This window comes from Pseudogymnoascus destructans (assembly GCF_001641265.1).
Source record: "Pseudogymnoascus destructans isolate 20631-21 unplaced genomic scaffold scaffold_1, whole genome shotgun sequence".
Lineage (NCBI taxonomy): Eukaryota > Fungi > Ascomycota > Leotiomycetes > Thelebolales > Thelebolaceae > Pseudogymnoascus > Pseudogymnoascus destructans.
The window spans coordinates 2,323,676-2,458,495 of NW_020167520.1; the positions used below are offsets into that span (position 1 = coordinate 2,323,676).

Genomic DNA, 134,820 nt, shown 5'->3' on the forward strand with positions numbered 1-134,820 from the left:
AGGTAGCCAGACCATCCAACCTTCAGTAGAAGGCCAACAGCAATTAACGCCAATTACGTACGCATCTCTTACAGAAGATCAGAAGGAACAGCTTCGAAACCTACAAGCTGATTTCCAATATGAGCGCAAGGTGTGGGAAAAGCAGGAGGAAGCAATTCAGGGGCTTCGCTCTAAGATCCAAGAAACCATCAAACGCGACTTCCTACCCTATACCTACAATTGCGATACTCCGTACGATATGCTTAGAAAGCTACGAGACCAATTCGCACCTACTCAAAGAGCTAGAATCAGAGAATGGAGACTAGAATGGCAAAAGGCTGCGAAAATGCAAAGAGGCAAGGACCTTGAAGACTGGCTCCTAAACTGGGAGAATCTATACACTCAAGGCCGTACGCTACAGGCAACAGAGGTTATCGACCCCCACGACGCTATCTATACCTTCCTTGATGCAATAGGACCTTGCGAATTCCGAGGACCATGGAAACACAAGCTAGAGAAGCAGACAAAGTCGTACAAATTTGAGGAGGTCCTACGACAGTATAGAACCAACCGTAGGCAAGAGAGATTCACCCAGAAACCTAGGGGGGAACATGGAGTTTTCGCACTACAAGAGGATGACAATAGCGACCTACAGCCAACGCTCCAAGGCCGTACGAACAACCTACAACAAGGTCAGCAAGGTCAGAGAGGCAGAAAACAGAAAAATCAGGCTCGACTAGACTGCCCTTGTGGAACAACACACAAGTGGCGGAACTGCCTCTATGTGATGAAGTCAAAGTGTACGAGGCAATGGCGCCCCAATAAAGAGATTAAAGCTAAAGTAGAGGCCTATATAAGTCAAACCAGGATTCCAGTACGTTATCCAAAAGGCAGAAGAACAGAATAATTTCAACAACCCGAATGGAGTACAAACCCGTACGAATACAGATCCACCTATGTCTTTCACTACAGTCTTCCAAGTCTCCCAAGGACTAAAGCCGAAAACCTCAGCCTATGAGCTCTCTAAAAGCATAATTCTCGACTCTGGAGCTACAATTCACGTCTGCAACGACTGTACGAGGTTCTACAATATCCAAGAATGTCAAGATAATAGCTACCTCTTAGCTGGAGACCAAAGGGTGAAGATTGAAGCGTTTGGGTCTGTAGATATTACAGTCCAAAACGGGGAGGATAAGAAGTCTCTACGGACTATCACCCTTACAGATACAGCTCTCATTTCATCCTTCCACACTTCAGTCGCTTCTCTTAGACGATTCATCCAAAAGGGAGTTTATTGGAATACTGCTGCACAAGGACTTACGTATGGAGATCAACCGTTCTGCAACACTCCAATGCTTCATGGACAATGGGTTCTTGAATACATCAAAAATGAGCATACCCGAGTTGTTTATAGCACTCAGGATCAACAGGACAACATTGTCCTATCTTCGTATGGACCTCATAAGGACCTAAAAGGCACTGCAAAGGAATGGCATAACCGCATGGGACACCTAAACCAAAACGCCATTAGAAAACTCCAAGAGAAGACCGCCGGAGTTATCGTCACAGACCTAGACTCGTACGATACTCAGTGCGAAGTATGCCGACTTACGCATGCTACAAGGCAGATTTCTAGAAGATCTACACCATGCTCAAAAGTGCCATATGAGAAGGTCCACCTTGACCTAATCCAAATGCCAGAGGCATACGATGGCAGCACACAAGCCTTACATTTCCTATGTGATAATTGCCGCATGAACCACGTCTATACTATAAAGGATAAAACACAAGGAACGCTCCTACAGACGATTAAGGACTTTGTGAGCTACGTACGGAGAAGATGGGGGTTCCAAATCCGTATATTCCACCTAGATGGTGAAGCCTCACTTGGAAATGAATGGGAGGGTTGGATTAAGGACGAAGGATATGAAATCCACATCTCTCCACCCTATACAGCAGAGCCGAATGGAGGAATAGAGAGGTCAGGCCGTACGATAATCACACGATCACGCGCACTTAAAGAATCAGCCAACTTACCAGAAGGAATGTGGCCTGAGATTTTCAAAACAGCAGGGTACCTCATAAACCGCTCACCATCGTCAGTCATAAACGATGAGACCCCGTACGGACTTCTACTCCAGTCCTTACCTACAGAGAGCCAAAAGCCAGAGCTACTTAAGCCATTAATCTCTCATATTCGCGCTTATGGCTGTAGAGCCTATGCCCTTATTCTAAACAAGCCAAAGCTTGAGAGGATACAGAGGAACGCCCAAATAGGCTACCTAGTTGGCTATAACTCTACAAACATATTCCGCATTTGGGTTCCGCAACTTAAAAGGGTTATAGTTACAAGAGACGTTACCTTTGATGAGACAAAGGCTTATGACCCTTCGTACGAGGCTCAGCTTGTCCAAACAGAGCTCGAAAAGACAGTTCAGGTCATTGAAATACCAGATATTCAAGATCAAGAAGATGAGGAGTTTGAGGGGGAACAACAGCCTCAGAACGGGACAACAATTCCGTATGAATCAGAGGCAACAAACACCTCCTCTCCTCAAGAAGAGCCGCCTACTCAGAAGGACCACGGAGCTACAGAGCTACAGAAACAACTTCAAACGCCTGAAATGACACTGGAACGCCCTGAGGACACTGTACGAAGACACGACGTCTACCTAGCTACAATAGCGATACCAGAAGCAAAGCTAAGCTTACACCAAGCTTTCCTAGTAGGAACGGAGTTCAATCGACAGAGCATACACCGTACGGACCTACCAGCTGCTCCAAAGTTCTGGAATCAACTCCAAACTCATCCACATCGAATAGGATTCCAAGCTGCAGCTGCAAAGGAAATAGGAGACCTTCGAAAGCAAGGAACGTTCACATCTGTCAATGACAGCTCCGTACGGAACTTTGTGATACCCCTTATGTGGGTTTTCACATACAAATTCAATGACAATGGCTACCTTCTTAAATATAAGGCTAGACTTGTTGTAAGAGGCGACCTACAACGCTATTCTATCCATGATGAGACGTACGCAGCTACGCTTGCTTCAAAAACCTTCTGAGCCTTAATGGCAATCACAGCCTACTTTGATTTGGATACACAACAATTAGATGCTATAAACGCATTCACAAACAGCCGTATTGACGAGGAGGTCTACGTACGGTGTGCAGACGGCTACCAGGAGCAAGGAAAATGCTGGAAACTTAACAGGGCACTCTATGGACTTCGAAGGTCCCCCTTACTCTGGTTTCGAGACTTCTCAGAGACACTCAAGGCTCGAGGCCTCGTACAGGTCCCAGAAACACAGTGCCTCTTTGTATCTTCAAAGATTATTGTCTTCTTCTATGTTGACGATATTTGCATCCTTAGCCATCCTAGCCACAAAATGGAGGCAACACAGTTCCGTACGAGACTGATGGAAGCGTATGAGTTTCGAGAAATAGGAGAACTTCAATGGTTCTTAGGCATAAGAATTGTGAGGGACCGCACCCAGAAAACCCTATGGCTGTGCCAGGACTCCTATATCGACAAGATCACAACTACGTACAGAGTAGCCTCTATTCGATCCACCTGAACGCCAATGGTTACAGACAACCTAACCCAATTTGATGGCCAGGCAGATAAGCAACAAATCCATCTTTACCAACAGAAAGTAGGATCAGCAAACTACGCAGCAGTCGTAATGAGACCTGATATAGCCCGTACGACACAGAAACTATCTGAATTTCTCATCAATCCAGGCCCAGACCACATGGCTGCAGTCGACAGACTTCTACTCTACCTTAAGGATACTGGGCGGCGTGGGCACGGGTGCCAGCTCTCTTGCCAGCCTTTGGTGGCTGGGGGGGTGGTGGGGTGGTGTCATACTGACATTCGTTGCACTCAGTTTGCTATCAAACTCAAGAGCAAAACTTGGAAATCTCCTCCTCAAACCTACAAGTCACTATACATATTTTGGCTTGTCACACCAACAACAAGAGCAATACTACTCAACGATTGCTACAACCATCTATGATTCATTACACGTCATCGCTCCTTAGTTACTGGGCTGATATTACCACATAGCATATCTCTACAACCCTCTATGATTCATTACATGACATCACTCATACTACCACATGACATATCTCTACCAACTAGAGGCCTAGGAGCATGAACGATAGCTCTAAAAGCTCCTACGAACCTCTATGATGCATTACATGTCATCGCTCTTTAGTTACCCACAAGATTGGTTAAGTTATGACATAATTTGTCTGTGACATAAATTGTCTATAGGGGTACTCTGACCTTGGACCTCCTTTTACTTCCTATAGGCTACGAACCTAAGAGATGGTTCTATGAGATTCTCTTACGTCGACTACAGTTACCAAGCCTGGTAAGTCATGGAAAGTCTTGGAAAATGAGAGAACTACATTCCTTTAGCATAAATAGGATTGCCCTTTCCTTAAGAAAGGGCAAGCAGACAATACAGTAAATCGACTATCACATACTTCCACGTCTTTTCCAAGCTTCCAAGCATTCATCTTGTTACTCCTTGTTTCTGAAAAGTCAGTGAGGTGTTAACCTCTGACTTACCCCAGAGTTCCCAGACTCAACATTTGTTGCAACTTGTCTGAACCACTTCACTACATCACACACCTGATTGCTGTGTTGTGGAATAGTCTAAGCTACGACCCTTTGGCTCTTTTTCCTACGACAGTGTGTTGTCTTAGTAAATTCATCCCTTCCTTGGGTGGCTAGATTCTCACATCTGGTGCACCCACCATTACAGTATGGAAGGCGCGGGGGTGGAGCTCGTCTTTGAGACGTTCGTGGTTGGGGTTTACTTACGTAACCACTTACAAATCCAGGAGTGTCCGTGATGTCGTTCGCTTAGTATTCGGACACCGGTGTCCATATACTGGAACTCCTTCATAACGTACTTGACACGCCAGTCGTATTTGCATGCGAGTCATATCGCGACACACAAAATCTGCACTTTACAGGTTAATAACTCAACAATTAACTATTTAAAACCTGTAAAACTACCCTAATTAAACCTGCTTTAATGGGCATGTACGGGCAGTATGTGTGAGTGATCTACACATACTACATGCTCGTGGCGCACATATTTGCACATCTGCTAGGTCACCTGTATGTCATACTGACATTCGTTGCACTCAGTTTGCTATCAAACTCAAGAGAAAACTTAGAAATCTACTCCTCAAACCTACAAGTCACCATACATACCTTGGCTTATCACACCAACAACAAGAGCAATACTACTCAACAATTGCTGCAAACTCTTTCACTACATCTGTTTATGCTACATACATCACGGCGTATCATTTGGACACTCATTGAACAAGTTATTAAAGAAAATCTCCTCCTTAAGGGGGTGGGCCAATACTACCACATGGCATATCTCTATCAACTAGAGGCCTAGGAATATGAACGATAGCTCCAAAAGCTTCTACAACCCTCTATGATTCATTACACATCATCACTCCTTAGTTACCCACATAAGTTATGACATAATTTGTCTATAGGGGTACTCTGACCTTGGACCTCCTTTCACATCCTATAGGCTAGAAACCTAGGAGATGGTTCTATGGGATTCTCTTACGTTGACTACAGTTACCAAGCTTGGTTAGGGAAAGTCTTGGAAAATGAGAGAACTACATGTTACGATATCAAGTGCGCCTTCAGGGGTGTGGGGAGCTTTCCGGGGTTGGAGCGAAGTTTTCAGTTGTGGAGTGATCTCAGAACTGGTCTCGCTAAAGAGAATTCACTCCACAACAACATAGCTGTATATAGATCGAGCCACTGCTCGAGTGCTCCTCTTCTCTTTCCTTTCTTCTCTAGATTGAGTTTAATTCATAATACCCAACTGGTGCCCTATACCTTGGTGAATCGTGACACAGAGTGTGATAATTGAGTGCTCCTTGCAAAACAGGTCAAATTCAGGAGTAGAATGGCTTCCATGTCCGTCAAGAATCAAGAGCCTGTAAACACCCTTTGTATGGTCTTTTGTGTACTTCTGGAAGACGTCCGTAAGCCAGGTAAGGCCTAAAGAGTCGTTTGTCCACCCGTTGTTACTAACTGCAATGGTCCAATCTCGAGGCAAGGTATCCATATACCAACTTGATATATGGACCTTTCCCTCAAATATAACCATTGGTGGCACACTCCACCCACTTGCTGCAATTGACTCAATAACGGTAGCCCATTCACAGTTCCCTGGCTGCACACAAACTGTCTTATGGGCCCGCTCAGAACCCGTAATCACTTTTGCGGTTGTAATCACTCCCATTTGAAATACTGTCTTGTCAAAGTTATAGATGTCATTTTCCTGAATCCCATATTTGGCAATTGTGTTCTGTAAAAGTCGAAACCAATCCCCAATAACTGTAGGATTTTCACATTTTGCCCGTTGATAATCGTATTTGCGGGTGTACTTTGATTGGAGGAAAGGGTGGCGCTTTACAAAGTTGTAAACCCATCGTTGGCCAACTGTAAGAGGGGTAGAGTAGACTTCATCAGACCGTTTTTGGAGTAATAGATTTGCCATTTGCCGTACAGATTCTGATCTAAGGGGTACCTCGTTCCTCCATAGATAATATCCATTCGACAAGTGTTGACTCCTCTACGTTGCTAAGTTTTTTGTTTGCGGGTTGTAAATCGCGTCGAGCAACGCGTCCGTTAACACGGTCGCGAACAGTTGTGTATGGCACGTCGTAGGTTGTACAAGCCGCTTTGAGGTTGCTAAAATAGCCTTTACGGAAGGCCTGAATAGCTAAATCAACTCGGCCTTCAATCTGACTAGCCTGAGTGTGCTGCGGTTGAGCCATTATGGTCATTAGTATCCGTAAAGTGCGGATTTGGTGTGTCGCGATACGACTCGCATGCAAATACGACTCGCTTGTCAAGTACGTTAATCAATAAGTTACAGATATCCATAAGGCGACTCCGGCGACTCCCCACTGTTCCTGTCCTGCCAAGGCTCTCTTACACTTTGCCAAGATTGGAGATCTCAGCCTTACATGTTTGATTCAACGACTCGTATTGAGTAACTTATTGTCGCACGAGGCAGACGGTAAAAGATATGAAATTTGCTACCAAAAGGATACTATAGTAGTTCCTCTACAGCCACCCACTTGCACATGTCCAACTGTGAAGTACGGTCATGGCCTCAACCAACGAAGCCGAGGCGCTGAAACATGGCGCAGCGGCTTAAGTTACGCTGTGCTCTGCCGTCAGGACCCATCCGAGAATTTATCCCAGCATATCCCCAGCAAACCTTCCCAAGATGGGGAGTTACGGCTTCGCCGTCTTGCCACAGGTTTGTGTAATATCCACTGGTGGCGTTTTCAGACGACGCAAGCCGAACTGATGAGCGTCCACATGCATACAAACATTAAATCTCACGCAGCTCACGCGGCGGGCTCAACAACAGGTAATAGATTCAAGATATCATCATTAAATAGCATCATCGCTCATGCGCATAAATCTGAAATACCATCAACCCTCCCAGTCGTAACCCGTCACCAAGATCAACCCGTCAAAAACATGGACGAACACTCAAACTTCCACCTCGGGTATATCAGAGGGGTATCCGTCCCGTCTCATCCCAACATAATCAATGCGCCTAGCAGCAGCAGTTGAGGCACTCAAAGCAAGCGAAACCGGCGCAACTATGAGTCGTAATGTCAGTAGAGAGTCCTCTGTTTTGGGGGATAGATATGAAGGGAGGGAGAGTTGCGTTAGAGGGCACTCACAGGCCACAGCAGAGCCCTTCTGCTCCTCCACCGCGCATACCAACAGGCTCCTCGACGGTCATCTTCCCAACTGGTTTCTGCGGCTCGGATTAGCTGTGTATTGATGAGACGACGAGCGGGGTGGCCAAGGAGTCACATACAGGCTGTTCCTGGATTGCCTGAGCAGACGGAACATCCATCGCCTGGGCCTTTGGCTGGTTGACTTCTGGGGCAGGCATATCGATAGTTGATTAAACTGTGAATAATAATATCGGTGTGTGTTTGAAGAGAGAGAGAAGTCAGTCGTCTTTATAGATGGCGGTTGAAGTCGGAGGGGGGTTAGTGGCTGGGTTCAGCTGGAGGGCTAAGCTCCTCCTGCAGAAGCGAGCGTCGTCAACCTTGCACCAAAATAGCAGCGTTCCATATAATCTGTACATAAGCATTCGTAGATGACAAGGGTTGCATGGTAGAGAACGGAGGTTGTGCGGCATATTACCTTACCCGTACTTCGCTCCGTACGGCGATGCCCAATTATAACCTCCCACCACCCCCGAATCATAATGAGCAATTTTCGCCGTGCCTCAAGCCCCAACCACCCCTGTAGCTCCACCGCCCAATTCCCCACTCGAGTACGGTCCGAACCTCAGCGTCGCCTCTACCGTGGCTTCAGTGGCATTTCTCGGTCCCAGCGACCCTATATCGGCCAACCTTCGCATGGAGCAGTAGATAGGCTCTTATTTGTAGTACTATTGTACTGTAGCTACATATTGATATAGAACAAGTGTAGGATTAACGTGGTACGAGCCTGTTTTCCGATTGTGTGCTGTGATACCTTGTGGCCTTCGCTTCAGCTCTCCCCCCAAACTTATGACTTATGGGTAGGCTGCGCACTGGGTACTCATGAGTCGAGTAGTAGAATTTCTACTCACCCAGCTGAGTTACTCACTCATATCCCGAGTATTGTTGAATGAGGATTACTCACTTGCCGGGTACCTAGTATAGGTCTTGGCAACCCAGTTATATCACGTGTTTGATTAGTCATTGAAAAGGGGGTGTGATCGTGACTTCACATTGATATCGATATCGTAAAACGCCATAACTCAATAACTCCATTCCCATGTCGTTGATATCCTATTCCACACTATAACCTTTGCCTTTAGGTACCAGGTTACCAGAAGGTTGCCAGAACTTATCTAACCTTCATTCCTGGGTGAGAGACATTTCCATCGATTAAGCCTACAGCTCCATGATTAAACATCATATCCCGCAAACGCCTAACCAATACCATATCCTTTGCCTGAATTGTCACTCTCTTCGCATGAATAGCAGGAGATTTGTCACTATAACTGTTAGTATGTCCCTGTCACTATGTTCAAGTATCATACTCTCAAATTCTCGAATGAGGAAGCATTCGGCAGCTTCCTGGAGAGCTAGGATAGCAGATTGCTGGAAGCGAAGATTGGACTTGAAGTCTTGTGCGATTTCCCTAACAAGACGCTGGAATGAGAGCTTTGGAATAATCAGGCGAGTATCAAGTTGCTGTCTTCTGATATCGCGGAGAGCCTTGGTGCCTATATGTTTATTAGAGAGTTCTGGTAATCCTCTGGTAATCCTCTTACCAGACTTTGCACGGCGCATGGCCTTCTGAGCATGATTGTTGCAAGCTTGAGATGAGCGAACTGGAGCTTTTCTTGCTGTGCGCACAGCCTTTTCCTTTCCCTTTCCCTTTCCACCAAGCCTAGAGCCAGCCTGTAATCCAAGTGGCATCCTTGGTGCTGTGCCGCCAGTTGATCTCCTAGCAGTTTGCTTAATACGAGCCATTTGCTAACATTAAGATGAGTTAGTGAAGTATACACAAGACAAAGAAGTAGATCAAAAGATATATGTACTTACAGTGAGTTTGTAGCAAGGATGTTGTAGAAAGAGTAAAGAAAGAGGTAGAGGTTGAAAGGTATGTGTTTTATTTGAAGGTACGCGTTGTAGTGTTGTTTAGAACAGTAATTATTTGCAGGTGAATATTCCTTGACGAATATAATTGTTTGCAACTTTAAAAAAACAACAACCTTACAACCAACCACCTTCCTTGGTTACGTTCCGATCTACACATTCTTCTTCTCTTTTGCGCTTTACCTCTTCACTAGGACCTCAAGTAAGTTTATTATCTTGATTCTACAGTCAGAACTTCTGATGATCTTCTGCTAATCACGTGTTTAGCATGGCGAAACGCAAGGCACCTGAAGAACTCTCCACTAATTTGAATACTATCAAAGCTCGCAACCGCGTCTCCAACCTTACTGAAGATGAGAAGGCTGTTCATTTAGCACTCAAGGCTGACCATGGCGATCTGAGCTACTACTTAAAGAAGTTATACAAGTCTGCAAAGTATATCGCTGCCTCTGCTGAAGACAAGACACGTCTACAGAATGAATTGAAGGTTGAGCGTATTCGTGTTCGGTAAGTTCCTTCTGGTAATCTCTGGTAGCCTTAATCTAACTATAAACAGGACTGAAAAGGGCACCCATGCATCTTGCATTGCGAATCAGAAAGTCAAGAATACTAGCGCCCCTTCTTCTTCTCCACAAGCCCCACCATCTACTCCGCCACAACTTCTGTCTGAGCTTGCTGCATTTGAGGGTATCACCAGTATCCCAATCGATGACGATCATAACAGCGAATGGGAGGATACTGAGGTTGAAGACGATTTAGAGTTGGAGCTTATGTTACGGCGCGACGATATTTTAAATGACGAGGCTGTTCTACCAGATGAGCTTTCTGATGAAGAGATCGCTAGCATCCAGGCTCTCTTAACTCAAGCACGCATTGATGTTGGTACCTCATAGTCTGGTAATCTTCTGGTAATCTTCTGGTAATACTAACGGTTGATAGGCCCATGAAGAGTCCAATTTCCGCAAGTGGCAACATTTCTGGGATAGCTGTATCCGCTCATATACGAGAAAGGCTGGAAAGCTGAGAAAGAAGCCTGAGCATCTCTTTGAATATATGCCATGGATTGATGTAGAAGAAGGGTACGTCTCTGATCATTCTAGCAATCTTCTAGAGATACTAATTGTTTATTATAGCACTTTTCACAACGTTATCCCACCACATAAATATTTCTGTTTGTACGAGCAGGCAGTTTGGACAAACTTTACAGCTTGGAAGTTTGGAAAGTGGGCCCAATTACCAGGACCTGCGCAGTGGTACCCAAAGTCTTACAATCTTGTCGACAACGGATGGTTACAAGTCTCCACTCATAGTTCTAGCTTCAAAGAGGCGTTCTTACTTGTCTACTCTAAGAAATTTGATAAGGAAAAGTGGGCTAAGGTATCAGCTGCACAGGATATGTTGTTTCTGGAGTTAGAGTAGAGGAGAGAAATGGAGTATTTGATTTTCCGACGCGAATAGGGGCTATAGAGATTTAAGTATTTCATCGTAGCCAGACTTCTGGTAATCTTCTGATAATCAAACAATTTGCTACTTGCCAAATGTCATCGCAATATTCAGAGTTGTTTGACTCTGACAATCCTATTTCTAATATATTCTCAGACTCTCTCCCCTCTTCTCAACGACTACCTTCATTAAATCAAATCCCTGCGGGCCTCGAATATACTGGCAAATTAAACCAATTCATCAAATGGACTAAGGATACACACGATGTATTCATTGAGTGGTGGAAGCTATCACGATGGTATGAACAACACTCAGATCATACTACAAAACTCCTTACGAAGATTGCATGGGATTCAACCAACCGGAGTTCTCAATACTGGAGAATTTATCACCAAGGAGCAGACCGGCTTTCTGGAGAACCATGTGTCATTTGTACCTATTGTTCGAAGGCCCTTACGCATCCTGCAATCAAGTCTGCTGGCCCAAAGTCTATGGCAACACATCTTGCATCAGACATTTGCAAAAAGAAGTCACGGATGGGTAAGGATAGTCTCTATCAAATGCGAATCAATCAGATGCGACCTCAACAGGTAAGGATTACCAGATTATTACCAGAATTATATAGGCTAATATCTATAATAGGATCATATTCTCACACAAGAGGCATTTTACGAACAAGTTCTATACACAGTTATCTCAACTCATAGCTCGTTCCGCTCAGTCGAGGATCCTGAATGGAAAAGGCTTGCTATCTTACAGAATCCTCACTATCCACTACCCTCAGCAACAACTATTCGAAACCTCTTAACAACAAAGCTCACACAAATCGAAGAAGAGATGCTACAAGATGTTGTTCCTGGTTCAAAGATTGCATTATCGCTCGACTGTTGGTCAAGTGTTACTCGACTTCATTTATGGGTGTTATTGCATCATTTATCGACCGTCATTGGAAAATGCAAGAGGTCTTGATTGGGTTTGAACCTATATATACAGATCATACTGGTGCTGAGTTATGTGGAATACTTGAAAAAGTTATCACAAGGCAGCATTTAGAAGGACGAATTATATCCATTACGACTGATAATGCGTCAAACAACACTTCAATGATGAGAGATGTGGAAATAATGCTTGATAGTATTGCAGACAACGAGCATTTCATTGGAGGAAAAGTACAACACATACCCTGCCTAGCTCACGTTATTCAACTTGCCCTTAGTGCTCTCCTTGGTCGAATCCGGATTACGCCAACAAATCAAGAGATCTTAATGAACTGGGAAGAAGAGAATCAGATGGAGGGCCTTGCAAAGTTGCAGAAGGACAAGGGTATTGGATTTACACTTGGAAAGGTATATATTCTCTTGTTAGTTCTGGTAAACTTCTGGTAGTCTTTTCTAATATCTCATAGCTCCGGAAGCTCACTATCTTTGTTAATTCAAGTCAAACTCGAAGGAACAGGTTTATGACTTTGCAAAAGGCAAACATGAACCGGGGTCAATCATCTCAGAGGCTTCTTCGACTTATTCAAGATGTATCAACTCGATGGGATTCGACATGCCATATGCTTCTGCGAGCACAGCAACTCAAGTCAACAATCAATCAATATACTCGAGGCGATCATGGTGCTCACATGTTCAGACTTAGCGAGCTAGAATGGAAGCACATCGAATACATCATTGATCTTACAAGGCCATTCAACTTCTTTACAACAAACGTTGGATCGTCAGCCGGACCTACTGTCTGCTATACACTTGGAGTATATCAAAAACTCTTATCAACGCTTGAAGGAACTCGGCACCGGCTACGGCATAAGACATATCCATGGGCAGCAAAGATGACTTTAGCAATCGATGCTGCAGAGAAGAAGATTAGGAAGTATTATAACAAGCTATACACAAATACTGGATCTATCTTCGCATTTGCTAGTATCTTAAATCCTAGTGTGAAGCTCTCACACTTTAACAAAAAGGTTTGCAAGCTTGGCTTTTCAATACGAAATTGGGAGACAGAGTTTGAACAACAGTTTAGGACTCTTTATAAAGAGCAGTACTCTACAGTGCGAGTTGCGAGTCAATCAGGATTACGAGATGCAGATATGGATCCATTAGCCTTAGTATTGCAGCAAAGTCAGACATTAAATGGGACTCGGGGCCAGCGAGAGGAATATGTGAATGAGGCTGATCTCTATCTTGATGCTCGTAAGTTTCTGGTAATCTTCTGATAATCTTATTCTAACTTGTATAGCACATATCTACACAAAGATATTGCTATTTTGGCAACAAAAGGAAGAGCAATTTCCTGGTCTATCAGCAATGGCTCGTGATATACTTTGTATTCCTGCTGCTGAGTCTGGAGTTGAGCGAGTCTTTAGTGCCGCAAGGGACGTATGTGGCCACCGACGTGGTCAACTTAATCCTGAGACGATTAAGAGTATTATGCTTATATATTACTCTCGACAATACAAGAATCGTCAAGGTCATCGTGACAAGCTTGCAGATATGATGGACGTCGTTGATATGACTGAGGAGCAAGTCGAAGAAGAGTATGAGGCACAACGACAACGGATGTGCAATTCTATCGAGTTACAATATATCAGCGATGAAGAAGAACCACGATCAAATACACATATCCGAGAGACATATTCAAAGGTACAATATCCTCCGTTTAATCCTCAGCGGCCACAGCAACAGCAAGACTTATCACAAGCTGCACATGAAGAACGACAAATGCGCTACCAACAAGGTGAAGAAAGAGATAGGGCTGACCGTCTTAACGAGACCTTATACGACATCCCAGATGACGATATCCCAGATAATGAAGATATAAGAGAAGATGGTAATAATGAGGAGCCTATACTTCCAACTATTCATGACGATGAAGATAAGGATATGCCGTCCTCGCCACCAACGCCTATCCAACGCCCTCGGAAGACTGGAAGAGATCTACTTGATATCTTTCAAGCTACTCGTCAAGACCCTATAAATACTTTAGGTATTAGTAGGTCTGGCCGGCCTCATCAAGCAAGGTGGAAAGATGTTCTTGAGCATATATAATATAGTGTTCTGATAATCTTCTGATAATCGTGGTACTTAGATAGAGGAATATACGTGATTCGTTCTCACAGCTTATTAGAGATGGTAGAGTGATGCTGATAAATGTAATACTTTAAGTTAACTTACAACTGTAACCATAAAACAGTATTAATCGTATGAGGGACTGTTCACGTAATGCATATATCTTACACGTGACAGCCGAGTACTCACTGGGTTTTTACAGAGTAACTGAGTATTGGCCTCACTCACCGAGTCGAGTGAAAGGTTCAGCTACTCACCCAGCTGAGTAACCCACTGAGTGAGTGAGCCGAGTATTGGGCGAGTAGTGCGCAGCCTAGCCGCAACACCCCCGCATTATCATTTTGCTGGGGCATGTCCCCAGTAAAGCAAATAGGAAATGCAAGCACGCGCTTCATTTTGCCGTTAATTGTGAGGATTGTACCTCGGTCAAGCTTTGATAGCTCGGGGAGTGATGACATAACATCGTTAAGCTTGGCACCATGTGGCCCAAGAGTTATCACGAACACATTTGACCGCTTCATGCGGTCTTGTAGAGACTGCGCTGCAATTGTGTATATTCCAATGAGTGAGCAGTACATATTTCTATACACGCCAAATCCATCAATGAAGATGATTAGCGGCATAGATATAAAAGCTTCAAGTATCCAGTCCCTCCCATATGCCTCTAACTCTAGCTCAGCGATGTGCGGGTGTGACTGCGCTGCGGGCTGGATTTTCATTTTTGACAGGTTGAAGACACGGCGAACGTGGAGCTTGTCATTGAAGCTGTAGGCTTGGGCCGCTGGGATCCCGTTCTCAAAAAAACGTAGTCCACGGACAGTGTGACCTGGGCAATAACCTGTTCTGACGAGACATAGTCAAAATAGTCTTCACAGAGTATTTTCTCTGAGGCTCAAGTGGAATGGCCAACCGTGCAACTGCACTGCTCATACTTGGTGGTAAATCTGTGCTTATACACACGCGCTGGATTCGGACAAGGACATCGTTATTGTTGCTACTGCAACTTCGCTGATCGATGCCAATGCTGCACACCAAGATATATGTCGACTCGAGATCATATGTTATGGAGCAGGTCAAGCAATGGCGGAGCATGCTTTTGAAGAAGTTGGTTGTGAGTATTTTCATTATTCTGAGAGAAGCATATCTAACTTTATTACAGACCCATGTCACCATTGTCGTCGAGAAGGACCAGAAAGTTCCTGGTGGGATGCTGAAAAGCTGCTCCAAGTTTGAAGATCTTGTGCTGTCGTTCCGTGGGCGATACACCACTACCAACTTCATGGAGGTGTTTTACTTCGTTCACCGATATGTCGACATTCCCTCCTCTACTGCCCTGGGGCAGTATTACTGCTGTGAGCTGTACGCTCATATATGTGCAAAGGGCAAGCTGATGATGGATTGGGAGGCCAAAAAGGGACGCGCTGTGGATGACAAAATCTCGAGGAGTAAACTGGTTGAATTTATGTCCCAGTTCCCCCTCATCGAGAGGTTCGACGAGCTGAAGAAAGAGGACTTCCACGAGCTTTTCAACAAGACCATCCTGAATGACGACAAGATCCGACCGAAAATTTCCACCCTCCAGGCCGGTGTTGATTATTTCCTTGGCGCACCACCCCAGGTATGTTTACACTGTCGATGCTTACGACAACCCCCCTCCCCATGTTCTTGAGGTCTCTTTCTGTGCTAACTCTTGGATGTATCAGCGTAGTGAGCATACCTCGAACATACCCGGAACAAATCTCGAACATACCTCGAACCATGGCGAACATATGAAAACATACTGGAATACTGGGATATACTTGTGGCTTGGCTTGGCTTGGGTTTTCACAATTGGCTGGCAAGAGTCATGTTCTTTATGGCTGTGATCTTCGATCACCTTCCGGCATGGTTATATTTGCTATATACTACTTTTAGCTAATATTAAATGAACAGTCTTTGGAATCAACTTCGGAATCCCTCTGTTTTGTGCCGGTGATATGTTTCTGTTATACCTCTTGTCACAGGTTCGTTTTCATTCTCCATCTTGATCTGGGTGCTCATCGAAACTGCCTTCCTATTGTCGCCAGCGTTATCCTGCAATTGCTTCTTCTCCTTCCTGTTGCTTCCTTCTACTGTTGGTATTATCATGCCGCCAGGTGTTCCTTTTGCTGATCGTTCGCTGGTGACATATCTACGCTGGGAGTTGCCGCTCGTGGCTTGGGGCTGTCAAACCCTTGATTCCCAGAAGTAATTCGCGCTTTTACGGCTTCTTACTTTCTGTGGTATGGCTCTTTCTGTCTTCTTGCCACCACAATGCAAATGTCACTGCATATTCTCGTTGCCGCAGTGTATTGTCACCGTTGTGCTCTTGTTACCACCCTAATCCCACCACTACATGGCTCTGATAGCAATACTCACCGTCGATGAGTGGGCTTCTGCGAGACTGAGCATTTGCACCATTGGGCTGGTTAGCTGCGGGCGACCACCACCACCACCCCTACGCCTTCTTCATACTTATTTCCTTGTCTATCAGATTGATCAGAGCTGATCTGGATAGATATATAGGCAACCCTTCCCCGAGCAGCCGGCACTGACACCCTCATACTGCTCCTGGCGCCCCTTTCGGCGATTCTTCTGAGGGGCTGCAGAGCGACCGCCATACAACCGGGCGGACCCCCTTCCGACTGCCCTACGACCAGCGTTGGCCACTTTGCCGTTGATGGCGGCACCAGCGGCGGAACAGTTGTCAGGGTTTTTACGACAATTTGGGTGGATTGGCCACCACCGAGCTCAATATGGACAGCGGTAAGTCAATTAAACCGTCATATTACTATATACTTATTATCTACAGCGTATTTCCAGACCACCGTGGATGGCCGTTGAGCTAGAGAACGGCCGTTCCACCGAAGCTCGGGCCACTCCACCATTGGGGAACCGTAACTATAGGTTTTGCCCACTTTCCCACCACCGTCGTACCACCCTTACCAAAATAGGTGGTGCGCCAGTAAGGTAAGTTCTGCCGATACGCGAGTATAAGTTATAAAAAGAACCAGCAGAGTGTCACGTGTTGGACTGTGAGGCGACCAACGTGACCCAGACCCAGACCCAACCAATGATCCTCGGCTTTCTCGTTTTTTTCCCCAGACCCCGCCACAGCCTATACACAACCAATCAAAGTCTCATGATTATACAACTTTCCCTCGAAAATCCAGATAGTTGCCGATGTTCGCCCTGGGCATATGTTGTCAACTTTGTTTCCTCTCCTCTAAACCATAGAATCAATTCTGGCTGCTCAATTCCAAACTTGACAAGCTCAAACAAACTCGCAAACCCCCACCTCAACAGCCACCATGGACACCGTTCTTCGGCAGTCCAAGACCATGTGTCCCTTCCTGAAGAAGACCTCCCCAGCGACTCTCCGCTCCCTTTCTGCTACCAGCGGCCCAACTCGCAGCTACCATGCGTCCCCAGGTGGCGGCTCCATGTCCAACCTGCAGACCATTGCCCGCCGCTGCCCTGTCATGGGATCAGCTATGGCCGTCCAGAGCGCGAAGACCGGCGGTAAGGTCGCTTTTGGCGCTATTGCGGCCCTCAAGGGCATTCGCGGCTTCTCCGGCAAGGCCAGCACTGGTAAGGCCAAGCTTCATACCAGCAGTGCTCATGCAGCCAGGCCAATGGAGGGTATCCTGATGGGCGAAAAGCGTGAGTCAATTCCCAGGCACATATCTCTATAAGTGGTTACTGACACGTCCAAGTCCCCCAGATCCAGCCAGCCAAGCCAGTCAAGGAGGCTGCCACCGTACCAGAGAACCTCGTGAGGAAGGATGGCAAATTCGACTACGATGCCTTCTACACGAACGAACTCGAGAAGAAGCACAAGGACAAATCTTACCGCCATTTCAACAACATCAACCGACTGGCCAAGGAGTTCCCACGTGCGCACACTGCAAACCCAGAGGAGCGCGTCACGGTGTGGTGCTCCAACGATTACCTAGGCATGGGCAGAAATTCGAAGGTGCTTAAGGCAATGCATGAGACTCTCGACGTATACGGTGCCGGTGCGGGCGGAACACGGAATATCTCAGGTCACAACCAGCACGCCGTGGCGCTCGAGAAGACGCTGGCGACTTTGCATGCAAAGGAGGCAGCGCTGGCATTCACTTCGTGCTATGTTGCCAACGACGCAACTATGGCCACCTTGGGCAGTCGCCTGCCAGGCTGTGTCTGGCTCTCCGACAGCTTGAACCACAACTCCATGATCGTGGGCATCCAGCACTCCGGCGCGAAGAAGATGGTGTTCAAGCACAATGATCTCGCCGACCTTGAGGCTAAGCTTACGTCCCTTCCACTCTCCACCCCAAAGATCATCGCCTTCGAGTCGGTCTACAGCATGTGCGGCTCCGTCGCTCCGATCGCGGAGATCTGCGACTTAGCCGACAAGTACGGCGCCATTACCTTCCTCGACGAGGTCCACGCAGTGGGTATGTACGGACCACACGGTGCTGGCGTGGCAGAGCACCTCGATTATGAGGCTCACGTGAACGGTCGCCCCAGCGGCACCATCATGGACCGTGTAGACATCATCACCGGCACCCTCGGCAAGGCCTACGGCTGTGTAGGTGGTTACATCGCCGGTTCCGCCTCCATGGTCGACGCCGTGCGCTCCCTCGCCGCCGGTTTCATCTTCACCACCACCCTCCCCCCCGCCACGATGGCAGGCGCACGCGCAGCCATCGAGTACCAGATGTCCACCCAAAGCGACCGTCGCCTCCAGCAGCTGCATACTCGCGCCGTGAAGGACGAGCTCGCAGCTCGCAGCATCCCCGTCATGGATAACCCATCTCACATCATCCCCGTGCTTGTCGGTACCGCCGAGCTAGCGAAGGCCGCAAGCGACTTGTTGCTGGAGAAGCATGGGATCTACGTGCAGAGCATTAACTACCCCACCGTTCCGGTTGGACAGGAGAGACTCCGCATCACGCCTACCCCAGGTCACACGAAGGAGTACCGCGAGCACCTCGTCGACGCGCTCGAGAGCGTGTGGGCCAAGCTCGGCATTAAGCGCACCAGTGACTGGGCAGCCGAAGGCGGCTTCCTGGGCGTCGGGGCCGATGAAGCAACCATCGAGCCGCTCTGGACCGATAAGCAGCTAGGAGTTGAGGCTGCCAAGGGGACCAATGGGAAAGTGGGGGTCATCCAGGCGCTGCTTGAACGCGAGGAGGCGGCCCAGGCACAGACCGCGTCTGTGTAGCCGTCTATCGCTATCTACTCACCGAAGTAGCAGGCAGCGATACGGCTGCGAGTCTGGGGGCTCAGCGGACCGGAAACCACGACCTTTTTGAGCTGGGTGGGGAGTGGAGACGAGAGCATATTGTGATTATATATGCCCGAGATTATTTTGATTAGTGATGGGGATGGTGAGACGGCGGGCGGATTGAATGCCAGCTTGCAATTTCGATTCTTGCATATGCCATCTAACGCTTTACTGTGACGTAAATTGTGCTCTTGTTAGTAATATTCAGGTGCATGAATTATCGTGATGTGCGGAGATCCCCTCCGAACCCCTTTCTATGGAAGTCCCGGCAAAAAAAACCCGTTCCTATGATCTTAGCATATCTACCTCCCCTGTTCCCGGAAGTACTCGCATCCTCACGCATCTTCATCCCATCTCTGCAGCTCTGTCCGGATCATGCCGACTCTGCATCCCGGATCCCGAGACGCGGATCCACGCGCCATCGTCGCATGGACCAGTACTTTGTGATTCCAGCAGCCATGCATCCCCCAATTTTGAAACACCGCGCAACCCGGAGTCGTTTGAGGCTGAACGGGGAGGATGGGAAAGGTCGCCTACTAAATTTCCGCATTATCATCGTTGGCGATCCGAGCGTTGTTGGATCTGAGACTCGATTGCGCTGTGTTGTCGTCACACCCGTGCTCTGCCAACCGTGACGCGGTCCCGGCGCTGCGAAGGTATCACTTTCATGGGAGGCTCAATATGGTAATTTCACATTTGCGGATTGACGCAGCGTGCGCGTCGGGTTTGAGCAAAGCTTTACCTTGGGCGAAATGTAAGGAGGTGGTCACCGGCTCAGTTCCAGGTGTATATAGGCTCTCCCTTGCTCGTCTCACAGTGTCAATTGAAGCCCATTTCCTCCTCCCCAAAACCAAGTCTTAAAACCCGAAATCCATTCACCCACCAAATGACCATTCCCAGCCCACTTCATCAGACAAGAAAGAAATCAAGTTTTGCGCTTAACTCGATGCCACCTCCGCCGCCAGTACCCAAGCGCGCCCCTTTCCGGCCTCGCCAATTCTGCCGATCGCCAACCCAGCACCTCCGAAAACCAACGTCAACCGAACACCCTCAAAACCACCACCACGAACACCACCCACGCCGCAACCCCGTCTAAAACAACTCCTCTTCTTCCCCCAACCAGCTCCTCACCACCACCCCTCGCAACGGCATCACTGGCCCCTTCCCACCCCGGCCCCCCACCCCGCGCGCCCGCCGGACCACCCTCGTGTCCGCCGCCCATCCCAGCCGTGGACGAACCCGCGCCTCCGCCCGCCTCGTGGCCCATCTCCCACTTCTCCTCCTCGCCGACCTCTCCCTCTAACCCACCACCAACGACCGCAAACCCGCGCCTCCCCGCGCCCTCCTCCCAGCCGCCCTACCCGACCCCCCCGGCCGCCGCGCGCCATCGCTGGTCCCTCTACAACGCTTTCGCGCCTGCGCTCCTGCCCCAGCTACCGGACCCGCGCACGCAGCGGCTGAGGCTCGAAGCTCAGCGGGCTACGCGGCTGTGGAATCCGAGTAATAGCACGCCGCGCATGCGTCGGCCGACGACGACGACCACTACAACGGAGAGAAGGGCGCGTGGGAGAGCGGCGTCAGGAGCGAGTGTTGCGCAGCCAGCGATTCCGCTGCGGCATCCGCAGCTGACGAAGGGGGAGATTGAAGGAGAGATTCAGGGTGCGGGGGATATTGAGTTTATTGGCGGGAAGGATAAGGGTGGTGCTGGTGATTATCCGCTGCTGAGTTTGAGGGAGCAGAGGTTTAGTCGGAATTCGAGCGGACGTGCGAGTCTGCAGGTTGAGTACAGCGCGGCTAGCTCAGGGACGCAGAGTAATCGCGTTAGTCTGCCGAGGAGCGTGACATCGATTGATATACGGCGCAGTTTTAGCCTTGTGGCTGAGGATTTTGCGGCAGGTGCGACGGTAGAGCACGGCGATAAGGGGAAGGGAAAAGATATCGAAGGAAACAGACGAGTATATATTGAGCGACGATCAACGGGCTACCGCAAACGGGGACAGTTAGTTGCCTCGTTGCAAACACCCGTCGAGCTATCACCGAAGTTTAAGCAGGACATCGGACCACCTCTCGCGCACACCACAAGAAACTACACAATGGCCGATCTCGAAAGCGGTCCACCCCCCTCGCAATCCCAATCCCAAAACCCCTACCACGACCACGACACCACCGACAATCTCGCCTCCTTAACTTCCACACACACCTCCATCCACGGCTCCGACCGCCCCATCGCCCCCGGCGCCGACGACGCCTGGGGTCCCGCGCATCCATGCTTCCCTCACCTAAACCCCTACGTCCCCACCGACTCCGTCGCCTACGCAAACACGCGCATCATCCGCATCCCACGTGACTGGATGATTGCCGGCGACCTCGCTCCGACCTTCAGCGCCACATACCCCGAGCTACTCGGCGAGGCGGGACTAGGGGAGGCCGAGTTCCGGCGCTGCGTGGAGTCCATTAATACACGGCTCATCGAGGCGTTCAATCCGTTTGGTGTGCGGAATCTGGTGGATGCGGTGATGGGGCTATGTACAGGGTGGTTATGGGATGATGCGGGGCTGACGTATACGAAGAGGTGTTTGGCGGCGGCGGAGAAGGCGATTGAGGGGTTTAATCGCGAGTTGGAGATGGGGAGCTCGCAGGCGAGGTTTATTTCGCTGAAGAAGAGCGCGTATATGAGTGTAAGTCGACTTCACCCCTCCCAAATCCTATGATGTGATTTCTAGGTCGGTGGCTGACAGGTTCATAGCTTGATGTCCAGATCCCGACACCACAGATCGGGTTTATCGAGTCCGAGATGGGCGAGGATGACGACGGAGTCTCAGATGCGGGTACGGAGCGACCAATTGCTGAGAGAGCGGAGACTCGAGACGGCGAGGTGGTGTACTAGTTACCTGGTGAGAGCAAGCAAAAGTGGCAGCTGTGGACAGTTTACTGGATATACCCCCCATTTCCCTTAACACAACTCCGGATGGGCATTCGCATATTCGGAATTCTCCTTAATTCTTTTTTTTTGTCTCCCTGCCAGCGCGGCGTCTGGGTTTTGGGGGCATATTTCTCTACCAAGAAGCTGCGTTTTTTTCGACTGTGGCTTTCTTTTAGGATGGGATGGGGATGGGGATGGATTGGGATGGATTCTGTTACGTGGGTTTAGAGAGGTTTTTCTCTTGTAATGAGTAGTAGTTAATATTTCGGTGTTACGATTGGTACTGTCCGTTTGCGTGCGTATATGTTGTCGTTGCAAAGTTCAACATGCCATTCAACACCTATGTTTTAGGTGCTTCTGTGGTGAGGAGATTCCGGCTCCGAACATCTTGACGTTGATAGGAAACATTCAGACCTGATGTTAGAGCCAGAATCTTCCACACCACAGAAGCAGGTCACATAGCATCAAGTGCGGACTCCAATCGCAGTGCCAAGGCGGAGGGTCCGAACCCGTGCGCTACAGTGCCAAGGCGGTGGGTCGTCACTCCGAACCCCGCACGGGAACGTATATACAGTAAAAATACGATAAGTCGATATGCTTTTAGCCGATATTTACGTTATCTCGATATCTATTTCTGTACGGAAGCTTTTTACATACAAAACACAATACATCCGATATCGTGAGATCCTCCTTGAATATCAACTTATGCTAATCTTTTGAATCTTATAGAATGCCTTCGAGAAAGCTCAATTCAATGACGATTGAACAGCGTCGTGCTCTTCGACAATGGACCATCAACAAAACACCTCGAACTTCCCAAAAAGATTGTATCGCCTGGTTTTTTGAGAAGTACAACATTCGAATTAGTCAATCTACAGTCTCGGAATCCCTTAGCAGCCAATTTATCAACCTTGATGATCTGATTAATACACCAACAATAGGGAAGAGGAATGATACGAATATACGTCGACGGGAAGTGGCTTGGCCAGATATTGAGGCTATTCTTTTTGAGTGGCAAGAACGAATCGATTCAAAAGGAGGTTTTACAACTGCGGAGGTCTTACAAGAGAAGGCAAAGCGAATTTGGTCACAACTACCACAATATCAAGGGAAGCCTTCGCCAGAGTTTAGCATTGCTTGGATACAGAAATTTCGACTATGTCACAACATCCGGAATAGAAAGAGGCAAGGAGAAGGGGCATCAGTCAGTGAGACAGCAGAGGACGAGATGAGGGCTATTCAGACAGTGGCTGGGGAGTATTTAGAGGACAATATTTATAACATGGACGAGACGGGTTTATACTGGAAGATGATGCCATCTCGTGGGCTTTCTACAATGGAGGCTCGAGTAGGAAGGAAGATGGACAAGGCAAGGATGTCTGTCGTATTCTGTTGTAACGCTGCTGGTATTGATCGATGTCCTCCTTGGTTTATTGGCAAGGCAAAAACGCCTCGAGCTTTACGAAACATCGACATCATAGCAATGGGAGGGGTTTCGAGGTGGAATAAGAAGGCTTGGATGAATCAGTTTATTATGGCAGAATGGTTAAGGGCTTTTTATGCTCGTATTGGTACAACACGGGAGGTTCTTCTCACCATGGACAACTTTTCAGCACATATCAAGGCCCTCGAATCGACACCACCCCCTGCGAATATCTGAGTTATCTGGCTTCCTCCAAATGCAACAAGTCGATTTCAAGCCCTAGATCAAGGTATCATTGCCTCTGTCAAAGCTCATTACCGTCGACAATGTCTCCATTACATCCTTGACTTGACGCTTTTGAAAGGAATGAAGATCCTGTCCAAACGATGAATATACGACTTGCTATTCGATGGCTTCTTCGATCCTGGAATCATGAACTTACAAACTTGACAATCTATAACTGTTTTCGAAAGAGTACAATTGTTCAAAAGCCAGTTCAACTACCCTCACAACCTCTTCCTGATACTACCAATCTCTATCAACAAGTACAACAAGCTGGGAATGTACACGACTCTATGGATCTTTCAAGCTTTTTAAATCCAGTCGATGAGGATATACAAGAGTTAGAGGGGTGGGAGGATTTTCAGGGGGGGGATGCTATTCTTGAGGATATCATGTCACAATACGTCCCAGATACCACTCAAGATGATGAGGAAGAGGATGACCCTTCTTCACAGCCTGTGCCAACTACACAAGCTGCGATTAACGCCATTCAAGTTCTGATTGAGTTTACGGAATCTGGGAATAGTGACGCCTCAGAAGCACCAATGTTCTTACGTTCTTTTGAACGTTTTGAGAGACAGTTAAGGCTCCTTGAAGCCAATTCACAAAGGCAGGGGACATTAGACTCATGGTTTATGTAAATAGCTTCAATTTTTAATTTAATCACGTGTAATAACGTACATGTATAGCGAAAGCGCCAAACAAGCGAAAGCGCCAAAATTATCTACCCTCACGACAAACATTGCGATAAATCTACCACAACATTAGAAATCAATTGAAACTACTCGGAGTCCTCTTCCTCAGAGGTGTCTATTACAATCTGACACGTGCGCGCATTGTGCCCAGTCTCACCACACTTGCCACAGCGACGGGCACGGGTTTCTTCCCTTGGCTTCCGACCACGGCTTGCCCTTATTTCCTGCTCTACCTGCTGCACAACATCCCTCTCATCCTGTAGCTCTTGCGCCCCTTGTTGACTAAGTGATCCTCCTTGCTGTAGTCGTGTTTTCCTAGCTCTCCGGCGCTTGCTTAGTACTTCATTTGCCTGTCGTAGGTTTTGGTTCTCTCCCTTTAGCAGTGCTAATTGATGCATTATTTGCGATGCACCCTTTGTAAACTGGTCAACAGCTGCATAGATTGAGGTTGGAGAGCTATTTTGATGGCGTGAAATCCGAGTTTTAATAAATGTAGACTGTGACATAGCTTCAATTGGGTTGTTTGGTGTCTGAGAAACCCAAGGTTGAGCAGTACCTGGGCGGGAGCTTGGAGGCGTTGGTGTCCTTAACTTAAGATCAAGTGTAGATATCACTCTCTCAGGGTCAAATGGAAGAAGCCCTGCCCCTCGGAACCCGCCTCGAATGTTACTTTCCGTCATTGTAGTGTTAAATGCAGCGTGGAAGGCAGGAAAGAAGTCATCCTTTGTAATATGAGAAATATGAGCCTGCATCATATCTTCAATTTGCCGACCATAGGCCTGCTTTAACGGGCCGAAACAGCCAACATCAAGTGGCTGGAGTAGATGAGAAGAGTGAGCAGGCACACAAAGCGTAATAATGTTGTGTTCCTTGCAGTACTCCTCAAACTCATCTGAGTGGTGGCTCTCATGACCATCAAGGACTAACAAGCGATAACCACCAACACTCCGGGCCTTTGTATGCTTCTCAAAGTGCTGAATCCAATCCATGCCTCTCTCGTTTGTAGTCCAGCCATTTTCAGTAACAGAAATCACCCAATCGCTTGAAAATCCACTATTCTCATACCAAGATGTAAGGTGGTTTTTGCCTGCAACAATGATAAATGGTGGTACTGCCCAACCTTGAGAACTAACGCCTTGGATTACTGTAACCCATTCCCGATTACCAGGCTGTACCTTCTTTGCTTTTGCCCGCCCGTCTGAGCTTGTTACAACCATAGTGTCATACTGACATTCGTTGCACTCAGTTTGCTATCAAACTCAAGAGCAAACTTAGAAATCTCCTCCTCAAACCTACAAGTCACCATACATATCTTGGCTTATCACACCAACAACAGAAGCAATACTACTCAACGATTGCTGCAAACTCTTCTACTACATCTGTTTATGCTACATACATCACGGCATATCATTTGGACACTCATTGAACAAGTTATTAAGAAAATCTCCTCCTTAAGGGGGTGGGCCAATACTACCACATGGCATATCTCTACCAACTAGAGGCCTAGGAACATGAACGATAGCTCTAGAAGCTTCTACAACCCTCTATGATTCATTACACGTCATCGCTCCTTAGTTACCCACAAGATTGGTTAAGTTATGACATAATTTGTCTATAGGTACTCTGACCTTGGACCTCCTTTTCACTTCCTATAGGCTAGGAACCCAAGAGATGGTTCTATGGGATTCTCTTACGTTCACTACATGATTAGCAAGCTAGTTGTGGGTCGCACTTGATTTCTAATACATTTACCAAGCCTGGTTAGTCATGGAAAGTCATGGAAAATGAGAGAACTACACTCCTTTGGCATAAATAGGATTGCCCTTTCCTTAAGAAAGGGCAAGCAGACAATACAGTAAATCGACTAGCACATACTTCTACGTCTTTTCCAAGCTTCCAAGCATTGATCTTGTTATTCTCTGTTTTTGAAAAGTCAGTGAGGTGCTAACCTCTGACTTACCCCTGAGTTCTCAGACTCAACATTTGTTGCAACTTGTCTAAACCACTTCACCACATCATACACCTGATTGCTGCGTTGTGGAATAGTCTAAGCTACAACCCTTTGGCTCTGTTTCCTAAGACAGTGTGTTGTCTTAGTAAATTCATCCCTTCCTTGGGTGGCTAGATTCTCATATCTGGTGCACCCACCATTACACATAGCAGTTGAGATAACGCCCATCATAAACCCAGTCTCATCAAAGTTGTAGATATCTGCTTCATCGATACCATATTTCGCAATTGTGTTACGCACAAGTTCAAACCAGCCATTAATAACTTCTGGATCTTCGCACTTAGCCCTCTGGTAGTCGTATTTGCGCTGAAAGCGTGTCTGGAGCTCTACACGCCGCTTAACAAAGTTTGAAGCCCAACGCGACCCAACGCGTGACGCGTCGCGTGTTGCAAGTTGTAATGGTGGGTGCACCAGATATGAGAATCTAGCCACCCAAGGAAGGGATGAATTTACTAAGACAACACACTGTCTTAGGAAACAGAGCCAAAGGGTTGTAGCTTAGACTATTCCACAACGCAGCAATCAGGTGTATGATGTGGTGAAGTGGTTTAGACAAGTTGCAACAAATGTTGAGTCTGAGAACTCAGGGGTAAGTCAGAGGTTAGCACCTCACTGACTTTTCAAAAACAGAGAATAACAAGATCAATGCTTGGAAGAAAAGACGTAGAAGTATGTGCTAGTCGATTTACTGTATTGCCTGCTTGCCCTTTCTTAAGGAAAGGGCAATCCTATTTATGCCAAAGGAGTGTAGTTCTCTCATTTTCCATGACTTTCCATGACTAACCAGGCTTGGTAAATGTATTAGAAATCAAGTGCGACCCACAACTAGCTTGCTAATCATGTACTGAACGTAAGAGAATCCCATAGAACCATCTCTTGGGTTCCTAGCCTATAGGAAGTGAAAAGGAGGTCCAAGGTTAGAGTACCTATAGACAAATTATGTCATAACTTAACCAATCTTGTGGGTAACTAAGGAGCGATGACGTGTAATGAATCATAGAGGGTTGTAGAAGCTTCTAGAGCTATCGTTCATGTTCCTAGGCCTCTAGTTGGTAGAGATATGCCATGTGGTAGTATTGGCCCACCCCCTTAAGGAGGAGATTTTCTTAATAACTTGTTCAATGAGTGTCCAAATGATATGCCGTGATGTATGTAGCATAAACAGATGTAGTAGAAGAGTTTGCAGCAATCGTTGAGTAGTATTGCTTCTGTTGTTGGTGTGATAAGCCAAGATATGTATGGTGACTTGTAGGTTTGAGGAGGAGATTTCTAAGTTTGCTCTTGAGTTTGATAGCAAACTGAGTGCAACGAATGTCAGTATAACATGATCCCCCTTTTAAGGACGTTTGTTGGCTGTCTGCTTGCCCTTTAGCCAGTTGGCTTTCTTAGAAAGAAATTCTAGAATGAGCTTAGATGCATTTTTTAGATTTCTCTTAGGCTCCCAAGTGTTGTCACTTGTAGGATAGCCTTTCCACTTAACGAGGAAGTAGTCCTGACCTCTAAGTGTCTTTTTGTCAAGGATAGACTCTACTTCATATTCTGGTTGATCCAAGATCAGAACAGGAGGTGGAGGAGACTGAAGTGGTCTTAAGGAACTTTCTTGTGCCTTAGACAAGAGAGATGCATGGAAGACATTATGGATAGTCCAAGTAGGTGGTAATGCAAGCTCGAAAGCATTCTTGCCAATAGTCCTTGTGATCTTAAAAGGTCCAAGTCTTTTAGTATCAAGTTTGTCTGAAGGTCTAGTAGTTGTGATATGTCTTCTAGACAAAAAGACTTGATCACCAACTTTGAATTGTGGTGCAACCACCCCCCTGTTAAAGGCCTGAGCCTGCTCGTCTTGTGCACGCTGTATTTGAACCTTGAGATAGTCCTGGAGGCCCTTAAGGTAGATGATTCTTTCAGTAGCAGAAGGATTTTTGAAATTTTCAGGACAATTCAGTTCTGCCACTTCAAACCTAGGGTGATAACCATAGTTTGCATAGAAAGGTGTCTCTTTTGTGGTGTTAGAGACTGTGTTGTTGTAAGCAAATTCTGCAAGATGGAGAAGATCTGCCCAGTTGTCTTGAGCATAGTTTGTATAAATTCTTAGATATTGTTCAAGTACAGAGTTGACTCTCTCTGTCTGGCCATCTGTTTGAGGGTGATAAGCTGTAGAGAAGCGTTGTTCCATGTTTAAGAGTTTAGAGAACTCCTTAAAAAAGTTTGAAGTGAAAACTGCTCCCCTATCTGAGTCCAGTGTCCAGGAATTCCATGATATTTAAAGACCACCTTGAGGAATAGCCACGCAAGTTCAGAAGCTGTGATAGTCTCATTGCAAGGCTCAAAGTGTGCCATTTTTGTGAGCCTTTCTACCACCACAAGGATAGAGTCATAAGGGGTAGCACCCCCTTTTGGGATAGAAGGAGGCAACTTGACTATAAAGTCAATGGATATGGAGTCCCATGGGCGTTCTGGTATAGGTAGAGGCTGCAAGAGGCCATAGGGCTTTTGCCGTGTAGGTTTGTTCAAGTTGCAAGTAGTGCAAGAAGATATATAGTCTTGAAGAGTAGTCCTTAGACTAGGCCAGTAGAACTTTCTTGTTAGAAGTTCATAAGTTTTTGCAAAGCCAAAGTGCCCTGCAGCTGGAGCATCATGGAACTGCTGTAGGAGGTGTAGCTGTAATCGTTTATCCCTTGGGACATAGATATAGTTCTTGAATAAGAGAAGTCCATGCTGATTTTTTGAGAAATTCTGTAGTCCAACTTTCTCAAGAGAGGAACCTTTCTTCTGGAGGTATTCCAAAGTTCTTTTCGCAAAGGGATCATGGTTGTAAGCATCTTTGAATGCTTTAAGAAGTGTTGCTGAGGGTGTATAGACTTTAAAGGTCTCTGGTTCCTGAGAAGAGGTAATGGGGGCAACTTGGTCTTGAGGGGATAAGTTTACCCCTAAGTCCTCTGTAGTACTAGGTTTGCTTAAAGATGCTGCTATAAGCTTTGCTGAGTCTAGCAGAGCCTTTGTATTGCTAGTTTTAGCAGAATCTTGGTAGTCATGTCTTCTTGAGAGGAGATCTGCTCTTTGATTCTTGGCCCCTGAGACATGTTTTATAACAAAGTCAAAACCTCCTAGTTGTTCAGACCACCTTGCTTGTCGTCTATTGAGCTGTTTAGTGGTTGTAAAGGTCAAGAGGTTTGAATGGTCACTGTAAATAGTGATAGGATAGTTTGCCCCTTCAAGGTAGCATCTCCAATGCTTTAGAGAACATACTATGGCAAGCAGTTCCTTGTCTGTAATGGGATAGTTTTGTTCAGCTGCTGATAGCTTTCTTGAGTAAAATGCCACAGGCTGTAGCTCTTCTTGTTTGTCTTTTGGAGCTTGGTATAAGATTCCAGAAATGGCAAAATCTGAGGCATCTGTCTCAAGAGTGGCAGGTTTCAAGGGGTTAAAGTGTAGTAACATTTTCCCTTCTTTAAATTCTCCTTTAAGAGCATCGAAAGCATCTTGCTGTGTCTTATCCCAGTGATACAAAGTGTCCTTGTGAAGTAATTGAGTAAGGGGTAAAGCCAAGGATGTATATCTTGGTATAAACCTCCTGTAATAGTTGGCAAACCCAAGGAAAGACTGAACCTCTTTAATGCTGGAAGGAATAGGCCACGTTTGTACTGCTTTTGTCTTTTCAGGGTCCATCTGAATGCCTTCTGTTGAAATTCTATGTCCTAAGAAATCAACTTGAGACATATGGAAAAGACATTTCTCAAGTTTGCAAAAGAGTTGTTGAGATAGCTTCTCTAAGACTTGTCTAACATGTAGAACATGCTCTTGAGTGTCTAAAGAGTATATAAGAATGTCGTCTAAGTAGACAACAACAAAGATATCCAAGTAAGGTCTTAGAATATCATTCATGAGAGCTTGGAAAGAAGCAGGTGCATTGGCAAGCCCAAAAGGCATTACCTGGTATTCAAAATGACCATAGCGTGTTCTGAATGCTGTCTTCCACTCATCACCTTCCTTGATGCGTATCAGGTTATAAGCTCCCCTGAGATCTAACTTGGTAAAGATCCTTGCTGAAGAGAGCCTATCTATGAGCTCAGGGATAAGGGGTAAAGCATATCTGTTTTTAACAGTGACTGCATTAAGGCCCCTATAATCAACACAGAGACGCAAGGAGCCATCTTTCTTCTTGACAAAGAGAATGGGAGCTCCTGCTGGTGAGGAAGAAGGTCTGATAAAGCCAGAACTAAGGTTCTCATCTAGGTATTCTCTGAGAGTTTTCAGCTCTAATTCAGATAGAGAGTAGATAGGGCCGTAGGGAGGCATTGAGCCTTCTGCGAGTGGTATCTCATGGTCATAAGGCTGGTGCTTTGGCAGAATTGATGCCTTTGCCTTGTCAAAAAGATGTTGGTAGTCTTGGTATGCTAAAGGCAAAATGACCTCCTGAGATGATTTCTCCAAATCTGAAGTAGCTGCTATCTCCAGGACAGGTTGGAAAGGTTTAACCCATATCAGAGATGATATATCGTCCATAGTTTGGTCAAAATCCTTGATCTGGGACAAGTTTGAGTCTTGGACCTGAATAGGGGTAACTGAGGCTTGAAGGGTTTTTTCAGTATTGAGCTCAGGATTTGAGCTAAACCCAAGCGATAAATGCTTCCAATTGATAGTTGGATCATGCCTTTGAAGCCATGGAAGACCTAGGATGACTGGGTACTTCATTGGTATAACATCTAAAGAGATGGTGTCTGAAAATGTTGATTTTCCTAGGGGAATCTCAAGTTTGAGTACTGGGGTGTTGCAGGTAATGGAACCTGAACTGATAGGAGTTCCATCAATGACTCGGAGCAACTCTGGAGTGCGTTTGGGAATTGTAGGTAACTGGTGTGTCAAGATGAGGTCTTGAGATATAAAGTTGCCTGTTGCCCCTGAGTCTATCATAGCCCTTGTAGACAACACCTGTTGTTTGAAATGGAGTTGAATAGGGATTAACAGGTGTGTGAGACTCTGAGAAAGCACCATCGACACATCTTTGTTGTCTAGGGGAGAAGTTATAGTCTCAGTTGAAGTTGTGCCTGCTAGGGATTTTTCAAGTTTTTCAGGAATAGCAGTTGTGACTGTGTCTGAGGCTGCTATATGTTTTGAATCAGCACTCCCCCGTGCTGAATAGCACTCCTGAATTCTGTGTCCCCCTTTGCCACAGTATAAACAAAGGTTGTTGTCCATTCTGTGTTTTCTTTCTTGAGGGGTAAGTTTACCCCTTTTCAGTTTTTGAGGGTATCCTGTAGGCTGAGGTGCTGGATTTGCTGTAGATCTCTTTATAGAGGCGTCTAAGTCCATAGGTTCAGGTGCTGAGTCCTTAGCAGTTGGTGTAGAGGTGTAATTGTTGAAATTTCTTGTTGGATGCCAGTCTTGGTTCTTCTCCTTTCTTCTTTCAAAAAGCCTATCATCAAGTCTGACAGCTTTCTCTATAAGCGTTTGAAGTGTTGTAGGGCGTTCTTCTTTGCTGAGTTCATCCTTAATAGAGCTCTTGAGCCCTTGGTAGTAAGTGAAGACTAAGGCTTCTTCATTCCAAGTCAAGTGAGAAGTGATTCTCCTAAATTCTGTTGTATACTGAGCAGCAGAGGTCTTTTGACATAGCTTCTGTAGCTCTCTTTCTGCTGTAGCAGTTTCGTTGATGTCTCCAAAGGTCCTGGTAAGTTCCTCTTGAAACTGGTCATAAGAGGTAATCAAAGGTGTAGTGGTATTTTGGTTGTTGCCACTAAGTCTTCTAAGATATGGCTCAAAGAAGTTGAATGCAGATCCACGGAGGTAGCTGGCAGCGAAATAGATCTTCTGAATGTCTGAGGTGAACTGATGAGGCCTGAGGGTGAAGTAGATGTCCAGTTGCATAAGGAATCCCTTCAACTTCCTCCTGTCTCCATGGTATAAATCTGGTGTTTGCACTTTAGGAAGTGCACCTGGGGTACTCAAAATAGCCAGAGGAGCTGTGGGAAGCTCTGTATGATGTGTCTGAGTTGAAGATTGTGTTGCTGAAGTGTTGGCTTGAAAGGTGTTTTCCAAATTCTCAAGTTTGTTTGCTATAGTTTGTATAAAGGCAAACAGTTGTTGCATCTGCTGTTCAGCAGTAGTTGTAGGAGCTTGGTCGTCCTCCATTGTAGTATCGAAGTGCTGCTATAGAAATAGTTGAAGCTTGAAGCAGGCAAGGTGTAATGGTGGGTGCACCAGATATGAGAATCTAGCCACCCAAGGAAGGGATGAATTTACTAAGACAACACACTGTCTTAGGAAACAGAGCCAAAGGGTTGTAGCTTAGACTATTCCACAACGCAGCAATCAGGTGTATGATGTGGTGAAGTGGTTTAGACAAGTTGCAACAAATGTTGAGTCTGAGAACTCAGGGGTAAGTCAGAGGTTAGCACCTCACTGACTTTTCAAAAACAGAGAATAACAAGATCAATGCTTGGAAGCTTGGAAAAGACGTGGAAGTATGTGCTAGTCGATTTACTGTATTGCCTGCTTGCCCTTTCTTAAGGAAAGGGCAATCCTATTTATGCCAAAGGAGTGTAGTTCTCTTATTTTCCATGACTTTCCATGACTAACCAGGCTTGGTAAATGTATTAGAAATCAAGTGCGACCCACAACTAGCTTGCTAATCATGTAGTGAACGTAAGAGAATCCCATAGAACCATCTCTTGGGTTCCTAGCCTATAGGAAGTGAAAAGGAGGTCCAAGGTCAGAGTACCTATAGACAAATTATGTCATAACTTAACCAATCTTGTGGGTAACTAAGGAGCGATGACGTGTAATGAATCATAGAGGGTTGTAGAAGCTTCTAGAGCTATCGTTCATGTTCCTAGGCCTCTAGTTGGTAGAGATATGCCATGTGGTAGTATTGGCCCACCCCCTTAAGGAGGAGATTTTCTTAATAACTTGTTCAATGAGTGTCCAAATGATATGCCGTGATGTATGTAGCATAAACAGATGTAGTAGAAGAGTTTGCAGCAATCGTTGAGTAGTATTGCTTCTGTTGTTGGTGTGATAAGCCAAGATATGTATGGTGACTTGTAGGTTTGAGGAGGAGATTTCTAAGTTTGCTCTTGAGTTTGATAGCAAACTGAGTGCAACGAATGTCAGTATGACACTTTCCTTAAGAAAGGGCAAGCAGGCAATACAGTAAATCGACTAGCACATACTTCTACGTCTTTTCCAAGCTTCCAAGCATTCATATTGTTATTCTCTGTTTTTGAAAAGTCAGTGAGGTGCTAACCTCTGACTTACCCCTGAGTTCTCAGACTCAACATTTGTTGCAACTTGTCTAAAACACTTCACCACATCATACACCTGATTGCTGCGTTGTGGAATAGTCTAAGCTACAACCCTTTGGCTCTGTTTCCTAAGACAGTGTGTTGTCTTAGTAAATTCATCCCTTCCTTGGGTGGCTAGATTCTCATATCTGGTGCACCCACCATTACAGTGAAGAGTATGGGGCTTTGCTTGCTTCAATGAACCCTTTTGGCAAAATCAAGTTCTTCCTTTGACATATTCCAGAGTGGTGCATATCCCAGCTTTGCATCACCTTCGAGTTCAATATGATGGTCTGAAGGTCGATGGGGAGGTAGCTTGTCTGCTGCCATTTTTGAAAAAACATCCAAAAATTCATGAAATTCCTTCGGAAGGATCAGTCGAGAGTCAATTTCTTCAGTTTTGGTCTTGTTCTTGTGCTCGATTATGTCCTTCATTGATATAGCAAAGACTTGAGCTCCTCTTTGCTTCATGAGCATTCGAAATGGTGCTGCACCAATCATTGCTATGGTGCAAGGTTTTGGTTTTTCCACTTTCAGAGCAGGTTCCGGAGGAGGCATTTCTTTGGCTTTCTTCTTTGGCCTTTGTGTTTCGCTTTTAGATATAGGCTCTGTTTTGAGGGCTCGATCTGGTATAAAATGGTTGCAATAATCTCCAGTGAAGAGGACTTGATCATTGATCATATCGAGAACAACTCCATGTTGCTTCATCCAAGCTTTCCCGAGAATGATGGAATGTTTTCCCAGCGAAGTAATGAATAATGGACATAGGCTTTACACATGCTCTCCCACTTGTAGTCGAGGATATATAGCATGTGTGATAGCAGGGGCAGCCTCTCCATTGAATCCTTCAACTTGTTTTGGCTTCACAAGTTCGACTGGGGCTATCCCTTCGATTTCTCACATTCTTTCTGCATCAGCAGCATTAATGAAGTTTCCACCTGTGGCACCAGTATCGATCAATGCATGGACAATAGCTTTGTATTTTCCTATTCTACAAGTAGCTAAGAAAGGGGTGTCCGGATCAAAACTGGATCTCGAGGAAGAAGCTGCAATTCTGGCTGCACTGCCTCTAGTGATGACTTGTCTAGAGGCTATTCGTTTTCCGAATCGATGATAGACTCAGCTGTAGATACCTCATTCACTTGAGCTTTGAGCTTCTGGGGACAGTCTCGAGCTCGATGTCCATTTTGTCAGCATATGAAGCATTTCCCAAGTTTCATGAGCATTTCTTTTGCTGGATCTTGATGCGGTGGTCGATACAGCTTCTGCGTCTTGTTTTGCATGTTGGAATCATTGTAGGTTGAGGGATTGAAGTTCGAAGTGCCTGGCCCTGATTTTGAGTTTGGCCCATGTTGTTCGAAAATGACTTTGGCTTCCTTTTGTCTTCTTGTTCCTTGATCCGCTGAATGTTCTGGTCGATGAGCATGCATTTCTTTGCAAACTCGTGAAGTGTAGTAGCTCCAACTTCAGCCACTAAGGCTTTCTGCATCTGTTGGTTGACTTTGAAGCGCAAGTCATCCAGCAAAGTTTCTTCAGAGTAATCAAGCTCTGTCGTGAGCCTTTGGAACTCAGCCCAGAACACTGCAAAGGTGTTGTTTCTCTGATACAGCTTTCGATACTCAGTTTGAGCTGTGTGCCTTCGATCGGGATCACTGAAGACTTTTTCCAAAAGTTCGAGAATTTCTTCTGCTGTCTGCAATTTGTTTGTAGAGTTTGGTCGAAGCCTTGGATTGACATGTCGAACTGCCAGTCCTCCCAGTCGACTCTGAATGTAGCTCATTTGTAAAGTCTGTGTTGGAAAATGATCAATGTTGGCTTCGAGCTTGAGGCGAATTTTCACAACCCAGTCTTTAAATGCTGGCTCTATCCCATCTGTGAGGATTGGAGGGTCTGGAATCCGAGCTGACAGTCGACTGTGAGAGTGGTGTCCTGGTTCATTCTTCAGAGCTTGTTGGGTTTGCTTTTCAAGATATTTCTGAATTGTTTGTTGCTCTGTGATTTGTTGCTCGTTGCTCTGGATCAGTTCCTGTAACTGGAGAATGGCATCATCCTTTTTAGCCAGTATCGAATTTGAGTCCTCTGCTAGGGCCAAATAGTCCCGAAGAATGTTCTTGTGCAAAGTCCATGCCATTTTCTGGTTGGCGACAGATAGTTTCTGGAATTCGTCAAAGGTTTCAACATTCCATTCAGCCTTTTCATATCGATTTGCAAGTATAGATTCATGTCTCTCTTGAGCTGTTTTGCCCAGAGTGTGAAGGAAGGTTTCGGATTTGAAATTAGCTGGTCTTGTTCTAGATCATTTCGAGCTGCCATTGCAGCTTTTTCTTCAGCTGTATAAGCCATAGCGAGTTGCTATTTCAATTTCAGTTTATATCGTCAAGTCAGACACATATTGCCAAAGGCCCTATTGTGCAGTTGTTGGCCGTAGGATCCACTCGAGAGGAGCGCACTTCCCTCACAGTTATATCCTTGTCGAGGGAGCGTTGTAAAAGGTCTGACTTGCGAAGGTGGTGTGTGTGTGTCGAGCTGACTGTCGAAAGCCAACTTTGAGGGGTTGCCTCGAGATCGTCCTGGAATCGACTTCAGGATAAGGTTTCTGGTTCTAGGGTTTTCAAAGAGTGGATTTCGATTTCGATTTCAGAAGAGGGTTCAGCTCAAAGAGCAGGAAAAGAGGTATAAGAGAGATTGAGTTTTATGTCACGGTTCACCAAGGCATAGGGCGCCAGTTGGGTATTATGAATTAAACTCAATCTAGAGAAGAAAAGAAAGAGAAGAGGAGCACTCGAGCAGTGGCTCGATCTATATACAGCTATGTTGTTGTGGAGTGAATTCTCTTTAGCGAGACCAGTTCTGAGAATTCACTCCACAACTGAAAACTTCGCTCCAACCCCGGAAAGCTCCCCACACCCCTGAACCCCCACTCGAGCTGCAAGGCGCACTTGATATCGTAACAGTTACCTACAAGATTGGTTAAGTTATGACATAATCTGTCTATAGGGGTACTCTGACCTTGTTCACTTCCTATAGGCTAGGAACCTAGGAGATGGTTCTATGGGATTCTCTTACGTCGACTACAGTTACCAAGCCTGGTTAGTCATGGAAAGTCTTGGAAAATGAGAGAACTACACTCCTTTAGCATAAATAGGATTGCCCTTTCCTTAAGAAAGGGCAAGCAGACAATACAGTAAATCGACTATCACATACTTCCACGTCTTTTCCAAGCTTCCAAGCATTGATCTTGTTACTCCTTGTTTCTGAAAAGTCAGTGAGGTGCTAACCTCTGACTTATCCCTGAGTTCTCAGACTCAACATTTGTTACAACTTGTCTAAACCACTCCACTATATTATACACCTGATTGCTGCGTTGTGGAAGTAAAACCATCCCTTACTTGGGTGGCTAGATTCTCACATCTGGTGCACCCACCATTACAGCTTCGAGCAATGCGTGTGCGAAACGCTTCCTGACAATACACGAACCCGCACTTTCAACTGCGCTTCCAACAACCTTTCGAATACCCGCGACAGCTAGGTCAACACCATCCAGCTGGAATACGAACACATACCGGAGAGACAGGGCTGGATCTTGGGGGGAGCTGGACTTGGTGATGGGAGGGCAAGGGCATTCGGAGGGGCGGCAGACACTTCGCTCAAGGATTGCGTACCTGGTAGGATAACCAGTACGTTTGATGCCACGCTTCGCAAGTGGCATCACGACTCCTGGTTGGGGTGAGGGTCTGAGCAGTAGCTACTGGTAGATAGAGTAGAATATAATATACGGTATATTACACTATTTACCATTGATGATCCTGTCCACCGTGACCTGACCACCACTGGCGCGCCATCAACACTGCCGTACTACTGGGGAGTGGCCGGCTACATCGTTGTTGGTACACCACCGCCTTACAACAGTCACTTTTCATCCGCGGCATACGAAGCACTGCGGAGGATCACAAGATTTACAGCGGCTTCAATTATACAGTCTAGTTATATATGACCGTGTAGTGGCATCTACTGCCAAGGCTTCATTCGACCGTCGCTGGCCATGCCCGGTCGAGGTAGTCAACCGTAGCATCGCTGAGGGAGCACGGTCGAAGCTCTCCACGGTGGATAACCCACCCACCACCCTTACCAAAATAGATGGTGCGCCGGTAAGGTACTTCCTAATTACTTATTGACTGAGCATAACTTAGCAATTTTATGTTCCTAGATGATAAATCCCCGCAGTATATACTCATGGTATTGGACAATTGGTCATTAGTTATCAAATCATGGAGTTGTACGCAGCAAACAAAATCTCCATACTCATACTTTACCATACAAACTGCATGTAATGCGCGGTGGAAGGTGCAGCAAACGCGGGCTGACGTGCACAGACCAATGACGGAGGCCAATAACTTTCCATCAGCGATCTCATTCTGGCCTCCCAGGCTTCTGAACATGCTTTCTACAACACTTTGCCGCTGTCATACTTTTGTTGTGATATCTCGGCGCATAGGCGCCATATATCTCATTCGTATACCTCCTCAACAAACTCATAATTACCAACACTGTCGCTTCAATCCACACTCGCACCATGAGTCTCGACAGGCTGCTCCATGGCGGCTGTAGCTGTGGCCGTAACACCTTCATCATCGAGATGCCCCCCAAGGCATCCGACACAGCCCAAGTGATTTTTGATGGCAACAATTCCTTCCGTAAGCTTCTTTCCCTAAACATCTCTCCATCAAACCCACCGCCGAGGAAACCATCCCAAGCCCCCGCTAACCTCGAACCACCCAGGCATCTCGCCACTCGCAGCCCACCTTAGAGTACCCCTCGCCTGGTACCACTCCGCAACCCACGCCTTCTTCCCCGACGAAACGCACCCCGCCATCCGCCGTGCCTACGCGCCCTCCTCCAGCTCACTCCGCCACTTCTGCGGCTTCTGCGGCTCGGACCTCGCGATGTGGTCCGAGGCGCCAAGGGGAGAGGGGGAATACATCAGTCTCGCGCTCGGGTCGCTGGACCGAGGCGACCTCCACGACCTAGGCGAGCTGGGGCTGCTCCCACAAGAGGAGGCAGAGAAACGACTGAGCGTACGGCCCGAGGAGCCTGTAGCAACTCGAGCAGCACCGCGTGTTGGCGAGGGCCTGCCATGGTTCGAGGCGATGATCGAGGGGAGTGCATTGGGGAGGATGAAGGTCCGGCGGGGGCTGGAGGAGAAGGATGGGAGGAGGGTTGAGTGGGAGGTTGTGGAGTGGACGGAGGGCGGAGAGGAGGCGGAGGCCGATTCCAGCGCGGGGGAGGTGGCCGCGGGCGGGAAGCGGAAACTAGAGGATGATCATGCGGATATGGGGCGTCGATAGGGCTGATGGGGCCGGTGATCTGCGATAGCCGCGTTTCCGCACGTCTTGTCTTGGGGTTCGTGGGATGGGCTGTGCTGTAGTGTGTTATGGGATGGCGTTTGGTGACAGTACTGGGGGAGCAGCGGGCAGATGGAGAATTATAGTCGAATAAATGGCATCTCTGCTTCGTTGGGATGTGTATAGTGGCCGTCCGGTGGGGGATCTTCGGGGGTGACTCGGAACGTGAAGTTTGGGGAAAAGAGAGTATATCCGTAAGGCTCCTGGATTATCTATTTAGGAGCGGGCAACATCAGGAAGATGTGTGTGTTTGGTTGGAAGAAGGAAAACGTTCCATCATGTGTGTCGCCAACGCATACTACTAATAATATACGATCGTAACGCTCTAATGTAGATTATACAAAGCACAGGCTATATTACCGCGGATGAGAAATGTGGGTTTTCAGGCAGGTACTCGAAGCCATCTCCACTCTAGACGTTATGGTTAGGATTCTGGACTCCACAGCACAATATGAAAATCTCATATCTACATACTGTGCAGCGTACAGCGCGAGGAAAAAAGTGAGAGATCGCCTATGTGGCCCGTCCAGTCGCCAACAGAGCGGGGTTGAGGGCCGCAGCGCCGCAAGAGTTGATCCCCCAGAGTTACCCCGCCATCATCGTGCCCCTCCTTTTTCGGTCGTGACGGTCCGAGTGATAGAGTTGAGGCATTGGCAACACACAAAACACCGGCGATGGCGGCTCAATTACTATGAGAGTCCTCCCTGCTACCTGACATGGCGTAGCTTTCCATCCTCCGTGCTGACCCTTGGCTCTTTGTATATAACACTGCGATTCCCTTGCCCAGCTTGGTGCGGGGTCCACGCAGTTTCTTCTCTCTCCAACTCATCTATTCCTGTGATCGCTGCCCATATCTGCGATCCATACTGAGATCCTACCGAACCAAGAGAATTAATCCCCATTCACTTCGCCACGGTGAGCACTGGATCACCTTCAACGAGCCGTGGTGCTCTAGCATCCTGGGATACAGCACCGGTCTGTTTGCCCTCGGTGTTACGTTTGTGGATTATGAGGGAGGGCAGAAGAGGTTCCCTAGGAAGAGTGCTACGGCTGTGGGACCGTTCTTTGATAAGCTTATTAAGAAGGAGTAGAGTGGGGCTGAGGGATAAAAATGTGATGTGATGTGATATGATATGTGATAGGTAGGCTCAGGGTTGGGCTAGGATTAGTTTATTTTATAGGTATGCATTCTGTTATGGATGTGAAAATTGTAGATTCGTATGTGCCTACTTCCAGATTTCTGGGTTTGCCTCTTTCCTCGCCATGCCGTGTTATTATTGTATATGAAGGTGTTCGAAATATGGCTTGGCCCTGTCCTTGGACGACTTGGTTTAACCTCGCAGGCTGTCTCATTCCGTGGCGCACTAATTCGTGAAACTCTCCTCTTCATCGAAGACAGCGTATCATCGTCCAGACGCTTCATACCCCATCCCGAGACGCCCAGTGGCTGCGGATGGCCCGCCATGCATCCTAAGAGACCGCCTTCGCCAACGAAAGCAGCGTCATGCTCCGCCTCTATATTACATACCCTTCCCACGTGTCCCCTCTCACTTCACAACCACCCCCCTAACCTTCTCCCAACACTGCAAAATCGTCCCCGCATTCTTCTCCCTCGTATCATCCCTATCCCCATGAATCCACAACCCCATAACTCTCTCCCCCTCCCCCTCCCCCGGCACCCTCAGAATCAAAAACTCACTCGTAACCTCCATATCCCTCACCTCCCTCACATCCAACACCAAATTCTCCAGCCCATGTCTATTCAACACCGTCACCACAAACCCATCCTCCGTCTCACACACGAACAGCGCGCCCTCGATCCCGCTCTTCTCCCACTGCCCCGTTGAGGCCGAGAAGGCGTAGACGACCGCGTTGGCGGCGATGGAGAGGATGGTGCGCGTGCTGGGGAAGTAGCGACGCAGGACGGAGAGGTTGAGGTCGGTGTTGGTGCGGGTGGGGGGGGGGAGGTGGGGGGGCATGTCGGAGTCGTTGTCGGATGCTTGGTGGGGGTTGGGGGGTTGTGGCGGCGCGCGCGCTGTTTGGGGCGGTTGGGGGCGGACATGGTGGGTGGATGTTTGGAGGTGGATTGGGTGGTGGTGGTGGTGAGTTGGAGGTTGGGGGTGAGTTCGTGAGGCTGCGATAGTAGTGCGCTTTGAGGAGGTTTGCGGTGCCGGTTGAGCTGTTTCTTAAGGTGGCTGGTATGTTTGGCTTATATCGCTCTCGGCAATTTAGCTACGGCTTTGGAGATATTCGTAGGTTGCGGTGTTGATTGCTCAATGTTGTGTTGTAGGTAGGTTGCGATGGAGCTCAAGCAAGTCGCCCAGTACGTCCATCGATTCACGTGCCTCAGTCTTGCGCTAACCACACCCACGCATGATTCGTGGGGTAACGTACGGGAGCGCGGGATGCTATAACTTTGACCCCGCCAGTCTGCCCACAACTCGAAGCGGCCTCGACCACTCAGTGAGCTTCATTATCGGAGCTGAATGATCTCCCTTTGACGCCCCATAAGTTTCGCTGCCAACGCGAAGGGAGTGCTTTTCAGATGCTGTGGACCAACCCAGCTGCGCCTTGATCAATGCCACGCTACGTCATTACCGCTTTCGAGTGCAGGAACGCCCGCGGCACATAATTGATGCGGCCGCTGGTTGGGAGCTTTTGCGAATCGCTATTCTGATATTCTCGGGACGGTTTATTGATCTCGCCTTATAATTCATCCCCGTATACTACACTACATCGCCTGGCTGATAGGAAAACTGCCCACGATGTTGTCCCCGTCGATAAGCCGCGAGTCGTCGAGCTTCGTCGAGGTCTCCGAGCCGGACCCGGACGGCGAGGATCTCGAGTCGACACCGCACTCCCTGTCGCGAGCCGTATATGAGCGCCGCGCGGAATACACACGGTCGCATTCGATGAAAATTAAGGTCGGGACTTGGAATGTTGCTGCGTGCCCGGGAGTCCATAACGATATCAGGAGCTGGTTTGTGGATGGGAAGGGAGTTGATACGAAACTTGCGGGGCTCAAGATATCAGATCTGGACGGAAATAATGTTAAAGTACGATCTAAAGGCGATACTGGAGATCCGAAGAGTATACCAGAGACGCCGCTTGGCGACGAGGGAGTTGTGCTTGGTGGGGAGCATGTAGGTCTCTATGTGCTGGGACTACAGGAGATTGTCAGGCTGGCATCTGCAAAAGAATATATAGGCCGAGTTTATGTCGACCCCGAACCACTGAATAAGTGGAAGCGAGCATTGGAAGAGGCAGTTCCCCATGGATATGAGCTTATCGCCGACACGCAGATGTCGGGGTTACTTCTGCTCATCTATGCGTCGCCAGCTATCGCGCCTACGGTCAGCTCAGTGTCTTCTGTCAGTGTCGGCACTGGCATCATGGGATATCTAGGCAATAAAGGCGCAGTCTGCACCAGGATAGTTCTGGGGGAGACGACGCGGTTGGCATTTATAAACTCTCATCTGGCGTCGGGCACGGAGAAGGCACACTATGAACGGAGATGCTGGGACTACAATGAGATTACGTCTCGCACAAAATTTGACCCTGTCAGCGTAGCTGGGGAGACTAGCGACATCCAGGAGGTGATTGGCGACGAGGACTTTGCGTTTTGGTTCGGAGATCTGAACTTCAGGCTTGATGGGCTGCCAGGCGACGACATCCGGCGACTGCTGATGCTTCACGCAAGAGGCGAGTACGCGCCTGGCTCAAGCCCGAGAAATTACCTCGAGAGTGAAATAGCAAAGTCGGAAGAACCAATATTGATACGACACGTCGAGAGCGATGATGACGAGCCTATAGACTTACAAGCTGAAAACCCAAATACGAGCAGCAGGTCCTCTTCGATTGATCTTCCAGACCCGGATGACTTTTTGCAGGACCCCCATTCAGATCCTACCTCTCTTCAAGCCACGTTGGACTCTCTCTTACCCCACGACCAGCTACGGCGAGTTCAGCGACAGAAGAAGGCCTTCCATGATGGCTGGCGAGAAGGCCCGATCACATTTATCCCAACTTACAAGTACGACGTGGGAACTTTCGGCGTCTTCGATTCTGGTGAGAAGATGCGACCCCCCAGCTGGTGCGATCGAATTCTGTTTCGCACTCGTCGTTATAAGTCCGAATATGATGGGAGAGTACGGGATGAAGAGGCTGCGAGGGTAAAGGACGAGGAAATGAGGTCTCGTGGTATTGCACAAGCCGCGCAGGATGAAGAAGTAATCTTTGATTATGACCCCGCTAGCGATGGAGTCGATACGTACGGTGATTACGACGAATACGACGAAGGAGAGGACAATGGGGAGGATGTTACTGTGAAGGACGAACAGGCCGACAAGCTGAACCTTGAAATTTATACGTCGCACCAGAGGGTTACTTCTTCGGACCATAAGCCTCTAGATGCTGTGTTTACCATAAACTACGACGCTGTGGTCCCAGAGCTGAAATCAAGAGTCCACCAGGAGGTAGCTAGAGAGCTAGACAGGGCAGAGAACGAGCATAGGCCTGGCGTGACAATTCTAGTGGAGCATTCCGATCTTATAGATGAGGCGCCAGGTTCCCAGGCAACAACAGATGCCGCCGACGGTGTTAATTTTGGAGATGTCAAGTATCTATACAGCAAAGAACGATCCTTGACGATCGCAAATACAGGGCAGGTCCCGGCCACGTTCGCGTTTATAAGCAAACCGTCCGGGCCAGGCCAGCCTGGCCAGGTGGCTCCGAGCTGGTTGAGGCCTTACGATGATGACGGTGCGGTTAAGAGGCTCGAATCAGAGGTTACGCTTGAGCCTGGAGATACCATCATGGTGACACTGGAGATCTACGTGGAGGATTTCGCGCAGGTAAGGGCTTTAAATATGGGCGAGCTACAGTTGGATGAGGTGCTCATACTACGCGTCACGGATGGGAGGGACTACTTTATTCCTGTCAGGGGAGACTGGCTGCAATCATGCTTCGGTCGCACAATCGATGAGCTGATCCGCATACCCGAAGCAGGCGGGGCTCGCGCTCTCCGTCCCCCTGGGAACAAAGACGCCGCCCAAGAAAACACTCTTTCGGTAATAGACTCAAATACTCTCACCGAGGCCGTACCAAGGGAACTCACCAAACTCACCGACACCTTCGAGCCCCTCCTCGAGCGCGCCATCGCCGAGCGCGAAATGACCGGCGCCTCCGAAACCCCCGTCCCAGACGCCTGGCCCTTCGAGTCCACCACCACCTCCCACAGCCGCTCCCAAACCCGCGCCCTCCTCCTCGAAGCCCTCGACACCAACACCCCCCTAAACGCCTCATTCCCCCGCGGCGTCTGCGAAGTCGAGAAGCTCGAAACCACCGCCGAGGTCCTACAGCTCTTCGTTGCAAGCCTCACGGATGGCATCATCCCCGCCTCGTTCTGGAAAACTATCGACGACGACCTGGCGGCGCGCAAGCGCGCTCCTACCCCTGATGAAACTCGAATTTTGACTATGGTTCCCCTCGCGGACTCGCCACCGCACAGCATCGCGCTCGTCCACCTTGTCGTCCGCCTTGGCAAGGTCGTCGCAATGCGCGCGCCCCCGCCTAGCTCCCCGGCCACGGAGGCTAAGCCCAGCCGCTTCGATTTCAGACAGTCGATGGGGTATGGGCGTGCTCGACGCACGACGTTGACGGATGATCCGGGGTTGGCGGCGAGGAGGGCGATTGAGAGAAGGATTGCGGAGGTGTGGGCACTAGTGATGATTCGGGGCCCAGAGGGGGTGGGGGAGAAGGAAAGGAAGGCGAGTGAGGCGAGGAAAAGAGGCGTTGTGGAGGCGTTTTTGGCGAAGGTGTGAGGAGTGATGTTATGCGATGAGAGATATAAGGACGGTAGGGCGTAAGAGAGCTCGGATTGGGAGAGAGTCCTAGCGAGATTGAAAGAATCGACGTGGAGGCTGTCAGGTTCCGATCCCAGCCGAGCGTGAGACATGGGCACTCCCGCGCATCTCATGCGCGTGTTCCCCCAGGGTTCAGCTCAAAGCAGGTACAATTCCAAAAACCACGAGTCCTAGTCCCTCCCCACGCAGCTGACGTGGGGAATGAAGCCCACGCCAGCGCATCGGAGTGGAAATCGGCGTGGGGTTACCTGTCATGCGATTCCGTAGGACGAAACGTGGTCGCGGCGCATATTCGCACCAAGATCGCCGACACCAGCGTTAGTATCCGGAATCTGTACTATGGAATACAAAGAAAGTCTTTATCTCCTTCTTAGCTCCCCCATTTTATCACATCACACCCATGTGGTGACCCCTGTCGCTTGGCGCCGGCATTAGCGCCAACCCGCATCATGGTTATCTCTCGCACGGGCCACTTGGGGTGGTTCCGTTATCAGTTGGGAGGCGACAGGAATGAGTTGGGATAGGGTTGATATGGATGGGGGATGGGGATGAGGGATACGGGATGCGGGATGGGGATGAGGGATGCGGGATGGGGGATGGGGATGAGGGATGCGGGATGCGGGATAGGGACGGGGATGGGGATGGGGACGGGGGATGCGGGATGCGGATGAGGGATGCGGGATGGCGGATGCGGGATGGGGGTGGTAATTGGCTGGAGAGATGGGGTTTGATATCATAGAGATATCTGGGCTTGACACGTACATGTGAGGATATCGTGGCAGTGACACTGGTAGCGACCGGCAGGAATATGCGCAAACCTCATTTCATCCATCTACTATACTCATGGACTTACCGGGGTTTGTCGCTCTTTAGCTCCTTCTGACCCCAGTGTCCACTGTCGAGGTGGATCCTGGTCATAGATAGTCGATGCTTTCCATTACTCAATCCACTCCCCCCTGCTATCTGGTGGCTTAGCTTATCTCTTGTTAGTCGACCCCCTGCTCTGTGGGTCGATATGAGGATGATGAGTATGATGCGTACAGTACACAGTATCATACAACTGCGCTCCTGCTTGTAACCTGTGCGGCGCCGAGTTCATGCCTGTCCGTCTATTCCCGGCTCTGGATCCATCATGATTGGGCGGATACGCCCTCCTATTCATGCTCCTATTCATCGCGCTCCCTGTCACGTCTCGCGTGGGTCGACGCTGATATCGAATTTGGGGGTAAGGAGGGACGAGGGACGAGGGACGAGGGAGGACTGGAAATTTACGGTAAGGCGGCAGGGGAGGTATGAACTATCTCACCTCGTGGGTGACAGTACATAAAGGTTGGATACACCCTGTAATTCAGAATTTCTAGATCCTGAACTCATTGACAACGACAAACAACGCTGCTCAAGACCTACCTGAGACAGGGGATTCTATCAACGCAACTGCTCTGCTGTGCTGCTGACGAGCCTTCTTCGTGATATATCGAGCCCAACCCTCAATTCAGAATACGCACGATGGCGTCCTCACTCTACGCCAAGCCCTACGACGGCACCGCTGCGGACGGAGGTGATTCCCTGACGGTTAACCTCAACCAGTACTATGAGGTATGCGAGCCTGCAATCCCATCTCCCCTCGCAATGCGCCTCTAACCACCCGCAGTCCGGCGACATCTCCTGGATCATCACCGCCACTGCCCTGGTGCTCCTCATGATTCCCGGCGTCGGATTCTTCTACTCCGGCCTCGCGCGCCGCAAGTCCGCGCTCTCCCTAATCTGGCTTTCCATGATGTCAGTAGGCGTCGTAGGATTCCAGTGGTTCTTCTGGGGCTACTCGCTCGCCTTCGGCGCGGGTAGCAGTTATATCGGTAACCTCGACCATATCGGGTTCCGCAATGTGCTGGCTGCCCAGTCGCCGGGCAGCCCGAAGATCCCAGAGATCCTGTTTGCGGTGTATCAGGGCATGTTTGCTGCTATTACGTGAGTCTCCGCTGGTCTGGATGGCGGAAATGGGACGTGGAGCTGACAAAATGCATAGTCCAGCACTTGCCATCGGCGCTGCTGCCGACCGAGGGCGTATGCTGCCATGCCTGGTTTTCATCTTCATCTGGTCGACTATAATTTACGACCCCATCGCCTGCTGGACATGGAACCCCAAAGGCTGGTCCTTCCTCATGGGCGGTCTCGATTTCGCCGGCGGAACACCCGTCCACATCTCTTCTGGCGCTGCTGCCCTCGCATACTCCGTGATGCTCGGCAAGCGTTCTGGATATAGCGCGACTGCTGGACTCCCATACCGTCCTCACAACGTTACTCACGTCGTCCTCGGCACAGTCTTCCTGTGGGTGGGCTGGTTCGGATTCAACGGCGGCTCAGCTCTCGCTTCCAACATCCGCGCTGTGATGGCATGCTTCGTTACACACACCGCAGCAGCCACCGGCGGAGTGGCATGGACCATCATGGACTACAGGCTTGACCGCAAGTGGTCCACTGTTGGATTCTGCTCCGGTGCCATCGCTGGCCTCGTCGCCATCACTCCAGCTGCTGGCTACGTCCCCGCGTGGTCCGCCATCATCTTCGGCGTCGTCGGTGCCGTCGCTTGCAACTTCGCCACGAAGATCAAGTACCTCCTCCACGTCGACGATGCGCTCGACATCTTCGCCGTCCACGGCGTCGGCGGCTTGGTCGGAAACCTCCTCACTGGCCTCTTTGCAGCGTAAGTCGCTCTCCAAACACAGGAACCCTGAGACTACAGCTAACACCCAACAGTGATTACATAGCAGCTCTCGATGGCGCTACCGTCATCCCTGGTGGCTGGCTCAACAGACACTACATCCAGTTGGCCTACCAGCTCGCCGATTCCGTAGCAGGCTTCACCTACTCCTTCTGCGGCACGTGCCTCATTCTGTTCCTGATGAACCTGGTCCCAGGGCTGTCGCTGCGCGCGTCCGAGGAGGATGAGAACAACGGCATGGATGATGCGCAATTGGGAGAGTTCGCGTATGATTATGTTGAGCTGAGGCGTGAGACGTCGGATGTGGTTACCCAGGATATTGAGGCTGCCAGCTCTAAGGGGAGCGCGTCCATGAGCAGAGCTGGGAGCATGGTTGGGGCAGAGCAGAAGGTTTAATAGGGAGTTGTTGTATTGATTAAGCGCAATGGTAGATATAGGTGGTGGCAGTACCGGACGGCATTACAGCGCTCGATTGTATCTGGTTATAATATACTTTAATACCCAATTGCCTTTGTCTTGATCTATGAGACATGTTGGAACTACATATGTTCATTCTCGGATGGCATCTGGATTGCGTAGGCATATGGGTTAGTCACGTGAACTGAACCAATCAGCAGCCCGCAATTGATCAACCCGTCATATCCAGAGCCACGAATCTCCAAACCTGCGTCTCACCTTTACACACCCCGGCCCCGAGCCACGACGCTCGTTCTGTACGATATGGCGATGTCGACGAATCGAGGCGTTCTTGTGAGCGCCATCCTCGCAGCGACTGCAACGATGGCGATGGCACATGAGCACAATGAGGATGAGATACCAGATGGGAGTGCCGTCAGCGCAGAGCCGTTGGTTAGTTGTTCCTGGGTTTCTCGCTGAGATAGTGGGAGCTGAAGGGGAGTTGATAAGGTTGGATGGTGCTGACGGGTTGTAGGATGCGATTCTTTGGATACATATTATCATACAGATGGTTGCCTTTGGGATTATCTTCCCGGTAGGGATGGTGCTTGGTGTAAGTTATCCCTTCTTCCCACCGTCGATGCCCCTTCTTCGTGGTAGGAATAGAAGCTTACGCACCACTTTAGATCGTCCGCAACCGCTGGCATGTCCCCGTCCAAGTCCTCGGCACCATCATAGCAGTCGTAGGCTACTTCCTCGGCCACGCCCACAAAGGCCGCCAATTCGCACCCAACGTGCACGCCAAATTCGCCAACTGGCTCATGCTCATGCTCGTCTCCCAAGTCGTCATGGGCGCCTACCTCCGCCTCCACCTCACCAAGGGCATCAACGGCAAGGTGCGCCGCGGTGTCCTCCTCGGCCACAACATCCTCGGCAAGGCCATCCCAGTCGCTAGCTGGACGCAGATGTTGTTCGGTGGCATCGCAGCCCTCGGATTCTGCCGTGACGACCACCTGGGACAGTGCCTCGCTCACTTCATCATGGGATCTGCCTTCATCGCATACGGTATCATCATGATGATCATGCTGCTCGTTGGTCAGGCGTGGCTGCGCCGCTCTGGCCGTAGTCAGGAGTTCTTCGACAGCGCCGTCATCGCGGCGTGGGGTTGCGTCAACACCTTTACCGAGCACCGCTGGGGCGGCGCATGGGTCGAGAACGACATCCAGCACACTGTCATGGGTGTCATCTGGTGGGCGGCGGGTCTGGCGGGCATCTGGCTCGCGAGAGGCCGTGATGGTAGCCCCAAGCGCAATTTCGTGCCGGGTTTCGTCCTCTTCTTGACCGGATGGGGTATGAGCGCGCATCCGCAGCATAACATGCTTAGCACGATGGTGCATGTTGCGTTCGGATACACGCTCATGGCTGCGGGTGTGACGCGGATGGTCGAGGTGATGTTTGTGCTGAATGACAAGCCGTCGACGGACAGCGGCGAGCCAAGGTCGTTCCAATATATTCCACCTTTCGTAAGTCTCCCCCCCTTAATACTATCATAGGCCAGTTGGGCTAACTATTGAATAGCTACTCATGGCATCGGGCTTCACGTTCATGAGCGCTACCGAGGAGCAGATGGCGCTCCTCTCCGGTGCGGGCATCACGCACGTCTCATACATCCTAATACTCTACTCCTTCGCCTTCCTCCTCTTCCTCCTCGTAAACGTCCTACTTCACATCTACGCTGTCAACGCGGGCCCATCGGTGCCTCCAAAGGACGTCGAGGGCGTGCGCAGGCACAGGCCATCAGATAGCAGACAGATCCACGAGGCGGAGGAGTTTGAACTCGACGGGCTGATCAGCGATGATGAGGGAGGCCGGGAGAGGGAGAGTGGGCTCGAGAGCCCGAGTACGCTGGGGAAGAATAGCGAGGTTAGAGTTTCTTAGGGGAAGTGGGAAGTTGTAGTATATATGTGTTTGAGTTTGGCACGGAGTTGAGGGCATTGCGATTGCTAAGGAATGGTTCACTTATACTATTGTAATGCGGGATTGAAACGCCATGGGATAGTAGAAGTGTTTTTTGTGAAAGTTTGCGTGCTGTTCTTCCAGTGCTGGTTGGTAACGTGAATGTGAGAATCATTGATGACAAAGCCAGTCAAAATAGAAACCTGTTCCAGTGACTCAGACGGCGGCGCAGGTGCAGCTGTGCCTCTAGAAGAATTACAAAACCAGTACAAGTATCTTATATTATTTCTAACAACCCATCAAAAAACTATCAGACAGTTCGCAAACAAAACTTTTATGCCAAAGGCATCCAGAGTTGTCAACCTCTAAAGCCAGGACGGCCAAATTCCCAAAAATCCAACCCTCAGCCTCGCGCCGCCTAACAAAAAAAATGTCTTCAGCCATCCCAGCCCCGCCACCATCTCCAACCTCACCACCACAACAACCCCCCAAACGCAAACAAAAACAACCACGCCAACCACAACCGCACCCCGCCAAAATACCACCAGCAGATGCGCAACGCCTCCTCCTCACCACCCCTCCAAAAATGCCACCCCCAACCCGCCTCCTCGTCGCCTCAATCGGCAACCCAGCACCCTACCTCAACACCCTCCACTCCGCGGGCCACACCGTCCTCCGCGGCCTCACCATCCCCCTCTCCACCCCCCCCTCCTAAAATCACGACCCCACGCCAACGGCCTCCTCGCCCACTCTCCCACCCACCCCATCACCCTCTGGCACTCCACAAGCATGATGAACATCTCCGGCCCGGCCGTCGCGACGGCATGGCGGGCGTTCCAGCGCGAGTACCCCGGCGCCGCGCTGGTGGTGCTGCATGATGAGCTGGAGAGCGCGTTGGGGGTTGTGAGTATGAGGGGGGGAGAGAGGGGGACTAAGGGACATAATGGGTTGAGGAGTCTGGCGAAGGCGGTGGGGGGGGGTATACGAGGGTTGGGGTTGGGATTGGGAGGCCGGTTGCGAGGGAGGGGGGGGAGGTCGCGAAGTATGTGTTGAGGAAGATGACGGGGGGGGAGAGGGAGGCGTTGGAGGGGTGTGTGGGGGGGGTTATGGAGGAGTTGGAGAGGTTGCTTGAGGGGGAGAGGAAGTGAAAAGAAGGGGGGGGGGAGCGATTGTGATACCTTGGTGGGATGGGGAGCGGATATTGTCACGTTGTACGATTATAGCGAGGAAGCGGATGTAGGAATAGTTGCTGTATTGTCACTTTGACAACAGCGAAGATGATACCCAAAGAATAGATCTCATTGATTCCCACCCCACGAGCAGTTACATTAGTAAACCACCATATCAGAGGCGCGAACCACGAGTCAGTCGAACAGGGATTACATCCACACTGGCTCTCCTCCAGGTCCCATTTAAGTATATAAAAGCATCGCCCAAGCCCCAACGCCAACCCATCCATCCATATACACGCTCCCCCACCCAACCCACTCAAACAGTCCCGCACGCTCCCCCACCCAACCCACTCAAACAGTCCCGCTAATGCTCAGCTCCCGAATCTCCTGCAACACCTGCTCGACCCGCGTATCCAGATGACCCTCCGCATACTGATCCCTCGTCTCGGCATCAAGGTACTGCTGCACCTGCGCCATGCGCGAGTAGGCCTCGGCGCAGAAGCGCAGCTGGATCTTGACCAGCGCTTCGAAGGAGGGGTCGAGGTAGGGGACGCGCAGGTCGATGAGCTGGGGGAGCTCGGTGAAGAGCCGTTCGTTGAGCTGCTCGTAGGCGACTTTGGCCATGTCGGCTTCCTTTTCGGCGCGGGGGAGCTTCGAGGCGTCCTTGTCGGGCTTCTCGACTAGCTTCTTGACCTTGGCGCGCATCGCGTCGTAGTCGAGGAGCTTGTGGTTGCGTTTCTTGATGCCTGAGGGGGTGTTAGAGGGGTTTGGGGGGGGCAGTGCGGGGTGTGGTGTGGAGGCATACATTCGTTGATGTCGGGGAAGTAGGCGCAGAACCTTGAGATCGGCTCGAGAACAGTGGTTCTATTTGTATTAGCACGGGATTTCCGGAACGGACAAGGGAGCATACCGATATGGTCCGTCTAAAGCTTTGATCGTCTCCGCGTCTAAATCTGCCACTGCTTGCTTGTAGCTTCTGCTCACTCCATCGTTTGCTCCGGAATCGCCGTAGAATGCGTCGATCGTCTCCGCAATCGCCATCTGGGATCTCGTCATAGCTATCAGAGTATCAGCACTGGTCCCCCTCGTAAATGCCAACGTGCTTCCATACCTCGTAGCGAGTCTAAATATCCTTTTGCCTCCTTTTGCAATCGCAGTGATGCGGCTTCCATTGTGCGGTATCGTCTTGGAATAATGTCAGCATAACTGCCACGATAGCTGCCTGTTCAGACTACCCACCTCTCCTCCACTTCATAATCGCGGTCGTTTGTCTTCTCGACGTGACCTGTCCATGTAAGTATACATCATCGTACTGAGTGTGCTTCGTAAGTACCAGTCTTCATCATGACCTGGGTGGTCGCCCGATTGACATTCTTCTTGAATCCTATTCCCGCCATGGTCAGAAGTGCCCTCTCTGTGCCAACCTTCTCAGGTACCAAAACATACCTGCCCACGACATATTGGCGGATTTTGCTGAACGCTGAGGTTTAAAGTTCTGAGGCTCTTGTTATATGTCTTTCATACGTCTGAGGCGTAGTTGTTTTTGTGGTCGAGAGCGTTTGACAGAGCGGCATGCGGTGTTAGGCCTTGGTTTGCATTCCCTCCGCTTGGATGACGACGAAGTCACTTTTCGTGGCTGAGGTCGCGGCCAGAACCGTACGGCAGCGGAACAACGAATGTCCGATCATCAGCGACAACATCCAGGGGTATCACATTCCCTTCCCGTCCCAATGTATAATTAATATATTCAAATCAATCGATAATATGGCACATTATATAAGGTTTCTTGGTGTTCCATTCGCTTGTTATTCCATAATTGTACCGCTGTGTGCCATTTTGGCACTTTTTGATAAAAAATACATCGGTAATTTTCCGTCTTCCTTCATTCACGCTGGAGACTCTATCCGTGACCCGTCCATAAACTCCTCTGATTCACCATCTTCCGCATCTTTAGTGCCCTCTGTAGTGTCCCCTAAGTAGCAGGCTGATAATACAGTTCCAGCCAGTAGCAAACCTCCACAGAATGTGAATACTCTATCACGGTGCGCATCGCCTAGAGAATCATGTTAGCACATTACATATAACAGACTGAAGGCATAACACAAACCTTCTTTAGTCAGGCAAAGAAGCACAACCACAAAGAAATTGAGTGGGATTCTCAAAAATCCGTAGACCTTTGCTCGCACTCCATCACCAACTATACGTCCTCTTAGGGCGCCCATGCATGGGTAGTAGATTCCGATGCAGCCCTCGAATAAACAGAAGCACCAGAATGTCAGTGTCTCGCTCTTTATCAGAACTGAGATAAGTAGCGACGCCGTTGAGATAGCAATGGCGACTGTCAGGAAATGTGCGGGCCCTAGCATGGTTATAGACTTGCTAGCAGCTGCCTCAGAGGATCCACGGCTGAAGGCAATAGAGCCAAGCATCATAGAAGCCATAAAGGTGGCAAAGATTAGCCCGAATGGGATAGCAGATTGCTCTTTTGTGGATGGGTTAGAGTAGGCGTGGGCTGATTTGAGCGCAGCAGACCAGAAAAAGACGAAGAGGTACATGGAGCCCTCGAAGACGCAACATACGAAGCCCAATATCAGGATTCGTTTATCTGCGGTAATGTTAGCATACGTACACCCCAATTTACGAGTTCGGGACAAACCTTTGAGAATGGATTTTAAACTGGACTCATCCGAAGCGCCCTTTGACTGTTCTGTCCTGTCTCCGTAGTTCTCATTCTGAAATGCAACGTTAGCTGTCCATTCGCCTGTGATGAGAGTGCCAACTTACCCATCCTTTTTTTATTATTACCATTGCAGTCATCAAGAGCACAATGGCAGCCATGAATGGGCTCGTCTTGGTTCCTGTCATGGCGACGACGGTCTCTCCCACAACACCCGACAAAATTGCAACCACGCCATTCAGCATCGTCATGAGGCCGAACATGCTATCCAAAGTCATGTTGCTCCTATCCAAGCTTCGAGCAAAGTACTCCGTGACCATCCAAGACTCAAAGACGCTGTACATCAGGGTCGTTGCAACACCTCCGAGCAACCTCCCGATGAGTAACGTGACGATCTCGCTCGAGAGCTTCGTCAAGCAGGAAAGTGCATATGTGATGCAAAAGGCCATACATGCCATACGCCGGCCATACCTATCGGCGAGAGACCCAACAAACGTCGCACTGACGGCAGCAGCAACAAACCCGGCAGCAAACAGCATGGCCACGGTCGGCTCTGCCAGTCCATACTCATCTTTATAGAGCGTGTAGACATACGGTCCCTGCCTTCGCGTCAGTACAGCCACAATGTTTAGCTTTTTAGGGGGGTCTAATTGCCTGAAGCCAATCCGAGCCCATTACGAGCAGATAGACTGGGATGAATTTCCATTTGAACGACGTTGCGGCATTGTTGAGCTCGACCGACCCAGCCTTGGCGTCCTTTAAGGCCTCTCTGTCACGTTGATATTGCGAGTACGCCAGGCTGACGCTGCCCACCACCAAGACGGCGAAAGTGTTCCGGTAGAGATCCATGATTGATTGATCTAGTCCCCAGATCTCGGCTCGGCTCTAGCAGTAGCAGTCCTCCTCTCTCTGGAAGCTAACAATGGCAGGTTCTTAAGAGAGTGAAGACAATAATAGCTAAGGCTGCAGCAGCTATAGCATAGGCTAGGTCATTAACCCCGTCAACAGCTTGCCAACAACGATTGATTTGCGGGAGTCCGCTTCGGGTTGCGGTTGCAGTTATCGCGCCAGCACTCTGTACAAACAGTCAATACGTGCAAAACCCAACAGCGACTCGATCAGCCTCAACGCCAGCCGCGACATACGTGCGACATACGTGTACGTTTATGGAAGTCAGCTGACTGTCAATCCATTCCTCCTGGAATCTATATGTATATGGGGATCTTGATAGTTGTACGAGTGTTGGTGGACGGAGTATGGAGCCTGGAGCTGAACATCGAGGAGTGTACTCCGTACGTACATACGTATCTGTGTTTCACAATCCTTCCGTGGCGGATCTTACTCAGAGGCCTGGATTATTGATCTTACACACGAGCGAGATCCCGTACGGAGCCACCGAGCCACCGCCAGCCAGCCCTCCCGGTTTCATACATCCAAGATTGGCATACGGAGTACTACCCATACTAGTTCTCGTATGCCCATGACGTATCGCGGATGGGGAAAAGCTTCTGGGACGGGTGGGAAGGAAGATCATTGTACTCTCGTTGGTCCGATAAAGTACTTTGCAACCATACGATACTTGTCACTTTGTCTGACCATCCAAGGGGCTGATGATTACTGTAACTATGGACATACGAGTACAGGTAAGTAGACTTCTGTATCCGGGAAAACTTGGGAGCAAGGAGAACTTACCAACACGTGTGAAAGGATCAGTCTCCGTTCCAACTGCCAGCTGTCGTTACGGACCTACTGAGTTGCAGAGTTGCAGCGTCACTGAATTGCGATACTGAGTCAATTACCTCCTGTGTGGTATTTAGAACTCAAGCCCGTGATTCAACTCACACTTGACAGGACAGGACAGCAGCAGCACACTTACTCGCCTTCACGCGGATATACGCCAGCCAGCCTTGCCCAGCGATGGCGACCTTTGCGAGATCCAACCGGGTCGTGTTCAATGTGATCATTTGTGTCGTTCCCTTCTTGTTTTTCATGTCCCTTTATCATGTCTCGTACAATTACAATGACATTATAGATAAAGTAAACGGAAAGACGTGAGTTTCCCGCATTGAAGCGCTCATATTTAATGGAAGCATTGAAGTAGCCTTTCTAACGTGGCAAACAGATCACCAGAGAAACACGCGCCGAACACGCCGCCGAAAGTTGAACCCCCAAAGATCGGAACCCCCAAGCTGGAAGACGCCAACGTTGCAGCCCCCAAGGTCGAAGCCCCCCCCAAAGTTGGAGCCCCGAAAGTCGACACCAAGAGGCCCTCCTTCCGTGAGATCGGGAAGAAATTCGGCACCGACAAGGTCACCGCACACCACTACCAGCACATGTACGAGAAGTACCTTGAGCCGCTCCGCGACGAGCCGCTGAAGATGCTCGAGATTGGCCTCGGCTGCGACATGTCCTACGGCCCCGGCGCCTCGTACCACACCTGGCTCGAGTTCTTCCCCAAGGTCGACCTCTACTACATCGAGTACGACGCGGCGTGCGCCGAGAAGTGGGCCGCCAACACCACCGGCGCCACCATCTTCACCGGCGACCAGGCGGACGTGCCGTTCCTAAAGAAATTCCTGAACGAGACGGGCGGCGGTTTCGACGTCATTATTGACGACGGCGGGCACACGATGGAGCAGCAGAAGACCTCTATCGATATCCTCTTCGATTCGGTCAAGCCGGGTGGCATCTACTTCGTCGAGGATCTGGAGACTAGCTATGCGGCAAAGTACGGCGGTGGTCAAGGCGTCGCGACCACGTTTGTGGAGCGCGTGAAGGCCAGTCTGGATGGCATGATGCTGTCGAAGCCGACCCCGTATTTCATGGCCCACGTCTACTCGGTCGACTGCATGAAGGAGGTCTGCGCATTCTCGAAGAAAATGCCTGGGGAAACCTACGACTGATCACGCCAAGTAGCCGCTGCGTCTCTTGTGAAACTGCGTATGGGGCCAGTGGCCCCAGAAACCATAGGCGACCTTATTTTTTGCCCTTCTGAACTTGCAGGCGGGGTAGCTTGCAGAAATTTTGGTGTTTTACCATTTGTAGCACCGATATAGCGTTTTATTTTCCGAGGAAAATGGGAGCGTGTATGAGGGGAGGGGGTTAACTAGCGTGGAATGGGATATAGAGTATACTATATATGGGAAGGACAATTTGAGGTCCTTTGATCTAACAGGGGCATCATTCTTGGTATCTGGGTGGGACTGGGGATCCAGTAGCATGCTTAGCTGCATGATGATACCCGCAAGCGTGTTTGTACACTTTTGTTCGAGGATAACATAGGATCCTGAGAAGTGTTATATATATATTGCTCGAACTTTGGAGTCACTCGACCTGGTGAAGACGCTCGTCTCGTTCGCAGGCCCTTCCTATGTTGACCGTATCGATGCATCTGCATAGATATCCAATGGTATTGTATTGTGATACAGGTGACACCGCTGTTGCATCGTCGTCAGTTTCGCACCTGGCTAACCAAGTTTTATATGCCATCACCCGCGCCGTTCATGCTGCCAACGTATTGCAACTTATAAACTCTAAACTAAGCAATACTGAGGGGTTCGCAGCCTCTAACTTTAGGCGTCATATTACGGCTTGTCGTCCTTCTAACATTCATTGGCAAGCTTGGTAATGTTGACTCAGACCTGTGAAGCATTTGGAAGAGGGGTCCCGGAAAGGTATCATCTTTACTTTACATCTTCCCACCAAAAGCCTATGGCCTTTGCCAAACTCACAATGATTTGCTCGCGTGGCCGTGACACACATTATCAGTGATAGTCAAGAGTGAGACGACAACGCCCGGAAATGGATATTCGGACAGATCTACTTATAAAACAGCAGCTGAAGAAACAGAGCTGAGAAATAGCAAGACAAAAGTAATTGGTTTTGTCTCGGGCTTCTCGATTCACTCAGGGTTAGCAAAATTATTCAACGTATTCTTGAATATTTAAATATTTAAATATTACGTAAGCTTAAATATTCAAATTCATGAATTATTCATGAATTTGAATAGTGATTTTCTATATTCCATGAATATTCAAGAACGTCACATGATTATCATGTGATATTCTTAAATAAAGTTAGGGCAAAAGATCTATATACCCTGCAAGTAAGCGAAAAAGATTAGGGCAAAAATACCCAGTCAAAACAATAAATAAATTCTATATACCCAGTTATATCCCACGTGACCTGCCCAAGCCCAATCTAGAAACTCCCCCCATTCTCATATGAGAACGGGCTGTAAACCCCCCCGTAAACCCCCCTGTTACTCATATGAGAACGGGTCAATTATGAGGCCTGCGGCAAGTCCTGGCATTATGCCCAGGCTCGCCGCAGGTGCCGCAGCGTGTGCTGACCAAGTCTGGCACAGCGGCAATGACTGCCCCAAGCGGCAGAAGTCCTCCGTGATCCCGGCGAGCCCGGCGTCCTCGAGGACGTCGGGCATCCTCTCTCCAAACCCTCTCTTTTCGCGGTCGGGCGCGGGGAATTCGGGTGACCAGAGGGTCACAGACTCCTCCCGAGGCGTTAGGGTCTACGAGAAGACCCTCGACAGAGATCGGAGGCAGAGGCAGTTGATACTGCCTCTGCCAGCACACAGCAGACAGCTCTGTCGGAAGAAAGGGAGTCAATTGACTCCCTTGTTGAAAGATAAGAGCCATGGCGTGCCCACAAGGCATGCCATTCTCTTGGTATCGACGGCAAGAACAAGTTCTTGCCGTCAGGTCAACGAGGTAGATCCTGCCGTCTGGCTGGACTACCCGTGCCTCCGTTGGATAGGACATCTGGAGCCCGTTGCAACGGGCCCAGTTCCTCCCCTCCTCTACCAACCCGGTGATGAGAGGAGGCCATTGCCAAAGGGCAATGGCCTCCATAGCCAAAAGAGAGCGCTCGGCATGCTGGGCTATCACCCGGTGCCAAAGCGCATCGAGAAGCTCCACAATTGGGAGCTCTCGATCCGTGCGGATGAGCTTGTTAAAGCTCTCTGCGATATTTTAAGTATCGTGGCAATATCGACGGCCACGAAACTTTGCTAGAGCCCACCGTTCAGGCTCAGCACACAAAGGTAAGCTGAGGCTTCGGGCTTTAAAGCCCGAAGCTCCTCTAAAAGACTGTTGAATTGGGCCACAGTTGTGGCCCGGGCAATCTTCCAGAAGAGGGGCAGAAGTCCCCTCCCAAAGCGCTCTGAGAAGTTCTCAGAGAGGTGGCGACAGCAATGAGCTATCGCCACCTGCGGAGAGAGAGTTCTCTCCGCAATAAGAAGCCCCTTGTCTCTATCAGAGACAAGGGTGCTCGGCTCGCTTACGAGCTCTGCAAGATTCTCACATCTGGTGCACCCACCATTACACTGTAATGGTGGGTGCACCAGATGTGAGAATCTAGCCACCCAAGGAAGGGATGATTTTACTAAGACAACACACTGTCTTAGGAAACAGAGCCAAAGGGTTGTAGCTTAGACTATTCCACAACGCAGCAATCAGGTGTGTGATGTAGTGAAGTTGTTCAGACAAGTTGAGTCTGGGAACTCAGGGGTAAGTCAGAGGTTAACACCTCACTGACTTTTCAGAAACAAGGAGTAACAAGATGAATGCTTGGAAGCTTGTAAAAGACGTGGAAGTATGTGATAGTCGATTTACTGTATTGTCTGCTTGCCCTTTCTTAAGGAAAGGGCAATCCTATTCATGCTAAAGGAATGTAGTTCTCTCATTTTCCAAGACTTTCCATGACTTACCAGGCTTGGTAACTGTAGTCGACGTAAGAGAATCCCATAGAACCATCTCTTGGGTTCCTAGCCTATAGGAAGTGAAAAGGAGGTCCAAGGTTAGAGTACCTATAGACAAATTATGTCATAACTTAACCAATCTTGTGGGTAACTAAGGAACGATGACGTGTAATGAATCATAGAGGGTTGTAGAAGCTTCTAGAGCTATCGTTCATGTTCCTAGGCCTCTAGTTGGTAGAGATATGCCATGTGGTAGTATTGGCCCACCCCCTTAAGGAGGAGATTTTCTTAATAACTTGTTCAATGAGTGTCCAAATGATATGCCGTGATGTATGTAGCATAAACAGATGTAGTAGAAGAGTTTGCAGCAATCGTTGAGTAGTATTGCTTCTGTTGTTGGTGTGATAAGCCAAGATATGTATGGTGACTTGTAGGTTTGAGGAGGAGATTTCTAAGTTTGCTCTTGAGTTTGATAGCAAACTGAGTGCAACGAATGTCAGTATGACAGGTGGCTAGATTCTCACATCTGGTGCACCCACCATTACAATGTTCCAAGCATTTGAATTCCACGCAACAAGCTTCACACTAGGAATTCTGTTGATCTGGCCTAGAAAGGGCCGAGTTGACAGTTTGGCACAGACAAGTAATATCGAAGCGCGGAAGCTCTACCTGCTTTATTGGGACGCCGCTGCTGTGGTTTTAACCTAGACTTTTTAAAGTGAGGTCTTGGCTTTGGCATAGCTTCTTGCCAGCTAGCTACAGCAGGTTTAGATCAACAATCTGATTCTCCTCTAGCCAATTGAACGGTCTCAGATTCTGTGAATGAGATATTAACTCCAGATATGAAGGTGAGATTGCTTCACGTTGCTCAATCATATGGATTCCATAGATACTTGTAAAATGATTATAAAATGCTGCTTCGCTGCCTGTAAAAATACATAGAAAAGATAAGAGAATTTAAATTCCTTTGCTTAGCTAGGTTAAATATTTATACACTAACTCAACCCTAAATATATTTCTGTGATTGACGTGCTATTTAAAATGATACAAATAACACCACTTCATAAATCATCACCTTCAAAATTTACTTTTGACAAATATTTCTTTGAGATATCTGAAAAATACACCTACATTACAATTTACTGTCCTCTAAATGTATTTCTAGAACTCTTGATATTGGACGACTTAGCCAGAGCATCGATTCTCATTGGCCAAAATCCAAGCGGGGTGGCTCCCGCAACTGGATAGATAAGGTTAGCCTTCCCGATAACAGATCTGAAATAATTCATCCAGCGCAAAAAATCCCCCAAACCCCCTCCCACGAAACAACACACAATACAATACCGCCAACATGCCTTCTGTCGCCAACTGCAATGTCCCCAACAAGTCCCGCCGCAAGTCCAACAGGAACAAGATCCAGAGGCGCCGCGCCACCGCCGGAATCGCCAAGAACCCGCGTGGAATGGCTCTAAGCACCGTCATTCACCCGACCAGCGGACCGCTGGCGCCGCTGTCGGGGAAGAAGGCGAGGAAGGTTGAGAAGGCCAGGAATCACGCGAGGCAGCGTGCGTTGGAGAAGGAGTTGGCAGAGCGTGGTGAGGTGTCGATGACGGGTATGTTTTACTTGCTGGATCGCATTGTGTGGACTGCAGTACTGATTGTTTAATAGATGCGCCTGTGACGACGAAATCGAAGAATAAGGCTTCTGAGGGAGCTGGAGCGGACGGTATGGATGTTGATGAGGCTCTATGAGCGCTCTCTGAAGATCGATGAGGTGGGGGTTGGCAGCCCGAGAAGGAGATATTAAATGCATGGAAAGACGATAAGGTTCGCCCAACGACAGGGCCCCCTCCCATTGGACATATACGAGTCGAAGACGCCCAAGGATGAGTGTGGCAGGCACAACCAGAGGCGTGTGCAGGAAGGGCAAAGCAAACGAACCAAAAATTGCGGCGGAAAACGAATACGGCCGAATCGATGACCGGTTTAGAACTATGAGAGGTTTTAGCATGGGACTGGTTATAAGTGTTTTCATGGCGGTTGGAGTTAAAGGCAACTGCGGGTTGATACCGGTGCATGGAGTCTGAAATGATCACAATCAAGATCTCGAAAGGTCGCAGCTGCTGAATATACGTTATTGAAGCATGCTTTTTTTCTCCATCAGTGCATGTTCTTAGCCCATGCATATTGCAAATAATAGGACCCTTCGGTATTCCAAACGTGAGAAGAGCTTATATATTGCTATGTATGTTACCGTGGGAGTAGAAGATCCCAGCCCGCCATAATACTGTAAGCTATGCGGGCCTTATGAGAGAAGAGACCCGCCGTCCGGATTGGACAACAACACCAAATAATGCCTCGTGTATATCCCAGCGCCGATTTCCACAAAGTCAGGCAGTCAATGCGCAACAAACCGAACTCCAAGGACACTCCCAAAACCAAGCCCTCCGCGCAGCCACGTAAATGCTAGACCCCCTCCCACCTCGCACACTATTCCCCAGTCATGTCGTAGTAACATCTCCCCCTTCATGGCTCGCCAAGGAGGCGGGCTGTGATATCTCCCATATATGCTTCCTCGAGTTCGTAGTCTTGGCCGTCCATGCGATCAATGCCAACGAAGTTGAATGCCTCGACCACTCGGTCAAGGTCGAATCCCATGTTGACGAAACGATCGATGAGCTCTTTGTTGTAGCCTTGGTATCTTCGCTTTATTAGCATGTTTCTCATATCATATCCATTCAGTAACTCCTTACCTTAACATCAGTTCCCTTTGTTCCTGCTCTCTGGTCTTGGCAACTTTTGGCTTGCTTGACGGTGATTGGTATGACCCGGTTGCCTTATTTGACACTGGAGCACCGGCGTACTTCTGAGCCCACTCTCTTGCTTGCCTTTCGAATTGTTCGGGGTAGTTCATGAGCATCGTTGCGACTTCCGCGTCTTGGGGGTCTTTCGGCTCGGGTGTGCTCAGGAGGGATTGTAGAGACAGTAGGGCGGACTTGATGGTGAGAACCGGAGACCATGCGGAGCCTAGAGTATCAAGACAGATTGCTCCCTGCGGTAGATTAGTATGTTACGTGCCGGGGAAAAGAAGAGGCTCCCGACTTACAGTTTGACTGCTAACATTCGGATGCCATAAACGAGTCTCAAACTTCATGACCGGCGGCCTAAACGGATACTCGACGGGAATCTTGATGTCCACCACATACTGACCACCAGCATAGGGAGTATCCGGAGGCCCAGGGAAGGTTGCCTTCAGGTGCGTGAGATCCTCACCGGACCCCGCCGCGCGAGCCTCGATGCTCGATGACTGATCTTTTTGGATATCGCCCAACTCCTTTGCGATGCGGCGTATGCGGTTACTAGCCATTTCGGTGGGATAGGTATAATATTTCGTGTATGTGTAACTCGTACGGTGGCCTTGTGAGCCAAGGGGTTGAGGAGTGGCCTCTAAATGAAGTGCGGATCTGTTCGAAAAGTGATTGTGAATGACCCACTTCGTGACGATTCACACTCAGTCGATAGTCGTTCGTAATTGGCAGCCGATGATGCTGCACTCGAAGAATTAGCAAATGAATAGATTATCAGGCATAACCAAGTGGTGAAAGAGGCTCGGCGTATTCTGGATGCTGGAATAATGGAACGAGCTGGGATGCTCTGGCGGGGTAATAATAGGGTCAATAGGTCCAAGCTAGAAGTTACTCACAGAAAGGGGTCCCTCTCTACTACAGAGCTATAAATGAGTTCGAGCCGAGTCAGAGACAAAGAGTTTATATTGGTTCTATATCGCTGCTTTGTTGCGTTGTGCAGTGGTCCGTCTCAGTGAGCGATGCACAAGGATCCGGGTGGCATGCACAGTCACATGACTGGCTGTTTTTGGAACGGCGTTCGCGTGTCGCTGTCGCCTTCCAGAGCTGTCCATCGCGAGGCAGCTGGAAGCTTGTCATCGCATTACAAACACGACAATACCTTGCACCATCACCATCACAACCTGACTACCTACAACTCCACAAACACTGTGGTCAAGCTCTCTTTTTATAGAAGAGGGATAGTATAGGCATTTTATCAGCTGGGTGGGTAAACTTGTAGCAACACTATGGTTAGTTTGCCCCTTCGACCTCAAATCCAAAAGCTCAATCAACTGACATTATTTCACCTCAGGGTAACCAGCAGTCTGGCCTTGGAGGCCCAGGCGGAGGCGGTGATGATAAGGACTCAAAGGACAAGAAGGTAAGCCATCTCGACCTCATCTCCAACCATTCCAAACGCTGAGTTCAACCAGAAGGAGAAGCCAAAGTACGAGCCACCGCCACGTCCAACGACCCGCATTGGTCGCAAGAAGAAGAAGGCACAAGGACCAAACGCGACTGCGAAGCTCCCACAGGTCTACCCGACGTCACGATGCAAATTACGATACTTGCGAATGCAGCGAATCCACGACCATCTGTTGCTCGAGGAGGAATACGTGGAGAACCAGGAACGCCTTCGCAGGGCAAAGACGGCAAAGGAAGGCGGTGCACCAGTCGCCAATGGCGACCCGGATGCTGAGGATCGTAATGCCGATGAGCGTGGCCGTGTCGATGATATGAGAGGTAGCCCGATGGGAGTCGGAACCCTGGAGGAGATGATCGACGACGACCATGCCATTGTTTCCAGCACAACGGGCCCAGAATACTACGTCTCCATCATGTCGTTTGTCGATAAAGATCTGCTCGAGCCTGGGGCAAGCGTTCTGCTGCACCACAAGTCGGTGTCCATCGTAGGTGTTTTAACCGACGATGCTGATCCACTTGTCACCGTCATGAAGCTGGACAAGGCACCAACGGAGTCTTACGCGGATATTGGTGGACTGGAGCAGCAAATCCAGGAAGTCAGAGAGTCCGTCGAGCTGCCTCTCATGCATCCCGAGCTTTACGAGGAGATGGGTATCAAGCCTCCGAAGGGTGTCATTCTCTACGGAGCACCTGGTACAGGAAAGACGCTTCTCGCAAAGGCCGTCGCCAACCAAACCAGCGCCACCTTCTTGCGCATTGTCGGCAGCGAGTTGATCCAGAAGTACTTGGGTGACGGACCACGTCTCGTCAGACAACTATTCCAGGTACATACATACACCCCACCCCCCAAACACATACACATACTAACTCTCTCCCCAGGTTGCCGCCGAGAACGCCCCCTCCATCGTCTTCATCGACGAAATCGACGCCATCGGCACCAAGCGCTACGAATCCACCTCCGGCGGCGAGCGCGAAGTGCAACGCACGATGCTCGAACTCCTCAACCAGCTCGACGGCTTCGACGACCGCGGCGACGTCAAGGTGATCATGGCAACCAACAAGATCGACACCCTGGACCCCGCGCTCATCCGCCCCGGCCGCATCGACCGCAAGATCCTGTTCGAGAACCCGGATCAGCAGACCAAGCGCAAGATCTTCACGCTGCATACCAGCAAGATGAGCTTGAATGAGGATGTTGATCTGGAGGAGTTTATTACCCAGAAGGATGATCTTTCGGGAGCGGATATTAAGGCGATTTGCTCGGAGGCGGGGCTTATGGCGCTGAGGGAGAGGAGGATGAGGGTGCAGATGGCGGATTTTAGGGCGGCGAGGGAGAGGGTGTTGAAGACGAAGACAGAGGGAGAGCCAGAGGGGTTGTATTTGTAAGATGCACGGGTGGGTTTGGGTGTGGGATTGAGGGAGATGGTGAAGATGTACTTTAATCACTAGCCGAGAGAGAATGCAAGGTGGTTGCGTTGAGTATATCTGGAGTGAAGACGCGATCGTGTAGCCTAGACGTGATCATGCAAGGGGGTGTTTTGTTCTACTGAGACTGGGAGTAAAATATGCACATCTCCCTCTCTAGACGGGCACAGCGACGTAGACATGCAAGGGGTAGGTAACCCGCACGGATTCAAGCTGATTTGTATATATATTTAGTTCAACCATTAATACTTGATTACCATCCCTCCCCCTTCCCACCATCCACAACCACCAATCCCTAACCCAACACCGCCTTCAACGTCAACTTCCGACTCGAAGCCCCAACATACACCGTCTTCGGCGCATCACTAATAACCCAATCCTGCCTCCCCGCATCCCAGTTACTGACATCCCTCCTCGTCAACTTAAACCTCACAGCCCTGGAGCGGCCGCGCGGGATGGCGAGGTCGTTGAAGCCGCGCAGGACGACGGGGGGGTCGTTGGGGCCGCCTAGGGAGACGTACTAGTTTCCATTAGCCTATCCTCTTTATCATCGCTACATGGATCCGGGGAAATGGCAAAAAGGGGGAGAAAAAAAGGGGACTCACAAGCTGCACAACCTCCGTCCCGTCAAGCTTGCCGGTGTTGGTAATAGTAGCGCTAACCTCATACAACTCATCCCACAACCCGCTATTCCCCCCCGGCGCACCGCCAGCGGGTAACTTGCGCTGCCTGCTCCCGTCCTGGCTCCCCTTCGGCGCGTCTCCGTTGCCGCCCTCGGCGTTGCCCGTCGTCTTGTCAAGGTAGGGATACACGTATGCCTTCACGGCTGGGAACCCCTTTGGCATCATGTTTGCGGATGTCGAGTTATCCACCGTCCCAAACGTCGGCGCTGGCTTCGTCTCCCCGGTAGTGGGTGTGTACTCATCATCCTGCAACTTCCGGACGCCGATGGCGGAGTACTCGAAAGTGGTATACGACAGCCCAAACCCGAATTCGTACGAGGGCTCAATACCCGCTTTATCGAAGTGGCGGTAATCGATGAAATTACCCTCCGAAAACGTCATCTGCGGCACGACGGAGGAATCGTTGTAGAGGATATTAACGCCCCAGTCCTTGGCTTCTTTGCCCCAGGTGAAGACGCTCTTGGCGGAGGGGTTGATCTCGCCATACAGCACGTCGGTGATTGCATTCCCGCTTTCTTGGCCGGGAATACCGGCCCAGAGGATGGCGGTGATGTTGGGGTGCTTCTTGTAGGTCTCGATGAGGACCGGGCCGACGGTGTGCAGGACGACGATGGTGTTGGGGTTTACGCTCGCGACGGCGGCGATCACCGCGTCGCCGTTTTGCCAGAGGGTGAGGTTGTTGCGGTCCCCCTCGTTGTTGTCGACTGTGATGTAGTCCTCTCCCGAATCCGCATTGGCGAAGACGAGAGCGACGCTCTTCCCGGCGGCTGCGGCGCGGATGGCGGCTAGGTCGTAGTTGTTAGAGATGTTGACGAAGGTGCTGTGGTCTGTCTCGGCCTGGGCGCGGAGGGCGTCGACGGGGGCAATCAGGTAGGGGAAATTTGCTGTCCCGCTGCCCCATCCCATGGCGAGGGTTCCCTTGTCGCAGCCGCGGTCGTCGCAGGCGTTTATGCCGGCCGGGTTGAGGTGTGCGTCCTCGCCGATGACTGCTACGCTCTTAGGATTATTGAGGGGCAAGGCGCGCTTTGTGTTCTTGAGGAGGACGGTGGAGCGGGCGCCGATCTCGCGGATTACATGCTTGTGGTCGGATTGCACGTTGACATGCTTGTTGACGACGCCGAAGTCCGCCTCGCCGAGGGTGTGGAAGTAGCCGGTGGTGTTGCGCGTCCAGCTGGAGAAGTTGATGGGGATCCGCGACTTGTCGCGCCCGACTTTGTAGTAGGCGGACATGATGCGCACAGCCATGTCGTCGACGCGCCATTGGGGCACGGTCCCGTTCAGGACCGCCGCGGTGAGGTTGCCGCCCCAGTAGCTGTAGGTTCCTACGCCGAAGACCTGCTCGCCGGGCATGGTCATGTCGAGGCCGGCGAGGGCGCTGGCGACGCCGCTGTGCTGGGCGCCCCAGTCGGCCATGACGAAGCCCTGGAAGTCGAGCTCGTTCTTCAGGAGGTGGTTGAGGAGGTAGCTGTTCTCGCAGGCGTAGCTGTCGTTCAGGCGGTTGTAGGAGCACATCACGGAGCCGACGCCAGCCTTGATGGCATCGGCGAAGGGCCAGAGGTACATCTCGTGCATGGTCGTGTCGTCCATGTTGGAGCTCATCTGCTGGCGGTAGTGCTCCTGCTCGTTGCCGACGAGGTGCTTAGCGCAGGCAATGACTCCGGTGCCTTGGATGCCCTTGATCGTCTCGGCCATGGCGACGCCGGTGAGGACTGGGTCCGGGGCGAATCCTTCCCAGTTGCGGCCGCCTTCGGGGGAGCGCCCGAGGGGGCCGGCGACGGGGCCGAGAATCACGTCGATGCCCTTGTCGCGGAATTCCTCGCCCATGGCCTCGCCGCGGGCCTTGAAGAGCTTCTTGGACCAGGTGGCCGCGGTGTTGACGCCGGCGGGGAAGGCGGAGTTTTGGTCGCCTGCGGAGGTGTTAGGGTCAATTCCGTTTCTCACTTCTGTGCCTCTGGAGCTGGGCATAGTCTACTCACTGAACCTGATTCCCAATGGGGAATCCTGGAGGCAGAAACCATTGAACCCAAGGCGGGGGATGCCTCCAGTAGCCCCAACACAGAGGTCTTGCGTCCAGCCCGTGCCGGTGGTGATATTCACCTTCTCAAGCAGGGTAAGCCCACTAACGAACTCGACAGCCTTCTTATAGGCGTGGTCCCAGCCGTGGCCGCCGTGCATCCAGGGCGAGGGGTAGCTAGGAGGAGACAAGCCATGAGTCTGAGCACTGGCGCCGGCCGCAAGGGCAGCGGCGCCGACAAGGAGAGAATGGATGTGCATCTTCACACGATCAATTGAGCGTGGCAGAGGTGGAAAGGAGAGTGTCGACGCTGAGAAGAAATCCGCGACTTGCCTTGTTTCAGGTCGTCCGGGGGGGGGGGGGGGGGGGTATTAACAGTCGTATACAATAGGAAAGTAGGAAATGCTCGTCGCGTGGCAGTGTGAACACTGGAGTACTGTACCGTGAGGAGTGGATATTTTTGACTGACGATCAATCAATATGCATGTCGGTAGGTCAATGGGGGGACGTGAAGGTTGAAGGGTGGAGCTGTGGTGGGTTTTCCGTTCCTCCCGTCTGCCTGCCGTCTGCCTGGTTTTCCCCGTGTGCCTGGTTTCCCGTCGCGGTTCTTCCCTTCCTATTGCGGGGTCCAAGCCGCTGTGGGTTGTCGGGGAGACTCTGGTAACCTGGTACTGTACTGGGCCGCTATATCCTCGTCGTTGGCGCGTCGCCACTGGTGTCTCACAGCGCGTGCATAAGTTACAGCACAACACACGACACACACGACAACAGAGACAACAGAGACAACAGAGACAACAGAGACAACAGAGACAACAGAGACAACAGAGACAACAGAGACAACAGAGACAACAGAGACAACGCGATGAAAATGTCTGGCCTAGTCGTAACGAAAAGTACAGCAAGACTGCACACGGCAAGGATGGGGATGTGGGATGCTGACCAACTGCAATAGGTGACGTGCGACGGCCATCTTTGCCGGGTCCGGGTTAGCTGTGGGGGGCCGATGTACATGCATGCACGATCACATACTGTAGGCCCAGCCAACAGTATGTGCCGTTTATCAAGATGTGGGCGGGGGCGGGGGCGCTGCAGATTTGTTGTGCTTTGCGGTGGGGGACGGTGGGACTGTGTTGTACACGACTCGTATTTTGGTGTTTTGTATGGAGTAGATGGGTATATCTCTTGTGTTGCTATGATGTGTTGATATGATGTGTTGATGTGTTGATATAATGTGTTGATGTGATGTGTTGATGTGATGTGTTGATGTGATGTGTTGATGTGATGTGTTGATGTGATGTGTTGATGTGTTGATATGCTGTTTTAATATGTCGTATGCCGAACACCGCATGCCGAATCCCCCATGCCGAATCCCCCATGCCGAATCCCCCATGCCGAATCCCATACCGCCAGTATTCTTGTGCCAAGCATCTCCCACCATCGCCCGCGGAATCCGGCCTTGGGGTTAGCGTCAGTCCACTGTACAACAACTCCCAACTCCCGTACTGCAATAGGAAGTTCACATCGCTCCCCCCTCCCCTCCGTCCAATCTCCCTCCCCCGCCAACCAAGCCCTACCAGTGCCATCGGCGACTGGCCGGGCCACTACCAACAAGCTGCCATACAAACGCTCTCCCCCCCTCTCCGCGCTGTGCTACTTTCCTACTCACACACGCCTCCGATAACCCAATCCCTCCGATAACCTAATCCTCAGCCCCAGCCACTGAAAATCCGCTGCTCCGGAACTCCGCATAACCCCGCTACTTGCACTCACCCCACCATCAACCTCCCCAACTATGCCGCCCACCCCCTCAGCCGCCCTCCTCCGCCACTCCGCAACGGCTCTTCTACGGCGAGGTTCTAACTTGGCTACTCCTCAGCACGCCCTCGCCCGCCTCCCGCGCGCCCTCTCATCCGCATTATTCCACACCTCCCCAGCGCCCCGCCTCCCCGTCCCAGCCGCAAAAAAGCAGCTGCAACGTCCCATCGTCGTCAACTTTCCCTCAGGCGAGGAGAAGGAGTTGTAAGCCACCCCCTCGCCCCCCCTTCCCCAGCTCCGCATACGAGAAGAATCCGCTGACCAGTTTGCCGATGTGAAGACCGACGAGATGGTTGAGGTGAGAGAGCACCCCGCCAACTCAAGTTTTACAAAGGTCACGTGATGGATATTAATGCCCTGTGTGTGATAGGGATCATTGCCATTGCGCCGAGTGCGTGAATCAGGATACGCTGCAGCGGTCGTTTGATTCGTTTACGGTTTGTGGGCATCTGATTTTTTGAAAATGGGAGTGGTTGTGCTGAAAGATTGGTATAGATTACGGATAAGACGCCGCAGAATGTTAGGTCCAAGGAGGATGGGTTAGAAGTCATATGTCTGTCTTTTCCGTGGTAAGTGGAAATCATATTCGTGTCGTGCTAATAAACACCAGGGCAAGAAACCGGCCACAAAAGCTTCTTTTCCTGGGAATGGCTAGCGACAAACATGCACAAGAAGCCCTCCGCGCCGAAATACACCTTCTGGGGCGCGGAGATCGCGAAGAGTCCGCCGGATGTGCATTATGATGAGGTTATGGCGAGTGATACCGGGGTGGGGAAGTGGACGGCTAAGATTGTATGTTCTTCGTTTCTTAAGTGGTTATACGTTTCTAACGAGGGCTACAGCTCAAACATGGATTTTGCTTCGTGGATGGCTGTCCGGTTTCTCCTGAGAAGACGGAGGAGCTGCTTAATCGGATTGCCTTTATTAGGGAGACTCATTATGGTACCTCCTCCAACTCCCTCCCAACCACCTCTCTCCCAGATTCCCCCCTCTTCCCCTTCCGCCCACCCAACCCCCATCCCCCTAACGAACCAACCGTCTAACCCTCTCCAGGCGCCTTCTACGACTTCACCTCCGACCTAACCATGAAAGATACCGCCTACACCACCCTCGCCCTCCCCGCCCACACCGACACAACCTACTTCACCGACCCCTCCGGCCTGCAACTCTTCCACCTCCTCTCCCACTCCGGTCACGGCGGCGCCTCCCTCCTCGTCGACGGCTTCTCTTGCGCCTCCCAACTCCTCTCCCGCGACCCTCGCGCATACGACATCCTCTCCCGCGTCCCTGTTCCTTGGCACGCTAGCGGGAATGAGGGGGTGGTGATTACCCCGGCGACTTGGGTACCGGTGTTGACCCTGGATGGAGAGGGGGGTGTGAGGCAGTTGAGGTGGAATAATGATGATCGCGCGAGTATGCCGGTGGAGAACGCAGGGGTGGAGTATGAGGAGTGGTTTGAGGCGGCGAGAGTGTGGAATGAGATTATTACGGAGGGGAGGAATGAGTATTGGGGGCAGCTTGTGCCGGGACGGCCTGTTAGTGAGTTTTATCCTTTTCTTTTGTTTTCGTAGTCCTGTTTTGTCCTTTCGCAAACTTGGGGGGGGGGGTATGGGGTGGGCAGGGAGAGGTTTGCTGACTGCTGTGTGTAGTCTTTGATAACTGGCGGGTTATGCATGCGCGCTCGGCGTTTGAGGGGAAGCGGAGGATGTGTGGTGGATACAGTGAGTTCCCCCTTGCCCCTTTATAGACTGGCCCCTTTATAGACTGCAATGGGGATACTGACTAGATCATAGTTAACCGCGACGACTTCATCTCGCGGTACTGGAACACGAATTTCTCGCGCGAGGAAGTGTTGAAGCGGATTATCTAGATGTACTGGATATGCTCGCAGATGACATCTACAACATACAGAAACTTAAAACATGGACGCGAGGGGTCTAGATGATTATATTTACACACCTATATATGTACATACGTAGACGCATCTGATGATGAATGAAGATATTGATCTGATACGGGTGCGACCCCTTCTATGTAATCTAGTGATAAACAACTAGTATAATACAGAATAGTAATATATCTACACGCTCCCATCCAAACTACCCTCTCTCCCCAATCCCCAGGGTTAGCACAAATGCCTTTAACGTAAGTCGTGGCGTAACGCGGGGGATGGCGTAACGCGGTGGAATTTTGAAGAGAACACAACAAATCTGTAAATTTAACTACAATCAACGATAATACATGATCCACCGTCACTCTTAGATTGTTCCCCTGCTTCTTCCTCAATATTCAATGTCTGAGGAGGCGTTCTTATCCTTTGTTTTGTGCTTTTTCTTACTTGGGTTATGTGTCGCCTTTTCCGCCTCCATCACCGCATCACACAACTCTTGCATAGAAACATGAAAGTGACCCTTCAGAATAACCCTTTTCCCCTTCGTACGTACCGTACGTTGCTTTATAACTGATCGCAGGTTGTTGGCATCGAGTTGGTGGACAATGCTGCGTGCTCGAAGTTGCTCTGACGCAACTGTGAGTTTTTGGATGTACGTCCGCACTGGTGTTGACAGCACCCCACCACTATTAATCGTAGTTGTAAGGAGCGCATTTGCAGAGCGTAAGGTCATCCCATCTGGGGGGGAGCTGTTGATAAAGACTCGGTCAAAAATATCATACTGATGTGGTGTTTTTGGTCGGTCAGCCTCGACTGATGGTTCAGCATTGAGCAGCGTACGCAATGCTCACTGGGGATTAAAAGGAAACAAGCCAGCGCCACGGTATGCTGACTCAATGTTCTGATGGTTGCATACATCAAGCCGTGCCTGGATGTATGCCTCCATCCATTCATACTTCTGTATGCGCGCAAGTTGCGCTTGGTTGAGTGGGGAGAGCGCTGCTGTCAGACGCTTTTTTAGCGGGCCGAATATCGCAACATCCAGTGATTGTAGTAAGTGCGATGTATGAGGGGGAAGTATCAGTAATACAATGTGGTTCTGCATGCAATGCGCAATGAACTCCACACTAATGTGTGAGTCGTGGCCATCACATATAAGAAGCCGGTGCTGACCATCTGCTTTTGTACGTGTTGTTGGCTCGAAGATGCGTTTTAACCACTCCAACCCATGGAGGTTGCTTGTACAGCCTTTCGTATTCGCAGAGAAGAACCATTGGTCGATGACTGTGGGCGGAATCCATGATTGGAGAACGTTCTTGCCCTTAAAGATCCCGAGGGGTGGGAGAATGGTTCCGTCTGCGCAGATGCACTCGACCATCGAAACCCATTCCTGACAGCCAGGATGCGCTTGATGCTTTGTACGAAGTGTTGAATCAAGTATAATTCGAGTAGATTCCATTGTCCCAATCGAAAATCCGGATTCATCCATGTTATATGTGTTCTCTTGCGTGATTCCAAACTCTTGAACCACCTTGGTGTACGCGTTAAACCATGCCGTAAGCACTGGTTTTGTTGCACCGTCCATGCGTACAGTTTCGATCCGTCGCCCAATAGCGACCTGTAGATGGGGATGTCTGTAAGGACACAGGGCACCCAGCTCACAGTAATAGCATATGAGAGTGTGAGTCGGAGGCTAAACGGATGCTATCCTATAGGTCTACTACGAAGGATACAAAAAAGATGAAGGGGGAACCCCGTTGAGTCTGTTTCCTTAAGTACCCGAAACGGGCCCGACTCAGTTATCCCAACCCTAGCCCTGAACCTTCCACCGCAACAGGTCTGCATCAGCCCTGAACCCTATACACTTACCGTCCCCCACTATAGTGTAACTCGCTATATGCTCCTCTACTGGTTCGAAACCCCACCGAGTCAGATTCCATGCTTGTAGTGACCGTAACAGTTCTGAGACAGGTTCTTCGAGTATCTAGGTACAGAGGCATCCTTACAATGTCGTAGTATGAATTGTGGTACCCAGTCGCGACCGAGGGAAAATTGTGGTTGGGGTAGAAGTAAGTTTGGCGTCGCGTCGTCAAAATTGAGTGACCGGTGCGACCGGAGTTCTTCAGCTATTTCCTTCAACAACCGATGCCCTGGATGTAATGGTGGGTGCACCAGATATGAGAATCTAGCCACCCAAGGAAGGGATGAATTTACTAAGACAACACACTGTCTTAGGAAACAGAGCCAAAGGGTTGTAGCTTAGACTATTCCACAACGCAGCAATCAGGTGTATGATGTGGTGAAGTGGTTTAGACAAGTTGCAACAAATGTTGAGTCTGAGAACTCAGGGGTAAGTCAGAGGTTAGCACCTCACTGACTTTTCAAAAACAGAGAATAACAAGATCAATGCTTGGAAGAAAAGACGTAGAAGTATGTGCTAGTCGATTTACTGTATTGCCTGCTTGCCCTTTCTTAAGGAAAGGGCAATCCTATTTATGCCAAAGGAGTGTAGTTCTCTCATTTTCCATGACTTTCCATGACTAACCAGGCTTGGTAAATGTATTAGAAATCAAGTGCGACCCACAACTAGCTTGCTAATCATGTACTGAACGTAAGAGAATTCCATAGAACCATCTCTTGGGTTCCTAGCCTATAGGAAGTGAAAAGGAGGTCCAAGGTTAGAGTACCTATAGACAAATTATGTCATAACTTAACCAATCTTGTGGGTAACTAAGGAGCGATGACGTGTAATGAATCATAGAGGGTTGTAGAAGCTTCTAGAGCTATCGTTCATGTTCCTAGGCCTCTAGTTGGTAGAGATATGCCATGTGGTAGTATTGGCCCACCCCCTTAAGGAGGAGATTTTCTTAATAACTTGTTCAATGAGTGTCCAAATGATATGCCGTGATGTATGTAGCATAAACAGATGTAGTAGAAGAGTTTGCAGCAATCGTTGAGTAGTATTGCTTCTGTTGTTGGTGTGATAAGCCAAGATATGTATGGTGACTTGTAGGTTTGAGGAGGAGATTTCTAAGTTTGCTCTTGAGTTTGATAGCAAACTGAGTGCAACGAATGTCAGTATGACACTCACTGACTTTTCAGAAACAAGGAGTAACAAGATCAATGCTTGGAAGCTTGGAAAAGACGTGGAAGTATGTGATAGTCAATTTACTGTATTGTCTGCTTGCCATTTCTTAAGGAAAGGGCAATCCTATTTATGCTAAAGGAGTGTAGTTCTCTCATTTTCCAAGACTTTCCATTACTAACCAGGCTTAGTAACTGTAGTCAACATAAGAGAATCCCATAGAACCATCTCTTAGGTTCATAGCCTATAGGAAGTGAAAGGAGGCCCAAGGTCAGAGTACCCCTATAGACAAATTATGTCATAACTTAACCAATCTTGTGGGTAACTAAGGAGCGATGACGTGTAATGAATCATAGAGGGTTGTAGAAGCTTTTGGAGCTATCGTTCATGTTCCTAGGCCTCTAGTTGATAGAGATATGTCATGTGTAGTATTAGCCCAGTAACTAAGGAGTGATGTCATGTAATGAATCATAGAGGGTTGTAGAGATATGCTATGTGGTAATATCTGCCCAGTAACTAAGGAGCAATGACGTGTAATGAATCATAGAGGGTTGTAGCAATCGTTGAGTACTATTGCTCTTGTTGTTGGTGTGATAAGCCAAAATATATATAGTGACTTGTAGGTTTGAGGAGGAGATTTCTAAGTTTGCTCTTGGATTTGATAGCAAAGTGAGTGCAACGAATGTCTCCAACAACAACGCCAGCAACCACCCCTCTGAGAACTGTAAGTGACCCCTTCTCGTGGATTGTCCGACGGTGCACTAATGAATTGGATAGGATATTTCCATCCACAAGAACGAGTAGGTGATGTAAGCGCGTTGGCGTGGGGGTGATAACGTGTGCTGGGCTGACTGGATTCTGCGCAGAATTCCAACATTTTTTTTGTTTTTTCAATGCCGATTCCGACTCCAGCGGGAGCTTTGTCAGGCGCGTTCTGTGTCCTCTGCCTGCGCTGCCTTCAGGCCAAAGCTCGTGGTATCAAGGACCACGATTGTGTCTGGTCCCCCGCCTCCTCCAAGTGCGAGTACTGCACGGCGCAGCACTCCCCTTGCGTTCCGGTGAGTTCCCTTGTGCTGTTCTGTCTCTGTTGGCTTTTGCTAACAATTTGCATAGCTTCTGTAAGGATGCCTCCTTACCTAGATACTCGAAGGACTCGCCTCAGAGCTGTTATGGTCACCACGGGCATGAAAATCAACTCGGTGCTGTTTCGTACCAGTTAAGGAGCACATAGCGAGTTACACTATAGTGGGGAATGGTAAGGGTGTAAGGTTTGGGATCGATGCGGACCTGTTGCGGTGGAAGGTTTAGGGCTAGGGTTGGATTAACCGACTCGGACCCGTTTCGGGTACTTAAGGAAACAGACTCAACGGGGTTCCCCCTTCATCTTTTTTGTATCCTTCGTAGTAGACCTATAGGATAGCATCGTTTAGCCTCCGACTTGCACTCTCATATGCTATTACTGTGAGCTGCGTGCCCTGTGTCCTTACATTATACAAAAAAGATCTCGCCTGCCGGGGACGGCCGTACTTCAATAATATCCCACACCGGAACGACTAAGGAGAACTACCGTTACACCATCGACTGCGACTCGGTGACGTTTCGGAGGAGAGACCTGACGACTTCAAATAGCCGTGATTCCAGAGATCCCACGGACAGCCAGTGGATCAGGGTTTGATTTTTCAGAACAAGCTGGTAAAGTCGCCGACGCGTTGGCGCCAAATAGGATACGAGATCCTTAAGAACCCCCTCCTAGCACAGAGGAAAGGTAAGTTCTCGTACCATCATCTGGTAGTCTCCATTCCATTGGTTTTTGATGATCGCGACATGGCTGCGGAATTGGGGAGTCAACTTGTTCCACATGTACCGAAACCATTCTGACTCGGAGACTTGTCCTGTGATAGCTGCACTTTGGAAACGAGCCTTGAACTCTGGGAAGGTTTTGCTAGCATGCCCTTTCTCTCCCATTTGCAGGTCGTCGAAGAGGTTCCTGGCCTGTTCCGTCTCGTTGCCTGTGAGGTAGTATGAACCTAGTAGATCCATCATCTCCTCAGCACTGCGGAACCCATGCGTAGTGGACAGGTATTGGGGCTCTAGGTAGGTCTTTGCCAGGCCAGTCGTAGTTCCCCATATCAACGCTCTTCTCGAGACGTCGGTAAGGCAGTGGTCCTCATTGACTATGAGTCAGTCCCAAATCGAAGCGCTCCATTGTAGGAAGGTATGTTCTACCCCATCGCTGAGAGGAAGGATTTTCTCAGAGATGGTTGATTTCTTATAGTGATTCGGAGGGTCCTCAGTGTGCATTCGTGATGACCCTGGAATCGATGGAGAACGAGTGTTCCGAAGAGGCGGCAATTGAACTGTCTCGGGGGTGTTTCGTGTGCGAGGCATTCGTTGCTCTGTGGCTTCGACTGTGGGTATGGGGGCGTCCACCGGCGGTGTGGATGGGATTCTGGTCTGGGCTGCCATAAGGATAACTAGTAGATCCTTGACCTCCTGTATCTGTGCTTCGAGGTGGGCCATTCGACTCGGGATGTCTTCGGATGGCACAGCGGTCGTAGCTGCAGCGGTGTATTGTCTGGTAGTCATTCTGGGCAGTTGACCGTCGTTGTCTTGGGGTATGTTTGATGTCAGCTTTTTCGACATATTGCCTCGGGTGTGTATCAGTACCGATACGAAAGAGCTTGACTTCCGGTAGCTTGTAGCTATCAACGCTCTTGTCCACAATTTCCTCTGTGCTAGGAGGGGGTTCTTAAGGATCTCGTATCCTATTTGGCGCCAACACGTCGGCGACTTTACCAGCTTGTTCTGAAAAATCAAACCCTGATCCACTGGCTGTCCGTGGGATCTCTGGAATCACGGCTATTTGAAGTCGTCAGGTCTCTCCTCCGAAACGTCACCGAGTCGCAGTCGATGGTGTAACGGTAGTTCTCCTTAGTCGTTCCGGTGTGGGATATTATTGAAGTACGGCCGTCCCCGGCAGGCGAGATCTTTTTTGTATAATGTAAGGACACAGGGCACGCAGCTCACAGTAATAGCATATGAGAGTGCGAGTCGGAGGCTAAACGGATGCTATCCTATACGTCTACTACGAAGGATACAAAAAAGATGATGAGGAACCCCGTTGGGTCAATCCCCTTAAGTACCCGAAACGGGTCCGACTCGGCTAACCTGCCCTAACTCTCCCCACGTGACCGTAACCTGCCCGACTCCGTGTTGGAGGTAATTGCGGAGTACGGAGAACCACACACAGAATCGTGTGATAATCTCCGGTCACCGTAATTAATCTCTTACGGGCAGCAGAACAGAGGCTTCAACAGTAGAATACCGTATATAGGATAATATAATCAATTGAATTGCTCACTAAACTACGGGTCTACGTACGCTATTTGTAGGCCTGGGAGAAACCCCCAAAACCCCGAAGGTTTGGGTCCCTACACCCCAAACCGAAGTGATACACTGAGCTGAAACCTCAGCTCAGTACTCTGAGCGACTGGGGAACTAGATAGTCCCACGGAGAAAAGTGCCATTTTGGGCGCGAAAGACTACCGTATCCCATGGGATTGTCCGTTTCCCCCAACACTCCGATGCCTTCCATCACTGAGGGCTTTCCATCACTGAGGGCGGAGGCATCCTTACAGAAATCAGTTATAGGCAGCGTTGAAAACTGTGGAAGTTGCTGCCAAATCTGCCTTGCCCTTTCCTTCAAAGCCTCTCCACTTGTGTTTCCACCTCGGCCTTCAATCTGCTTTTGCCAAGCGAAAAGGATCTCCTCAAGGTCAGGCCATGTTCCAGTGCGGAGTCGAGCAGCTGTTGAGATAGCTGAGGAGTCGTCGACACTGTCAAAATGCTTGCTGAGTGACTCCGAGACTGTTGATTGACTGAGGGAATGGTTGTATTTGTCCTTAAACCACCGCTGACAGGCCTTTTCTGAGGGTTGAGGGTATTGTCGAGAATGCGACTCTCTGAGTGCACAACGCTGCTCAATAGTGATGGGCTATTTCGAGGCATAGCCAAATGGTCCACTAGAATATCAGATAAGGCAATATTTAGGTGGTAACAGAGCAATATCATGGATATCGGTCGTTGTACGTGTTTTGAATCTGGACGAGAAAAAATATCGCACTATCGCGAACATCGCCTTACCGAGCATCGGCTTAGCGGGACTCTACTGTACTAAGCAAACGCCAGAGGGCTAAAAAAGGCCACCTATAGCTTGGAGGATCACTTTCGGCATCCGAAGCATATGCGATACAGGGAGAGTAGTCGTACAGAGGGGGCTCAGCTACGTACTCGGCGTTGTGGCAACTGCAGCCAAACTGGCCATAATTTGCGAACTTGTTAGGTAGCTTGGGAGACATCCAAAGATGGGGAATTCCGAGTAGTTTCGATTGATTCAAAGCGTTTTGGTTGAATTGATTTATATAATATATGGGTAAAAGAATCATATACCATGTAAACTAGTAAAAAAGAATCGCTTACCCCTGTGATACTATTTTTTGATTTTCTACTGTGCTAAACCGTAATAGGAAGGCCTCGGCCCACTTTCACCGATCCCCCTTCCTCCACCAATTCGACTAACACCATACCGGCTCCGAAGGCTCGAAAGCCATCTTATCGCCTTGCTGACTCGCCAGCCGCCGCCCTCATTGTGGCAAGCCCTGACTGAGAAGTCAGGCGGGTCCGTATGTCTGCTCTGGGAGAGCTCTCCGTGCCAGAAGATGGCACGGAGTTTGACGATTTAGATGCTCTCGTCCGGGCCCTTGATGACTGGGCTGTCAAAACAAAGTTCTCTTTTCGGACGGCTGAAAGGGACTCGACAAGAGGGCGCTGGATATGTGCTGAGTTAGAGAGCTCTGGCTGCCGCTGGCAGTGCAGAGCCTTCCTTAATAATGACGAAGCTTGGCAGCTCGTCATTACTGAGAGAGAACACTCTTGTATTGGCCGAGGAGTCCGCTCCTTTGGGTCCTCCTCGAAAAAGGAGTGGTTGGACCTTGAGTAGCCTGTCATATTAATATAACGAAGGTTACTCGGCCAAAGGAAATCGTTGATCTCCTCTGCATACGTTTTGCAGAGGAGATCAGCTACAAGATTGCGCAGCTTTGTAGGCTGCGCCTTCTTGATGGTGATATAGGTCGGCAGCGGCATAGCTTTCAGCTATTGCCGGCCTATAAGTTCCTCCTAGAGAGTAGGTCTCCAGGAGTGCAAGTTGATCTCGTCCGAGATCGTCATAGTATGCACCCCTTTTCCTTTTTTTACTTCTTTATTCCTCTATACTAACTATCTACAGACCGCTTTCAGCGGATTTTTGTGTGCCCTGTGCAATCGCGGGGCACTTTCTCCTTGTGCCGGCGCCTTGTTGCTGTTGACGGGACCTTTTTGAAGGCCCGTTTCATACTTACTTTGTTACTCGCCGTTGGCATCGATGCCAACGGCAAGAACGTTCTCCTGGCTTGGGCGGTGGTGGAGTCCGAGAATCGGGACTCCTGGGAGTGGTTCTTCCAGCATCTCCGGTGGTCTATACCAGAGATCTCGCTGGAAGAAAGCACCCTTATCTCAGATCGAGACTGGGAGTGGTTCTTCCAGCATCTCCGGTGGTCTATACCAGAGATCTCGCTGGAAGAAAGCACCCTTATCTCAGATCGAGACAAGGGTCTCCAAGAGGCAGAAAGAACTCTCGGGAGGATGGTGATGGTGGCTTGGTGTTGCCACCATCTTAAAGAGAACTTCACTGAGAAGTTTGGGAGGAGACTGGCTCCTCTGTTCTGGAAAGCAGCTCGAGCACCTACTCGAGTTGCTTTCGAAGCTGTTTTAGACAGCATTAGAACAGAGAAGCCAGAGGCTGCGGCCTATCTCTTGGCTTCTGAGCCAGAGAAATGGGCTGAGTCGATGTTTCGTGGGCGTCGATATGCCCACGATACATCAAATATCGTAGAGAGTCTGAATAAGACTCTCCTTTCCGATCGAGAGCTCCCGATCGTTGAGCTCCTCGATGCCATTTGGCATCGAGTTATGGCAGCGCGCGGAGAGCGCCTTGCTGCAGCTAACAAACTGTTAGCTGCAAGCCATAATACTACACCTTTCGTTGATGGTGTAGTATCAGAAGGAAGAGGATGGGCACAAGGCAACATATGCCAAGTGTCCTCTCCTTCTGAAGCACGAGTGATTCAGCCCAATGGGCGAATCTTCCTCGTTGATCTTGCAGCAAGAACATGCTCTTGCCGCAAGTATCAAGCAAATGGCATACCCTGTGGGCATGCCATGGCCTTAATCTTCGCCCGTGGGGACCAAATAAGTCCTTACTTACCTGACGCTTTTTCGGCTGCCCAATGGGCAGCCCAATTCGAGGCTCCAATGCCTCCTGTCGACGTTTCGGAGCTAGAGGTCATTGAAAATGACCCCTGCGAGCCTCCTATCACTTGGGTGCCTCGCGGGAGGCCTAAAAAAGAGAGGTTTCGGAAGGAGGCAGCTCGCCGGAGGGTCCGGCGAGCTGGTGAAATAGGAATAGAGGTTCATGGGCTTGTCCACCTACTCCGTCCTCGCGCTGTAGAACCTGTGGAGAGACAGGTCACAACGCCAGGACATGCCGCCGTCCTCGCAATTGAGGATGGCGGCATGGTTTCTATGATTATGGGCTAGGGCGAGCAGGGGTGGAGGCACTATGTGGGAAGGGCGCATGGTATATAGTTCTTTTTTGCAATTACATGGTATATGATTCTTTTTTACTAGTTTACATGGTATATGATTCTTTTACCCATAATATATATGTGGTCGGTGGAAATTGGGCCGACTCGCTTGGGTGGCCAACTCGTTATACATGTACGTTAATGAACAATTCCCTAATCAACAAACAGCGCACCGACAGGGAGGACTCTAAGCACTGCGGTAGTGCTTACTAGGTTTGACAGCAACGCTATGCGGGGTAGCTCCGGTTGTTACCACCCCTGGGAATATTTCACTTCATTCTCACATCTCAATGGTCGACTCGCAAGCCACAGCCACAATAATCATGTGGCCACAGGTAACATATATTACTGTTGCACAACCTTCCACATTACGCCAGTGGCATAATGCGCCTCACCGTTGAACAGGGATTAATGATGTCAGTATAGGTCGCCCAGGGTGAGCCTTGGAGCATTGTTCGCACAGCTTTTACTCATACAAACTTCCCCTCCGAGTCGGAGACGAGGATTTCCGCTGCGACCACACGAGTCCTCGTCACCTCAAATAGTATATACAGTCCGAATACCAGTTCTTTCCACCTCATCGCGTGTCTATTCTCCTAATTGCGCGAGCGAATAGCTGCACAATATGGCGGACCCCAACGGTGAACCCGAGATTAACAACGCGTAGGCAAAACCCTCGTGATCACCAAAGAGTTGAAAGAACGAGCAAGGCTAACCATTCCCTCCCCACCACAGCCCATCGACAGAACCTGTCGCGAATCCTACTCCTGATGCTGCTACAGAGAAGCGCAAGGGCTCCGTTTTCGTAGATAAAAGCCTTGGAAAGGACAGTTTCGCAGCCCTGACCGAGAATGTTACTGGAGAGTCCGTTACTTACTCCCCCTCGGCCGTAACTCTACTAAGTCCATTCACAGGATCAAAAATCCTCTCGTTGGCATCCCCAAGGATCAGTTGATCCAGGATGTCGAGGGCTTCGCTTTAGAGTTCGACCTCCGGGAAATGGTGCCGATTCTCATCAAAGGCACCCTCGTCGCACAGAACCCGGCGGGCATTGACGAAATCACCGAGCTCGACGATGAAGACCGCCGAGTTTTGCGCGAGGAAGTCACACACAAGTGGAAGCATCCGAGAATCCTCTACCTAACCATCGTGCTAAACTCAATTGCCGCTGCTATCCAGGGATGGGATCAAACAGGTAGGCTACTCATCCGGGCTTGTCCGCAGCTCATCGGCTTACATTGACCACAGGATCAAACGGAGCCAATCTCACCTTCTCGCCGGCGCTTGGGATTCCTGACACGGGAGATTTCTGTAAGGATCCTGCCAACGCGGCGACCTGTGACAAGAATTCTTGGATAGTGGGGTTCATAAACTCAGCCCCATACATTGCGATTTGCCTTTTGTACGTGTGAACCATGCCCATTATCCTACATTTATTCTAACCCTCTCCATAGTGCAGCCTGGATATCCGATCCCATCAACCACATCCTCGGTCGCAGAGGAACAATCTTCCTTGCCGCCATCTTCAGTCTCCTCGCTCCTTTTGGTGAAGCCACCGTGCAGACATGGCCCCAGCTTGTCGTATGCCGTATCCTGCTCGGGATTGGCATGGGCCTGAAAGAAGTCACTGTCCCCGTCTACTCTGCAGAGATCGCACCAAGAACAATTCGTGGTGGTTTGGTCATGTCCTGGCAAGTCTGGACCGCGTTTGGCATCCTTCTCGGAACATGTGCAAACCTTGTTTTTGTCAACACAGGCAAACTTGTCTGGCGCCTTCAGTTTGGTTCAGCCTTTGTCCCCGTCATTCCTCTCCTTGTAGGTGTCTATTTCTGCCCTGAATCTCCGCGTTGGCTCTTGAAGAAGGGCCAGGTCAGCAAGGCGTACAGGTCGCTTGTTCGTCTACGAAACTCGGAACTACAGGCGGCTAGGGATCTATACTTCATTCATGCTCAACTTGTCTATGAGGATGCCCTGTTGGAGAAGTCTGGACTCTCAAAGAATAGCAACATGTTCACGCGATTCATTGAATTGTTCACCATCCCTCGTCTTCGTCGAGCCACTCTGGCTTCGGGAGTAGTTATGCTGGCGCAGCAAATGTGCGGAAGTAAGTGCAACACTGTCCGCCGTCAATGAAGCCAAGCTAACAATTGCACAGTCAACATAATGTCCTTCTACTCTTCCACCATCTTCCGCAATGCCGGCGCCTCCGACATCGTCGCGCTCCTGGCCTCCTTCGGCTTCGGCCTTGTTAACTTCGTCTTTGCCTGGCCCGCGGTCTGGACAATCGATACCTTTGGGCGACGCGGTCTGCTCCTGTTCACGTTCCCCAATATGTCCTGGACCCTCCTAGCAGCCGGCATGGCCTACTTCATTCCCCAAGACCAAACCGCCCATCTCGGCGTCGTCCTATTCTTCGTCTACATCTACGACGCCTTCTACTCCCCCGGCGAAGGCCCCGTCCCCTTCACCTACTCCGCCGAAGTCTTTCCTCTCTCACACAGAGAAATCGGTATGTCTTGGGCTGTGGCGACCAACAATTTCTGGGCTACCGTCGTCTCGCTCACTTTCCCGCGCCAGCTGCGCGCCTTCGGCACGCCCGGTGCATTCAGCTTCTACGCCGCTATGAACCTCGTTGCCCTTTTCCTCATCTTCTGCTTCATGCCCGAGACGAAGCAGCGCACGCTCGAGGAGCTGGATTATGTCTTTGCCGTCCCGACGCGCACGCATACCAAGTATCAGATGTTCACAGTGCTGCCGTGGTGGTTTAAGAACATCCCGAACTTCTTGCGAAGGAGGGAGCCAACACCGTGTCCAGAGTTGTACAAGTTTGAGGATGACTCTTGGGCTAATGCCCAGGACTCGAAGGACTCGGGCTCGGGACCGGAGACGGCGCCGCGTGAGAAGGATGAGGTGGAGGTGCCGGTTTGTGGCCGAGTGAGAGTGGATGGAAGTGATGCTTATTGAGTTTGCTTCTTAGAACTGGGGAAAGAGATGCAGTTAACTGCTATAATTCGAAGGGGTGCTGATGCTTTGTTTTCTGAAATCGATTTTTCAAGCCTAGTTTTGATATCCTGTCGCTATCTCTTAGCTTATTAGTCCTAGATATCCTATTTGAACCACATTTTGAAGCCTTTTGATCAGTTTCTGGTGCAGCTCATCGGTGTTTGGGTCTTTGTCCTACCTGTGGCCTTGGAATCTTGTTTTCGGATTGCCTAGAGATAGTTGGTAGCTGTGAGGAATGGGCTCGTAGTCATATGCCATCTAGAGCTGACGCCATAATAAATGAGAGCAGGTAGCTGAGTGAATTTAAAATAAACACGATATAACTCGTAAAAATCTCGCCTACTGATAACATTGTAGGTAAGCGTGAAAGTGACCAATATAACACACTGTTACCTTAACTTAATTCTTATACTGGCCTATCCTCCTCGAGTAACAACAACTACATCAGCTAGATTGGATTCCAACATGGGTAACCAAACTCAGAGTGGTGCAGTTCCTGCGTCTCGCGGTTAAAAAAACTGTAAACGCCCCCGCGAGGTCAATGACGAGGTAAAGGACGAAGATAAAGATTCCAGCGCCCTCCCCACTCACCGTCACCGTCGTCGTCGTCGCAACTCAGTATTCTTATATTACTACTTTAGACCTAGCTAATACTATCTACTAGGGTCTACAATTACTATCGCCAATGAAGCCTAGGCTGCCATATAGTGATGGCACCTTCTTCTTCCGGCCTTGGTCAAAGGTCCGACGGTTAGGTTGCTAAAACCCTCTAGTAGAGGACTGTAGTCGCCAAGAGAACCCCGCCAAGCGTTTAGACCAAAGCTCTTTCCTCAAATGGATGTCCCCGGCTGTTTTGTGGGGTATTCACTCGTCATAATCCTTAAATTCCACAACAGGAAGCTTGTCAGTGCTGATAGCACGAGCTGCGCCTTTGCCTCTCCTCGTTGGTGTTGTCGTTTCCTCCGAGACTTGGAGATGAAGAGGGAGTGCGAGAATGAGAGTTACCCCCTGAGTGCCTCTTGGTGATGGGTTTGACAGTGTATACGTGATTTAACTAGGATATGCAGTTGACGGATTCTAAGTAGTACTTACCCCTAATGCACCCCCTATATAAAAATACATAATAATTGCATTTTCGTAAAGTACCTCTCTGTTCCATATTAACCAAAACCAAATTGTCATATCGTGAATAGCCTCAAATACCTAGGCAGTAGTTACTAGTAGCTATAGTAGCTACTAGTATACTCCTTTTGCGGCTATGTTGTTGCCACTAGCGGCTTTATATTAGGGTATTATAGCGTCTATACCAGCTGCTGCTTAAGTATGAGCATAAGATGTAGAGTCATAATGCGTAGGGTTAGGATTCGCCCGTTAAGGTGAAGCATTATCTACGATAAGGAGACCCCTTTTATTATGTACTATACTAATCTATATAGCTTCTTAATTAAAGATATCCAGTAGCTCTTACCCCTCCTTAAACTTGACAATATCATTAGTATTTAGTACGGATACTAATATACCTGTAGTATCTAGGTATATCCTCAAGTATATACCTACCCTTTGATATTTGAAGAGTATCTAGCATATCTGGATACTCTAGAGTATATATCTAGATATATGCCAAGAGTAGCTAAGTGTAGCCAAGATAGCCACACCACCACTTTCCTATCACGCACACCGTCGTTGCAAACTCAATAGTAACAAAGGCAAAGTTACTTATAATGGACTCTCATATTTCACATGAAGTTCTAGAGTTTATAATACTTACACATCAAAACAACATACACTTACATGTGTTTCCTTCTTACCTTATGTATATTCTACAACCTCTTAATGTTACGGTATTTGCACAATATAAACATTAGCACTAGCATGTAATTTAACAAGCAATCTAGAATTTTGACACTAACTACAATGTTTTCCAAGACTTATCTACAATCTGCAAGCAAACATTTACAAAGGGCAACTGCATAAAATCATTTAGAGATGCTGGTATTTAGCCAGCTAACTATAAGAAGATTAAAGAGAAAGTTGCTATATACACAAAGCTGACTGTTTTAGAAACACCATAAGGAACGGTAGAAGGGCAATGCTAGCAGCTGAAATTGTCTCTATAACTGTAAAACTTTGTCTATTCTCTAGAGCTTGTATATAAAGCTATATAGATTAGAAGAATATCATGTAAGGTAAGTACATATTCTTTTTGCAAACATCATGAGACCTGTCTTGATGCTATATATAGTAATAACTATCCTTAGAATGAGTGACTCATCATTATTAGATATACCAACAGAGCTTGAGGGCTATAATAGCCATGTGTCATGACACTCCTTCGATATTTGTGTCACGACCCTTCGATTCGCTTTAGTCTCTAGTACTTATTTCACTATGTCATTCACTTCACCTGCTTCGCTCACTTCGCTCACTTCGCTTCACTTGCTGACCTAGATCAGCCCAAATGTTGACTACTGGCTTAGGCTCTCTTGTTATTGGCTTGCTGCACTAGGGCTCGCTTAGCTAGGGTTCGGTTAATTAGTGCCTTCGCTTATTTGGCACTAGGGATTTTTACTGTTATATAAGCACTTATTGCTCATGTCTCTTATCGATCTTTAGCTAGCAAATTATATACTACTTGGCCTTCTTGCAATTCCTCCTGCTTCGACTTACTTTGCATTCCCTTACTTCGAGTCGAACCACTTGGCCAACCTGTTAGTCTCACCACTTGACCCCTGTGGTATAAAGTATATGCTTTGGAGCCTGAACTACTATACCTTGTCCTACTGCTTCGAGTATCGAAGTCTTCACATTATACTTCGGATACTTCTGCAGACTTGAAGGTCAGCCTCGGTTCGAACTGTCCTTACACCATGATACTCATAATGAGCCAAGTTTGCTAATGCTACCTACCCCTATTCGACAGGGTATTAATCCTATACCGCTCTGGCTCTAGCCTCTAGGATGAATGCTGCCACTGACAACATTAATACTATTCACAAAGCTATTACAATTGATACTTGATAGTAATTCACCTACAGTTAAGATGACCTGCTTGCAACTAAACTGTGGATATTCACCTACTCCGCAACTATTAAGTCAAACTTCAACTGGTAATCTTTAGAAGCACTATACCTAGAAGCATCTAACAGTAGCATATACAATGAAAAGTCATAAGAATACACCGTCAAACCGATTGAGTAGTGCATTGTCATTCTTTAAGCCATGGAACTAGCAAATCCAGCCTATTCAAGCATTAAATAATAGAGCGAAATACTAAGAGTTATTACTCTCATTTGTTGTATCAAATAACCTCTCCTTACGGCTTATTGAGAGCTATTTGTTTCATCAATTAGTACAATTCTTAAGCCCAACTACTTTGTCAATCTTGTCATGAACGCTATACTCGTACAGTTCCTACAGTTCCTACAGTTCCTTAGGATGGAACTGTTAGAACCTGTACAGTTCCTTAACGATGCCACTATATAAGTAGATAGTATTTCCTTAGATAGGAGCTTCATGCTCAACTCAATATAGTATTCTTTACAATACTGTAACGTGTTACTTGGAAAGCCTTTGTGTCTAATCCCCTGCCTCCTCTGCCAAGTCAACCTTACACAAGAAACCTCTGTGTCTTCTATCGTTTAGAAGTCAGCGTTACAGTTTGATCATTTCTAATAGGACCGTCTCGTAGGTCACCATTCCATTGTTAGTTAAGATAGGCTCTCCATCTACAACCATTAATGGGTATGGGTTGGTGTTTAGTTGCATCCTAAAACCGTATGTGTCTGCTACTTTCTTTGTCATAAAGTTGCCCGTTGCTCCTAAGTCTATCATAGCTCGGAGATGTTGCTGTTGTATCTTAGCAACTACATATATCTACAGTACTAGACCACTGCTATTAACCGAATTCCGATTTGACGTGTAAATCGCGTCGCGTAACCCACCCCTCCTTATACAACAACCATAATTATGCCACCACCTCGGAGGGCTTTGGCTCCAATTGATGGGAATCGACAGCGTGGTGGCCAATTATGCGGGCAGATTATTGGGAGGCAGTCAGAGGGTGCAACATCTACTAAGATTGCACACGACCTAAACCTTGACCGAAGCACCGTACGATATACAATTGCAGTTGACTCAATATGCACCGAAGGCAAGAGCCTACCCCATACAGCATGGGGAAAGTCATATACAGAAGCAGAGCAACGCCTTATACTCCGCCATGTATGCCTAAACCCAAAGGATACATACCAAGAAGTAAAGGATGCTTGTAATGTTGCTTGCTCAACATCAACTATAAAGAGGATACTACAAGAAGCAGGCATAGGCAATTGGCGTGCAAAGTGTCACCCTTTCCTACTGCCAATACATGCAGCTAAACGGCTTGCATGGTGTCTAGCATGGAGGAATTGGACAGCAGAGGATTGGGGTCAAGTTGTGTGGAGTGATGAGTGCTCTGTTGAGCGGGGGCGGGGTAACAGGAGCGAGTGGTGTTTCCGCACACCTGCTCAGAAGTGGCAGCGGGAGATGATCCAAACCTACAGTACAAAGAAGAACATGAAGATCATGGTTTGGGGGGCCTTTTGGGCAGAAGGCCGGAGCAATTTATACCTTATGGACCGTGACTTTGACTCAAAGAAGTTTGGATATACTGCAAACTCATACCTTGAGGTTCTAGAAGCAGAACTCCTCCCTATTTTTGAGAGTCTTGACTCTAGCTACTCATTTATGCAAGATAATGCTCCTATCCATACTGCGGGTATGGTTACAGACTTTCTTGAGGAGCATATGATTACTACACTCTATGGGTGGCCGCCCTACTCACCCGACCTCAACCCAATTGAGCACATTTGGTGGCACTTGAAAACCCGGGTGTGTGAGATGTTCCCTGAAATTGCAAAGGATAAATCAAACTCAGAACATGCAAGACAGCGTCTAGAATCATGTTTGCAAGCAGCATGGGACACATTAGACAAGTCATTGTTTGATAAATTGTGTACGAGTATGCCGAGTAGAATTGAGGCATGCATTCTAGCAGACGGGTGGCATACAAAATACTAGAATACCCATTTTTTATACTATATACTATAGGGGCTTATTTTGTATAGCTTTCAATTCTAATTACAATGGATCAATTTTTACATCTATCGCTCTAAAATTGCATATGTTATGAGCAAATTAATTATCTACGTTCGGTGGCTTCACGGGTGGTTTTGCGATTCGGTTAATAGCACATAGCTGGTTGGTACTAGGCCTCTTCATAAATACAGTCAAACCCTTGTTAAGACGATGGCATCCGTAGCAAGCATTTCCATCGTCTTATCGTATATATCGTTATATAGAGTAATATTATGTAAGCCACCTATCTAACGTAACCTGCTGCTGTGACTGTGCTCGAATAGCCTCAATGGCTGTTTGCAGCCGCTCTAGTGCCCGTATATGCCCCGTAGTAAGAGCATCCTGGCCTTCAGAATACTCAATCAGTATCTGGAGGGCATCCTGGGCCTCCTTTGCTGTAGGCGCAGGCTGCTCAGGCTGCTCCTCCTCTTCGTCATCATTTTGAGAGTTCTGATGCCCAAGTTGCCCCTCTATTATCTCCTCAAATAGTTCTTCATCGGTAGTCTGTCCTTCCACCGCTCTAGCCTCTTCCACAGGGTTTAGAAAGTTCGAAATAGCCATTGAGTCTGTAATTGATGCTGTAGTTATCGCTTGGTTGTAGAGTTCTTGTATTCCAGTAGGCATCGTTATTGTTGGAAGGCTAATTGGATTTGAAACAAGTGTAGATTTCCGGAAGCAGTTGTATATTGTAGTGTTTGAAACTTCTGTATTCCAAGCACGAATAATCCAGCGAAGAGCGAGTCGAAGATTCATAAGTTTCTGTGGATCTTGATTTGAATCAATAGTGTCGATTATAAACTGAAGCCAATGTTGTCGATAATAAGCTTTAACATTTTGAATAATTCCTTGATCAAGAGGCTGGAAACGACTGGTACTGTTAGCTGGAAGCCAACAAATGCGGATATTAGGGGGAGGAGGGTTAAGCTCAGCCCCTGTATAGTGTGCTGAAAAGCCGTCCATTGTTAAGAGTATTTGCCGAGTAGTTCCAATATACTGATAAAAGGCTTGAAGCCATTCGCTCATAAGTATTCCAGTCATCCAAGCCTTCTTATTCGCTTTCCATTGTGCCCCCATTGTTGGTATATTGATTCGTTGTAGTGCTCGAGGTGCTTTTGCATGGCCAATTGCCCAAACAGGGAGTCGGTCTGTTCCAGTAGCATTGACGCAGAAAACCAAGGAGATCCGAGTCTTATTCTTCTTCACACCAGATTGGAGTTGCGATGACAGGCCTCGTGATGGCATCATCTTCCAGAAGAGTCCAGTTTCGTCCATATTGTATATATCCTCTTCTTGAAACTCCCCTGCTATTGTCCGTAGTGCCCTCATTTCTTCCTCGACGTTTTCCGGAACTGATGCCGCCTCTCCAAACCGCTGTCGTGATTGTATATGATGCCGCTTTTTGAATTTTTCGAGCCAGCCAGTAGAAAACGATGGGCACTCTTGGCCAGCATATTCTGGCAGTCGTTTCCAGATCTGCTGTGCCTTCTGCTGTAGTATATCGCCAGTTGTAAACCCTCCTTTTTCTTCAATCTGATTCTGCCACTCCCAAAGGATATTTGTAATGGTTGACGAGGGCTTCCGAAGAGTCATCGAGTGCCTCAGTGAGGGCAGCGGCTAGCGAGTCAGCTGGGACAGGTGCACCAGATGTGAGAATCTAGCCACCCAAGGAAGGGATGAATTTACTAAGACAACACACTGTCTTAGAAAACAGAGCCAAAGGGTCGTAGCTTAGACTATTCCACAACGCAGCAATCAGGTGTGTGATGTAGTGAAGTGGTTCAGACAAGTTGCAACAACTGTTGAGTCTGGGAACTCAGGGGTAAGTCAGAGGTTAACACCTCACTGACTTTTCAGAAACAAGGAGTAACAAGATCAATGCTTGGAAGCTTGGAAAAGACGTGGAAGTATGTGATAGTCGATTTACTGTATTGTCTGCTTGCCCTTTCTTAAGGAAAGGGCAATCCTATTTATGCTAAAGGAGTGTAGTTCTCTCATTTTCCAAGACTTTCCATGACTTACCAGGCTTGGTAACTGTAGTCGACATAAGAGAATCCCATAGAACCATCTCTTAGGTTCGTAGCCTATAGGAAGTAAAAGGAGGTCCAAGGTCAGAGTACCCCTATAGACAAATTATGTCATAGACAAATTATGTCATAACTTAACCAATCTTGTGGGTAACTAAAGAGCGATGACATGTAATGAATCATAGAGGTTCGTAGGAGCTTTTAGAGCTATCGTTCATGCTCCTAGGCCTCTAGTTGGTAGAGATATGTCATGTGGTAGTATGAGTGATGTCATGTAATGAATCATAGAGGGTTGTAGAGATATGCTATGTGGTAATATCGGCCCAGTAACTAAGGAGCGATGACGTGTAATGAATCATAGATGGTTGTAGCAATCGTTGAGTAGTATTGCTCTTGTTGTTGGTGTGATAAGCCAAAATATGTATAGTGACTTGTAGGTTTGAGGAGGAGATTTCCAAGTTTGCTAGTTTGATAGCAAACTGAGTGAAACGAATGTCAGTATGACAATATTCTCTAGCTTTGGCCACTGGCCTAGTCGACGGCGTTGAATTCCAGTGTCTTGGTTCTTATGAAGGGCCTCAAAGTTGCTACTTAGTGATTCAGAAATAGTCGACTGGCTTAACTTGTGATGATATTGTCTTTCAAACCATTCGATACACTGCCGCTGAGTTGGCTTTGGAACTTGTTGGTGGGCCCAGTGTCGAAGGGCACGCCGCTGGTCGACTGTAATCGGCCTTTTTCGAGGCATTTTGGGTGTCTAATGGCCACGTTAAGACGATGAACAGGTTGGAAAAGACGATGATCGTTGAATCGTATTTTGTATGGTTAAAAGTATCAGTCCGTGGAAAAATATCGCACAAAAGAGGTTATCGGCTAAAAGAGGATCGTCTTGGCGAGGTTTGACTGTACGTTTTATATACCATGGTGATTCTTACTAAGCAGGAAACCACTCAACGCGCTCGGCGCGTTGCCTTTCTCCCTCGCGTTGCCTCCCTCGCCGTCGCCCTCCTCGGTCCTGAGCTCGGCTCAGGCCCACGAGGATGGCTTCTCTTGGCGAGCTGACCGTTCCTATGAACGGTCAGCTCTACCTTGACCTAGATGCCTGGTCGAGAGCCCTTAACGACTGGGCCGAATGAGGCCGTCGAAAGGAGCGACAGCGAGGGGGCGACGGCGAGGGGGCAACGAGGGGCTACGGGGGGCGGGGGATTGGGGGGTTTTTACTGGTCGCAGGGGGTTTCATATTATGTAGGGTATATAAAACTTATCACGTCAAATGCAGGGTATATAAAACTTTTGCCCTTAATTATATTACTAATCTATACACTAACTATATATAGTAATTCAAAGCTGGCGACAGCTGAAACAGAAATCTGTCCAGCCGTAACCAGCTTTTGGCACTTAATTGCCAAAAGCGGACGATTCTTCGTCGTTCAGAACATGGGGTGGTAGGGGGGCGGCAGGGTTAAATCACCTGCGGCTTAGCACCTTCCTTTTCAGGCATTCTACAGTCATGACGCGTTAAGTCGGTACTCGATTCACGTTACGTCGATACGTTTTGCTGGCCTCAATCCCCCTGTCCACTACCAAAATACGTTCTATATCTCGATATTTACGCTATCTCGATGGTATTTACGGGACCCGAGCTATCGACTTAACGGATTATGACTGTAGTGGTCACAACGGACTTCCCTCTAGTCGTGGAACTTCCGGATGAAGCTAGCTCATACTATATTGTTGACGATGGCTAACTGCCGCAGTGGCGCACCACCCCGAGGCAAAGGCGCAGCTCAGCACTGACAAGCTTCCTGTTGTGGAATTTAAGGATTCTGACGAGTGGATACCCCGCAAAACAGCCCGGGACCCGTTCCTGCCAAGCAGCTTCGCGCACGTGATCATGCGTTGCAAATGTCCCTCCTGCCTTTATGCGATTAGGTTATCAGTTCTGGGCATGGTGGGTGCGGTGACGGAGCCGGTAAGTGCATCTCGTTCTGTCAGCTGTGAGTATGGATCGCCGGCTCTACGGCCTCGTTTTTGCTTCGGTGCCCATACGTGCATCTCTTTCGTCGTAATCGACGAAAGAGATGCACGTAATTACAATGAATGATCATCGCATCTACCGCCGGGTTTTGCTTAGGACGATGACCTTACATGGCCGTCAGGATGTGTTGGGGGGGCTATAGTTCCGTAGTATTACGGGCAATGGGTATATAAGGTTGAGAAGTCAGGCCATTGCCCGCCATCTCTCTACTCTGATATCCACGAGACGTTGCTTGACTTGTTCCGATTCTCAAGATATCCCGCCCTCATGAAGCTCTCTATCATTGCAGCTCTGGGTGCCGCCACCCTGGTCACCAGCAGGACCATCAAGACCGCCAACCATGTGGCAATGGAGCAGTTGATGGCCATGAAGGTGTCTACCCGCGAGAAGCTCCGCGACGACGGGTACTTCGCGGCTGGGAGATGGAAGTCCACCAAGAAGGTGCAGGCCTGTACCAATGGCAAGGCTGGGGAGTACAGCTGTAACGGCGTGGACCTACAGGCCTTTGCGAGCCACGAAGACTTGGGAAGCAAGACCAAGGAAGGCAATGATATCTGGGGTATGTCTTTTGACTAAGTTGGGTTACGGGTAGCTGACTGTGATACTTTCTAGGCTGGACGTCAGATGATGGCCGTGAGTTTGGTGCCGTTGGACAAACCGACGGAACCGCCTTTGTGGAGGTCACCAAGGATGGCCAGATCAAGTACCTGGGAAGACTCCCCACCCAGACAAAGAATAGCATTTGGCGTGACATGAAGGTCGTTGATGGATATGTCTACATTGGATCTGAAGCTCCAGGGCACGGCCTGCAAGTCTTCGACCTCCGTAAAGTATGTCAGCCTGGCAATAAGTTGATGATATAATATTCTAACGAAACTACTAGCTTCTGACGGTCACCGAGCCCAAGGTCTTCGATATCACAAAGGACCTCACGGCGTGGTTCAAGGGTTTCGGCAGCTCCCACAACATCGTTTCGCACGAGGAAGCCAACATGATCTACGCTGTCGGTACTGCACTCAACTCGTCATGCAAGGGCGGCCTATTCATGGTCGATGTCTCAGACCCTGCGAACCCCACTTCGCCCGGCTGCGCCAGCGAAGACGGATACGTGCATGATGGTGAGTCCTCTATTCCCCGAACCCCCACTCACAGCCTAGTCTAACTCCCCCAGCTCAATGCGTCATCTACAAGGGCCCAGACTCCCAGTACAATGGCAAGGAGATCTGCTTTAACTACAACGAAGACACTCTCACCATCGTCGACGTGACCGACAAGTCTACGCCCAGGCAGATCTCCAAAACCCCATACGTGGGCTCCTCCTACACCCACCAGGGCTGGATCATCGACCCGGAGAATATGGCGTACCTCCTCCTCGACGACGAGCTCGATGAGGTGAAAAAGACCGGTGAGGCCGCAAACGGCCACACCACGACGTACATCTTCGACGTCAGCACCCTCGCCAAGCCCGCCTACAAGGGACTTTACCAGTCGCCCGTCAAGTCTGTCGACCACAACCAGTACATTATCGATGGCCTGTCGTACCAGTCCAACTACGGCTCCGGACTGCGCATCGTCGATGTTAGCTCCGTTGCCCAGGACCCTACCGGCAAGGGGTTCAAGGAGGTTGGTTTCTTTGATTGCCACCCTGAGGATGATGCGGTTGGTGGTGAGGTCGAGTTCTTTGGCTCGTGGAGCGTGTACCCATACTTCAAGAGCGGATATATCCTGTTGAACAGCATTGAGAGGGGTCTGTACTCGCTGAAGCGCAGCGCGTAAATTAGGCTATGTAGGTTTGGGTTCTTGTTGGGGTTATGAGTAGGGGTGAGTTACGTTCGTTTACACATTGGAAAATGGCCCTGTCTATGAATATCTACGATATGTGATTAAATATACAGTTACTTCATGTATTTATTTCCAGCTGGACTACATTTATGGGGGCTTGATGCGTTTTCATGTGATCCAACAGTGAGGTTGTACTTCATGTTGGAGCCTCGAGTTGTTGGTTGGTTGTTGGTTGTGAGTAAGTTAATTGAAGGAGCAGCTCACCTTTATATCTGCCCGTATCAGGGAGTACCAGCCTTTATCATTCTGACTCCGGAGATATTTTGCCCCCTCAGATTACCTCCATCTGCAAAATAACACCGCAGTCAGCAATGTCCAAGCCCAGCGCATCCACCGCAAACCAGCCCGAGCCCTTCATCGTCCTCCCAACCTCCTCCCACACACACACCCTCATCCTCCTCACGGCTCCGGCAACAACGGCTCCAAATTCGGCACCGAGCTCCTCTCAACCGGCACCTCCTCCAAAGGACACACCTTCACCACCGTCTTCCCCGGCACAAAATTCATCTTCCCCAACGCCCGCAAGCGGCGCTCAAGCGCCTTCCCCAGTGATAAACCAGTGGTTCGACATCGCTTCTGTAGAGGACCCGTCGCATAGAAGGGATACACAGGTGCAAGGTCTGGTGGAGTCGGCGGAGCATGTACGGTCTATTATTGCAAGGAGCTGGAGACGATTCCAAGGGGGGATATTGTGCTGGGGGGGTTGAGTCAGTCTGAGTCTGGAGTTTTCGCTAGGTGGATACTTTGGGATGAGTGCGTGGATGTCATTTAGGGAGGATATTGAGGATGTCATCGTGCCGGTTGAGGAAGAAGATGACCCTTTCGCTGATGACGAGTCGGATGGAGAGGCGCTAGAGTCGCCGCTTTTGGCGGTCGGTTTGGTGAGAGATATCTTGTTAGTAGACGCTGCGACGCTGAGCACAGAGAGGACGAGCTTGATGACGCCGGTTCTCTTGTGCCATGGGGGAGACAATGAGAAGGTGAAGTGAAAGCTGGGGGAGGAGGCCGCTCAGTGCCTTGCGACGTAGTCTTCGGCCAGAAATTCCTCTATGACACAGATGCCTTTAACAAGTGTCCGGAGCTTCTCGACATCCCTCCTACGAAACAGAATCGGCAATTCGAAAAATATAAGCAGCAATATGAGTTCATGATCTTCATGGATAATATATTCCCTCGTTTAAGATTCTCAAAAAAGCCGAAACTAGCTGTGGATATTTAGGGGTAGCATGAAAGAAATTGGAACGCTGAGCAGTATCGCCGCTCGAATAATACAGAAGAGAAGTTACGTTGTTGCCACAAGATAAGCAGGAAGCGGCTCGAAGGGCCGAGAAAAGGTGCATAAAGGACTGGAAAACCAAGCATGACGATTGTCGGCTCTGTCGTACTAGGTCGACTACATAGGGACAAGGGGAATCTACAAATAGGGGTTTGGGAAGTTGGATTTATCATATTTTTTTTATATACCACTTGGATTCAAATTTAGTGTCAATGGCAGATTGAGCGTTGTCGAATTCATATATTTTAATACTATTTTATTATCAGCTTAGAATTCATTATCGTTCATCATCGTTAAAACTAGGGGTTGCCCCGTTCGAGCACTGTTAGTGTTGGAACATGGGATGTTCCTGATAGTACGCTGCACAGCGTAGATTGTATACTGGATGTATATAAGGGCTCCGCCCGCCCGTAGTTACTCAATCAAGTCGTCAAACTCCAATTATGTGTTCAACAGTTAGTAGGATGGGCCACTGCATGCGCCTTTGTAAATAAAAGGGTCTCAGCGGGTTCCAGAGGCACGAGTTACATTTACGATACTTCCCTTACGATAATTGCCAATAGCTCCTATATCTGTGGGTAGGCGCTCTATGGTGTGGGATCGGGGTTGGTAATTTTCCATACCTCTGAATTCTGTTAGCGCAGCTAGCAACATAACTAACAAAACCAACAGGGCGGCACGCCATTGATTTAGTCCTCCATGAGGCCGGCCGTACAATTTAACCCTGTGGAACAGAACGATTGTTATCGGTTTGTAGCGCTAGCTGGGCGGGCGGCTATATTGGCCCACGTTTAGCGTGGGGGCTGCCGCTCCAACGTATATGTCTATTCTCAGCCACACAAAACTGATATTTTTAGTAATGTACAGTTGGGTCAAATAAGTGTTCGTCGTTTTCAGCCACCAAAACGCCATGAAAAAAAGCAACGAGTGCGGGGTACTCCCTCTTCAAAAGGATAATATAGATAGAAATAGTGAGTTGTAGATACTGTCATCAATTATTATGGCTCTCCTACCGAAGAGTACTCGTAGAGAGACCTCTGTTGCAAAGCGAGCAACATGCTGGACTTGGTACAAGGCTGGCAAGACAGTGACTGAGATTTCCCGCCTAGAACGCCTACCCCGCACTACTGTAACTACAATTATCCACAGAGCAAAGGCTTCCGACCTACAAGCTCAGCAAGTCAAGTTTGAGAGCAAGGCACGCTCGGGGGCCCCTAGGAAGCTTACTATCCGAGCAGAGAGGGCCTTAGTGCGTGCTGCTGTTACAGATTGCAGAGCTCCACTAATTGCGCTCTGCACACCGAGCAAGAGCGGCTCTCAGATCACAAAACCAACAGTACGCAATGCTCTAAAAAAGTACAACAAAGGACGGAGAAAACCACGCAAGAAGCCGTTCCTTAAGCCTGCTCACAAGAAAGGCCGGCTACAGTGGTGTAAAGCAAACAGAAACGTGGATTTTGGACTTATTATATGGTCTGATGAGTCTACATTTGAAGTTGGCTATGATAGTCGCAACTTTTGGGTTACCCGAGGCCCAGGAGAAGAATTTTGGGAGAAACACCTAAAGCCTACTTTCAAATCAGGCCGTACTTCAATTTCTGTGTGGGGTTGCTTTATGGGAGCAGAGATTGGACCGTTGGTTGTGCTTCCTAAAGGGCAGCGGATGAACCAGCAACTATACACAGAACTAGTTCTCAAACCCTACTTTATCCCATTCTACGAGAAGATGGTTGCAAAGTACGGCCCACAAGTACGTATACAAGAAGATGGAGCAAAATTCCACTTTGCTCCTATTGCTGCAAACTACAAGAGGCTCTGTATGGTACAGAGTTTACCATGGCCGCCACAGAGCCCTGACCTTGCCCCTATTGAAAACGTGTGGCAGCAAGCAAAGCTACAAGTGTCTACTCGACGGCATAGGATCAAGAACATTGCAGAAATGGAGGTGGCGGTACTCTACGAGTGGTCACGTATACAGGCTAGTTTTCTCAAAACCTTAGCTGACTCAATGCCAAAAAGGATTGCATTATGCATTAAGGCAAAGGGTGGTAGTATTAAATATTAATCTATATTACTCTAGCTATAACGTACATGTATAGCGAAAGCGCCAAACAAGCGAAAGCGCCAAAATGATGCGGTGACCAAACCCCCCAACTAAATGTTAAATTCCTCAACAACAAAACATGCCCCATAAAAACGATGAAAGCCAATTAGTGCTAGCTATCCAGGCTATGCAAAGCGACCCAAAGTTACGCCTTCGAGTTGCTGCTAGGATCTATTCTGTGGACCACCGCAAGCTAGGTCGTCGTCTAGAAGGTGTACCTTCACGACGCGATATCCAAGCCAACTCACGGAAATTAACTAACCTAGAGGAGTCCGTCCTTGTTCAGTATATACTCGACCTAGCTGCCAAAGGGTTTCCTCCTCGGCTGTCTGTTGTTGAAGATATGGCAAGTCGACTACTTGCAACACGCGACGCGTCACGCGTTGGGTCGCGTTGGGCTTCAAACTTTGTTAAGCGGCGTGTAGAGCTCCAGACACGCTTTCAGCGCAAATACGACTACCAGAGGGCTAAGTGCGAAGATCCAGAAGTTATTAATGGCTGGTTTGAGCTTGTGCGTAACACAATTGCGAAATATGGTATCGATGAAGCAGATATCTACAACTTTGATGAGACTGGGTTTATGATGGGCGTTATCTCAACTGCTATGGTTGTAACAAGCTCAGACGGGCGGGCAAAAGCAAAGAAGGTACAGCCTGGTAATCGGGAATGGGTTACAGTAATCCAAGGCGTTAGTTCTCAAGGTTGGGCAGTACCACCATTTATCATTGTTGCAGGCAAAAACCACCTTACATCTTGGTATGAGAATAGTGGATTTTCAAGCGATTGGGTGATTTCTGTTACTGAAAATGGCTGGACTACAAACGAGAGAGGCATGGATTGGATTCAGCACTTTGAGAAGCATACAAAGGCCCGGAGTGTTGGTGGTTATCGCTTGTTAGTCCTTGATGGTCATGAGAGCCACCACTCAGATGAGTTTGAGGAGTACTGCAAGGAACACAACATTATTACGCTTTGTATGCCTGCTCACTCTTCTCATCTACTCCAGCCACTTGATGTTGGCTGTTTCGGCCCGTTAAAGCAGGCCTATGGTCGGCAAATTGAAGATATGATGCAGGCTCATATTTCTCATATTACAAAGGATGACTTCTTTCCTGCCTTCCACGCTGCATTTAACACTACAATGACGGAAAGTAACATTTGAGGCGGGTTCCGAGGGGCAGGGCTTCTTCCATTTGACCCTGAGAGAGTGATATCTACACTTGATCTTAAGTTAAGGACACCAACGCCTCCAAGCTCCCGCCCAGGTACTGCTCAACCTTGGGTTTCTCAGACACCAAACAACCCAATTGAAGCTATGTCACAGTCTACATTTATTAAAACTCGGATTTCACGCCATCAAAATAGCTCTCCAACCTCAATCTATGTAGCTGTTGACCAGTTTACAAAGGGTGCATCGCAAATAATGCATCAATTAGCACTGCTAAAGGGAGAGAACCAAAACCTACGACAGGCAAATGAAGTACTAAGCAAGCGCCGGAGAGCTAGGAAAACACGACTACAGCAAGGAGGATCACTTAGTCAACAAGGGGCGCAAGAGCTACAGGATGAGAGGGATGTTGTGCAGCAGGTAGAGCAGGAAATAAGGGCAAGCCGTGGTCGGAAGCCAAGGGAAGAAACCCGTGCCCGTCGCTGTGGCAAGTGTGGTGAGACTGGGCACAATGCGCGCACGTGTCAGATTGTAATAGACACCTCTGAGGAAGAGGACTCCGAGTAGTTTCAATTGATTTCTAATGTTGTGGTAGATTTATCGCAATGTTTGTCGTGAGGGTAGATAATTTTGGCGCTTTCGCTTGTTTGGCGCTTTCGCTATACATGTACGTTAGTACATTTCAATTTTTATTCAATTCCAAAGCGTTGTGGTTGAGTTATTTACGATTGATTTTATGGTTGTGGTTCTTCGGAGCGACGAACACTTATTTGACCCAACTGTACTAATAGTGTCATATCTAGGGCTACCTATTGCTAGAATAGCCGTTTCAGAACCGGTTTGGTAGGTTAGATGTTTGGCTATGGTTTTCTAATGACTTGTAATGTTAGTTGGTTAGTTTCGAGTCGAAAGTTTCAACCTGGCCGCAGTCTTTAAAAGACTGCGGCCGGGATTGGCTAAGGTGGCTTTGAGGCCGATATCGTCGTATTGGTAATAGGTGTGAGAGGAGGGGGGTTCGCAGGACTCTAAGTATTGAGAGAAGAGTTTTTGGTTGTTGTTTTTTAGGGACGAGTGGGAGGTCTTGTGGACTGGAGGGAGCATAGAAAGGCTCCATCAAGATTCTCAGCTCGTTAGGCGCGGGCTCTCCATGCACTGGGTGGACAGGTTCAATGCTGTTGATGGGCCTGCGAAACATAATGTTAGCCTTTAGCTTTCCTCATTGTCCAAATTAGCATTAGAGGGAGCAAGTCAAGACTTGATACTTGTCGCCAATGTAGGCGGAACTATCGAAGGGGGTATCATATATACGTACACCTGTAGCAGACATGCTGCTTCGTATCATCTTGAACCTCACAAGTTCATCAGCCCTCGTAGGAAGCACGTAGCTGTATCTCTTTAAACAATGCTTCCAGACTCTCTCTCGTGACGGATAACCTGGTAGGAGAGGACGTTCAAGACAGTATATGTAACTAAACGCGTCTTTGTATTTCTCATTATCAAGATGCGGGGGGGGTTTGATGGTGCGAGACTGCGTATCCGCTCATGTTTAACAGCACCTAAAAGTAGAAATAATTCGTAGAATAGAAGCGATGAGCTCGTAGAAAGACAACCAAACAAGAAGATCAATTGTCGAAAAGATTTTCAGGAGACACACGGCCGATGGGTGCGGCGCAGAGTTGCACCGCAGAGGTACAGCCTGTCGTTGAGGCCCAGGCCTCTCTGGCGTGTCTGTATAACAGGGACCTAATTGGGGGCTGGGAGATGCAGCATATTCGAACACATTTCTCTATCATCTTCAAAGTACTTCATCGCTCTCTTGCGGATCAAAAAATCCGTTTCCGATGTAAAGCAGCAAATGCATCAAGGCTACGAGCTGCCGAAACGCTTGAATGGTTTCCCTCGAGTAGCTGAGAAGCTCGCCTCGGACCCTGACAAGACGACCACGACACTTCGACCGGCTGTCGGCGAGGAGTCTGATACTACGCGAGGCGGAATTGGCAGAGCTAGAGGCGGAGCAGGATAGATTAGATCAGGAGGATAAGGACTCGACGTCAGGAGAGGTGCGCGACTGTCATACCGACTGGAGCACGTTCGAGAGACTGGCGACGGGGAGAGATCCAAACGGCGACCCGACGACCCCGGACAGGCTGCGAAATTAGAATTTGCATTAAAAACCAGAGCGAAAATAAAAGAGTACCGTAAGACGTTCGCTCATATTTAATCCGCCATTTGAATTTGAAACAGCAGACGCTATTGAACTCCAAGCCGCCGGCTGCGACGACTATAAAGGGCATGGGAGGATGGTCCTTGGATACGTATAAGGGGAAACAGTACGGTTCACCGAGCCTTGGGGGGCTAGTGAGAAGAGATTCGATGATCCGTATGATCCGTATGATCTCGTCGCGCTGCGCGTGCCGGCGGATCAAGACCGGCTCTCCGAGTTCATCTTGAACTATTTTGGCGGCTTCTTTCTAGTTCGTCCCTTTCCCATCTACAATCCCCTCTTTTACAAAAAGACGCATACTCACACCTACCTACCCCTCAGGCAACATCAACAGACGCCCGCTCCTCCTACATCCGCGAATCCACCCTCGCCAAAACCATCGCCATCATCTCCTCCATCCTCTTCGCCATCCTCCTCTTCGGCTCCATCGCCCCCCTCTACTTCGTGCACAACGGCCTCGCCCTCTTCGGCATGCTAGGTGGCTGGACCGTCCTCTTCGCCGTCTGCGTCGGCTGGCTGACGAACGCGCGACGCGATCAGATCTCTGCGGCGACGGCGGCGTATTGTGCGGTGCTGGTGGTGTTTGTTAGTGGGACGCTTGGGGGGGCGGGGTCAGGGGGGTGGAACTGTACGCGGGTTGGGTGTGTTGAATACGTTATGAGTGCTGTTATGAATCTTATTAATCTTCTGAATTACCTAGGAAGTTATTAGAGCCTTTCTACGTTCTAGTTACTCGGAAGTTAAGCCAACGGGAAAAGTTCTAACGTCCTAACTATAGGTATCAATTCCCAGCTTTACACAATCCATCTCCAGACTCTCAGGCGGCAGGTTTAATTAAGTATTAGATATCACCTACGAGTGTTATAAACATTCGTTCCTTCCTTCTGAAACCCTCTCATCCCCTCTTTCCTCACCCCTTCATCATACAAACCCATCCCACAGCGTCAACCACGATAATATATAGGACACGGTGATAGGGGGCTGTGCAAGACATCCAGGGGACGGAGTGTAACCCATCTCGGAAGATGAGAGGGGAGAGGAGGCGACAAGTACACAATGACGACGTTCGATGCGCTGTTCACAACATGACAACACCTTACCTTCACCGGTGAGCTCAGCGTCTGGAAAATAATCGCCCTCCCCCAAACCAAGCGTCGCGCGCGCCTGTCCATGCATGTAGTAAGCAGCGAAGGAAGGCGCTTGCTTACCTCAACTCACCTCACCGGCGGCTCCTGGGTCGTCGACAGGGTCGCGTTGAAACAGATATGAAGCAGTCACGTGAGACCCGTAATCGGAATGTGGTGGTACGCAAGTGGACTCCACTCGAATTAGAGTTTTTGTCTAGAGAAGAAACAAGATGGTGCTGAAAGCGAGCAGTGGCGGCAAGGTTTCTATTCTTTTGTCCTTGAAGGAAAGGGAGGAACACGAGCAGTGGGTGGAGGTATTTGGGAGGTACGGAGTAGAATACGGTTGATTGTGCACTAGGTCGTTCTGGAAAGAGACTTATGCAGTAATCTATCTTACATTTGTCTCGGGGGGTGGCTGGGAGCAGATCTCAGTTGACGGGAAGTTTGGAAAGTGGAAAAGGAGGGGGTGATTGGCGTATCAGGCCGCTACATGGGCTAGGTATTAGAGTAGCATATAGTGTGGATAGGCTGTGAACGGCGCCTAGTACATTTACCCCTGGGCCCTGAAACAGTTAGATTTACCTAGCTCTAACTACACTAACTACACTACACTAACTACACTAACTACACTAACTACACTAACTACACTAACTACACTAACTACACTAACTACACTAACTACACTAACTACACTAACTACACTAACTACACTAACTACACTAACTACACTAACACTAACTACACTAACTACACTAACACTAACTACACTAAACACTAACTACACTAACTACACTAACACTAACTACACTAAACACTAACTACACTAACTACACTAACTACACTAACTGCACTAACTACACTAACTACACTAACTACACTAACTACACTAACTACACTAACTACACTAACTACACTAACTAAAAATACACTAGAAACATTAGAAACAGCAACCCCGCCCATCATCTCCCCCATCCCCTCCCAACCACTGGCTCTCCTTCTTCCTCTCTCATACACGAACTTTAACCACACATCACCAATAAACCAACTCTACTCTCTTACACCCCCAGAATACTCTGGACGACGATCGTTGATTCTATATATTACTATCCTGGTACTATAACCGCCGCTCGTTAATTGTTGATCGTTAATTTCCTTTATCTACCCCAGCCGTCGCCACTGACAACCTGCCCACCCTGCACCGCATCGAGAGACCACAACAATTTAGATTAGATTAATTGCGGTAGGACATCCCCCTCGAAACTGACATACAATACCCTCAAATACCCCATTGTCGTCGCTGGTCGGGGACATCACACATTCGCTCAACTACTACTACCGAATAATACACCTTACAACCGAATCAATTGACTTCGAAACGAGAGAACACGACACTCCAAACCACACCCCTTTCTTATCGCCGAAATTTGGCAACACGCATACCTTCCCAGCAAACTCACGCAATACTCCTCACAACACCGCAGCCATGAATATCAACAAGCGCCTCGATCGCGTGAAGCAATGGGCCGGCGAGAAGATCGGCGCCGAGTCCAAGACGAGCGTGTCTGATGAATTCCGCAGTCTCGAGACCGAGATGCAGCTGCGCCATGACGGTTCGTCCTGCCCCTATCACCAGGAGTAAGGTCTCCTCGCTAACACAACACGCAGGCATGGACAAGATGCACAAATCGACCACCGCATACATCAAGTCGCTATCGAAGCGCGACGAAGGCGACGACAGGGAGAAGGTCCTCCCGGTTGCGCGATTGGGACAGACCCTCGCGAACCACGGAGATGATTTCGAGCCCGATTCCGAGTTTGGGAATTGCCTCATCGGTTGGTCTACCCGAGATACCTGTAGAGAATGCATACTAACGTCCTCTAGCAATGGGACGCACAAACGAACGCATCGCCCGCGTTCAGGAAACCTACACCGCATACGCCACAACCGGCTGGCTCGAATCCCTCGAGCGCTCCCTCGTGCAGATGAAGGAATACCAAGCCGCGCGCAAGAAGCTCGAGGGCCGCCGCCTCGCCTACGACGCCTCGCTGTCCAAGATGCAGAAGTCGAAGAAGGAGGACTTCCGCAGCGAGGAGGAGCTGCGCTCGCAGAAGGCGAAGTATGAGGAGTCCAGCGAGGACGTGTTCCGTCGTATGCAGGATATCAAGGAGGCGGAGGAGGATAGCGTGGCTGATCTGGGCGCGTTTCTCGATGCGGAGCTCAAGTACTACGATCGTTGCCGCGACGAGCTGATGCGTCTCAAGCGCGAGTGGCCTGCTGCGTAAGTCAAGTCCACATCCCCAAGTCCAAAACCCCTTCTAACAAACACCCCAGCCAAAAATGTGCCCAGTCAACCACCCGCGCCAACCGCTCCCGCTCAAACACCGCACACTCCTACAAAGAGCGCTATGCTTCCCACGAAGACCCAATCCCCGAACTCGAGCGCCCCGCCATCCGCTCCTCCAGCCGCGTCCCCTCAGTCACCTACCTCTACCCAACGACCTCGCACGAAGCCCCCCCTCCCCTCCCATCCAACCGCCCCCATCTGGCGCGTTCGCACACCATCGAGTCCCCGAGACGCGACATCACGCCTCCCGGCCGACAAGCCTCGTTTGCGAGCGACGCTGGGGTAGCGAGGGATAGGCTTAGGCCGACGAGTCGCATTCGCACGGCGGATTTGTTTGGAGATCCGAGTGATGACTCGGCGGCATATAGTGGGACGGATCGCTCGCCGAGGGCGGGGAGTGTGAGTCCTGGTACGTCGGCGGGGAGTGGGGGGGATGTGTCGAGGAAGGGGAGCTGGACGAATTTGAGGGGGGGTGTCAATGGGGGAGGGGTGAATGGGAATGGGGGGCAGGGGGTGGTGAAGAAGGGACCGCCGCCGCCGCCGCCGTCGAGGGGGAGGAAGATTGCGCCGCCGCCGCCGCCGCCAATGAAGAGGGAGAATTAGAGGCCGTGGGTCCGAGTAATCTGGGGTTGGGGGTTTACTACTTGTTTGTTGTCAAGAGGCTACGCTTGTTCTGCGGCCTTGTGGGGGGTTTTTTTTTGTCTATTTTTGTAATTTTTGGCGGGATTTGGGCTGGACCATACTGTACCTCAACGCGAGGATGGGTGGCTTTTTCTTTTAATGGGTGCGGGTTGTTGGTGGGATTTGTACTGTACAATAGCCTATGGGCTCCTGAGAATGCGGCGAGTGAGTTCGCATGGGATGTGAGAAGGGAGTGAAGAGACCTTTTGAGGGGGTGGATGCGTCAGAGATAGGGACCTACTATGATAGTAACTTCTATTACATGAACCTGTTCAGAATATGCATACATGCGCGGCAAACTCAAGGTTTCCGCTGTGATTTAAAATCCTAAACATTAATAACCTTCTTGTGTGGAAGTGAGTATACGATTTCAAGGAGGGAATCGGCAAGGAGAGGCAATGGAGGGGTCGGACTACAGTCCTCCGACTGCAAAAGCGGGACCTCAGCACTTTCCGTCCACATTTTGAGTTTTCTCCTATAAATACGCCGATGGATTATCCAGACTCTAGACCGGGCGGCGGCGAGGAGTCATTCTTACGGACGTACTATGGATGCCTTGGTATAGGGGGAGGGGGAGAGCTTGGGTAATCAGATCTGATCACCGCGATTAGTTGAGCATTAGCTTCATGGCTGAGGGTAGAATAAGGATACGCTTTCGTCGCTCTGTGCCGCTTGTGTGCAGTGTGAAAGTGGTACTCGGTGTTCCACCCACTCGCTTCGCTCGTAGGTGGCGACAGCAAGTTGTGCGTGCGACAGCAAGATGTGCGTACACCGCTATTTTGATATATAGAAAAAATAATAGTATTCTTCATAACGTAGTATCTACAATGCCTCAAAATAACGATCCTACTATGATTGCTCGCCTTAATGAGGCCCAACAGTTCTTCTTAAAACAACCAAGTACATATACAATTGCTTGGGTTGCAAATAAATTCAATGTCAACCGTGAGACACTCCGACGTCGTATTACGAGTACTACGTCTCCTCAATTACCCCACGGAGGTAGCAATCGAGTCTTATCTCAATCGCAAGAGACCGCGGTCTGTCAATTCATATACGACCAACTTGAGCGCGGGGTCCCTGCCAACCGATCTATGATACTACGGGCAGTTGCAGACTTACGACCTAATCGTACGATACCATCACAACGGTGGCTACAACGCTTTCTAAAAGCACACCCCGAATTTCATACAATTCACACGAAGACGTTAAATACACATCGGAAGCAAGCACAAAAGAAAGAGGTGTTTGAGGAATTCTTTCTCACATATAACGCCCTTATTACAAAACATAACATTAAGCCATATAATTTATGGAATGTTGATGAGACAGGCTATATGATTGGGTGTTATAAGTCTACGGCTGTTATTGTACCAATCGGTGTAAAGCAGTGGACTGTTGATAATCCTGAGAATCGGCTCTCTGTTACTGTAATTGAGGCAGTAAATGCAAGTGGTGCTGCACTTGCAGAAGCTATCATTATCCCTGGCAAACTTCATATGGATTCATGGTACAATGATGACCTTGAGCCAAATGCTCTCATTATTGTAAATGAGAGCGGGTATTCAAACGACGACATTGCAATCCAATACCTTATGCATTTTATCCAACTATCTGCAGAGCATATGGCACCAGATGATACTCGCCTCTTATTACTTGACGGCCATGACTCTCATAAAACAGAGCGCTTTCTTACATTAGCAGAAGAGCATAACATTGTTATTTGCTGCCTTCCTGGTCATACAACACATCTATTACAACCTCTTGATGTAGCGGTTTTTAAGCAGTGCAAACACTTTCATCAAAAGGCACTTGATCAAGCAGTACGTAGCTACGACTATGAGTATAAGCTACGTACGTTCCTTTCAGACCTCCCGCAAATCCGACGGCAATCTCTAACTGTCCGTACAATTCAATCTGGTTGGAGAAATACAGGACTATATCCATATAATCCTCCACTTGTAATTGACAAGATACAAGAGACTCGGAATCAAACACCTGATTATGAGCCATTTGCTTCATATAATATTATCTCAACACCGAAAACAACTATGCAAAGTGTGCAAGCGGTTGAACATTGGCAGAAGAGAGCAGAGGAAGCTTTCTCATCGCCTTCAAGAGAAGGGTTTCAATCATTTGCACGTGGAACTACAGTTGTTCTACACCGGGCAGAGCTCTATAAGACCGAGCTAGATATTATGACTCTACGTGCAGTAGAGCAGAAGGCAGCAAAGGCAAGGGCACGGAAATCACTACAGAAAGGAGGGCAGTTATATGCATCAGATGCACGGAAAATGCGGGAAGAGAAGAAAGCAAAGTTGCAAGCAAAAGCAGACGCAAGAGCAGCAAGGGAATCGGACCAAGTAGTAAAGCAGCTACAAGCGCAAGCACGTAAAATCGAAATTGAAGAGCGTAAGGTTGAGAGGAAGCGGGTAGCAGAGCGGAAGAAGGAAGGGTTGAAATCAAAAGTGATCATTTTACGGTATAGTAAGGATCAAAGTGATAGTAGCAATAGTGGCAGTAGCGATAGTGATAGTAGTTCTATTGATTTTATGTTTTAATTATATAGTTATATAGTTGATATATAAGGCGTCTTTTTCTTCGTTTTATGTGTCGCACATCTTGCTGTCGCACGCACAACTTGCTGTCGCCACCTACGAGCGAAGCGAGTGGGTGGAACACCGAGTAGGTATTACAAAAAAAGAAAGGGAGCAAGGGCTTGGAACGCCGATGCGACGTCACTTCCCTTTTCCGTTACCCCTCCAACGAACTACCCCTCGTTATCAGGCAGGCCCTCCTCCGACTCCACTTCCCGATTCAAACAAACATGAGGGGCGGATTTTCTGCTCTGGCTTTGGAACACCCATTGATGCATTTGAGCTGCGATATCCACTAACTTATACTTATCCTTATTAGAGGGCTTTGAGGCGAGAGGTTTTGTTGGTATATAACTGTGTTGCTTCTTCACCTGAGTTGAGTTGGGAAGAACCAATTGTCAAGGTACCGCATAACCTCCTGTCGAGAAAGAGAAAGAGAAAGAGAAAGAATAACAAACACATCACACATCACAATGGCTTCCCAAGGCAAAATCCAAAACGTCGGCGTCATTGGCTATGGGTGCGCGTTCCCCCTCCACATCCCCTCCATCTCTCTCTCCCCATGCTAACACCCCCCCCCCCCAAAAAGCATGTCCGCGAAAGTCTTCCACATCCCCCTCATCCAAACCACCCCCTCCTTCCGCCTCGCCGCCATCGTCCAACGCAAGCCCGTCTCCGGCAACTCCGCCCCCGCCGACCACCCGTCCGTAAAACACCACGCCACCACCGACACCCTCCTCTCCGACCCAAGCATCGACATCATCATCGTCACCACCCCCCCCGACTCGCACTTCGCCCTCTGCACTGCCGCGCTCAAGGCCGGGAAACACGTTTTCGTCGAGAAGCCCTTCGTGCCCACCTCCGCCGAAGCCACTGCGCTCATCGAGACCGCTCGCACGGCCCGGAAGCTGATCTGCGTGTACCAGAACCGCCGGTGGGACAGTGACTTCCTCACCTTCAGGAAGCTGCAGAAGGATGGCACGTTGGGGCGGATTGTCGAGTTCGAGACGCACTTTGATCGCTTCAAGGCTGTTAAGCCGGAGACGTGGAAGGGGCAGCTGGAGATGAATAATGGCGGGGGTGTGATCTACGATCTCGGTACGCATTTGCTGGACCAGGCGTATGTGGCGTTCGGGCTGCCGGTCGATGTTACGGGGATCTTTTCGAATCAGCGCGGCGAGGGCGAGGGGGCCGAGCCGGACGCGTTTACGGTGTTGTTGAGGTACAAGGATGGCCTGCTCGTGACGGCCAAGGCGGGGATCATGTCCATAGACACCGCGCAGCTTCGCTACTGGGTTCGCGGCACGGAGGGGACGTATAAGAAGCACCACCTCGATTGCCAAGAGGACCAGCTCAAGGCGGGGTTGAAGCCCGGGGATAAGGGATTTGCGGTTGAGGATGCGGCGGCGTCGGGGACGCTGGTGAGGATGGTGGAGGGGAAGCCGGTGGCGGAGGTGTTTGCGAATATTGACCCGGAGACGTATGGTGCGCTGTATAGGGGGTTTGCGGAGGCGGTGGAGAAGGGGGATGCGGGGCGCGTGCCGGTGAAGGCGGAGGAGTCGAGGGATGTATTGAGGATTATTGAGGCGGCGAGGGAGAGTGCAAAGACGGGGAGGGCGGTTAAGTTGTAGAGTGTTTCTATCTAGGGAGGAAGTCAGTTGAGTGATATATATTTTCAGATCTGCAATTTATACACTTTCAAAAAGCCGCGGGAGAGCCATCGATCAACAAGCACCAGGAAATGTCACTTGCAAACAGCATTCTAAAAATTCATCACATTACTATCCTCATCCCCACCCCTTCAAAGTCATCGCAAAGTCATCGCTACCTACCCATCCCCTCTCACCCCGCCGGCACATGCGTCCTACCACCCACCAGCGCCCGGCCCCCCTTAGGCGATTTAGCCACCCTTCTCCTTATGGCGCGAGGAGTGGTTTCCCACAAACTCCTGACACCACGAGTTGCACACCGACATTACGCGCGTGACAGGCTCGATCGGTGCCTCGACGGGGACAGGGGCGTTCATGAAGTTGGCGCTAAAGCCCTGCGTCTCAGCTTCGAGGGCGTAGCGGCCGCCTTTCTCCTTGTGGCGGGATGAGTGGTTGCCGACGAATTCTTGGCACCATGAGTTGCATGCGGACATGACGGGGGTGTCGATGTCGACTGAGGCTGCGAGCTCGGTGGGAGCTGCGGCTGCGAGTTCGGTGAGAGCTGCGAGTTCGGTGGGAGAGGGGAGCTCGACGGGTGGGTTTGGGTCCTTGAAGCTCGCGCCTTGGGTCTCCCGCCCGAGGGCGTAGCGGCCACCCTTTTCCTTGTGGCGAGACGAGTGGTTACCCACGAACTCTTGGCACCACGAGTTGCAAGCTGACATGGTGCACGTGGTTGCTATGGTGTTGTTAGTTTTGCAGTTCACTGAGAGAAGGGAAAGGGGGGTAGGGGGTTAGGGGCTGACGTACCATCTCCCGGCTCAATGGTCTTCCCCATGAACACCCACGAGGCCTCGACGCTCTTGCCCCCATCGGTGGGTTCATCCTTGTGGAGAGTGATGTTAGCGCGTCCCGCAGTGAATTCCACGCCCTTCATCTCGCCGTCTCCAGGCTGGCGAACGAAGATGCCGAGGACATCGATGAGTCCCGCCTCATCAAGGGCGGTGCGAAGCTCCGCCATGAAGGCTGCATACTGGGGAGAAGACAGATCGACCTCATTAGCATCATTTCCCTGTGTCCACTCGCAGACCGCGACACCAGAGTCGACGAAGCGGTAGACAAGGGGCTTGATAGCGGAACCGACGATGATGTCAAGCTCGATGGGGACTGCGACGGCGCCGATGCTGACGAGGCGCTCGTCGTCTCCGATGGCGAAGTGGGTGTGTAGCATTTGGATGCCGAGGTTCTCGTGGACCTTATGGCGCAGGAAGAGCGAGGCGAGGGTGGTGTCGATAGTCTTTGAGGCATCCTTGGCCTTGAAAGTTTCTTTGGCGGTGAAGAACTCGGGGAGGGTGTTGTAGTGGGTTGAGGAGTAGGGGAAGATGGTGGAGGAGGCCATTCTGTTTGGCGGTTTGGAGGGTTGTTTTGGGGGTTTCAAGAAGAAGTGGGATTGGGGGGGGAGTTGGTGCTGGGTTTGCGTGGAGGAAGATGTTGAAAGAAGAGTAGAGTGTAGTGTGTCGATGGTGGAAGAAGGAGAGGGGAGGAAGGAAAAGTTGGCTATTTTATAGACGTCGCTCCTCCTGCGTGTGGAATCAGGGCAGAATCGGAAGCTATTGAACGCGAGAATCAGTAGAATCAGTTCGCCTACGAGATATACCGAATCTCTCTAGCAATCACCACTTGGTGAATTCCATGGAGTTAATGCCACCGGTTTACATAGGCGTAGTATTCAAGATGTGCGACTGAATCCAGTCCAGGGTGAGATCTATCCCAAGTTCTCATTGTTTATGCTCCTATAGGAGCGCCGTAGTCACATAGACGGAAGCAACAAAGAAAAATAGAGGCCATCCTTCATATTGGTCTATCAAACGTTTGATTATCTGTTCCGCAAATTAATTCTATGCTGACGTTGGATTGGAGTTGGATCTACTATAATTGTAACGGATAAACTTCTTCAAATGCGGTTAGTATGCAGCGTCTCCATTGCTGAGTATATGCCAACGTCTTTAAGTCCACAATAAAGTTCCAAAGTTATGGACAAGTCAGTCTATGGCAAGTATCTGTCAAAAATAAGGGGTAGTTTCTTTGTTAAACAGACACCTTGGAAAGTTTAAGTGGTATTGGTTGGTAGCTCTCACAAGAAGTGTTCGATCACTTGAGACTCAATTTTATAACTATAAACAAAACATAACTAACTTATGTAAAATATACTAATAACACTCAAGCTCCCACCAGCTACACAGGCTAACTAACCACCGTCAGCTTTATAAGTACATACAGTACAACCAGGATATCGTGTACAAAGTCCAAGGAGCGCTTCCAAAATAAACCAAAAATCATCGACTATCATTATTGCTCCATGCCCATTTTTAAAACAAGTAACCCTCCATACACTCTTTTTACAGCTCATCCTTCACGTTCGTCTCGCTGGACGAAACTGCACTGCTGACGCTGCTCGCGAAATCCTCAGCGCGCTCGGTAGCCGATGCCGCAGCTGCGGATGCGGCAGTGATGACGGATTCAAGACGCTCGCTTGCCGCCGCGAGAGAGTCGGAATAGGCGGCCTGGACGGAGGAGAACATCTTCTCGTGGATGGGCTTCGGCGTTCTCTTAATCATTCCCGAGACAACAGCGGATGCGCGGGTGAGGCGCTGCTCCGCCTGGCTCGTCAGGGCGTCGTATGCGGCGCTAGCCTGGGCGATGGCAGATTCAATTGGCGTTGGGGTGCCCTTAACGGCAGAACTGGCACTGTATATTGTTAGTAACAATCGGACATCGAACTTGGGGCTGACTTACGCCGAGGAGGCTTCGTCATATTTCTCGCTGGCCATGTTTTCGGCAGAACCCTTCTCCTTTCCGTGCACGGCGGCACACGCTGCGGCCAGAACGCTCGAGTACTGCTCAGTAGCTACGCTAGTTGCACTTTCGACGTTTCCCTTGGTGGACTGTTGCAACAATGCCTCGCTCATGGTCTTTGTAACATCCGCGAGGCGCTCTCCAGCCTCACCAGCCATGCTTTGGATTTTCTCAGAGTAGGTATCCTGCTCATCAGATACACTCGAAGCGTTCGGGACCGCGCTCTTGACAACACTGGTTGCTGATGAGACAACGGATGATAAGGTGTCAAGAACTTCCTCGGCAGATGAAGATACGGTCTCGAGAACCTCCTCCGCGGACGCAGATGCCTTCTCCAGAAGACTGCTCGCGCTCTCGCCGACAATAGAGGTCGCCTTCTCTACGGATCCTTGCGAAGTCGCAATGACTGCGCTCGACGCCTGGTCCAGAATACTGCTCGCACTCTCGCTGACAACGGAGCTCACGCTCTCCACGGTTCCTTGCGAGGTTCCGACGACTGCGCTCGATGCCTTGTCAGCCAGGCTACTAGCAGATGCCTGAGCGACTGATACAACGCTTTCAACGGAAGCCTGAGCTGCCGACACAAAGCTCTCGGCGGATCCCTGCGACGAACCAGCAACACTATCGGAAACTGAGGATGCGGCGCTGGTGACACTTTCACTCACTTCCGAGGCATATGACTTGACATTCTCAGCCACAGACGATGCGCTCGCAGCTATCGAAGATCCCGCGTCCGCAAGAGTGGAGCTGGCGGCCTCAAGGGGTGAATCTGATGAGGTTTCGGCAGAGCCGACAATAACTTCGCCTGCCTCATGGACCTTCTCGACGACTTTTTGCGCGGCTGCCGCTGCCGCTGGGGGTAAAACATGGGTGCTGAAATCATCCGACGCATCGCCCATAGCTAGCTTCCACCTGCCGGTTTCCTTTAGTCGTGAAAGTTCCGTGGCAGAATCTTCAGCAATGGCCATAGCCCTGCTTTCGATGTCTTCCGATGCAGCTCGAGCAGCCTCCAGGCCTGGGTGGGCAGTGACTACTTCCTCCACATCATGTCGCCACTCGTCAAACTTGTTCTTCAGAGCGTGATACTTGGCCCAGTCTTTGTGCGTGACGCCATCAGTCCAAGCCCAGCGCATACCTATCTCTTGAAGTCCGAGGTCGCGAATATGATCGATGATTTGGAAGGTATCTACAGACGCCTTGGATACGAGGTTATTGGTTTCCTGGTCGAAAGAATGACGCCACTCTCGGACTGCTTGGGCCTTGTCGCGAATTGCCAGCCCAGCCTTGCGGATGGCACCGTTAAGGTGTTCTTCTTCGCCATGCAATCTGACAATCGCCACGATAGCCATCTTTAAGGACTGTATTTGCGACTTGACGGTTTCTTCGAGTTGCACCAAGTGAGCCTCTCCCATTCCCTGGGCTTGGGTATTTACCGCTCGGTCGATAATTTCTGTGATTCTTGCCTCTAGCTCATCTGATCCTTGATCTGCTGCCTTTGCAAATTTTTCTTGCCACGTCTTTAGGTCCTCCTCGACTACCTTTTGGGCATTGGCTCGCTGCTCCTCCTCCGTAAGAAGAGTAGGAGACGCTTCCTCCTGCGTTGTAGCAGAAGTAGAAGTCTCGGATGACACGCTAGAGACGACTACCGACTCAGTAGTAAATGGTTCGGTGGAGGCGGTGGTTGAAGCAGAGGAAGTAGTGGTATCTACCTCGTCAACGATAGATTGCAGCTTTTTTCCATCGCGATACCTGCCGAGACGCTCGCCAATTCGGATAAGTTGTGGCTCAACGTTCTCACCGTACAAAATTCTGGCCTTTGGCCAGATGGTGCGGTCGAGGAAAGCCATCCCGCATGCCCAGGCCCACTGCGCATAAGGAATACCTGTATTAACAGTGAAGGCTTTGCCGATTTCGTATGCCTGTTGGCCGTATGGCTCAATGGCCGCATAGGCAGGTAAGATGGAAGCGTAGTACGTCTGTAATGCATTCTCCTTCGCGAACTTTGCATACGGAACAGTAGCAGCAGCCGCCTTCTGAACATGCGGTGCTAAGGTCTTATCATATTGCTCTTGGGCGAGCTTGTTAAGCTTGATGACTTGCGGTTGGATTTGCTTCTCCCATTGCTCCTTTCCAATCGCCTGCGCTTGAGCCACGCGGGGTGCACCGTATTTCTTTCCATAGAAGACAGTTGGCGTAAACACATTCTTGTCCAGAACATTATAATATGGCCTTGCGGTGTCGACGTATGGCGCCGCATACGTGTTATAGTAGGGCGTAGCGTACGGGGCGAGAGTCGATTTGACTTGGAAGTATGGCTTGCAAATACGAGGAGACGCGTCGGTAATGAGATCGACTGATTCCGGGCATTGGAATATCACTGTGATGATGGAATACCAGGTGAGAAGCCTTGTCCTGTTAGTCGAGCTGAGGCCGAGGCTGGGCAATACTTGCCATGTGCTAGTGCTGAAGAGCCACATGAAGAAACTTTTCCGTGGCTTTGCCCTTCGCGCCCGTGGAGTCGCAGAGTGTCCATTAACCCCTTTGAAGTTCTCCAGGGCCTTTCCCTTGGTTTCCCCTGCCATCTCGACCAGCAGACTTCCCTCTATTCGTGAAAGTTTAGCAGGCCACGGTCTGAAGTTGATAGTCGAAGATGGAACGTAGTTGAATATGTGTGTTTATGAGCGCTGGCTGGCAGCAGCAACAAATGGCATTGAAGAAGATGGTCCAGAAGCGTGTCAAAGGATGCGCTGAGACTTAATAGAGTCGACAGGCTAAGTTCCTGTTCTTCGAAATCAGACGGAAGGTTGGGAACTGACGCTAGTACTAAAAGGGGAGCTGAAGCAAGTTAGGATGCTGGACGTCATATAGACGACGGCGGCCCGACAACCTTCCGTCTCAGACAGCCAGCCACCAATTCAAATGGCACAAGACCATCAGCATTTATAAAATATAAATATTTATAAGGTCTGAAATCGACAAAACCACTATATCAATAATTACTGCGATTATGTCTTTACCTCAGCCTGAAGATGAGAGGTTTATAGCAAGACAAGTGAAACTGTATAACTTCTGGAATCTGAAACCCAGATGAGACTGAGTATCCTCTCTACGAATCTGTTGATTGCAACGCACATTATCCGGCAAATAAAATACGTGTCTTTTGGCTCATTGTAGTTTCTGCTAATAAGTTTAGAGTGAAAAGTAATCCATATATTTTGCTCAAACGATCAACTTCCCCCTTGGAACGTTTCGTCATTGACCCATACCACGTGACCATGCACCGGATTTACTTAATCCCATCTCACATCTCGGCCCATATGGTTCGTAATTGTGTCCCTCCATTCCAATCACTCACAACGATCGCCTTTTATAAAGATAAAGAGTCGTCAAAAAACAAAGCTAGAGCCTGACCGACGCATCCCTGTCGCGCCACTTGCACCTTCAAATGCCACGATAGCATTCACTGAAGGGCTCTGCCTGAAACCTCGACATTTTGACAGCACCCTCCCCTATCTAGAAGATGGATACGAATATGAACGTCGGAACGGCCAAAGGCGATGAAACCCGCAACCCAGACGTCATGAACGACCCCGAGTATGCCACGAATGTAGATGGGGATGACGGTACCGGAGATCAAGACACATGCAGGATATGCAGAGGGGAAGCAACAGCGCAAGAGCCTCTATTCTATCCTTGCAAATGCAGCGGCAGCATAAAGTTCGTCCACCAAGATTGTCTTATGGAATGGTTGGGACATTCGCAAAAGAAGCACTGTGAGCTGTGCAAGACACCATTCCGATTTACGAAGCTATACGCCCCGAATATGCCACGAACGTTGCCTCTACCTGTCTTTATAAAACATCTCGCAGTTCATATCCTGAAGAATATCGCAACATGGTTGAGAATGTGCCTCGTCACGGTCGTCTGGCTCGTTGGCCTCCCTTGGATGATGAGACATATATGGGGCATTTTGTTCTGGTTTGCGGACGGAGGATGGTCTTTCAAGCACTATCAATTCAGCCGTAATATCCCCGAACAACTGCGAAACTCGTCGGAAGCACTTGCGGTGAATGAGAAGCTAGCAAGCCTGGCTGCGAACGGAACATCACCAGCCAATCCTCTCCTGGCATATCCGACAACGACGCCAATAATGTGGGAGGCCTTGACAAAACTCTACGAGCTCGTGGTGTCCCACAGGTACAACATGAGTTTGCCTGAACCGTCCATTACGGGAATTTTTAACTCCATTTATAGCACTATGGGTCTTCGCGAGTATGGCCTACCGAGTAATATTTCCAACAGAACAACAGGTGCCATGCTACTGGAGCCATACCCTGTTTTCAACCAAACGATCGTTATCAAACATCCTTCTCTCCTGAGCGACGTCTACTTCCTCAATAACCTTACGCGTAACAATTGGATCAACAGGGTCGTAGTGACGTGCTTAGAGGGACAAATAATAACGGTAGTTGTCGTTGTATGCTTCATCCTCATATTCCTAATTAGGGAATGGGTTGTACAACAGCAGCCTGGTATCAATATAGGAGCAGGATTCAATGCTGAATTTGCCAATCCCGACGCTCGGGAGCAACTTCCACAGGACCCCATAGAAAATTTGCGCCATGCCGACCGTGGAGACGTTGCTGCGATCGATCGAATAATCCACGACTTTGAGGCAATACAGGACGTCATAGATCGAAGAGCTGAAGACAGGGGTGAACCAGTTCCTGCTCGGGCCCGAAGAAGAATGGGTGGGTTTGACGAGAATAATGCCAACCGCGAAGATTCCTTGGCAGCAGCACGCAACCTCGAACGGCACGAAGCCCGAGCTTCAGACGACGAAGGAGACGAGGCCGATGAAGCACTTTTAGCTGAACTCCCTACCTCAATTGACCAGATTGATGCCACAGAGTTCATTGCTCTGTGGCGTCGTGCCGATGGCGATGCCGACCAAATCCTTAGACTTATGGAGGAGGAGGGACTGGGTGAGCGCTTAAAGTACTGGAAAAACGCGTTGGAAGCGTTGCGGCAAGGAGATGCGGAATCTGGGGTTGTTGGGAGCCGTCAGATTGGGAGAATTCCGAGCAAAAGCCCAGAGCCAAAGAATGACGAAGACCTGGGCGAAAGTTCCCGCAAAATGGACGGCCCCAAGTCCCGACCAGAAAAATCGCATCTGTTAACTATGGACCCGACACAGCAGGAACTTCACATTGGAGATATCCTTTATCACAAACTTAGTGTCTTAGTTCCGGAACTGGCGGGCAAGGTGACGGGAATGCTTCTTGAGCTGGAAACGCCCGAGCTACTTGACCTTGTGGATGATGATGATGCTCTTTATGCAAAGATGGATGAGGCCCTCATCGTGTACAACGGATTTCTGATGGAAGAGGGTAATGACCCGATCTTGACTAATGAGAAAGGAAAAGACCAGCTACTTAGAGAGTTGGTCCTTCGAAAGGCGAGGAGGATGCGTGTAGAGAGAGCAGAAAAGGTGGCGGATATATTCCTGGAAATGGACATTGAAGACCTCCTCAACATCATCGAGGACGACGTAACGTTCAAAACTAGGACTGAAGAAGTGTTTGCTTTCTACGAACTGCACCTTACTCAAATGCGGAAAGTTTTCCCTTCCAGAAAGGCAAAAGATAAATATTTGGCCGAGCATCCTGAGTTTATGCCGCCAAAAATTACGCCATCGTCAGCAGCATCTTCCAAGGCTGGTGCTGCCGATGACACTGCTACCCATTTCAGGCCTGGTTCAGCTTCTGATAGCGCACAAAAGCTTCCTTCGGCGCTTGCGCGCGACTACTGGGATTTCGATGGTCTACCAGATAATGAAGAGCAACATACGAATACGGACTCTGGAGACCAACCCCAAGGATCTTTCACCGACAGAAGCACTAATACTAATGGGCTTGGAGCAGGCAATGAGTCACTAGAGGTTCATGCTTCTGAACAGGATCGCCATTCTACAATGCAAGATGACTTGGTTGGTGGGGTAGATGATGCTGAAGGAAGTGACCGCCAAAGTACTGGTGACAGGGGGCAACCTGATAAACCCACAACCCCTCTGGATGGATCAGGTGCAGCTACCCCCCAGGGAGATAATGTGCCACCTTTGGAGAACCCGCCACCCCCTCCGGGTCCTGGTAATCGGCAACCACGAAATCCACCAGAAGGTATTATCGGCCACCTAACTGACTGGCTCTGGGGAGATGTGGATGGCGCGGCATATGAAGTTGAAGGCGACGATGAACATGTTGTTGATGATATCGACGCAGAGGAGCCTTTTGTTCCCCGCAATCGCCGCGACGCTTTAGACCATGCGATTGACATTGGAGCACCAAATCTCGACGACCCGCGTGATCTAGTTGCGGCTGTCATGGACAACCAAGCTGATGAGCTCGATCCGAATGCTCCAAATGAACTAGATGATGCCGAGGACTTTGATGGGATAATGGACCTTATTGGGATGCATGGACCTCTCACGAGCTTGATCCAAAATGCACTCTTTGGGGCTGTCCTCATATCGTTAACGGTCGCTCTCGGTGTTTGGCTTCCATATAATGTTGGCAAATTGACGCTGCTGTTGACCGCTAATCCGATTTCTACCATAAAGTTGCCGCTTAAACTCGTCTTCAAGGCTGCTGCGGTGATACAAGACCTGACACTGGTCTTAATCGGCTACATATCCTACGCTCTCATCCGAATCTTTTCCATCGTGATGTCTTCTTTCGCCATCAAGCCCAACAAATTACTTTTATCGACAAGCGATACAGCGAATATGGCCTTGAACAGCTTAAAATTTGCCTATTCTGCGGGCGAGCGCGTCACGGGAGGGTTCATCGGTGCGATGGCGCAAATCCCCGACTCTGAGATTCCCGCGTTCTCAGCCGCATCCCACGAATCATTAATTCAGATTCAATCGCTTTTCTCGAAAGTCCTAGGGTTCATCACAGGCTCCAGTCTTGCCCAGGCCGTAATTTCAAGTACGGGGTCTGAAGCTTTACCCGCCTTTGATACTTCGCATCTCAGAGAAGCTGCAGCGGCAGTCGGTCAGTCGATTATGGCCTATCTATCTGCACTTCCATCGATGTTGGCCAAATCGGAAACATGGGTTATCAGACTCAATGCTCACCGTCGAGCAGAGCCCATTGATCTTGCACTATCATATTGGGATGGCACTGATCGAGCTTACGCAATTATAGCCGGATACGCGGCGTTCATTTTTCTCGGAGCTGCCTATATCAGAAAAGGCTCGCCGTTTTCGTCATCCCAAACCGGCAAGGACTGGGAGTCTACGATTATAGACGTCTTGAACCAGGCTGGTGGAGTCATGAAGGTTATCCTGATCATTAGCATCGAGATGCTTGTTTTCCCGCTCTACTGCGGCGTGCTATTGGACGCGGCAATGTTGCCGCTGTTTGAGAATGCCACGGTTGCTTCGAGGGCGATGTTTGCCATCACATCGCCGCTCACATCGGTCTTCGTCCACTGGTTCGTGGGAACGTGCTACATGTTCCATTTCGCCCTCTTTGTGTCCATGTGTCGCAAGATACTGCGATCCGGGGTACTGTACTTCATTCGCGACCCTGACGACCCCACATTTCATCCTGTCCGGGATGTACTTGAGCGGAACGTGGGCACGCAACTTAGAAAAATTACATTCAGCGCTACAGTTTACGGCGCTCTGGTTATGATTTGCCTTGGCGGTGTTGTGTGGGGCCTTTCCTTTGCATTCGTCGGAGTTTTCCCCATCACCTGGTCCTCGAATGATCCGGTACTAGAGTTTCCGGTTGACCTTTTGTTTTATAACTTTTTGGTGCCTGTGGCGGTCAAATACTTCAAGCCGTCCGATGCCGTCCAGGCTATTTATTCATGGTGGTTCAGACGATGCGCACGAATTTTACGGCTTACGTGGTTCCTCCTTGACGAGAGGATGAATGATGAGGAGGGCTATTTCCCTCAATGGAGTTACTCATGGAAGCGAATACGGGGCGATGACCTCTTCAAGGACGGCAAGCCGCATCCCGAAATTCCCTTTGTTAAGAATGGGCGCTATGTGAGAACTCCAGACTCGGACATGGTCCGCATCCCCAAATCCAGGAACGCTTTCCTGGAGGTTAATGAGAAGAACCAGCGGATTGACGGCGAGCCCGATCCCGAGGAGGGTCTGCACGGGACAAAGTCGAAACTGTTCAAGATGGTCTACGCACCGCCGTGGTTCCGTACCCGCATCGCAGGCTTCATCTTACTCCTCTGGCTCTTCGCCGCCATCACCGGCTGCTCGCTCACTCTAATCCCCCTCGTCTTCGGGCGCTGGGTATTCAACACGATCCTCCCCTTCAAAGTCAAGAAAAACGACATCTACGCCTTCTCAATGGGCATCAACATCCTCGGCAGCCTCGTCTACTGCCTCATCAATCTCCGCCCCGGTGCCGAGGCCCTGCACACCGCAGCAGTAGCCAACGCCCGCGCCCCCACTGCCATCCTCCGCAAACTCCTCGCCCTCTCCATCCGCACCCTCCGCCTCTCCTACGCCTACGGCGCCTTCGTTTTTCTCCTCCCTACTCTCGCCGCCGCCCTTGTCGAGTTCTACCTCCTCATCCCGCTACACACCTATTTCGCGCCGGGTTCCCGCCACACCATCCGCTTCGTGCAGAGCTGGACCCTGGGTCTACTCTTTGTCAACCTCGCACGACGCGCTATACTGTGGTATGCTGATTCGCGGCCCGCGGCTGCGCTCCGCGCGGTTGTGCGCAGGGGGATGCTGGATCCGGATGTGCGACTCGCGACGCGCGCGTTCATTGCGCCCTTAACTCTCATCGCGGTTGTGGGCCTTGCGGCGCCGATGGCATGTGCGTGGACTCTCAACGCGCTGGGCTTGTTTGGGGCGAGTGAGGAGGCGAGGACGCGGGTGTATAGGTACGCCTTCCCGGCTATGACGGCAGCGTTTGCGCAAGTGCAGGGGTTGGCGGCTGCGGCGGCGGTGGTTAGGGGGTGGAGGATGAGTATTAGGGATGAGGTGTATTTGATTGGGGAGAGGTTGCATAATTTTGGGGAGTCGAGACGGAAGGGGAGTGTGGGGATTCCGAGTATGGGGAGGATTGAGACATAGGGGTGGGGGAATGGAAAGGGAAATGGAAAGGGAGGAAAGGGGGAATAGGCGCGTTTGGTGATGGAGCGAGCGGGCTTGTAGATTGTGTATCGGGATTATATGTGTATGGCGCTCCCAGTGGTTTACGTAGGTTTAATATTACATGACGAGTGCCTAGATGTCTGTGTCCATACTGTACTCGTAATACTGAGAAGATCGACGATCTTGACAAATATTAGCCCATTTTTCAAATGAGTCACTATGCAGTGGTAGAGAAAAGCCCATTCCCGGATGACTTCAATAGTAATGGCAAGCTGTGGCGGCCTAAATTAAATGGTTCAAGTCGTCCCGTTATAGCTCTCACACGAGGCGATCACTTTATCCAACTACTAACCAACCTTCTCATATCGCTGCTGGCAATAATATCGCTGCTGTCGTTGGTGCTGACCTCGACGCTGTTGTCGGTGCTATTCCTGTTGTCGGATGAATGGTACTGTCACAAACGTTCTTGCTGTCGTAAGTCTCCCGTCACCGAATGGCTTATTGTCTACCCAAACTTTTCAAGATTGCATATCACCATAGGCCTTGACTTCTAGTTTTGAGTGGTAGCGGGGGGCTCATTTGTGCAAACACCGTTGTTGGCTAGAAAGAGTCATGCGTGCATCGTCCCTTTCCATTAGGCCACTTCAGCATCGTAATTTGAGTGTAGCAGCGTAGCAGCTTTAGCCTAGATAGGAAATGATGTAACCATAATCCTTGCGCCCCCCTGTTGCCACTATTTCTTAATATAGTCTAAAGCTGATATACTGTAGCAGCTCAGGTCTTGGCAGTCTGGTCCTAAATAGGTTAGTATTATAAGTAAAATCCAACGTTGGAAAATGAAGTTGTAGATATATTATCAATTGTAACGTGCATGTATAACGAAAGTGCCAAACAAGCGAAAGTGCCAAAATATCGCGACTACCCCATAAGAATTGCGATAAATCCACCACAACAATATAAATTAATTAAAACTACTCGGAGTCCTCTTCCTCAGACCTGTCTATTACAATCTGACAAGTGCGCGCATTGTGTCCAGTCTCACCACACTTGCCACAGCGACGTGCATGGGTTTCTTCCCTTGGCTTCCGACCACTACTTGCCCTTATTTCTTGCTCTACTTGCTGCACAACGTCCCTCTCGTCCTGTAGCTCCTGTGCTACCTGTTGACTAAGTGATCCTCCTTGCTGTAGTCGTGTTTTTTTAGCTCTCCGGCGCTTGCTTAGCACTTCATTTGCCTGTCGCAGGTTTTGGTTCTCTGCTTTTAACAATGCTAATTGATGCATTATTTGCGATGCACCCTTTGTAAACTGGTCAACAGCTGCATAGATTGAGGTTGGAGAGCTATTTTGATGATGCGCAATTCGGTTTTTAATGAAAGTAGACTGTGATACAGCTTCAGTTGGGTTATTTGGTGTCTGAGAAACCCATGGTTGAGCGGTGTTTGGGCGAGAGGTTGGAGGTGTTGGCATCTTAAACCTAAGGTCAAGTGTAGATATTACACTCTCAGGGCTAAATGGAAGAAGCCCAGCACCTCGGAACCCTCCCTGAATATTGCTTTCTGTCATTGCAATGTTAAATGCAGCGTGGAAGGCAGGAAAGAAGTCATCCTTAGTAATGTGAATAATATGAGCCCGCATCATATCTTCAATTTGCCGACTGTAAGCTCTCTTTAATGGGCCAAAACAGCCAACATCAAGTGGTTGGAGTATATGGGAAGAGTGAGCAGGCATACAAAGCGTAATAATGTTGTGTTCTTTGCAGTACTCCTCAAACTTGTCTGAGTGGTGGCTCTCATGACCATCAAGGACTAACAAGCGATAACCACCAACACTCCGGGGCTTTGTGTGCTTCTCAAAATGCTGAATCCAATCCATACCTCTCTCGTTTGTAGTCCAGCCATTTGCAGTAACAGCGATTACCCAATCTGCTGGAAATCCACTATTCTCATACCAAGATGCAAGGTGGTTTTTACCTGCCACAATGACAAATGGCGGCACTGCCCAACCTTGAGAACTAACGCCTTGGATTACTGTAACCCATTCCCGATTGCCAGGCTGCACCTTTTTTGCCTTTGCCCGCCCATCTGAGCTCGTTACTACCGTTGCGCTTGAGATGACGCCCATCATAAACCCAGTCTCATCAAAGTTGTAGATATCTGCATTGTTGATGCCATACTTTAGAATTGTGTTCCATACAAGCTCAAACCAGCCACGAATGACTTCTGGATCTTCGCACTTAGCCCTCTGGTAGTCGTATTTTCGCTGGAAGCGTGTCCGGAGCTCTACATGGCGCTTAACAAAGTTTGAAGCCCAACGTGACCCGATGCGTGGCGCGTCGCGTGTTGCAAGTAGTCGATTTGCCATATCTTCAACAATAGACAACTGAGGAGGGAACCCTTTAGCAGCTAAGTCAAGTATATACTGAACAAGAACTGATTCCTCTAGGTTACTTAATTTCCGTAAGTTGGCTTGGATATCGCGTCGTGAAGGTACACCTTGTAAACGGTGACGTAGCTTGCGGTGGTCTACGGAATAGATCCTAGCTGCAACTCGAAGGCGCAAATTTGGGTCACTTTGCATAGCTTGGATAGCTAGCACTAATTTGCTTTCATCATTTTTATGGCGCATGTTTTGTTGTGGAGGAATTTAACATTTAGTTGGGGGGGTTGGTCACCGCATGATTTTGGCACTTTCGCTTGTTTGGCACTTTCGTTATACATGCACGTTATAGTTATATATAATAATGAATAACGTGGTTTATCAGTACGTCGGATATATCAGTACCTCGGACACTTTTCCCGAATTTCCTACCCTCTAACTTCACAACGCGTTTTTTCCACCTTTTATTACGTCAGTGATTACCCAAGAAGCAAAAATCATTCTAGCTATCGAGGCTATCCGAACATCAAAAAATCTAAGTCGTCGGAAGGCTGCTAAGCTCTATGAAGTACCTCATTCTACACTCTGCGACAGAATGAACGGCCGAACTACTGTCTACGAACGCCGGCCTGCAATGATGAAATTAACTATACTAGAAGAGGAGGTGGTTATTCGGAATATACTTGATATGGATTCAAGAGGATTTGCACCCCGGCTTGCTGGTGTAGAAGATATGGCAAATTTTATACTCGAATCGCGTGGAAGGAGGCGCATCGGGAAGCTCTGGGCCCACCGATTTGTACAACGACGTCCAGAATTAAAGACGCATTTTAATCGCGTTTACGACCTCCAAAGGGCCTTGTGCAAAGATCCTGAACTAATTGGCGCGTGGTTTCGACTAGTGGAAAATATGAGGGCAAAATATGGTGTTTTGGACTGCGACTTCTATAACTTTGACGAAACTGGGTTTATGATGGGTGTGATTTGCCCTGCAATGGTTGTTACCCGTGCAGATCGACTTGGCAGAGGTGAGGCAGTTCAGCCAGGGAATCGGGAATGGGCTACAGCAATTGCTTGTATCAACAGTGACGGCTGGAGTATTCCTCCATTTTTGGTAGTTAAAGGCAAGAATCATCTTGCAAATTGGTATACAGACGGCAGCCTTCCACACAACTGGGTTGTTAAACCGACAAGCAATGGATGGACAAACAATGAGACGGGTCTAGAATGGTTGAAACACTTCGACAAACATACTGCTGTTCGTGCAAGGGGTCCATATCGAATGCTGGTGTTAGACGGGCACGAGAGTCATGAATCGGCCGAGTTCCAAGAGTACTGCAAGGCACACAACATTATAACTCTTGGACTACCTCCCCACTCGTCTCATTTAACTCAGCCACTTGATGTCGGGTGCTTTAGTGTGTTGAAGCGGGCATATGGTCGGCAGATTGAGACCTTCATTAAGGCTCATATCAAACACATTACCAAGGTCGAGTTCTTTCTCGCCTTTAGAGCAGCATATCTGAAATCCATGACAGCCCAAAACGCCCAGTCCGGGTTCCGCGGAGCTGGCTTAGTGCCTTTCGACCCGCAAGCAGTGCTTTCAAAGCTTGACGTGAGTTACGGACTCCAACTCCCTCTAGACCCTCTACTGCCAACACCAACCCTTGGGTCTCCCAGACCCCTTCCAACCCAACTGAAGCTCTTTCACAAACAACCCTCGTTCGAAATCGAATTGCCCGTCACCAAGGAAGCTCGCCAACTCCACTCTTCGGGACAGTTATTGCATTGGCAAAGGGTACGGAGCGACTAGCACATGAGAACACCCTTCTGTCTGCTGAGGTACGTACCTGTAATGGTGGGTGCACCAGATGTGAGAATCTAGCCACCCAAGGAAGGGATGAATTTACTAAGACAACACACTGTCTTAGAAAACAGAGCCAAAGGGTCATAGCTTAGACTATTCCACAACGCAGCAATCAGGTGTGTGATGTAGTGAAGTGGTTCAGACAAGTTGCAACAAATGTTGAGTCTGGGAACTCAGGGGTAAGTCAGAGGTTAACACCTCACTGACTTTTCAGAAACAAGGAGTAACAAGATGAATGCTTGGAAGCTTGGAAAAGACGTGGAAGTATGTGATAGTCGATTTACTGTATTGTCTGCTTGCCCTTTCTTAAGGAAAGGGCAATCCTATTTATGCCAAAGGAGTGTAGTTCTCTCATTTTCCATGACTTTCCATGACTAACCAGGCTTGGTAAATGTATTAGAAATCAAGTGCGACCCACAACTAGCTTGCTAATCATGTAGTGAACGTAAGAGAATCCCATAGAACCATCTCTTGGGTTCCTAGCCTATAGGAAGTGAAAAGGAGGTCCAAGGTCAGAGTACCTATAGACAAATTATGTCATAACTTAACCAATCTTGTGGGTAACTAAGGAGCGATGACGTGTAATGAATCATAGAGGGTTGTAGAAGCTTCTAGAGCTATCGTTCATGTTTCTAGGCCTCTAGTTGGTAGAGATATGCCATGTGGTAGTATTGGCCCACCCCCTTAAGGAGGAGATTTTCTTAATAACTTGTTCAATGAGTGTCCAAATGATATGCCGTGATGTATGTAGCATAAACAGATGTAGTAGAAGAGTTTGCAGCAATCGTTGAGTAGTATTGCTTCTGTTGTTGATGTGATAAGCCAAGATATGTATGTTGACTTGTAGGTTTGAGGAGGAGATTTCTAAGTTTGCTCTTGAGTTTGATAGCAAACTGAGTGCAACGAATGTCAGTATGACGAAATGCAAGCCTAGCACATACAACGCAAAGCGCCATCCATGGCGCTGGCTGTACTCTACTGCTCCATGGCACGTTATGGAGCTGAAAGAGTATAGTAAGTTGGTGGATCTCACTCATCGAGAACCTATTTATATAGTTATTAGTTAATATAAATGAAAAGGGGCAAAGAAGAGGAGTGCTTACCGTAGTAGTTGCCGTGCTTGGACATCGTCCAAACTCTCAAATGAGATGCGCCGGCGTTGCTGAATATGACGGCGATGATGATACTGATGACGCCGAGCCCATATTCAGTGCTCTTCTTCTTCGTCCTCTACTATACTTGCGAGGATGACAAGAAGACCCGACAACGATATCATCCTCGTTCTCTGTCTCCGGCTTCAGCCTCGGGCTTGGCTCTGGCTTCCTGGCATTATAATTATCACTTTTATAGGCGGAATCACAGGCGGAGCACCTATATACGATGACATCTCCAGCTTCAAATTATAGACCCGCTTGAATCGTTCCCATTCTGCTATACTAGACTTGGCAGCGGTCGCAAAAGGGTACATACAAATACTTCCACTTGCATATATAGTTGTATGGTAATGGAAGTACCGCGATATATCCTTTTCCAGCCGCCACCACCTCTCCCCCCACCTGCCCAGTTCCAAAGCACTTACTGAAGTAGAAACATTTATCAAAGGCCAGTATTCTACAGAGGGAACAAAGGGCTCTATGTCACGTGGGGTGTTACAAAGGGAACGCCGTGGGGGGTATGGCCGGAAGGGGAGAATTACATCTAAACTCCAGTTCCGCAGCTCTCCCATTTCTCGTCAAAATGGCAAAGTCCAGCATTGTAAAATGTGAACAATTCAAGCAGGTCCTCCAATTATCGTATATTACGCTATATACAGCAGCTAACTACTCTAGGCTATAGCTACACCACATCGCAGCTGCTACACTCGCGAGTGTAGCAGCTGCTGAAGTGGCCTACTAGTTGCGCCAACACATGCCACTAACAAACATGCAATTCGTAGGGGCTATATATGATGCATGGGGTTAGTAAAGCGGCATAAACTGCTGGCGCATCTATCTTCCTTCTCACGTTTCCCACTGCCTTTTTTTGATATGAAGCAGCCTGATGAATGGAACCTGATGATATCAGCATGAATACCCATTCGCAGCATCCCCTGCAACTAGGGTTAGCAATTCGAATATAAACTTGAATACTAGGCTATATTCATATTATGAATATAAATTATTCGCATAACGTAGTTCACAAGCGAGTTGGCTGCACAAGCGAGTTGGCTGCACAAGCGAGTTGGCAGATTTTTCTTGGCATACAAACAAAACGTTAAATAACACAACAATTAATTAATTAAATTATTAAAGCTATTCAGAATCAGAATATCAAGCTCAATTCTACCATTCTTGCACGTTCGTACGTTGTGTCCAAATTCTCCGCACGCTTTACATTGTCGTTGTTGTGGCCCGCCAACCTTTGTACGACCACTACTTTGAACCAAACATCAATTTGAGCTTGAAAATCTTGCGCATCTTGTAAACTAAGTGATCCTCCGTCTTGAATTTGACGTTTTTTCGTACGACGGCGTCGACTAAGTTCATCATTTGCTTTACGCAATGCGGTGTTCTCTTCGCATAACAAAACCAGTTTGTGGATTGCACGTGTTGCACCTTTTGCAAATTGATCTACACTTGAAAAAAGCGCAGTTGGCGAGCTATCTTGATGTCGTACAATCTTTTCTTTCACATATTTAGTATGTGATTGCGTTTCGATCACGTTGTGCAGCGTTTTTGACTCCCTAGGCAGATCGGATGAAGTTGGCAGTGGAGTTGGCGTAGAAACTCGAATATCAAGCTGTGAAATCACATACTGCGGATCGTACGGCACTAAACCAGTTCTGCAGAATCCTCCTCGAATGTTTGACTCTGTAAATGCTGCACGAAACGCAGCATGAAATGCAGGAAAAAAGTCTTCCTTCGAAATGTGGGTAATATGTGCATGCATCAATTTTTCAATTTCAGTGCCGTACGAACATTTTAAAGCTCGAAAACACCCAACATCAAGGGGTTGAAGCTTATGAGATGAATGAGCAGGCATACATAGAGTAATAAATATTCTTAATTTAATATTACGTGTAACGTACATGTATAGCGAAAGCGCCAAACAAGCGAAAGCGCCAAAATGATGCGGTGACCAAACCCCCCAACTAAATGTTAAATTCCTCAACAACAAAACATGCCCCATAAAAACGATGAAAGCCAATTAGTGCTAGCTATCCAGGCTATGCAAAGCGACCCAAAGTTACGCCTTCGAGTTGCTGCTAGGATCTATTCTGTGGACCACCGCAAGCTAGGTCATCGTCTAGAAGGTGTACCTTCACGACGCGATATCCAAGCCAACTCACAGAAATTAACTAACCTAGAGGAGTCCGTCCTTGTTCAGTATATACTCGACCTAGCTGCCAAAGGGTTTCCTCCTCGGCTGTCTGTTGTTGAAGATATGGCAAGTCGACTACTTGCAACACGCGACGCGTCACGCGTTGGGTCGCGTTGGGCTTCAAACTTTGTTAAGCGGCGTGTAGAGCTCCAGACACGCTTTCAGCGCAAATACGACTACCAGAGGGCTAAGTGCGAAGATCCAGAAGTTATTAATGGCTGGTTTGAGCTTGTGCGTAACACAATTGCGAAATATGGTATCGATGAAGCAGATATCTACAACTTTGATGAGACTGGGTTTATGATGGGCGTTATCTCAACTGCTATGGTTGTAACAAGCTCAGACGGGCGGGCAAAAGCAAAGAAGGTACAGCCTGGTAATCGGGAATGGGTTACAGTAATCCAAGGCGTTAGTTCTCAAGGTTGGGCAGTACCACCATTTATCATTGTTGCAGGCAAAAACCACCTTACATCTTGGTATGAGAATAGTGGATTTTCAAGCGATTGGGTGATTTCTGTTACTGAAAATGGCTGGACTACAAACGAGAGAGGCATGGATTGGATTCAGCACTTTGAGAAGCATACAAAGGCCCGGAGTGTTGGTGGTTATCGCTTGTTAGTCCTTGATGGTCATGAGAGCCACCACTCAGATGAGTTTGAGGAGTACTGCAAGGAACACAACATTATTACGCTTTGTATGCCTGCTCACTCTTCTCATCTACTCCAGCCACTTGATGTTGGCTGTTTCGGCCCGTTAAAGCAGGCCTATGGTCGGCAAATTGAAGATATGATGCAGGCTCATATTTCTCATATTACAAAGGATGACTTCTTTCCTGCCTTCCACGCTGCATTTAACACTACAATGACGGAAAGTAACATTTGAGGCGGGTTCCGAGGGGCAGGGCTTCTTCCATTTGACCCTGAGAGAGTGATATCTACACTTGATCTTAAGTTAAGGACACCAACGCCTCCAAGCTCCCGCCCAGGTACTGCTCAACCTTGGGTTTCTCAGACACCAAACAACCCAATTGAAGCTATGTCACAGTCTACATTTATTAAAACTCGGATTTCACGCCATCAAAATAGCTCTCCAACCTCAATCTATGCAGCTGTTGACCAGTTTACAAAGGGTGCATCGCAAATAATGCATCAATTAGCACTGCTAAAGGGAGAGAACCAAAACCTACGACAGGCAAATGAAGTACTAAGCAAGCGCCGGAGAGCTAGGAAAACACGACTACAGCAAGGAGGATCACTTAGTCAACAAGGGGCGCAAGAGTGTTACGACGGAACAAGAAGGCTGGCCAACTACAGGACAGGAAGGAGGGAGGTCGCATGAGACCGGCCCTGGTACCTGGAGGGGCAGCGGGGAATAGTAGTTCCGAAAGTATCACGTGACGGACTCGCAGGATGATGAGAAGAGTCCTAAGAGTCCAGGACTCCGAGGACTCAAGTGAGTTCCCAGGAGTCCACTAGGCACGTGATGGACTCGCAGGATGATGAGAAGAGTCCTAAGAGTCCAGGACTCCGAGGACTCAAGTGAGTTCCCAAGAGTCCACTAGGCACGACGCCACTATATAAGTAGATAGTATTTCCTTAGATAGGAGCTTCGTGCTCAACTCAATACAGTATTTGTTATATACTAGTAACGTGTTACTTGAAGCCTTTGTGTCTGATCCCCTGCCTCCTCTGATAAGTAAACCTTTACGCAAGAGAACCTCTGTGTCTTCTATCGTTTAGAAGTCAGCGTTACACTTTGAGCACCACTTCTACGAGGTACCGGCTTACACACAAAGCAACATGTCTGTCGTCAGTTCGAAGGGGAAAACCCCCACCACGCCAACTTCGTCTCAGAGGTCTAAGCCTGAGAATGAAGAGATGCCCGACGCACCCACCGTCAACGAACTCAAGGAAACTCTACGCGTCAAGTTGCCCGACACTTACTCCGGCAACTGAAAGGAACTTGAGGTGTTTTTGCTACAGGTCGAACTGTACCAGCACTTCAATGATGAGAAGTTTCCCACCCAGGAGAGCTATGCCCTGTGGACTGCGTCCTACCTTAGGGGGGAAGCCCTGCAATGGATCGAACCATTCCTCAAGGACTATTTCAAATATGAAAGTACCAATGGAAGCATGACAACTACGCAGACTATGTTTGGCAGCTGGAATGGATTCTGTAAGGAAATCCGACGCATGTTCGGAGACATCGATGAGATTAAGACCGCGGAAGACCATCTGTTTGCACTTAAGCAGACTGGCAGCGCCCTCACATACTCCACAGAATTCCAGAGATATGGCAATCAGACAGGATGGGACGCCAGCGCACTCATCAGCCACTACCGACGTGGGCTGAAGAGCCATATACGTATGGAACTTGCCCGTTTGGAACAACAACCAACGGACATGGTAGCGCTAATCGAACATACGGTCCGAATCGACAATCGACTATACGAATTCCAGAAGGAACGTCGGACCTATGACAAGCCCAAGAAAAGTTACCCCTACCGGGGAAACGAGGGCAGACGACGGGATCAACACCCGCGAGACAACCGTTGGTCGGACCCAATGGAACTCGATGCCACGTTCAAACCTGGACGACCCCGTGACCCTAAGAAAGACAGACAATTCAAGGAACGACTCTGTTTTAACTGCGACAAGCCAGGCCACATGGCCCGAGACTGCAGACAGCCAAAGAAAGGGAACGGCGGACGCAAAGTCGGCAAACAACTCAATGCCACCTGGACAGGACAGTTGAACGCAACGTTTGTGAGCAAACAGGACTGGGGAATAAACGGCGAAAGCACCCCAGAAGACGAGAGCTCAGATGAAGGGTCGGAGGCGGAATCGTTCACCGTCTCGGAACAGGAGACCTTCGATGAACTCGCACCTACGGAACCAATGAGTCCACGGTGCAAGAGCGTAGTAAGACGCATGGCAAAACACGCCCACGCGAAGATTAGGGCCGAACGAGACAAGCCCAATGGCCAGAGGAGAATCCCCATGCTTAAAGACCTCTACGGGAACCTGTTACAGGAACTTCCGTTAAAGTGCAAGGTGGACGACTGCAAGGATGACCTCTGGAGATACTACGACCAACTAACGAATACCCGCAGGCTGCTTGGCACATCCCAAGACGTAGCTAAGTTGGAAGCCCAAGAAGCGGAAGAACTGGAGAAGGATGTCGAGCATATGGCTAAACTGAAGTATATGAAAAGCGTCAAACTTTACTACCAGGACCGCAGGAGAGCCCTGAAGAAGTACGACGAGAAAGCCAGAGATATGCTCCGACGGGAAAATGCGAGACCCACTCCACGCATCGAAAGGAGAGCCATGGAGCAACTAGACACGTTCTCCACGCCTCCGAGGGAAGATAGTGCATGGGTGAGAGGACAGCAGGAACTATCAACGACAGACGCAACAGAGACTGATCATCCCTGGCACGCGTATGTCTACTGGGAGTATTGCAGCGAAGATGACTGCAAGCTCCACTGGAAAAAGAAACACCAGAATCAGTTGTTTCCCCGATCCTCGCCCAGGATACACTTCAGAGACGCAGAGCAAGTTCATGCCCTCAGGCGAAGCCAGTCTGAAGGGGACTTGCCTATCAAAAGCGAACAGGTATACGAGAAATACCCACATCTGCTAGATGAAGCAGAAGAGCGAGGGAAACGATCTCCCCAAGGACCACCATTGGAAACGGATGAATACTATCCTTCCTCGGACGAGTCAAAAAACTAGGAGTCCTCGACGGTAGGCCACCGGCGAGCGACATGAAGAGGCCTAGTACAGACCAGCTATGCGCCACGACGGGCAGCATGCAACTATATGTGGTCGCTAAGATACAACAGCGACACCTCCGAGCAATGATTGACTCAGGAGCGACGGGCAACTTTATGACAAAGAAAGTAGCAGACACGCAAGGTTTCAAGACGCAATTGAAAACCGAACCATACCCGTTAATGGTCGTAGATGGAGAGCCCATCTCGACTAATGAAGGAATGGTGACCCACGAAACGGTCCCATTGGAAATGGTCATGCTACACGGGCACAAGGAAACGATTCAGTTTGACATCGTGCACATGGACAACCATGCGTGCATCCTTGGTATGCCATGGCTCAAGAAACACAACCCCCAGATCGACTGGTGGAACGAGAAAGTTGTGATGAGCCAGTGC

The 134,820-nt window shown here is 49.2% G+C and overlaps 31 protein-coding genes across 31 annotated transcripts; 22 read left to right on the top strand and 9 right to left on the bottom strand.

Moving 5' to 3' along the window:
• Positions 1-7,543: 7,543 nt before the first annotated feature.
• On the bottom strand, positions 7,544-7,958 carry VC83_00620 (uncharacterized protein; the record flags this gene model as incomplete). The annotated part of the gene is made up of 3 exons (XM_024464308.1): positions 7,544-7,656; positions 7,781-7,817; positions 7,881-7,958. 3 exons carry the CDS (start codon positions 7,956-7,958, stop codon positions 7,544-7,546), a joined length of 228 nt encoding a protein of 75 aa, XP_024328113.1.
• An 854-nt stretch (positions 7,959-8,812) lies between these two features.
• Positions 8,813-11,127, top strand: VC83_00621 (uncharacterized protein). Its single transcript, XM_024464309.1, has 5 exons — positions 8,813-9,067; positions 9,564-10,173; positions 10,223-10,544; positions 10,606-10,745; positions 10,800-11,127. The coding sequence occupies exons 2-5, from the start codon at positions 9,935-9,937 to the stop codon at positions 11,083-11,085; spliced, it is 987 nt and encodes a 328-aa protein (XP_024328112.1). The 5' UTR covers positions 8,813-9,067; positions 9,564-9,934; the 3' UTR covers positions 11,086-11,127.
• A 173-nt stretch (positions 11,128-11,300) lies between these two features.
• VC83_09588 (uncharacterized protein) lies at positions 11,301-12,721 on the top strand. Its single transcript, XM_024473001.1, has 2 exons — positions 11,301-11,699; positions 11,752-12,721. Exon 2 carries the CDS (start codon positions 11,844-11,846, stop codon positions 12,492-12,494), a length of 651 nt encoding a protein of 216 aa, XP_024328769.1. The 5' UTR covers positions 11,301-11,699; positions 11,752-11,843; the 3' UTR covers positions 12,495-12,721.
• Positions 12,722-14,425: 1,704 nt separating this feature from the next.
• On the bottom strand, positions 14,426-15,149 carry VC83_00622 (uncharacterized protein; the record flags this gene model as incomplete). The annotated part of the gene is made up of 1 exon (XM_024464310.1): positions 14,426-15,149. The coding sequence occupies exon 1, from the start codon at positions 14,897-14,899 to the stop codon at positions 14,426-14,428; it is 474 nt and encodes a 157-aa protein (XP_024328115.1). The 5' UTR covers positions 14,900-15,149.
• Positions 15,150-15,863, top strand: VC83_00623 (uncharacterized protein). Its single transcript, XM_024464311.1, has 2 exons — positions 15,150-15,291; positions 15,340-15,863. The coding sequence occupies exons 1-2, from the start codon at positions 15,196-15,198 to the stop codon at positions 15,847-15,849; spliced, it is 606 nt and encodes a 201-aa protein (XP_024328114.1). The 5' UTR covers positions 15,150-15,195; the 3' UTR covers positions 15,850-15,863.
• Positions 15,864-16,979: 1,116 nt separating this feature from the next.
• Positions 16,980-20,525, top strand: HEM1 (mitochondrial 5-aminolevulinate synthase). Its single transcript, XM_024464312.1, has 2 exons — positions 16,980-17,861; positions 17,915-20,525. Exons 1-2 carry the CDS (start codon positions 17,510-17,512, stop codon positions 19,408-19,410), a joined length of 1,848 nt encoding a protein of 615 aa, XP_024328109.1. The 5' UTR covers positions 16,980-17,509; the 3' UTR covers positions 19,411-20,525.
• Positions 20,526-20,869: 344 nt separating this feature from the next.
• Positions 20,870-22,787, top strand: VC83_00625 (uncharacterized protein). The gene is made up of 2 exons (XM_024464313.1): positions 20,870-22,151; positions 22,220-22,787. The coding sequence occupies exons 1-2, from the start codon at positions 20,991-20,993 to the stop codon at positions 22,358-22,360; spliced, it is 1,302 nt and encodes a 433-aa protein (XP_024328108.1). The 5' UTR covers positions 20,870-20,990; the 3' UTR covers positions 22,361-22,787.
• Positions 22,788-38,657: 15,870 nt separating this feature from the next.
• VC83_00626 (uncharacterized protein) lies at positions 38,658-39,429 on the top strand (the record flags this gene model as incomplete). Its single annotated transcript, XM_024464314.1, has 2 exons — positions 38,658-38,778; positions 38,864-39,429. The coding sequence occupies 2 exons, from the start codon at positions 38,658-38,660 to the stop codon at positions 39,427-39,429; spliced, it is 687 nt and encodes a 228-aa protein (XP_024328111.1).
• Positions 39,430-41,033: 1,604 nt separating this feature from the next.
• VC83_00627 (uncharacterized protein) lies at positions 41,034-41,867 on the bottom strand (the record flags this gene model as incomplete). The annotated part of the gene is made up of 1 exon (XM_024464315.1): positions 41,034-41,867. Exon 1 carries the CDS (start codon positions 41,463-41,465, stop codon positions 41,034-41,036), a length of 432 nt encoding a protein of 143 aa, XP_024328110.1. The 5' UTR covers positions 41,466-41,867.
• A 54-nt stretch (positions 41,868-41,921) lies between these two features.
• Positions 41,922-45,892, top strand: VC83_00628 (uncharacterized protein). Its single transcript, XM_024464316.1, has one exon. The coding sequence runs from the start codon at positions 42,252-42,254 to the stop codon at positions 45,306-45,308; it is 3,057 nt and encodes a 1,018-aa protein (XP_024328107.1). The 5' UTR covers positions 41,922-42,251; the 3' UTR covers positions 45,309-45,892.
• Positions 45,893-45,968: 76 nt separating this feature from the next.
• AMT1 (ammonium transporter Amt1) lies at positions 45,969-48,600 on the top strand. The gene is made up of 3 exons (XM_024464317.1): positions 45,969-46,946; positions 47,002-47,318; positions 47,377-48,600. Exons 1-3 carry the CDS (start codon positions 46,857-46,859, stop codon positions 48,056-48,058), a joined length of 1,089 nt encoding a protein of 362 aa, XP_024328106.1. The 5' UTR covers positions 45,969-46,856; the 3' UTR covers positions 48,059-48,600.
• A 198-nt stretch (positions 48,601-48,798) lies between these two features.
• On the top strand, positions 48,799-50,406 carry VC83_00630 (uncharacterized protein; the record flags this gene model as incomplete). The annotated part of the gene is made up of 4 exons (XM_024464318.1): positions 48,799-48,921; positions 49,004-49,081; positions 49,155-49,991; positions 50,047-50,406. 4 exons carry the CDS (start codon positions 48,799-48,801, stop codon positions 50,404-50,406), a joined length of 1,398 nt encoding a protein of 465 aa, XP_024328455.1.
• A 448-nt stretch (positions 50,407-50,854) lies between these two features.
• Positions 50,855-51,139, top strand: VC83_00631 (uncharacterized protein; the record flags this gene model as incomplete). Its single annotated transcript, XM_024464319.1, has 1 exon — positions 50,855-51,139. One exon carries the CDS (start codon positions 50,855-50,857, stop codon positions 51,137-51,139), a length of 285 nt encoding a protein of 94 aa, XP_024328456.1.
• A 77-nt stretch (positions 51,140-51,216) lies between these two features.
• Positions 51,217-51,889, top strand: PTH1 (aminoacyl-tRNA hydrolase; the record flags this gene model as incomplete). The annotated part of the gene is made up of 2 exons (XM_024464320.1): positions 51,217-51,327; positions 51,381-51,889. The coding sequence occupies 2 exons, from the start codon at positions 51,217-51,219 to the stop codon at positions 51,570-51,572; spliced, it is 303 nt and encodes a 100-aa protein (XP_024328454.1). The 3' UTR covers positions 51,573-51,889.
• A 36-nt stretch (positions 51,890-51,925) lies between these two features.
• HOB3 (BAR adaptor protein Hob3) lies at positions 51,926-53,210 on the bottom strand. Its single transcript, XM_024464321.1, has 7 exons — positions 53,043-53,210; positions 52,930-52,980; positions 52,836-52,881; positions 52,708-52,781; positions 52,507-52,654; positions 52,402-52,460; positions 51,926-52,342 (listed from the first exon to the last, which is right to left on the bottom strand). The coding sequence occupies exons 1-7, from the start codon at positions 53,053-53,055 to the stop codon at positions 51,948-51,950; spliced, it is 786 nt and encodes a 261-aa protein (XP_024328759.1). The 5' UTR covers positions 53,056-53,210; the 3' UTR covers positions 51,926-51,947.
• A 272-nt stretch (positions 53,211-53,482) lies between these two features.
• Positions 53,483-55,122, bottom strand: VC83_00634 (uncharacterized protein; the record flags this gene model as incomplete). Its single annotated transcript, XM_024464322.1, has 5 exons — positions 53,483-53,649; positions 53,704-54,201; positions 54,253-54,328; positions 54,381-54,872; positions 54,952-55,122. The coding sequence occupies 5 exons, from the start codon at positions 55,120-55,122 to the stop codon at positions 53,483-53,485; spliced, it is 1,404 nt and encodes a 467-aa protein (XP_024328452.1).
• A 1,068-nt stretch (positions 55,123-56,190) lies between these two features.
• On the top strand, positions 56,191-57,176 carry VC83_00635 (uncharacterized protein; the record flags this gene model as incomplete). Its single annotated transcript, XM_024464323.1, has 2 exons — positions 56,191-56,324; positions 56,396-57,176. The coding sequence occupies 2 exons, from the start codon at positions 56,191-56,193 to the stop codon at positions 57,174-57,176; spliced, it is 915 nt and encodes a 304-aa protein (XP_024328453.1).
• A 4,109-nt stretch (positions 57,177-61,285) lies between these two features.
• On the top strand, positions 61,286-62,194 carry VC83_00636 (uncharacterized protein). The gene is made up of 2 exons (XM_024464324.1): positions 61,286-61,602; positions 61,659-62,194. Exons 1-2 carry the CDS (start codon positions 61,341-61,343, stop codon positions 61,739-61,741), a joined length of 345 nt encoding a protein of 114 aa, XP_024328450.1. The 5' UTR covers positions 61,286-61,340; the 3' UTR covers positions 61,742-62,194.
• A 9-nt stretch (positions 62,195-62,203) lies between these two features.
• VC83_00637 (uncharacterized protein) lies at positions 62,204-63,797 on the bottom strand. Its single transcript, XM_024464325.1, has 4 exons — positions 63,693-63,797; positions 63,096-63,537; positions 62,743-63,041; positions 62,204-62,690 (listed from the first exon to the last, which is right to left on the bottom strand). The coding sequence occupies exons 2-4, from the start codon at positions 63,354-63,356 to the stop codon at positions 62,516-62,518; spliced, it is 735 nt and encodes a 244-aa protein (XP_024328451.1). The 5' UTR covers positions 63,357-63,537; positions 63,693-63,797; the 3' UTR covers positions 62,204-62,515.
• Positions 63,798-66,411, top strand: RPT2 (ATPase of the 19S regulatory particle of the 26S proteasome). Its single transcript, XM_024464326.1, has 4 exons — positions 63,798-64,085; positions 64,148-64,216; positions 64,269-65,084; positions 65,140-66,411. Exons 1-4 carry the CDS (start codon positions 64,083-64,085, stop codon positions 65,644-65,646), a joined length of 1,395 nt encoding a protein of 464 aa, XP_024328449.1. The 5' UTR covers positions 63,798-64,082; the 3' UTR covers positions 65,647-66,411.
• Positions 65,981-68,710, bottom strand: VC83_00639 (uncharacterized protein; the record flags this gene model as incomplete). Its single annotated transcript, XM_024464327.1, has 3 exons — positions 68,345-68,710; positions 66,291-68,275; positions 65,981-66,205 (listed from the first exon to the last, which is right to left on the bottom strand). Exons 1-3 carry the CDS (start codon positions 68,640-68,642, stop codon positions 65,981-65,983), a joined length of 2,508 nt encoding a protein of 835 aa, XP_024328758.1. The 5' UTR covers positions 68,643-68,710.
• A 1,138-nt stretch (positions 68,711-69,848) lies between these two features.
• VC83_00640 (uncharacterized protein) lies at positions 69,849-72,261 on the top strand. The gene is made up of 9 exons (XM_024464328.1): positions 69,849-70,401; positions 70,478-70,495; positions 70,568-70,634; positions 70,693-70,750; positions 70,808-70,989; positions 71,040-71,139; positions 71,251-71,736; positions 71,847-71,918; positions 71,991-72,261. Exons 1-9 carry the CDS (start codon positions 70,175-70,177, stop codon positions 72,065-72,067), a joined length of 1,287 nt encoding a protein of 428 aa, XP_024328744.1. The 5' UTR covers positions 69,849-70,174; the 3' UTR covers positions 72,068-72,261.
• A 9,615-nt stretch (positions 72,262-81,876) lies between these two features.
• On the top strand, positions 81,877-84,985 carry VC83_00642 (uncharacterized protein). Its single transcript, XM_024464329.1, has 7 exons — positions 81,877-81,989; positions 82,079-82,519; positions 82,592-82,720; positions 82,771-83,051; positions 83,105-83,258; positions 83,311-83,960; positions 84,012-84,985. Exons 2-7 carry the CDS (start codon positions 82,482-82,484, stop codon positions 84,818-84,820), a joined length of 2,061 nt encoding a protein of 686 aa, XP_024328743.1. The 5' UTR covers positions 81,877-81,989; positions 82,079-82,481; the 3' UTR covers positions 84,821-84,985.
• Positions 84,986-94,303: 9,318 nt separating this feature from the next.
• VC83_00643 (uncharacterized protein) lies at positions 94,304-95,812 on the top strand (the record flags this gene model as incomplete). The annotated part of the gene is made up of 4 exons (XM_024464330.1): positions 94,304-94,595; positions 94,649-94,866; positions 94,920-95,154; positions 95,208-95,812. The coding sequence occupies 4 exons, from the start codon at positions 94,304-94,306 to the stop codon at positions 95,810-95,812; spliced, it is 1,350 nt and encodes a 449-aa protein (XP_024328742.1).
• Positions 95,813-96,189: 377 nt separating this feature from the next.
• VC83_00644 (uncharacterized protein) lies at positions 96,190-96,585 on the top strand (the record flags this gene model as incomplete). The annotated part of the gene is made up of 1 exon (XM_024464331.1): positions 96,190-96,585. The coding sequence occupies one exon, from the start codon at positions 96,190-96,192 to the stop codon at positions 96,583-96,585; it is 396 nt and encodes a 131-aa protein (XP_024328748.1).
• A 5,696-nt stretch (positions 96,586-102,281) lies between these two features.
• On the top strand, positions 102,282-103,484 carry VC83_00645 (uncharacterized protein; the record flags this gene model as incomplete). The annotated part of the gene is made up of 5 exons (XM_024464332.1): positions 102,282-102,386; positions 102,415-102,486; positions 102,793-102,900; positions 102,972-103,278; positions 103,429-103,484. 5 exons carry the CDS (start codon positions 102,282-102,284, stop codon positions 103,482-103,484), a joined length of 648 nt encoding a protein of 215 aa, XP_024328747.1.
• A 1,287-nt stretch (positions 103,485-104,771) lies between these two features.
• VC83_00646 (uncharacterized protein) lies at positions 104,772-107,100 on the top strand. Its single transcript, XM_024464333.1, has 4 exons — positions 104,772-105,387; positions 105,443-105,610; positions 105,660-106,056; positions 106,110-107,100. Exons 1-4 carry the CDS (start codon positions 105,261-105,263, stop codon positions 106,723-106,725), a joined length of 1,308 nt encoding a protein of 435 aa, XP_024328746.1. The 5' UTR covers positions 104,772-105,260; the 3' UTR covers positions 106,726-107,100.
• Positions 107,101-109,490: 2,390 nt separating this feature from the next.
• Positions 109,491-111,100, top strand: VC83_00647 (uncharacterized protein). The gene is made up of 2 exons (XM_024464334.1): positions 109,491-109,920; positions 109,990-111,100. Exons 1-2 carry the CDS (start codon positions 109,874-109,876, stop codon positions 111,029-111,031), a joined length of 1,089 nt encoding a protein of 362 aa, XP_024328745.1. The 5' UTR covers positions 109,491-109,873; the 3' UTR covers positions 111,032-111,100.
• A 16-nt stretch (positions 111,101-111,116) lies between these two features.
• On the bottom strand, positions 111,117-112,496 carry VC83_00648 (uncharacterized protein). The gene is made up of 2 exons (XM_024464335.1): positions 111,857-112,496; positions 111,117-111,785 (listed from the first exon to the last, which is right to left on the bottom strand). Exons 1-2 carry the CDS (start codon positions 112,443-112,445, stop codon positions 111,301-111,303), a joined length of 1,074 nt encoding a protein of 357 aa, XP_024328741.1. The 5' UTR covers positions 112,446-112,496; the 3' UTR covers positions 111,117-111,300.
• Positions 112,497-113,181: 685 nt separating this feature from the next.
• On the bottom strand, positions 113,182-116,714 carry VC83_00649 (uncharacterized protein). Its single transcript, XM_024464336.1, has 3 exons — positions 116,354-116,714; positions 113,843-116,308; positions 113,182-113,794 (listed from the first exon to the last, which is right to left on the bottom strand). The coding sequence occupies exons 1-3, from the start codon at positions 116,482-116,484 to the stop codon at positions 113,446-113,448; spliced, it is 2,946 nt and encodes a 981-aa protein (XP_024328740.1). The 5' UTR covers positions 116,485-116,714; the 3' UTR covers positions 113,182-113,445.
• A 524-nt stretch (positions 116,715-117,238) lies between these two features.
• On the top strand, positions 117,239-123,221 carry VC83_00650 (uncharacterized protein). Its single transcript, XM_024464337.1, has one exon. The coding sequence runs from the start codon at positions 117,423-117,425 to the stop codon at positions 123,018-123,020; it is 5,598 nt and encodes a 1,865-aa protein (XP_024328422.1). The 5' UTR covers positions 117,239-117,422; the 3' UTR covers positions 123,021-123,221.
• Positions 123,222-134,820: the final 11,599 nt, after the last annotated feature.

Excerpts from the sequence above, each read along its gene's own strand:
- VC83_00621 (XM_024464309.1), top strand. The coding sequence starts at position 9,935 with ATGGCGAAACGCAAGGCACCTGAAGAACTCTCCACTAATTTGAATACT. Across the intron at positions 10,174-10,222 it reads GTTGAGCGTATTCGTGTTCG|GACTGAAAAGGGCACCCATG; the intron begins GTAAGTTCCTTC and ends AACTATAAACAG. Across the intron at positions 10,746-10,799 it reads TGGATTGATGTAGAAGAAGG|CACTTTTCACAACGTTATCC; the intron begins GTACGTCTCTGA and ends TGTTTATTATAG.
- VC83_09588 (XM_024473001.1), top strand. The coding sequence starts at position 11,844 with ATGGAAAAGGCTTGCTATCTTACAGAATCCTCACTATCCACTACCCTC.
- VC83_00623 (XM_024464311.1), top strand. The coding sequence starts at position 15,196 with ATGCCAATGCTGCACACCAAGATATATGTCGACTCGAGATCATATGTT. Across the intron at positions 15,292-15,339 it reads TGCTTTTGAAGAAGTTGGTT|ACCCATGTCACCATTGTCGT; the intron begins GTGAGTATTTTC and ends ACTTTATTACAG.
- HEM1 (XM_024464312.1), top strand. The coding sequence starts at position 17,510 with ATGGACACCGTTCTTCGGCAGTCCAAGACCATGTGTCCCTTCCTGAAG. Across the intron at positions 17,862-17,914 it reads TATCCTGATGGGCGAAAAGC|TCCCCCAGATCCAGCCAGCC; the intron begins GTGAGTCAATTC and ends GACACGTCCAAG.
- VC83_00625 (XM_024464313.1), top strand. The coding sequence starts at position 20,991 with ATGCGTCGGCCGACGACGACGACCACTACAACGGAGAGAAGGGCGCGT. Across the intron at positions 22,152-22,219 it reads AGAAGAGCGCGTATATGAGT|CTTGATGTCCAGATCCCGAC; the intron begins GTAAGTCGACTT and ends ACAGGTTCATAG.
- VC83_00628 (XM_024464316.1), top strand. The coding sequence starts at position 42,252 with ATGTTGTCCCCGTCGATAAGCCGCGAGTCGTCGAGCTTCGTCGAGGTC.
- AMT1 (XM_024464317.1), top strand. The coding sequence starts at position 46,857 with ATGGCGTCCTCACTCTACGCCAAGCCCTACGACGGCACCGCTGCGGAC. Across the intron at positions 46,947-47,001 it reads ACCTCAACCAGTACTATGAG|TCCGGCGACATCTCCTGGAT; the intron begins GTATGCGAGCCT and ends AACCACCCGCAG. Across the intron at positions 47,319-47,376 it reads GGCATGTTTGCTGCTATTAC|TCCAGCACTTGCCATCGGCG; the intron begins GTGAGTCTCCGC and ends CAAAATGCATAG.
- HOB3 (XM_024464321.1), bottom strand. Across the intron at positions 52,782-52,835 it reads GATTATGAAGTGGAGGAGAG|ACGATACCGCACAATGGAAG; the intron begins GTGGGTAGTCTG and ends CATTATTCCAAG. Across the intron at positions 52,655-52,707 it reads ATATTTAGACTCGCTACGAG|CTATGACGAGATCCCAGATG; the intron begins GTATGGAAGCAC and ends ATACTCTGATAG.
- VC83_00636 (XM_024464324.1), top strand. The coding sequence starts at position 61,341 with ATGCCTTCTGTCGCCAACTGCAATGTCCCCAACAAGTCCCGCCGCAAG. Across the intron at positions 61,603-61,658 it reads TGGTGAGGTGTCGATGACGG|ATGCGCCTGTGACGACGAAA; the intron begins GTATGTTTTACT and ends ATTGTTTAATAG.
- VC83_00637 (XM_024464325.1), bottom strand. The coding sequence starts at position 63,356 with ATGGCTAGTAACCGCATACGCCGCATCGCAAAGGAGTTGGGCGATATC. Across the intron at positions 63,042-63,095 it reads CGAATGTTAGCAGTCAAACT|GGAGCAATCTGTCTTGATAC; the intron begins GTAAGTCGGGAG and ends AATCTACCGCAG. Across the intron at positions 62,691-62,742 it reads CAAAGGGAACTGATGTTAAG|ATACCAAGGCTACAACAAAG; the intron begins GTAAGGAGTTAC and ends AATAAAGCGAAG.
- RPT2 (XM_024464326.1), top strand. Across the intron at positions 64,217-64,268 it reads AGGACTCAAAGGACAAGAAG|AAGGAGAAGCCAAAGTACGA; the intron begins GTAAGCCATCTC and ends GAGTTCAACCAG. Across the intron at positions 65,085-65,139 it reads TCGTCAGACAACTATTCCAG|GTTGCCGCCGAGAACGCCCC; the intron begins GTACATACATAC and ends CTCTCTCCCCAG.
- VC83_00640 (XM_024464328.1), top strand. The coding sequence starts at position 70,175 with ATGCCGCCCACCCCCTCAGCCGCCCTCCTCCGCCACTCCGCAACGGCT. Across the intron at positions 70,635-70,692 it reads GGTCGTTTGATTCGTTTACG|ATTACGGATAAGACGCCGCA; the intron begins GTTTGTGGGCAT and ends AGATTGGTATAG. Across the intron at positions 71,140-71,250 it reads TATTAGGGAGACTCATTATG|GCGCCTTCTACGACTTCACC; the intron begins GTACCTCCTCCA and ends AACCCTCTCCAG.
- VC83_00642 (XM_024464329.1), top strand. The coding sequence starts at position 82,482 with ATGGCGGACCCCAACGGTGAACCCGAGATTAACAACGC. Across the intron at positions 82,520-82,591 it reads GAACCCGAGATTAACAACGC|CCCATCGACAGAACCTGTCG; the intron begins GTAGGCAAAACC and ends TCCCCACCACAG. Across the intron at positions 83,961-84,011 it reads GGCGCAGCAAATGTGCGGAA|TCAACATAATGTCCTTCTAC; the intron begins GTAAGTGCAACA and ends ACAATTGCACAG.
- VC83_00646 (XM_024464333.1), top strand. The coding sequence starts at position 105,261 with ATGAATATCAACAAGCGCCTCGATCGCGTGAAGCAATGGGCCGGCGAG. Across the intron at positions 105,611-105,659 it reads GTTTGGGAATTGCCTCATCG|CAATGGGACGCACAAACGAA; the intron begins GTTGGTCTACCC and ends AACGTCCTCTAG. Across the intron at positions 106,057-106,109 it reads AAGCGCGAGTGGCCTGCTGC|CCAAAAATGTGCCCAGTCAA; the intron begins GTAAGTCAAGTC and ends CAAACACCCCAG.
- VC83_00647 (XM_024464334.1), top strand. The coding sequence starts at position 109,874 with ATGGCTTCCCAAGGCAAAATCCAAAACGTCGGCGTCATTGGCTATGG. Across the intron at positions 109,921-109,989 it reads GTCGGCGTCATTGGCTATGG|CATGTCCGCGAAAGTCTTCC; the intron begins GTGCGCGTTCCC and ends CCCCCCAAAAAG.
- VC83_00648 (XM_024464335.1), bottom strand. The coding sequence starts at position 112,445 with ATGGCCTCCTCCACCATCTTCCCCTACTCCTCAACCCACTACAACACC. Across the intron at positions 111,786-111,856 it reads GACCATTGAGCCGGGAGATG|CAACCACGTGCACCATGTCA; the intron begins GTACGTCAGCCC and ends ACAACACCATAG.
- VC83_00649 (XM_024464336.1), bottom strand. The coding sequence starts at position 116,484 with ATGGCAGGGGAAACCAAGGGAAAGGCCCTGGAGAACTTCAAAGGGGTT. Across the intron at positions 116,309-116,353 it reads CTCTTCAGCACTAGCACATG|GCTTCTCACCTGGTATTCCA; the intron begins GCAAGTATTGCC and ends TAACAGGACAAG. Across the intron at positions 113,795-113,842 it reads TATGACGAAGCCTCCTCGGC|TGCCAGTTCTGCCGTTAAGG; the intron begins GTAAGTCAGCCC and ends AACAATATACAG.
- VC83_00650 (XM_024464337.1), top strand. The coding sequence starts at position 117,423 with ATGGATACGAATATGAACGTCGGAACGGCCAAAGGCGATGAAACCCGC.